Raw genomic sequence first — 118,075 nt, forward strand, 5'->3', positions numbered from 1 at the left:
ATACACTTCACCATTACTTTATGGCAATAATGAATTCAAGGTAGGTATACAACAAGAGCCCACTTGTGTTTGCCAAATTTAGGTATGATTTATAACCTTCAATATATACACTTTCTCATTCATTATTGTCTAACTGCATTAGATAATAAGAGCTGGATCAATCACGTCCATTGGCAAAATAGCTTGCATGGTGTTGCAGGAGGCTTTTATACTGAATTCCATTGTTTTATTTTATCACAATTTAATATCTCCCAATTGCTGCAAGGGAAAGGCAACTTAACTATCAAGCTGTCATTCCAGATAAAGAGAGACCAAATATTTACTGTGGAATGATGTACTGTACAATACATCACAAGATATTGTAAAATATTCCAGCCTGCAACAAGAACTCTTATCCATTTTTCTTCCATTTATAAGTTTCTCCTATGTACATCTTTTTGTCTCGTGTACCATCCCATAATAAATAGAATGGCATACAGCCTGGTCCCAGACCACTGTCAGCTGTGTAACTGAGAAATCTGCGAAAAGCAAACCAGAACCACTCTTTCTTCAATTATTCTCTCCCACCTCGTGAGAAATTGCCTCACCTCAGCATGTATTCATCTTTTAAATTTCCTAGCTAAGATCATGAATGCATTAAATGCAGATTTGCACAATAGACCTGTATCTTCCCACTCAATAATGTAGCGTGCTAGTCACACCAGTGTATTGGGTCACTGGGAAATGTCCTACTGATTTTGTCTCTTTCCTTCCCCCTGTGGGGGAGAGTTTGACACTCCACTCAGCACTTCCCTTAGACAGCTTGTCAATCCAGTACACCACAGTCTGCTGCTTACCCGTTATTCATTTTAGATTTTAAAACCGGTTAGTTCTAATGTAAAATAAAATAATTAATTCACAAATTCTTTCAATTTCCTCTCTCTCCTCCCTACGCACTCCTTCAATCCCAACGTGGCTTAGCAAGCTTATCTGCTGAGTAGCTGAGCATACCACCCGCCAACCCCCCCAACCCTCTCCCCAGACCAGGAAAGTCCCATGTTTGTTCCCAAGTCTGTGGTGATATCAACTGTCAGTCTGAGAGGTGACAGGGGTCACACAATTAGCTTCAACCTCCCTGTTTTAGTTAGAAGGAAATTCGACAGGGTTCCTTCTTCCGACTGCCTGACAACAACTAAACAACCCTTGTTGGACATGTATGTATGTTGGTTGATGAGACAGGTTAGATTGTGACGCTCTCTCAGCTGTTGAATAACATTCTGACACTCACTGCTAAGGCCCACACATGTATAATGGCCACTTGGGTACAGAGGATGAGCCATACCCATGCAACTATATCCCAGCAAGCCATCAATCCCTCCAGGAAAAGAGAGCAGGAAAGAAATTTGACAGGGAGGGTATAAAGAAAGAAATACTTCACATTATTTTGAACTGTTAGTTACCATGTGGTGGAGAAAACCATCCTGGAACATTGCATTTTTGAGGGTGCCATTGCTTCTCTTTGATGCAGTATATTCTGGAAATCATTAGATTATTTTAGCTGCACATAGTCTGTGACCACATTATGGAGAATCCTATTCCTCACACTTGGCTTCTTGGAACATTAATCTCACTGTGGTTGACATATACCATAGTTGTACTACATGATGTTACATCTTCATCATAACATTTTCCACATATCCTAAAGAGTGCAAGTTATCTGGAAATATTCTGTACCACAGTGACGGAATAGAAGCTGATTATAATGGTATTTTCCTTAACAGAATACATTGCAGAAAGCAAGTTACTTATTTTTATTGAGGCTCCCAGGTTAGAGAGAATTCAAAGTCAATGAAGAATTGATGCTTAGATGTGCAAAGAGTAATTGTAAGGATGATACAGAAGCTGTGGACAAGGAGAAAAAAGGATGAGTTAAAAACCTGATACAGCAAACACCTCATTACATTAGAATATCCATGTTAGGTTTAATAATATCTATGCCATTGATACTGCCCTGGAATGAGGAAGGCGATTAATTGCTCTGCTCACTACTTTTAGCAAAATTATGAACACATTCTGTTTGAACCAGAAGAAATCTCCATGGATACATTTACAATGATGTTTCATATAACAACCAGAGCCATCCTTCAAACAGATAATCAAAGATTTCTCACATATAATTATCATTAAGAAATGTGAGACGCTAATATAAGGTTTCTCTGCAACAGTGCAGTACATGGTCCAGTACATCAGCTGATGAATTTATTTGTGTGCAGACTAGTACAATTCTCATATTGATAAATTAGGATGCTCCTCCCTTAAGAGAACATTGATAATATGCTGGGGTGTTAGATTGGTTTGTCTTTGTTATTGGAACAGTGAGGACCATGAAAGTTCCTGTGATTGCTGATGTGACGTACTGGATTAAACATTTATTGTGGTAACAACCTTTTTCTCAGCAGTTTTCTTTGTAGTAGGTCAGCTATTCATTTTCTGCACGTATGTATCATTGACCTCTTCTTTTATAACCACCCATCTCCCATCCCTCTGAATTCTAGCTATGTGATTGGCTGGAACCAATCGGGATTAGAGAGCAGGGGTCTGCAGCATGTATAGGCGTGCTGTTCATTCCTGTTGAAAACTTGAATATGCTCAGAATGGATTGACATGAAAAGATTTTTTTTTTAAAAATGGCTGCTTATTTTTTATTTGTTCCTGGGATGCAGCCAGCAATTATTGCCCATCCCTCATTGCCCTTGTTCAAAGGACAGAGGGCATTTAAGAGTCAACCTTATTATTGTGCATCTGGAGTCACATGTAAGCCAGCAGATTTCCTTCCCTAAAAGACATTAGTGAACCAGATGGGTTCTTATAACAATAGCTTTATGGTAATCATTAGACTTTTAATTCCAGATTTTTGATTGAATTCAAATTCTACCTGCTGGTGTGGTGGGATTTGAACCCTGGCCCTAGAGAATTACCCTGGGTCTCTACATTGCTAGTCTAGCAACAATACCACTATGCCACTACCTCCCCTGAGTATTGTTCCAGTAGCTACAGGTTTTATTACCTATTTGCTTCTCTCCTGGACCTTCCTAACCAAAAGGTCTTGCACCTTGAAATACTACCATCAGCCTGGCTACTGAATCTTAATGCAGTGGGATAGATAAGTGGCCTTTTTTAAAACAAGAATTTGGTACTAAAGGTTCAGGAAAACCAACGAAACAATAACATATCACAGGCAGAATTTTTTGTCTGCGGGTTGGCACGCATCCAACCCGAAAAGGAGTAAAACATTGTGGGATGACATCGGGTGAGCACGCCAACGTCATCGCGCACCCACAATATTTCACTTGGAGGATGCACCCTGGGTGCCGGAGTGGCGCCTGCCAACGCATCAACCTGATATTGCAGTGTCTCCAGGAATGGTGCAGCTTCCCCTTCAAGGAGTGAAAGTGAAATAGAAAAGAAAATATAAATAATTAAGTGACCACGTGAGGCCCTTAACAGTCCAATTGAATGTGATTTTTCCTTGCCCGTGCAATTTTCTGCTTGTCGCTTGGGCAAAATGGGCAGGTGGCCAGCCGACATTTTCACAAATCTCTTCCAAGGACGGGATAAAAAGGGTCAGCAGCATTGCCAGTGTGTGTACTGAGGAATTTTGGAGATAGTTTGCAGCAGGTTGTTTATTGGCACTTGGCAGCTTCAACTCTGCTTGGGGCTTCATTATTAGCATTTCTAGGCTTCATTTCAGGACTCATTGCTGTCTGCCAAGCCCCCGGAGAATTCAGACAGTGTGGATCCTTCCTGGTATCAGGCAGCCTGGTAATGGGTTTTGCGGTGTCCACCTTAGGCACCTCCTCTGAGGAGGAAGAGAGGGGCAGAAGGGAGAGGAGGCCGCATGTCCCAATGCAGCTTCCGGTGGGGTTGGGGGAACCTGTGGGAGGAGAGGCGCAGGCACAAGGGCCGCAGGGCCAGCAGGTAGTCTAGCATGGAAGGGGCCACAGAAGATGCCTCTATCCTGCTGCCAGGGTTTACAAGCAGCAATGCAGTTACCTCAATATGCCCAAGGTGCAATGCCAAAGGAGGCTCCACCTCTTAAGGGAAACCGTGACCTCCATTTGCCAGATAATTGGGCTTGAGATCAGCTCCCGACTGTGTGGGTGGACACCCCATGTCAGTGGCTCTGAAGGTCACAGTGGCCCTCAACCTCTATGCCTCTGGCTTTTTCCAGGGCTCAGTGGGGGATCTGTGTGGAGTCTCCCAATTAGCTGGCCACAGTTGTGTCAAGTTGGTGACAGAAGCTCTGTTCAGGCGGGTACTGACCTTTATTCTTTACCGTACCGATGAGGCCAGCCAGGCTAAGCGAGCCAGAAGCTTTGAAGCGATTGCTGGGTTCCCCCGCATCCAGGGTGCCATTGACTGCACACATGTGGCCATCAAGGCCCCAGTGGGTCAGCCAGGTGCCTTTGTCAACAGGAAGCGATTCCATTCCATGAACCTGCAGATTGTGTGTAACCAAAGGATGCAGATTCTGTAAACCTGTGCAAGGTACCCTGGCAGCACCCATGACCCTTACATCCTGAGACACTCCCAGGTGCTGAGGCTCTCCAGTGCTCCAGCCCGACTGGATGGATGGCTGCTGGGTGATAGGGGCTATCCCTTGAAGAGGTGGCTCATGACGCCTCTCCGCCATCCAAGAACAGAGGCAGAGAAGTGTAACAATACGAATCATACCTCCACAAGGGCAGTGGTAGAGAGGACCATAGGTCTTCCCAAGATGCGCTTCTGATGCCTGGACCATTCAGGGGGAGCACTACAATACCCCCCAGAGCGGGTGTCTCTGATCGTGGTTGCATGCTGCGCTCTCCACAATCTGGCACTGGCAAGGAGGGACACAGTGGAGGAAGAGGATCTTGATGCAGCTCCACAGGCTACAGATGATGAGTCCAGTAGTGAGTCAGAAGAGGAGCGTGGTGAGGAGAACGCTGAGGGCATGAAGCCAGACCACGGTAACCTCCAGGGGGGCAGGGACACCAGGGATACCTTGATCCAACGCTCCTTCAGCTAGGTTACCAAAAGTCAGCTTCAAACACATGCCAGGGCTGCCGTCTCCATCCTGGAAGTCTGAAAGGATCCTTTCATTTGAACCCAAAGAACACTCAGTGCCTGTGCAATAAAGTTCAGAGCCACCGATGCCCAGGATTACACACTGGAATGCACCAATGAAATAAAAAGGTGGAGCATAAACAGGCCATGACAACAAAAACATAATTTATGTCATTCTAACAATTCAATAATCTTAACAAACGTTTCAACATCGGATCAGTATACATAAAGTTAACAAAAATGAACATAAAATCACTTGTGACCTGGCCCTCTTGTGCTCATGGTGCCTTTAACTTATGTTGCGAGCGCTACATCTAGGTGCTCCCCCCTCGCTGGCACTGGCATTGGAGACAGCACTTGCTGACTCTGCTGCCTTGTTGGCCTTGATGACCTTGGCGGTTGTCTTTTGGCCAGTGGAGCCTGTGCTGGCACCGCCTGGGAGGGAGTAGCCAGTGCCAGTCCCCAGTCACTGCAGCCTCATCAGATGCTACGGTCACTGGCGGAGGGGGGGAAGAGCTGTTGCTGTCATCCAGAGCGCCCTGAGAGGAGAGACGACAGGCAGCTCGTGCACCAACGTCAGGTTACTGTGGACCTCCCTGCACACCACTGATGGATGAGCACCTAGCTGGGATACTGGGTGCCTCATCCATCTCCCACACTAGCACTGACCACCTGAGGTCATTGCCTTTGTAAGGGCTTGCAGGACTGAGCGCAACCCCAGAAACCCCTGATTCCTTGGTGCTGCCTCTCCATGAGATTCGCTACTCTCTCAATGGAGGAGAGAGTGCGCTCGATCATGACGGTCAACGCAGTGCTCACGCTCCACACGGACACCTCCATCACGAAGACCATGACACGCAGACCCTCATGGATCTCCACCAGATCCTCCCGCACATCCCGCTGGACACCAGCATCTGCTTCCTAATGGACAACTCCAAAGGCTCATCATCAGCCTTCGACTGAGCATCATCCTGGTCTCCAGCAGTCCTCCAGCTGCCGGCGCCCTGGGCACTCTCTGCCTCTGCCTGCACCTCAAGCGATTGTGAAATGCCGTCACCAATGTGCACCAATATATTAGCCGTCGGTCTAATGCCCCCAGAGGTGCTGGTATCTGCGCTAGTACCTGCTTCAGAGAGCAGGTGTGACGCAGGCGCAAATGACGCGCAGTGGTCGTCCGATATCAGGGGTGGCCCTTCGGGGTCCAGCGATCGAATGCCTGCTGGTGAACCAAAAAGGGAGAAGAAGGACATGTCATTAGTTAAAGTTATCACACTGTCACTGTACATACCAGGCACCCTGGTGAAACAACAGAGATCTGCATCATGGTGCCATCACCTTCCACTGATCAGTGGGGGCTTCAAGTTTGAGGGTCACATCAATGACAAACCTACACTATATTGGTTGCACAAGCTGAAATTCTCACCTCTGTGCACAGAGGTGCACACCAACTCTGGCGTGATTGACAGTTGGCACTCAGACTCTAACACTCCTGAGGTCCACGGTGGGGAATGGCCAGACCTTAACATATCTGCACATTGACCCATGCTAACATGGTACTCACCCTTCTTGAGCGCAGCAGGTCAGTGAAGCGCATCTGGCACTGCACCCAGGAGCACCACACCACGTCATGGCTGCTGATCAATGTTGCCACCTCCTCCCATGCCCTCTCGGTGAAGTGTGGTGTCTCTCCTGGCAGCCACCTCCTCCAGGAGGATGGCAAGACACTCATCAGAGAAGTGGGGGGAGGGGGTGTTGAGCGCCCACCTGACCTGCCCTCCCACCTGCTGTGTCCAGCTGCACTCAGGTCGATCATGCCAGCTCAGGGGACGTCCTCCGTGGCAGTCTCCCAGGGGCTACCTGGTCCACTTTTAAACCGGCTGCCGGGTCACCATTGGACCCGGTGACAGACAGGTCCCTGCCCCTGCAAGGCCCTTCCCGGCCAGTGCAGAGCTGCGTTTCATGTTGGGCGGGCCCAATTGCGGGCGGTGGTCCATTTCACGGCCGCTCCCAGGCTCACTCGATGAAAGGAAAATCCTGCCCCATGAGTGAAGGGGCCTTAACAAGACAAAAGTTGAAATGATAGCTCTGGTCACATTATATACCGTAACAATTTAAGTATGATAATTAAGCTATATTGTGCTATATTTTTCTTTGTGTATGAAAAAAAGAAAATCTCTTCTGCAAAACCATCATTAGAAACCAATACAAAAACAGAATTACCTGGAAAAACTCAGCAGGTCTGGCAGCATCGGCGGAGAAGAAAAGAGTTGACGTTTCGATTTGAAACCAATGACTATTTGGAAAAATAGTTTTTTTTTATTCATTCATGGGGTGTAGGCATCACTGGCTAGGCCAGCATTTATTGCCTATCTCTAGTTGCCCTTGAGAAGGTGGAGGTGAGCTGCCTTCTTGAACCGCTGCAGTCCATGTGGTGTAGGTACACCCACAGTGCTGTTAGGAAGGGGCTTCCAGGATTTTGACCCAGTGACAGTGAAGGAACGGCGATATATTTCCAAGTGAGTGGCTTGAAGGGGAACTTCCAGGTGGTGGTGTTCCCATGTGTCTGCTGCCCTTGTCCTTCTGATGGTAGTGGTAGTGGGTTTGGAAGGTGCTGTCTAAGGAGGCTTGGTGACTTCCTGCAGTGCATCTTGTAGATTGTACATGCTGTTGCCACTGTGCATCGGTGGTGAGGGAGTGAATGTTTGTTTGGATGGGGTGCCAATCTAGCGGGCTGCTTTGTCCTGGATGGTGTCAAGCTTCTTAAGTGCTGTTGAAGCTGCACTCATCCTGGCAAAGGGAGAGTATTCCATCACACTCCTTACTTGTACCTTGTAGATGTTGTAGTCTTTGGGGAGTCAGGAAGTGAGTTACTCATCGCATAACTCCTAGCCTCTGGCCTGCTCTTGTAGCCACAGTATTTATATGGCTAGACCAGTTCAGTTTCTGGTCAATGGTAACCCCAAGGATGTTGATAGTGGGAATTCAGCGATGGTAATGCCATTGAATGTCGATAATAGTTAGATGGCTCAATGGTAATGGTTAGATTCTCTCTTGCTGGCGATGGTTATTTCCTGGAACTTGTGTGTTGCGAGTGTTACTTGCCACTTGTCAGCCTAAGCCTGAATATTGTCCTAGTTTGCTGCATTTGGACATGGACTCCTTCAGTATCTAAGGAGTCACAAATGGTTCTGAATATTGTGCAATAATCAGCAAATATCCCCACTTCTGACCTTATGATGGAAGCAAGGTAATTGATGAAGCAGCTGAAGATCGTTGGGTTGAGGACACTATGAGGAACTCCTGCAGTAATGTCATGGAACTGCAATGATTGACCTCCAACAGCCACAACCATCTTCCTTTGTACTAGGTATGATTCCAACCAGTGGAGAGTTTTCCCTCTAATTCCCATTGACCTCAGTTTTGCTAGGGCTCTTTGATGCCACACTCGGTCAAATGCTGCCTTGATGTCAAGGGCAGTCACTCTCCCCTCACCTCTGGAGTTCAGCTCTTCTATCCATGTTTGAACCAAGGCTGTAATGAAGTCAGGAGCTGAGTGACCCTGACGGAATCCAAACTGAGCATCAGTGAGCAGGTTATTGCTAAGTACATGCCTCTTGATAGCACTGTTGATGACCCCTTCCAACACTTTACTGATAAAAGAGAGTAGACTGATGGAGATGTAATTGGCCAGCTTGGAATTGTCCTGCTTTTTGTGTACAGGACATACCTGAGCAATTTTCCACATTGCCAGGTATATGTCAGTGTTGTAGCTGCACTGGAACAGCTTGGCTAGGGGCATGGCTAGCTCTGGAGCACACGTCTTCAGTACTATTGGCAAAATGTTTCAGAGCCCATTGCCTTTGCAGTATTTAATGCCTTCAGCTGTTTCGTGATATCATGTGGAGTAAATCAAATTGGCTGAAGACTGGCATCTGTGATGCTGGGGATTCATTATTGGGTCAATATGCAGTAACATCAAAGCAGGAGGCCAAGATGGATCATCCACTCGGCACTTTTGGCTGAAGATTGTTGAGCATGCTTCAGCCTGTAACTATATACACAAATGTAAATGACATTCCAATTACAAGTACAGTATTTGCTCCTCTGTGCATTTTCTCTTAAACAAACTCTTATAAAAAAAAGCCTCTGCACATTTAGCCTTTGCTTATGTATCAATGCTGGACTGCACCAGTTTTGTTATGTATTTTGGGGATACAGAGAAAACAATAAAAACTACCTAGGAAAGGTTGAATATTAGCTATTTCATTATAAAGCATTCACATTTCTCCTTGCTTGAGGGAAAATGTCACTGCTTGTGGTAATACTAGAATCAGGCTGTCTCTTGGGTTCCATTTAAGATGTTGCTGCATATTGACCCAATAATGAGTGATCCTTGCCAACTAAGAAACAACACAACAGCAAGTGCTTTTTAGTAATGTTGTAACAAGCTCCATTTTCTGAGGACAGTTTGTGCACTTGGGGATTCAAATCTTAATATGGTGAGGCTAAAGAGCAATGTCTAAAAGGATATTCAACCAGATGTCCAAATTTGATATTGAATATTGCTGAAAAGAGAGACATGTTGCCAGAGCTTTTTGTCTTGCACACATCAAGACAAACACAAAAATGGCACATTTCTAACAATCGCAACAATTTGTACTACAGGAGAAAAGGGTGCTGATTGGTTGGTAAGTCGGCTCTGATTGGCCAAGGTCTACCATGGAAAAAGCAACAGGGAACTATAGGCTCTCCAGGCTCCCAGGTAATTCAAAAAATGTGCAAGGCTTGAACATATTTCTTTTGTTTGTAGGTTACAGGTCTTACATACAAATGTATATCACTTCTAGCAAACATAAGTGAGCCTTGTTATGAGCTCAATTTATCTTAAATTGGTTGTTAGCACAATCAGAATTGTTCAGCAATGCTGCTCAATTGCGGAATCACATCTAACAGTAGATATTTTGATTAGGGTTTTGCAAGCGGGGCTGCTGAGTACGGTGTGTACTCTGCCCATTACGAACGACCAAAGGAACAGGTTAAAAGCAAAATACTGCGGATGCTGGAAATCTGAAATAAAAACAAAAAGTGCTGGAAAAACTCAGCAGGTCTAGCTCTGAAGATAAGTCATACGGACTCGAAGCGTCTGTTTTACTCTCCACAGATGTTGCCAGACCTGTTGAGTTTTTCCAGCATTTTTTGTTTTCATTTCAAAAGAACAGGTTGTTTGATTCGATCAGCCAATTGCTGGGATGTACAGCTCACTTACCCATTGAAATTCACACACAATGTTCCTCAATTGTGTGATAGGCAGAACATCTTTTTGGATTGATGGCAACATCCTGTTAGTGGAAATGCGATAATGGAAAACCAGTGTGGTTAATTGGCTCTTTTATTCAGCTGCACTCAAATAAGATATATTTTGCCCCTTCAAACAAAAATTGTTGCTTGAATAAACCAATTACATTCCAAATAAAATTAAATGACGTTTTTGGTGAAACCATGGCCAGGATTTTGTGGTAAAAAAGATGGAAAAACTGCCAACGTTTATTGTCCTTCCTCCTCTGACACAGGCAACAGCTATTGGAGTCTGTAATATCCAGTTAAACAAGTAAATCCAGAAGTTGCTGGTCAGTGATTCGATTTTGTCCATAGGCTGTGATATTGATGTCCCACAGACTGCACTCAAGTAGAAATCGCTAAACTAATGAGAACTTGCCCTTTTACATTATGGGCAGAATTTTTACTTCGTCAGGTGGGCACACGCCAGACTCGCTCGAGCATAAAATGATGGGCGTTGACGTCGGGCGAGCATCCCAACATCAACGTGCAGTCACACGATGGCTCGGTCAGTGGGCGCGCACAGGAATCGGCAGCACGCCTGCCAACAATTAGAAGCTTAAAAAGGCCATTAAGTTATCAATTAACTTCGGAAACCTCATCCATGGGCGGGGTGAGGTTTCCAACATCAAATAAAAATAAAATAAAGCTTTTAAAATTTGATTTATAACATGTCCCATGTTATTTTAGAGATCATTAGCTCTAATTTTGAAAACTCTTCATTTCCCTCAGGCAGCTCTGCACCTCAGGGAGATTTTCAAGTCCTCACTCGCGGCCATGCTCCAAGTTCCTTGCTCGCCCCGCTCACCCTCCTCTCCCCCCCTGCTCAGGCGGCGCTGCCACTCGCATTTCACGCTGGGTGGGCCTTAATTGGCCGAAATCGTGGTCTAGCCCCGATCGCGGGCAGCGGTTGGCTTCCCGACCACCCCCACTGACCCTGCCCAACAAGGGTAAAATTCGGTCCTATTTATCTTGCCATAAAAAATCCCTGAAAAAGCTTGTTGCATTAAGTGTAACTGGGCCGGATTTTCCTTTCTGGAGACTAAGTGTGTTGGCAGGCAGGAAAGTTGGTGTGATTCGGCTGGCGGCGGGCTGTGTGAACACGCCAATGTCTTCTGCTTTTCAGCTCATTAATTATGCATTTAAAGAGGAGCTCATCAAATTTTGTGGTGGGACGGGCAGGAGGTTGCCCGCCCTGCCATTACCTCATGGGGTTGAAAGTCCTGGCGCCATATTTAAATGGCACCCGGACAGACATTCACTCATTGCAGGCCGGGGGCTCCGCATTACTCCTCCAGAGTCCACAGCTCATACTGGAGAAGCTGGCAGATGTGAGCAAACATATCACAGGTCATACAAGGGTGCCTCCAGCATTTATTTTGGTTCATCTGTAGATAATAGCACCGCCGGTGATACACCCATGGTCGGGCCAATGCTTGCCTGTGCAGTGTTCGCCAACCTCTTGAACTTATACAGGCTCTGCTGCTTCTTGCTGCTTAGGCCCTTGCTCCTCATGGCTCCGTGCTAAACGGCGACGGGCCCTCCATCTCCTCATCTGGATGAGAGCCATTACCAAAGCTGGGTTGTCTGCAGCTTGCATCATAGACGCCTCGGTGGATGTGAGAATAAATTGAAGTGATAAATTATGTGAGCATGCCCCTTAAACGTTTCCCTTCATCTCAAAGCCAGCAGGCAAATGCTAAGTCCTTCACCTGGCCTCCACCTAGACATGGCATCCCCACCCCACCCCTTCCAGGTAAAGGACACCCTGGAGGATCAGAGATAGGTGTTCCTCCTGTTCATGCATGAATGCATATGGAGACATTGCTTTTTGACCAGGGTGATGAGAAACATGTGCAAGGGCTGTTTTGCGGACACTTTTCCGCTACCTCCACTACCCTCGAGACTATTGCAGCATAGAAAGATTAACTGCATGGTCCTCTGTCAGTCTTCACGCAGGAGGATGGATTTTTGTAGTCCTAAGCTGTCTGCGCTCCATCAGCTGTGACCCTTGGGGGCATTTCACCTCCCTCCCTTCATTCCTGCCTCTGGCTACAGGCGATGGCAAATAGCACAGAATGAACGGCAGCTCCACACCTTGCTGGGATCTTGATGTAATGAGATCCATGAGTCAGGAACAAACTTGCTGCAATGCGGGCTTCACCATAGAGAAGAGAACACAACTGAGCATCCTTGACATCCAGTTGCTTCATAATTATTAGGGTGTCCCTTTTGTCAGCCACTAGTGTTGATCTTGAGCTCTACCCACCCAAAAAGATCCTCCTCCCACTTCAAAAATTCACATGCACAGAGCAACTGTATTGTCAAATACAGCTTGAGAAAATGGTCTGCGTAACTTTTCAGGAACACACCACCATCTTCTACCCTCTCCCTGTCATTCACCACCTTCCCCACATCACCATGGACCCATCCAATATCACTATTCCTCTCTCTTCTGTCACCCTTGTTATGCTGGACCCTATAACAATCCACCTCCACATGCCTTTCCTCCCCTCAGACCCAACATCTGCTATCATATCCATGCCCACTTGACCCTGTTCCCTCCTGTTATCTGAGCTACCTGTCTTATCCTTCTCCTGACCCCCTCAATGAGACTTTCACCTAGCAGACTCTCACTCCGAACCTGTCACCCTGTCTCACCCTACTTCCCTATCTGACTGCGGCTGTTCCTTCCTATCTACCACCAGTACCCTGAGTTCTCCCTTTAGCAGGACTCCATGATCGACACCACCAACCCTCCCCTCTAACACACTTCCCCGCTTCCCCAGACACTCTCCCTACCCTTCCCCTGTAAGCCTGCCTCCCCTGTCCAGCCTTGGCACATCTTGTGATACAAGCACCCAAAATCTTGCAGTGACACTCTTAAACATATCCAAAAGCAATGTCTATGTGCATTGAAGTTATTGATGGAGTGAAGCTTGCCAGGTGCACCACACTTAGGTACAGTCGGGAATCAGACCATTCTAATAATCTGCCAGTGGGGCGGGGCACTTAGTTTGGAGGGGGAATATAATTCCGTCGAGTTGAACTTTTAATGAACATTTTGGAGATGCAAATGAATGCTAACGTGGTTCCTGACATAGAACAGTGGGAAAATCGACCCGTCTTTAACCCACTGTCAAAGCCGGGAGAACAAACTACTTTCTCGCCAAGGGGAAACTGACTTTTCCCATCATGCCAAATCTAGTGCCCCCGCCCACCATGGGCAGGAGTGGAAAATTCTGCCCTGAGTTTTTAAAAGTGCTCGAAGTTGATAATTACTGCTGATAAACTTCTCTGACCTTTGAAAACTAATTTTTACATTTCAAAATGTCAAATTACACAATTATAATTATAAAATTACATTTTTAAACCTTTTTTGAAAAGCCTGTTTATGTTATTTCAACTTCTACCTTAATTCCATGTGTATGTCCCAATCATTTATTTCATGCCCTGTAAAATTTAATAAAAATTGAAAGACAATCCGTGCATATTACTTCCTGGTTTGCTGTCTGTGAGAATACTTCAACACGATTGCCTGCTTACTCTGCTTAATGACATCACTGTTGTAGGACACCTTGACTTTGCAGCAGATTCAAACAGCCATCAGGAAAGGGGAAATCTACGCCACAGAGATCACTAAATGTTTGTGCCAACTTTGTTTGAGGTCAGTGGCGAACATCATCACTTCACTGCTGACCACGAAATCCAAGCCTAAATATACTGAAATAGGTATTCAAAATCAGGATGGGTTTTGATCGGGTAATTAAGGAGAAACTGTTATTATGATCTGTAATGCACTGCCTGAGAGAATGCTCAAAGCAGATTCAATAAAACTTTCAATAGGTAATTGGATTAATATTTGAAGGGGAGAAAATTGCAGGGCTATGTGGAGAAAGCAGGGGAATGGGACTAATTGGATAACTCTTTCAAAAAGCCAGCTCAGGTGTGGTGGGCCAAATGATCTCTTTCAATGCTGTAAGATTCTATGTTCTTATAAGTCAAGAGTGAAATCCTCTTGCACTTTGCTCACTATAATGGAACACTGCTTATAATGAATGTTATTATAATTATACCTCCAAATAAATGAGCTTGAGCATTGTAACATGTTGTAATTAAATGAATAACACTTCTCATTGAACAATAATGAAATTATTGATAGAGGGCAAACCCATACCAATAACCTTTAGATTGTTTGGCCCATAACTGTAGAATACATATGTCTGGAAATGTTTCCTATTTCTGCCTGTACATTGGTTTGAATATCATTTACTTGCATGTTATAAATGCATTAATTTCAGTTCAGCTCTTAGAACTGCTCTCAGGATCACAATTTATTTGTAAGCATTGTGTGCAAATGCAGTTTATGCTTTAGAATAAGAAACCTTTTATGCACTGGGTACATGCTATATCTGCATTTAGATTTTTGTTTTCGCTAATTAATCACATTTCCAAGGGGTAGTTTTTGTTTGCTACCATATGAATGTTGCATAATTAATTTACTTTAGTTTTCACATTTGTGCAAATTTATTGTGGGAGATGTGATTGGTCAAATTTCTGCATATATTCTTATTTTCATAAGAGTCATTGCTTTTTCACTTGAGTCAACCTCTGACAACTGGCAAATGCCTGACTTAATTCCAAAGGGAGTTTTCTTGAATCAAGCCAAACTTAAATGGCACCCAGTGCAACACAACACAGATAATTATCGTGACATGCTGTTGTGATAAAACTCCACTTACAATGAAAATGTTTACAATAAGACCATATTTTTTTAATAAAAATTCATTTCAAATGCAACCCTGTTACAATGAAACTATATTTATAATGAAATATTATAATGAAACTCCCTTTAAAATATCATATAATGAAAGACTCCTTTTACTGAAAACCATGTATAATAAAACATTGTTAAAATGGAATGATAGTTTAACAAAACTTGTTAAAATTGAACTATCCCTATAATAAAAAAATAAGATGAAACATTTATAATGAAACAATCTTGCCTCAAACACTATGAAGGTTATTACATTGCTTTGAATAGAGAAATCAAAATGGAAATGGACAACCTCAGACTATTTTTCTTGATGCATTTTTCTTTAGAAGTATCCTCAAAAACCATAACACAAAATGTAGTTACAAATATAAAATAACTTCAGTAAGTAAAGGCATTTTGGGACTGCATCAAACAAAGCAGAAACCTTTTTAGGGTTAATCTTTTCAAATTTAGTACAGTAAGTTGTATGCAATATGTTTCCCTTACAATATGTACAACCATTCCTGCATACTACATCATTCTTACTGTAAATCCTTGCTACAGTTCATTCAAATATTCAAATTATTAATCTTTTTATAATAAAAGTCCAGTAATTTATAAGATGAAGGACAGACATTACCTTAGACTAAAGACAAACATTTTACTCACTACGTGTACAGAATAGGTTTACTCTTGTGTTGTTCAAATGTGGTTTAATTAAGCGAAGAATCCCATCTACTCTCATTACTCCAAATATTGACATTTAGAAAAATAATGCTACTAAATAAGGGAACAACCTGGTTGATTTCTGAGTGGAAGTATTTCCAATAAAGTTTTTGTAGTATGAAGGGTTAATAGCTATTATCCTAATCGTGCATCATCAGTGATGTTAGATCACATGTAACTGGAACCTGAGGGAAGAAGATTCTAATGGAGTCCTGCCAAAGGCCGTCCCTATAAATATTGTAAATATAGTCGATAATAGTGACAGCAGTCTGAGAACCGTTTACTAAAGATCCCAGTTGATGCCAATAAAGCTTGTAGAAGGGCAGGCTGTTGGCCCAACAGAGCACACTCAAGAAATGCCCGCAGCAACAATCGAGCAACTAATTGCTACCGGAGTCCCACAACAGCTGACTACAAGTGCACGGAGCTATGGATAAAGTCTTACCTCTGCCCAAGCCCCTGGACCTCATGGAGGGCCTTGACCAAGCTGTGCACTGGAGAAACTGGTGTCGCTGATTCAGTTGACACAGTCTGCCTTCGGACTTGTTCAGAAATCAAACAAGGATCAGGTCATTGTTCTCCTTTATGCAATTGGCTGTGCTGACAATATTTTAAGGAAACAGGGGGTTGACAAAGAAACCTTAAAGAGGTCATTAAGGCCTTCAATTCCTACATTAACTGACTGGCAAAATTCAACAGGCGCAGCTAAGAACTTGTAGAGAATAATGATTTTTTTTTATATGAATGACCTGTACCTCTTAGCAGACAACTGTGAATATGGGACACTGAGAAAGGAGCTCTTCAGAGACCACATGGTGGTGGGGGTGATTGATGAAGCATTGTCAGACTTCTTGCAACCTAGAGAAGATCTCAGTGCGTCCAAAGCGGTACAGTTAGCCAGGCAGGCTGAACTTTGCAAGCAAAACAGGCTATTCATCCGGAGTGATAGGGATCCTTTCCAGAGGAAGACTACCGACTCAGTCTAATTCGTGAGATATAGGACTATCAGTGCGCCTGCCAGAAAACAGAGCCAGTTTGGAGAGGGCGTGGTCGGTGCCATTGTTCCATGTCCATGTTGTGGCAGGAAAAACCCTCATTGGCACAAACTCTGCCCAGCCATTAATGCCAAATGCCATTCCTGTCACAAGAGGGGGAATTTTAAAAGAGTATGCCACATCAGCACGAAGCTTCTGTCTTCAGATGAAAAACTTAAAGGCAGACCATTCTAATCTGCAATTATCCAAGAAATAGCTCATACTGAGGGACAGGATGTATTCTTCTTAGGTGAAGTGGCAGAGCCTCAAGAGTCTTTCTGGTATACAGATATCTTGGTCAATGGCTGGAAGCCAAATTTTAAACTGGACCCAGGAGTAGAACATCATAGCCGAAGCCTGAATGTCTCCAGCCATCTACAATTCAACTCAAGGGGTAGAACTCTCTATAAGTGAGACTAAGTGAGGTGCCGAGTAGTTTTGGCAGCGTCCACCCCTCTGACCAGAATGGCGGGATCTTGCGCCCAATTCTGCTCTTGGAGCCTTATTAATTACTCAAAGGCACGTATTGGTCTGAATCACCTGGCAGGCGTGGAGTTGATTCTTGCAGCTGCCGTCAGCTGGTGGGTTCACAGGTCCAGGCACCATTTTAAAAAGGCCAGCCCATCACACAGTCTCACTCTCTCTAGCCCACCAGAGATGCCTGGCAGCTAGAAGAGGAAGGCAGCCCCCACGCTTCACTCACAGGCCCTCCAGGCCATGAGCAAGGAGGGTGCAGGCGCACAGGCAAGTGCTCTATCCCAGGGATAGCTTCAGGAAGCACAGCAGCCTCCCCTCTCTGGCCTGGGAGGCTGTCGTGGAGAAGGTCAGCGTGGCTGGCACCCATGCCCAATGTGCCACCCAATGCAGGAAGGGGATGAATGATCTCATCTGCTCTGTCAGGGTAAGTCATCCTTTAACTCCCTCCAATATCGACCTCTCATCACGGCATCATGCACTCAAACAGCTATTCTCTTCAAGGGTCTCACACAGCCATAAGTGGGGTATACGTATTAACACTCGTTCGTTCACCAATACTTTCACATCACCACCATCCCATCTGTCATGTTGCTCACACTTCATTCTCTGGCACTTCTGGGGAAGGCTCACCACACACAGGGAACATGTATCTTAACCAATCTCTGCTCCGACCCTTCTCATCACATGTCTTTCTTTCTTCTTCATACAGTCCAAGCTGATGCACAACAGGTGTGAGAGAACACAGACCAGGGAAGGGACGGCTGACATCATAGCCCTCACTGAGTTCTGAGTAGCCCTTTAACAGTGCTAAAGAAGCTATTGGCTTTAATGGCTTTCATTGCAAGGAGGTCTTCCTCCTTTCTTTCCAGGCAGACTCCTGCTCACTCCTGCAGCAACAAGCAGTTAGAGGGCAACACCATAAAGGCTCCCATCGTGTTCACCCTTCCCCCTTACTGCCATTCCACCACTTTCCCTCTCCATTGTGGTTGTCAACCTGGCCCTCGCCTCACAGCCCACCCCCGGTTGAAATGCTATTCTCTGAAAGTGGAGGCCTGCATGAGTACCACAGCACAGTGGTGTTCATTGGGACAATGAAAGCAAAGAGGAGGAGCCATCCAACCCTACAGCTCCAACAGAGTGGCGTACATTGTAACAAGATTGGCGCAGTTCTATGGCAGACCTGTTCCACACACCTCGGAGTCACCAGTGAACTGAGATCTGACTTGTGCACGTCACCCTGTTTCAAATAGGTTTGAGACCGATGTGATTTCCCACTGGCATGATGGAAGATTGGCAGGTGCGACAAGTTTCTGGTGAGCAGCTGTTTTAATGAGCATTCATGACATGCTAATGAGTGCAAATGGTGTTCGCTCCACTAGTCAGCGGGATAACTGACCCGCCATGAACACACCATCGGGAGAATCACAATTTGTTTTTAGGATGGCGGGTTTGCAATTCTTTGCCTGCCGCTGAATTTTCCACACCTGCCTGCCATGAAACCTGTCGCAGGCAGGATTGGAGAATTCTGGCTAAGGTGTGAGGAGAGATGATTGCTATCTTTTCTAATAATGGTATAGAGCTCACTGATTACTCTATGTGCCATTACTAATCAACATTGTTCTTTGTTGAGCAGGGAAGAGTCATACAGACTCGAAACGTTAACTATATTTCTCTCCGCAGCTGCAGTCAAACCTGCTGAGTTTTTCCAGCTATTTTTATTTTTGTTTCAGACTTCCAGCATCCGCAGTATTTTTCTTTTATTTTGTATAGCCTTACATCTTCTTTATTCACCTGTTGCCGAAGAAACTCAAGGTGACTCAGCATGCTGCAAATCATTCTTCATAGATAAAACTCCATCCCTATGACCACAGGAGGACATCATAGCCCTTTTATTTCTGTTCAAGGAGAGTCTAGATAAAGCAGGAGACAGATGCAACAAGGATGAGGGTGATCAGCCAAAAGATAACATTTTAGACTTTAATTTGCTCTTTTGGGAAAGAGTGGAAGAGGTGATAACCAATATACCACTGATATCAATGATTTCTCACAGGAGGAGACCGTGAACCTTGCTTTACTTTTTGAGGACAGTGTAGATGTTGATGATAATAGCCCAGATACCTCTGCTGAGGGGGATCAGCATATTATTGGAGAAGGTGATAAAGATGCAAATCCGTCTGTTTATTCTGCTGAAGACACCAATGACATACTACAACAGCCTGATGTAGAATTGTTATGATTTTTCCAGACAGTTTTCTCATAAGAAACAGTGAACTTTACTTACAGGGCTTCAGCAGCAGTTACATGCTTCAATCAAGAACCGCAATGTTATGAAGGGGCAGATGACGTGTGCCAGGCAGATCAAGTCCATGGGGGAAACTTGGTCATGCCATTACAACGGTTTTGCAATTTGTATTTATTTTGAGGTGTGTTCCCTGAATTCAGAAGTAATGAGCCCACCAAGGCTTCAGAGATTTTTTTTTAGAAAATTAATTTAAACATTTATTAACAAAAGACAAGATTTCAAGCACATACATAGGTCTACAAATTAGTACTATAATAATTCCTAAAACCCCTAATTAATTTGGGTTCTTGTTACATCCTCCATTAAAACAATAGTAAAAAAAAAATAGATTTTAAATAGATCCAGGCAAGTCAACACAATACCTTGGACAGTAGAATTCAAAGTGGCTTTTCCCAGCTTTAGTTTCTGTGGACAGCAGGCTTACTGCACAAATACTGGAGTTTTCTCACACTTCTAGTAGATCTTACAATGCCTGTTCTGACAAATAGCCTCATTCTCCTTTATACATGTTTCTTCCTTTTAATGTAAATCCCATTGTTCCCATAAGTCTTTGGAACTTAACTTTTCTCATAATATAAATCTTTTCATGGTGCTAATATTGTCAGTAACATTTGGGAGAAATAAACACACTGCTTGGCCTAGCTTCTCTTTGAAATTCAAACTGCCCTGATTAATCTAAAAATGCCAATTTTCCTCACCTTACATTCTAAGGGTCTAGCCACGTTTATATATTTAGCGTTTCAAACCTAGCTTCTTTTGATGAGTCAAAGTCTCCAGACCAGCTGCCTCCAATTCAATTAAATCCCACACCCACACAGAGAAACTATCCAAACACCACTATTAACGTACTTTTACAATAAATCACAATAATATTATGAGAATTATTTCAGTTTCATGACATACAACTAGACACAAACTCCACCCTAAGGTTTCCCGTGCTTCGGGCTGATTCATTCACACTGTCATGTGATACTACACAGTACAATAAGTCTTAAAGCTACAGCCACTATATTCCTTAAAGCTACAGTTACTAAATTCCTCCCCCTTTAAATTTTTTCTTACCATTTGTATTTACAAGAACAACTACATTTATGACATTACAAATATATACATGGGTTATGAAATTATAAGTTCAGTCTCTCAGACGGTTTCCTGAATCTGGTGGAAATTTGTAGCTCCACAACTTTAGAATCTCTTACAGAATCTTCATTTTCTGGAACAGCAGCAACATCAGGTACCTCCTTAGGCACGATCAGCTCAGTGTTACCCACTCTGATGGACACATCTGGTATGTCTTTCCTTAGTGGACCAATCACAACAGGGACCGCAGGTTCTACAATGGTTACAGATGGAACATTGGTTTGTTGGGGTATCTCCCTTCTTCTCAAATGATCCACGTGTTTTCGGGTGATCCAGCCCTCCACTTCTATGCGGCACAACAACAGTCTGGTCACAGAAACTATTACACCAGGTAACCAACTCGATCCACCACTAAAGTTTCATATGTGTACTGTTTCACGAAAGTAAATTCTCACTCATGACTATGCAAATCATGAATCACTTTTTGATTCTGTTGACTGTTCTCTACCTTCTCTCCCAAATTGTGAAGTACCAGGCTTAATCTTGTACAAAAGCAGGCTTCATAAGTAATTCTAAAGGTGTTGAACCTGTATTAGTGTGGGGGGTCGTGCATTGTCTTTTCTGAATCATCTTCCACTTTGTTTTCTTCTACAGAATTTAGTCTCATCCTTCATCTTGACTTCACAGTTGGCCAGACTTCTCTCAGGCAAAATCTCAACTTGGTTCAGTTCAGGGTTTGAGCTACCCATGGCTTCATCACTCACTTATATTTTGGGAAGTTCCATGACATTTCCTCCTAATACCTCTTTTGTTTCACTCAGCTGATCCTTCAGCTCTCTGTCTCCTTCTTGTACCTTTTAGCTTCCTCCTGGAACCTTGAACATTGCTGCATTTTCTCAGCCAACCGGTTCTTCGGTTTGTTCAGAGTGACATTAATTCATTCTGCTTCTCTTTGTTGTTTTCCAGAGGTACAAACTTTGACCTGAGGGATCCTTGTAGTTTGTGAAGGTCTTTCAACAGGTTTTCTTTTTCTTTGTGAAGCTCACTCGCTTCATCTTGAATTCTATAATTCTGCAGAGTCTCCTTGAGTTTCTTCTGCTGTTCTTCCATGCCTCTGTTTAAGACAGTCTTCATTTCCTCAGGTTGCTGATAGGCTGCACACTCCTTTTGTATCCTGTTAAGGTCCTTTGATTCTCCAGGCTCATGCTGAAGTACCTTGCCTTGTTTCTTTTCCAACACAGGAACTCTTCCAATTTCCTTTTGAAATCTCACTGGTCAACCAAGGTTAATTTCCCTCATCCAATTATAACCTAGAAGGCTTGGTCCTTCACCTCCCACTACAATCACAGGGAGCTGTGCTTGTAGTAAACAGGTACAGTGGTAATACATTTCACATGTATGAATTCACCAGTATACGTTTTCAATTTGGCTTAAGTCTGGTCCATATTCAACTGTTGAGTACCCTTGTTGGTGCTCCCCCGCTACAGTCGTTGATGCACCAGTATCCACTTCCAAAATCAAAGGTTTTCCATTGACCTGCAGAGTAACAGCGATTGGCTCTGTTTTCCCTACTTTCACATTAAATAGAGAATAAACATCAGAATTAGTGATTTCTGGTTCTTCCACCTTATGTACTTTGATCAGTTTAGTTTGCTGCCTGGGAGTCTGTCTTAATCTTGCTTTACATTGCTTACATTTTTTATGATAATAATGGCACTCCACCTTTTTAAAACGGCAAGTTTCAGGGATATGGTTACTTCCGCATCGGTAACAATTCATTCTCAGATTTGTTGCTGAGCTGTCTCCAGTAAATTTTTTTAATTCTTGGATAGCAGGGACTGTCTCCCACTTCACAGCTGACTCCCTGGTTTTTGCACCACACCCAGCGGTCTGTTCCCAATTGGAAATTGGCGCCATTTTGTAAGGCCTGGGAAACCCACTCGGTGTTTTCTGTCACAAGCATTACTTCCAATGCTCTTTTTAAAGCAATATTTACCTCAGCTAATAACTGTCGTTGAATGGCTTCACTGTGCACACCACAGACCAAACAATCCCTTAGCATATCACTTATGGGCTCCCCAAAGTCACAATGTTCAGTTAGCTGTTTCAGCTTTGCTATATATGTTGCTATGGTCCCCCCTGGGGCTCTTACTCTCAAATTACATTTGAACCTCTGCATGATTACGGAGGGCTAGGGTTAAAAATGACCCTTTGCTAGGTCTACCAGTTCACTAAAGGTCTTCGAATCAGGAGTGTTCAGGCTGTCAAACTGTGCATTAAATTAAGTTTTACTCCCACAGATGCTTAGGAGAATTGCTTTCCTTTTTTCCTCCACCATTATTTCGTTTGCTTGGAAAAAGAAACTGTGGAATTCTACATATTGATTCTAATCCTCCAAGGATGAATCGAAGGGGTCGATCCTGCCAAAAACTGGTGTAACTGGTGAGAATATTTTCCCTTTCTTCTGTTTAAAATGAGATAGTCACATTCATTGGGCGAGGGACAGCACCAGAACCAATCCCATCCTCATCGCCAGTTGTTAAGGATTTAATTTTCCAAGCAGACATATAAGAAACAGTGAACTTTATTTACAGGGCTTCAGCAGCAGTTACATGCTTCCATCAAGAACCACTACTAGACACAACACAAACTCCACCCCTAATGTTCCCCGTGCTTCAGGCTGATTCATACACATTATCACGTGATACTACACAGTACAATAAGTCTTAAAGCTACAGTGACTACATTCCTTAAAGCTACAGTTACTACAAGAATCTAACCATCACCCCTTGACACTTACTGGTATTACTATCGCTGGATCCCCCACTATCAACATCCTGGCCAGAAACTGAATTGGACTAACCATATAAAAACTGTGGCTACAAGAGCAGGGTCAGAGGCTCGGAATCCTGCGGTGAGTAACTCACCTCCTGACCCCCCAAAGCCTGTCCACCATCTATAAAGCACAAATCAGGAGTGTGATGGAATACTCCCCACTTGCCTGGATGTGTGCAGCTCCAACAACACTCAAGAAGCTTGACATCATTCAGGCAAAGCAGCCCTGCTTGATTGGCACCCCATCCACAAACATTGACTCCCTCCGCCACCAACACACAAGGTGCACTTCAGAAACTCACCAAGGCTCTTTAAACAGCACCTTCCAAACCCATGACCACTGCCATCAAAAAGGACAAGGGCAGCAGATGCATGGGAACACCATCACCTGGAAGTCCCCCTCCAAGCCACTCACCATCCTGACTTGGAAATATATCACCCTTCCTTCTCTGTCACTGGGTCAAAATCCTGGACTCCATCTCTAACAGCACTGTGGATAATTTCTCTGCCTCTGCATGTTTCTTTCACTGCTGGTGCTGGTCACAGCCTAAGTTCTGATGAAGTTCCAGAGACATTCAGGTGCACTGCGGAGAAAACTCATATCGAAAAGAGTGTGCAAGTTAAACCACTACCTACAGAAAACAAAATTCCTACACCATTAGCAAGACAATCATCATCTTTTATTCAGAATATTCTTCATCCGTCTGATTTGTTCATGGATGAGGCATTACATCATACTTTGTTCACTGCAGCAGTAGACTTTTGTAGCCCCTCTATAGCTATATAAATCTGCACAGGAACTGAATGAGCTTCAGCCTTTCAAGCAAGAGCAGTCAGCAGTCCAACCTTTCCCCAGAGTACTAAGGAGAAAGGAAAGTAAAAGGAGAAGAAAATGAAAATCTCTGCTCATGTCTTTACACTGCAGACCAGAAGCAGAAATCTCTGTCTGCAGAGGTCGGTGCCTTCCAAGGATAAGAAAGGAGCCAAGAACACAGTCAGAGATTGATCCATCAGGATCAAGAGACTGTGAAGGGGCAAGTTTGGGGGGAGGGGGTGCGGTGCTGGTGGTTTGGGGGTGGGGATTGGTGTAGGTGAGTGGTGGCAGTAGGATACGTAAATAATGAATGTTATTGAGTAGAATAAAAGATTTGGGGGGAGGTGTAGTATGATGGGTTAGTAGCTATTATGCTAATAGCTATAGTGCATCATCAGTGGTGTCAGATCATATGTAACTGGAACCTGAGGGCAGAAGGTTCTAATAGAGACCTGCTAAAGTACCTCACTGTAAATAATTTAAATAGTCATTAAATGTGCACTAGTTTGCAACAGCATGGTTTCCAGCTCTCTTCTACTGAAGGAACCCAAAGCCTGGCAGTGATAATAATAGTTTTCACCACTACAACAACTTATATTTATATCATGCCTTTTATGAATGAAACATCCCAAGGCTCTTCACAGGAACATTATAGAGCAAAATTTGACACTGAGCCACATAAGGTGATATTAGGACAGTTGACCAAAAGATTGGTTAAAGAGTTTTAAGTTTTAAGAAGCGTCTTGAAGAAAGAAAAAGAGGTAGAGAGGTGGAGAGATTTAGGGAGGGAATTCCAAATCTTAGGACCATGGTAGTTGAAGGCATGGACACCAATGATGGAGCGATTAAGATCGGGGATGCTCAAGATGCCAGAAATAAATGAGCATAGGTATTTCAAAGAGTCTACAGAGGGATATAGACAGGTTAAATGAATGGGCCAAAATGTGGCAGATGGAATACATTGTGGGAAACTGTGAGGTTATGCACTTTGGCAGGAAGAATAGAGGAGCTGAATATTATTTAAATGGAGAAAGACTGAAGAAAGCTGCAGCACAGAGGGATTTGGGGGTCCTGGTGCATGAATCCCAAAAAGCTAGCATACAAGTTCAGCAGGTAATAGGTAAGGCAAATCGAATGTTGGTCTTTATTTCAAAGGGAATGGAGTATAAAAATAGGGAAGTCTTGCTGAAACTATACAAGGCACTAGTTAGACCACACCTAGAATACTGTGAACAGTTTTGGTTATCTTTTCCTTATGTAAGGAAAGATATACTGGCATTGGAGGTAGATAGGAACCTAGAGAAGGTTCACTAGGTTGATCCCGGGGATGGAAGGATTTTCTTATGAGCAGAGGTTGAGTCGTTTGGGCCTGTACTCATTGGAGTTTAGAAGAATAAAGAGGCGATCTTATTGAAACATATAAGATTCTTAGGGGGCTTGACAGAGTAGATACTAAGAGGTTGTTTCCCCTTGTGGGAGAGTCCAGGACCAGAGGGAATAATCTCAGAATAATGGGGTGCCCATTTAAAACAGAGGTGAGGAGGAATTTCTTCTCTCAGAGGGTAGTCAATCTGTGGAATTCTTTACTGCAGAGGGCTGTGAAGGCTGATTCATTGAGTATGTTCAAGGCTGAGATAGACAGATTTTTAGTCAGTAAAGGAGTCAAGGGTTATGGGGAAAAGGCAGGAAAATGGAGTCAAGGATTATCAGATCAGCCATGATCTCATTGAATTGCGGAGCAGACTCGATGGGCCAAATGGCTTACTTCTGCTCCTATGTCTTATGGTCTTATGATCTGAGGCAGGGGTGGAGTTGGGCAATGCTTTAGAGATGGAGATAGGCAGTCTTAGTGATGTGTTTGGAAACTCATCTCAGGGTCAGTCAAGGTTGCAAACCATCTGGTTGAGTAACAGACTGTTGCCCTAGGGAGAGGGTTGGAGTCAGCAGTTAGGGACCAGGGTATGGATTGGGTCTGGAGACAATTGCTTCAGTCTTCCCAATATTTAGTTGGAGAAAATTCCCGCTTATCGAGTACTGGATGTCAGACATGTAGTTTGATAATTAAGCAACACTGGAGGAGTTGAGAAAGGCAGCAATAAGTTAAAACTGGGTGTCGTCAGTGTACCTCTGAAAACTAATGTTGTGCTTCAGATGATGTTGCCAAGAATGTAGGTAAGAAGTAGGAGGGGACAAAGGATAGATCCTTGGGGGACAGAGAGGTAATGGTGTGAGAGTGGGAATGGAAAGCATTCCAAGTGATCTCTGGTTATGATTAGACAGATAAGAATGGAACCAGGCGAACGCAATTCCACATAGCTAGATGACCGTGGAGGGGCACTGGAGGAGGATAGCATAGTTAGCCATGTCAAAGGCTGAACATAGGTCATGGAGAATGAGGAGGGATAGTTTGCCTTTGTCACAGTCAAATTGGGTGTCATTTGTGAACTTCATCATAAAGGTTTCACTACAGTGGCAGCAGCCACAGGACTGATTTACACATGGAGTTCCGGGAAAGATTTGTGAGACAACAACATATCAAGGATTGTGGAGAGGAAAGGGAGATTGGAGATCAATTGGTAGTTTGCAGGACAGGGGGTGAAGTGTTGACTTTTGAGCAGAAGAGTGATGATGGCAGGTTTAAAGGAGAGGGACAACACCTGAATGAAGAGAATTGTTAACAATATAATTTCACATGGAGGCCAAGAAGCTGGTTGATCAGCAGTTTACTGGTTATGGGGTCAAGTGAACAGGAGGTGGGTCTCATGGACAAAATTAGCTCAGAGAGGGCATGAGGGGAGATAGGATAGAAAGAGAAAGATACAAGCTCAGGTTTAGGGGAGGGGAGGGTCTTGCAGGAAGTTTGGCCCAGTGGGCTAGTGAAAAGGAGGGAAGCAGCAGAGACAGTTGATCGGATAGCTTAGTGACAAAGACGTTCATCAGCACCTCACACTTATTGTTGGAGGGGAGGGTGGGGAGAGGTTTAGGAAGATAGTATGCAGTAGAGAAAAGAAGCCAGGGGTTATCTTCTCATCCTAGGATGATCCTGAAATAGCAAGAAGTTTTAGCAGATGAGAGGTGCACTCAATAGTGTTTCATGTGGTACAGCCAGATCTGACAGTGAATGGTTAAACCAGTTATCAAATAGATCCTTTCAAGGCTGTGTGCCTTGGAATCAAGGGAACAGAGATGAGGGCTGCACCAGGATCTGCCAGGGTGAGAGAGTGTAGTGGTGTTACTGGGGATTATGGTATCAAAGGCACTGGAATGCCCTGCGTGGGTGTGTAGTGTAGGAAGATTCAGTCGAGGCCTTCAAAAGAGAATTAGATAATTGTCTGAGGAGAAATAATCTCCATGGCAACAGGGAAATGGAACCAGGTAAGTTGCTCTCGCTGAGAGCCGGCACAAACACAATGGGCTGAGTGACCTCCTTCTGTAATTATTCTCTGATTCTATGGCCAGAATTTTACAGTCCAACCCCCACCCCAGCGGGTTTCCAAATAGGGGGGGGGGGGGGGTGCGGAGTGTGAAATTACAGGGACGGAGTTCCCTTCAGGTTCCCACCAATTAATGGCCACTTAAGGGCCGTTTCCCGCCCAGCCTCAATTTTTAGGCTGGTGGGCAGATTGAAGCTCCGTGAGGGGAACCCAAAAATAAAGTAGGTTAGATTTTGGGCGGATAGGGGTAAGTGGGGGACCTCCATCAACAACCCTCTTCTGACTGAGAAGCCCTCCCCTTAAGGCCCAGTGACCTCCGAACCTCCCACCTTACCCCCGACCTATCCCTTCAGACCCCGATCTCACTCCCCCGCCCCATGGTGACGCCCCTCCCCAAGGTCTTCCCCACCCCTCCCCACTCTGGGATCCCTGACACTTACCTGGGTCTCCAGTTCCCAGGGCTTAGTCTCAGGCAACTCCGTGCAGTTCCTCTTCCATCAACTGCAACACAGTTGCTGCAGGGTCTGGAGAGCTGCTGGCCAATCAAGTTGACTGGCAACTCTCCAAGGCGGGACTTCCTCCTGAGTGGGGGGCGGAAGTTCGCCTACTAACATCAATGCTCATTTGAGCATAAAATAGCTGCAGGGCAGCTGGAGTCGGTGGGGGATATGTAGCTGAGCTCCCACTATCCTAAAAATTCAGGCCTATGATTCTAAGGCAGAGATGAGGGTGCAATTGAACAAATCAATGGAAATGTAGTGAATAGACAGCCAAAGGCTAGATTGTTGGCATTTTGTTCATGTGTTAAGAGCATTTTAAACTGATATGTTTTTGTGACTCGAGATGGACAACTAGGGTCATTTTGAAGATATGGAGGGCTAGGTCTACCTTAGAGGCATTGAAAGGGTAAGTTGATGGATATGACCAGGGCGCGTAGTATCTCAGAGAACTAGAACAGGCATTACCAACACATGAAATTGAATGTGCGAGGAAGGTTCTCAGAGATACAGGAAACGCAACTCAGGAGGAACATCTTACAGGCATGAAGCAGATGGGATGGTATATTAAAGGGAATTGGATTGGAAGGCTGGTTAAGGGGAAAATTCCTGCTGAGTCCAAATCAGTTTTAAAATTGTGAAAAATTATAGACTACTCCGAAGTGCCAGCTTATGCTGAGAAAAGTAAAAAACGAGACACAAAAAATGTGTTTGTGAAACAAAGAGAAAGAGATTGAGAGAGTTCAGCAAAAGAAGACAGGCAAAGTAAAGATGTGGAGGAATATGAAGCTGTCTGGACCAATTAATGTCAACTGCTTTATTCTAGTTCTACATGTAAATGATCATAAGTTTATGATTATCCTATTGCCTTCTAACCACTCCTAGATATCTATTAGCCATACTGAATATGAAGTGAGCTTATAAAAACACTTCTATTCATCATTTTCATTACATATTTATGTACTTCAAAGTGTTCCAATAATATCCCCACTGGATTTTCAGACATCAGAAGTGAATGGTGCTGGAAAATTCAATCTTTCTGCTAGGGGGAAGTTATTTTCTGATTTGGATCAGTCAAAAGACAAAGGAGGGGGGGTTTTCCTGCGATATCAACATATTTAAATAGCTCTCCCCATTTTGGATACAGCCCCATTGCTTCCTCTTTTTCCTTGCCTTTCCTGATACTTCATGGCTTGCTGCTGCTCCCTCCCACCCTCTTTATTCCCTCTTTTCCTGTGGTGGATTGATTTTTTTAAGATTACCATTTTTAGCTGTGAAATTTAAAATTTATGAAAGTTACCAAGCAAAATATTAGTTTAATTGAATCAATTTGTCCCTATTTACTGAATGTCCAATAACTTTAGAAGAACTTTGCCAACGTTGGTTGGAGGAGATGAACTGTGATATAAAGATATGACAAATTTGAATCTTATTTTTGAGAAATACACACAGCTGTTAAATTTATGTTGTTGTTCTGCTCCCACTCCACCCTGTGCTGCCTAGCACACACACCATAAAGTTTGGTTCCTCGCAATACGCAATTTCTGATTAAAAGTGTGTGCGGGCTAGTAATGTATGTGATGATAGCTAGTGGGTGACCTCTTTGCTGGTTTGCAATCAATTCCTGTGCAAATCCTTTAATCACCACTTGGGGCCTCCCCTGTCTATACCTGGTCTTGAATGGCACAACACCAGTCATTAGTAGTAATAATAAAAAGGGAGCGTGTTGGTGCTTCAACACAGCAGAATGGGGAGTTCCGGGAATAAGAACATAAAATGCTGAAAATACTCAGCAGATCAGGCAGCATCTGTAGGGAGTGAAACAGAGTTAATAGCTGGAATTTTCCATGGACCTTGTTGATGGGCTGGGAGGTGGGAGGGTTGGCAAAACGCCAGGGGAAGGCAGCAAGAACGCTTGTGAATCAACCAGTTGCTGGGTAGCCAATTGAGCAAGCCCCGGTTGTTTCTGCACAACGAAAGACTAAGAATGTCTACAGACACTCTTGCAAGCCTCCTAGAGGCAGATAATGGGGCTAACCAGGGGAGGCAGTGGCCTACTGGTATTGTCACTGGACTGGTATTCCAGAGACCCAGGGTAATACTCTGGGTAAGTGAGTTTGAATCCCACCATGGCTGATAGTGAAATTTGAATTTTAAAAAAATCTGGAATTAAAATTCTGATGATGACCATGAAACCATTGATGATTGTTGTAAAAACTCAGCTGGTTCAATAACGCCCTTTAGGGAAGGAAATCTGCTGGCCTACATGTGACTCCAGACCCACAGCAATTTGGTTGACTCTTAAATGCCTGAATGAGGGCAATTAGGGATGGACAATAAATGCTGGCCTATGATGCCCACTTCCCATGGACAAATTAAAAAAAACTCTCAACTGGGGGCTGATGTAAAATGTGGAGTCATTTCAGTGAGAAAATACTGCTTGTGGTGTTGTTTGAAAGGAGTGTACACCTGGACATCCAAAACACTCAAGCGGTAGCCCCGTTTCACTATTTTATTCTGGAAATAGTTGGAGCAGTTGCCCTGCATTTTCACAGGCCATAAAGCGGAAGAGGCTCATCCAAGGTAGGGTGAAATTATTTTTGTGGAGCCTAGAGGAACAGAAGTGCTTCTCTGGGCTCCACACAATAGTCAGACTACATCACCAGAGTCACAACCCACTGCCTGTACGGTGCTCGATGTCAGCCAGAGCACCCTGATATTGGCCAATGAGCCACACTAGGTTGCAACATAAGCATCATAAGTTGCATTGGCTGTCCATAAGTATAAAGTGACCCCCAGCCAAATGACATTGCTGGGATCTGGTATGGATGGAGAATGGTACAGAGGCCGGGATTTTCCGTGCCCGCTGGCGTCGAGCATGTTTGGTGGCGTGAGCGGACTATATGGCAAGAAGGCCAAATATCGGTTTCACGATGATATGAAACTAGTTTGCCACATTTCCTGCCATCGGACATCAGGAACCTCGTTCTAATACATCTTTATATCGTGCCAGAATCCATACCCCCCACCCCCACCCCGGCCGCTGCATCATCCGCCCACACCGGTGTGATTGCAAACATGTTTCACAACAGCATGTAAAAGACATGCATTTGGCAGACTTCATCTTGAGGGGAACTCGGAGGTGAGCACACAGTAACGTTGTGGAGTACTTGCCTTGAGGGACATTTGGCGGGGGGAGGTGCGCAAGGGCTGCCCTGGGGTTGAAGGTAGCACACAAGCTTGTGCGGGGTGTGGGTGGAGGCAGTAGTGGGTGAGGGAAATAGCCACGCATTAGGGAAACCTTGTATAAAGTGACCATTCCTCTGCAGCTGAGACAGGTCAGGCACAGCCACATTGATATGATTGGAGCCAGGCTTCTAGCTTCTCTGCCTACTCAAGCAATGCAGAGGCATCAAAGTGCCACCAAGTGCTCCAGAGCTTTTCACCCCTCGGGCACTGACTGCAAAGTAATGAGCGTTTTAGTGGACTGCAGAACAGTTGGACGATTTGGCACATTGTACAACGTCCTTACTAAAACTGGCTGTGGAGCATTCACTGGTGGAGGCACTCACAGCTCCTTGCAATGTCAACATCCTGGTTTGGACCAGTCCTCCCCATGGCTCAAGCTAGCAGTTCAGCCTTGCAGTGTGGGTTAGGAGAATGCCTGTGCCTGAACTGAGAGCACAGCATGCAGTCCAATGGGCAAAGCTGCCGCCAATTGGTTGGGCGGTTGGGCCCATGTGGGTGGGGTTTGGACAGCCACGCAGCGCACTAATTTCTGGCCATCCAAGTGGTGGCCAGCACTCTCCAGGAAACATTAAGGGGCCTTCAGACTTAACTAAGACAGGTTCTTAGTACACTCATGCTAACCCACGTGTCTCTCTCTTTCATCCTGCAGAAGGAGTACATCAGGATCATGGAGCCTGGTGACCTAGCTGTATGCCTCATGGCTTAAAGAGAGCAAAGATGACAGAGAACAGAGCAACTAAGCTGCCTGGCTGCGCAGAGGGAGGAGCAGCACCCTCAGGAAGAAGGGGTGGCTGGGGTTCCATACACGCTGTCAAAGAGCCACAGTGAACCATCGCTGGTTGGCGCCTAGCTAGACTCAGGATCTATAGATGCTGCCTTTCATTCCTGAAGATGACTGAGAACCAGTGTTGCCAAAGACTGCACATGTCTAGGGAACTACTGCAGGATTTGGTGACATGGAGGGCATCCATTGCCAGTGACTGCGAAAGTGACAGTGAAGCTCAATTGCTCCGCCAGTGGCTCCTTTCAGGGCTCCACAGGTGACCCCTGTGGGATAACACAAGCGTCCACCCACAAATGCATCCATGAGATCATGGATGCCACCTTCACGAACGCACACAACTTTGTGCATTTCGTCTGGTACCAGCTAGGATGCAACAGCGATTAGATTTGCCCAGATCTTGGGATTCCTAGAGGTGCAGGCTACACTCACATGGCAATCCGATCTCCATTGCAACACTCAGTGAACTACATCAACTGCAAGGGGTCCCACTTGATGAATGTGTCGCTAGTGTACAACCAACTCAAGTGCATCCTGCAGGTCTGCGCATGGTTAGCAGGGAGTGTGTACAATTTGTGCAATTTTAGTTGGTCACAGATCCCAGAAGTCTTCCAGGGTCCACAGAAGCTGCAGGGATGGCTTCTCAAGGACAAGAGCTACCCACAGAGGACATGGCTGATGACATCCGGCCTCAGACTGCAGCAGAGTGACGGTATAATGAGGCTTATGCTGCAACTTGCAACTTGGTGGAGCCAACCATCGGGATGCTGAAAATTAGGTTCAGGTACCTGCACCGATCTGGTGGAGCCCTGCAATACAGTCCACAGAGGATGTCACGCATCGTTGTCGTCTGCTGCACCCTTTACAACCTCGCGCTGCAATGAGGGGAGGAGCTGGCTAAGGAGGTGATGGAGGAGCTGGACATCATCGCCGATGAGGAGGACACTGACACAGATGAGGGTGAGGAGATCCTTGAAGGCGACGATGATGGGGATGAGGCCCTCGCACTGGCCAGATGAGGCAGGCATGTTTGCAAGGCCCTCATACCTGCTAGATTTGTGGAGGATGATGATGACATACAGTGAAAAGACACCACAGATACTCACATTGCATCTGTGAACATTTGACTCCGGTCTGGCTTATGGCAGCGCACATTCCCTCTGTGATAATGCTGCTGTTACTGAGATGCCGTGGAGGCCCTAATAGTTGTTCAATTGCAGGAGGATGATGACATGCAGTGAGGACACTCTATAGATCTTCACATAGCCTCTGAGAATGTCTGACTCCTGTCTGGCTGAGGGCTGTGCACTTGCGCTCTGTGATCAGGATCACCTCATGGAGATGCAGCCATGAAACTTTTAAAGCATCTGTTCCTTTGTCCACCTTCAGCACCTGAGCCCTTCAGGGGCACAGCATCACTGGTCACAGATGCTGGTGTGATGGGGACGAGCCCCACCTTAAAGGTGCTGAGAGCACACAGAATGATGGAATTCTGTGATGCCTGCCCACGATACTCTGGCAGCAATGACAAGCACCAGTGAGGTGCAAGCATCAGTAACGTGTCCAGGGAGTGTGAGGCCGGACAATCACTTTGGTCTGAAGGCTGCACAAAGCACAGGGAAGAGGCCCTGGAATGAGACACCTGCCTTTATCTTGTGCAGAAAGGTTTCATATCTGGGTGACAAGAACACTGCTCATCAGAACAAGGCAGGGAAATATTCTTGGGAGTTTATTGACAATAGGGAACAGTATGTACAAGTGATTAACACCCGTGCTCAGGCTGTGCAACTAGTTCTTCTTAACATTCCGAACCCTGCCGCTACGTCTTGGTGCTCCCTGGACGTCCACAGTGGAGACGGAGTCAGCCTGCTGACTGCTACCCACTGTAAGTGATTACCCCAATTCGTGTCGTCTGGAGGGCCAGGACCTAAATGCCCCTGGCCTGCTTTCAGGGTCCTGCTGTGTGGCAGTGGCACTCTCCTCGGCCTGTTGAGTTGGAGCTTCTGAGGTCACAGGAAGAGGGAATTTTGATGTGCCAGACAATCCCGGAGTCACTTGGATGGATGGCCCTTATGGGTACACCTGCTGATCCTCCTCTCTATGGGTGCCCAAGTGTATCTGGCTGGCTCCTTGAAGAGAAATGGTAGCTGCAGAGATCGCACTGACCCATGTCCTTCTTGCATTCACATTGTTGGAGGCCAACTATGGCATCAGCAATGGAGTTGAGACCATACAGCAGTATAGGAGTAAAAACCTGGACCAAGATCTCCATAATGGCTGCCATCCTACCAGTGTTGTTCTCAATGCATTGGCACGCCGGCACTATTACCTCAGCCTGAAGGCGGACAGACTCCTCCATTTATTTTAAAGGATGTGATAAATGGATAATTATGATCTGACTGGGCATAGACAGCATGGATTTGCAAATGGGAAATCATGTTTGATGAACTTGTTGAAGTTTTTTGAGGCTGTTACTAACAAAGTTGATAAAGGAGAGTCGATGGATGTAGAATACTTGGATTTTCAGATAAAGCCCCCCCACAGGGGGTTGGTTAGCAAAATAGAAGCACATGGGATAGGAGGCAATATACTGGCAGTGATTAAGGACTGGCTAACAAGCAGAAAACAGAGAGTAGGAATAAACGGGTCATTCTCATATTGGCAGGCTGTGACTAGTGGGGCACCACAAGGATCAGTACCTGGGCTCCGGCTGTTCACAATATGTATCAATGATTTGGATGTAGGGACCAAATGTAGTATTTCCAAGTTTGTGAGTGATACAAAGCTAGGCGAGAATGTGTGTTGTGAGGAAGATGTAAAGTGACTACAGGAGGATTTGGACAGACTTAGTGAGAGGGCAAAAACATGGTAGGTGGAATATAATGTGGAAAATTGTGAAGGTATCCACTTTGATAGAAGGAACAATGTGCAGATTATTTCCTAAATGGTAAGAGATTAGAAAGTGTAGGAGTCCAAAGGGACTTGGGTGTTTTTGTCCATAAGTCACTGAAGGCTAACGTGCAGGTGCAGCAGGCAATTAGGAAGGCTAATGGATGTTAGCCTTTATCGCAAGAGGATTTGAGCACAAGAGTAGTGAAGTCCTGCTTCAATTGTATAGAAGCTTGCTTAGACCACACCTGGAGTCCTGTGTGCAGTTTTGGTCCCCTTACCTCAGAAAGGATATTATTGCTACAGAGGGAGTGCAACGAGGGTTCACCAGACTTATTCTGGGGATGATGGGACTGTTATGAAGAGAGGTTGAGGAAACTGGGCCTGAGTTCTCTAGAGTTTCGAAGATTTAAAGGTGATCTCATTGAAACCTATAAAATACTTAAAGGAATAGACAGAGTAGATGCAGGTAAGATATTTCCCCTTGTTGGGGAGTCTAGAACCAGGACACATAATTTCAAAATAAAGGGGAAGCCACTTAGGACCAAGATGAGGAGAAATTTCTTTACTCAGAGGGTTGTGAATCTTTGGAATTCTCTACCCCAGAGGGCCATGGAAGCTCAGTCATTGAGTATGTTTAAGATAAGATTGATAAATTTCTAATTAACAATAACATAAAGGGTTATGGGGACAGTGTGGGTAAAAAGCATTGAAGTGTTCGATCAGCCAGAATCATATTGAATGGCGGAGCAGGTTCGACAGGCTGAATGGCCTTCTCCTATTCTTATGTTTCCATGTGCCTTGCAATCTGAGGAGTGCAGCGGAAATCCCTTCCTGATGTTCCCGAGCTTACCTTTGCAGCTCCTGCAACTGTGGCTTGACCGAGTCCTGAGGCTCGTCATATGACTCGCACTGAGCAAATTTCTGGCCTCCAGCAGTTTACCAAGTGCAGGGCACCTGGGAAGTCCCTGCTGCCATCTGCTGTGGATCAGACAGTGCAATGTGCTCACTAGGTTGTGATCCCGAGGCTACTGTAAAGCTAGGTCCCACCGAGGCATGAGTCTCCGTGCTGGTGGAGAGTGTGGAGGAGCGCTGTGATGGGTCTTCAAGGAGGGTGCCTCCAGATTCATCTTCAGAGGTTTCTTCGGGACTTGATTGGAGGCCCTGGGTCATGGACTCCATTGACTGTTTGGCAGATTTGCCTGCAGAAGCAAGGGGAGATAATGAGTGCATGGCAATGACCTGAGAACCAGGACACATCATTCACAGCATGATTGCCTGATGGATGTTGCACTGCTGGATCCTCACTTGGTAGACCACCGCTGACCTCACCATCAGCAATGGAATGGTCCAGATGTCGCCGGCCAGCTGGATGGCTCTATTTTCAAAGTCCATGAAGACCTTGATTTCAGACAATCCTCCACAGGTCTGCGACCTCTCCCTCTTGTTGTGTGCCAGCTTGTCCTGCATGAATAGAGATGGAGAGAGTGCAAGCAGGTTGCCTGCCAGGCCAGGTGATAAGTATGCCTGGTTTGTGTGGGTGGTGAGTGGTCCCATGGACGGGATGAGGACAATGAAGGTATGTGAAAGTGAATGGTGATGTCCCTTGAGTTGGCAGTGAGTGAGGGCCCTGTGGATGTATGATAGGTTGGTGAGTGTGTGAGTTGAGAGTGATGAGAAGAGTGACTTATCCTGAGAGAATGGAGGGGATCATTCATCCTCTTGCAGCATTGGGTGGTTGTCCTCCTTTGAAGGGTGTTGGCACTGACCACTGCTGCTACTGTCTCCCAAGCCAGATTAGCGAGGTTGCTGCCCATCCTGCTGTCGGAGCAGGGGTAGAGGACGTCATGATGAGCTTCCACTGCATCCAAAAGGCACCCGAAAGACACGCCATTGAACCTGGGGGCTGCAGTCTTTTTGCCTTTCAGGGCCATGTCTTCTTTGCAGCGGTTGTGGGCTGGAAGCACTGAGAGGTGTGCATGTGGCTGGACTGTGCTGAAGCAGTGAGGTGGCGGGCGAATGAGAGCCCACCCACCATGGAAGCAGCGTGTTTCCCGGGAATGCATAATTAATGTGGCGGGTTTGGGACGATACAGCATGAAAAGCCGCCATTGCGGCCGGCAGGTAAAACATCAATTTTACCCACCTGTTACCACCCTTAGTGCAAAGGTGGGACGGTTTTGCCCTGAGAGTGTGCCTATAATTTCCCCATACACTTAGTTCATGAAAGGCTCTATATAAATATAAGTTCTTTCTTTTCTGTATCCTAAAGTGGCGCCAAACAAAGGGAAAGATGATAAGAGTCTCAGTACACTGTCCTAGCACAGCTTCTGGCAGCTGGTTAAAGTGCACCTTGAAAAGGAGCCTGGGAACAAATCACTTACCTGCCCTCTTGAGTAGCCAATAAAGCACAATGCAAAAGGTCAGTTCGAAAATAAATGTATAATGGGGTGAAAAGTCCGTGAGCATGATATCACAGTACAGAAAATTGGTTTATTAATGTAAGAAAGACCATGGGCTGACTAAAAACTGGTTTGTGCCCTCAATTACACATGAGGGGAAGGGGGAATTTCTCTGTATGCTACGGGCAACAATATGTAATCCATTCAAAAAGGAGTTTACAATTTTATGACACAGAAGAAATCTCCCCAGAGAGACCTCCTGATCTCTGTGGAGCAGTCTGCCACTGGGAAACAAGAAACAGGAAACAAATAAGCCAGAAATGGAGCTCAGATGTTTCACTCCTTGCATAACACATTCCGTAAGATATCTTCCTAACATTTGGCTTATTAGATGTTGTTGATAATCACTAGGGATTTTCCACACCAAGGCAGGAAACAGAAGTTGGGACTGTTTCCAGATCCCGAATCTGCTCCCCAGCACCGCACCCACCCCCCCACCCCCCCCACCCCACCCCCAGTAAATATTCACCCATTGGGATTTTGACAGAACCACCCCCTTAATTAGCATGGAGACCGGTTTCCCTCCAATTAAGGGCAGCGGGAGGGATTGGTCTTGAAGCTGGAAGGCCAGTCAGAGGCCATTCACCTGGCAGGAGCAGCAGGCTATGATACAAGTAAGTACCAGAGAGGGTGCTTCAACTTGGAAGTGCCCTCTCACCTATCCTTTTATAACTTTAATTAAATAATGCTTATAGCTACTGGGTCACCATTGTTTTGGGATAGGGGGTGGTGTGGAGGAGAGGGAGAGGGAGGGGGAGGGAAACCCTTCCACAGGACAGCATGTGAATACTCTCGCACTCAAGCAGGCAGTGAGGGCCTCCAGACACACCTGGAGCACTGGACCCCAGCCTGCCATCAGGTGCCCACCCCCAGGCACCCGAGCTGGCCCCCACAGTTGTTGGAAACTGGAGGCTGACTGGAAAATTCCAGCCAGCCTCCTTTAGTTGCACCTCACAAGGATTTTAACAAGCCTAATTGGCCATCCATGCGTGGGAACAGGTTACCATTCCACTCCCAATCACACTCCATTAAATGGCCGGCACTAGTATTTTCAGATCTCATTCACCTCTGTTCCACCACCCCCCCCCCCAAATCCCACAATGCCGCCCCTCCCCCTCCAGCAGGGCCCAAAAGGCAATGCCCGTGTTACTGAAAAACAGCAACACATTCTTGGATTTCAATTTTTGCTGCATGAAATTTATGATTTTGCAGTGTTTTGTGTTATAGTTATTCAATGGCTGACTCCATGATGAACGATTGGAGCTAGAACAAAGACTTGCTAATTGCCACAGTTTTGGGAAACCTTGATTTGAACTAGTTATGAGTTTATCAATGTCTGACTGCACTGCCTCTTTAAATAAAGAGACCTCTCCCTTAGATCCAGCATAGTAAGAGTTAATCTTCAGCTCCTTTTATTATCCGTGCCAGTTTCAATCATGGCAGCTGCCTTCACCGTATCTGTAATTTCCACCCTACCCTCCCATCTCCACACTCCACCCCCCCAACACCTACCCCCTCCCCCACCCCCTCCCCTCCCTGGCAGATGGTAAGGACCAACCCTAGCTGGGAAATAGCAGAATGATTCAGTGATTAAATAGGAAATGTGCCAGTAAAAGAATTACAATCAGTGTTATTGTCACCATTAGCAGAATACACAGAAGCCACCTCCCACCGACAAGCTAAGGAGCAGTCTGCTTTCTCAACTCCTATGATGCTGTTTATTTAAAAACGGGGGAAATACATTAACACAACAAGAACATTGAAAAGAAAGCTGGGGGTGCTTGTTTTTTTTTAAAATAAAAGAAATAGAGATAGGCAACAAAAATGAAAGGACAATAAAGATAAGAATGGGAAATAGAAGAAAGGAGACAATGACAGACAAAAGAGGAAGAGAAAAGCTAACAGATGACAAGATGAGGTTGGAATTCTTTCTGAATCATTCAAAATAAAATGTTTGATATTCGTGCTGATTCTTTTGATAAAGTCTAATTAATATGCAAAATTTTTAATCTCTACACTTTCTAGATTCCTTAAAATAAGCTCCTCCACTCCCTCTGTCTATATCTCTGCTCTGATACCACAGCATTTAACGCAACATAAATTAAAGACTTTAAAACAGAAAATGCTAGAGATCAGGCAGCACCTGTGGAGAGTTAAAGGGCTGGGTTTTCACCGAGTCTGGATGACACAAAATGGCACATGGGACCCGATTCTGGGATCCCCAACCCTATTTCCGGGGTTTCTGAACTTCAGGAGTGACTTTTAAGGGAGCAGGCTGGTTCGGTTCAAAAGCTTTCACCTGCACTCCCGACCTGGCTGGCTCCATTACGGGGATAAGCATGTCCTGGTTCTCTGCAATTTTTATGGCATCATGGTTCATGGCACCTCAGTGGTGTTGTGCACCATAGTCTGCATGAGGGAAACTTTTAAAAGGCAAGTTCAAAAGGTCCTCCTCGCGCTAAGGTATGCCCCCAAAGAATCCCTACAGTCCCTCTTGCCACCCATACCAACTATGCCCCTCCACCCACCCTCAAACCCCATGCCCAGACATGCCCTTCCATCCACCCTCTATGGCCTATGCCAAGCTGTGACACTTCCATGCCCATTGACTCACTATTTACTGTAATATGGCTTTCTCATCTCCACTGTCAATTGCACAATGTTTATTTACATTAGGGTAAAAGCTTTCAAATTCTTGCAGCTTCAGTTATTGAAACTTTTAAGGGTCTGCATGATTGACACTTTTAATACCCTGTAGTTAAATGACTTTTTTAATATTGTGGAAAGTTATGAATGAATGACTTTTTAAAAGTTTTTTTTAAACACATACATTGTTACTGTAGGGTTCTATGCAGTGTATAGTGGGCCACTGGACATGAAGTGCTAGAGCTTGGCATCGACAGCATGAGGGGCCGGGGGGGTGGGTGGAGGGGCATAGCTTGACATAGAGGGATGAGGGGCCACAGATATTGTTTGGGCAGGTTTGGCATATCTTGGCATTGGGACTGGGAATTTTCCCAACTCCCGCTACCCATCTTGAGGATGAAATCCAGACCAACGTTTCAGATCGATGACCTTTTCAAAGGGAAGATAAATCAGTAGCATGGATATTACATTCTGATCATAAATGAACATTCTTATGGATTTGATACAAAGGCAAAATTATTTTGTTAAAGAAAAATTCTAAAAATGTGAATAAAATAGAAAACGCTTGAAAAAGTATAGGAGGTCAGTCAGCATCTGAAAGAGAAAGCTAGGCAACATGTTTGGGTGTATAAATCTTTCATCAGAACCCAGTATTTTCCCTAATTTAGAAATGCGATTTGAATGGATGAATAAGTTTCATAAAAACAAAAACAGCATACAAAGTGCATGAGCAGAGAATAGGGATTGGACATTGTTTCTGGAATTTCTAATTTAGGAGATACAAGGAAGTTAAGTCTGAAATTGGTCTTAGATAAAAGCAACTCAGCAGTTGTGTTACACTACGCCCAATTCTGTGCCCAATTCTCTTTCATTGAAGCCAAGGTAACAAAATATAAATACACGTTGTTCTTCCTTACACCTTCAGGCCCTGGCAAGAGCACTATTGGACAGAACAAGAATTGCAATTTGAAGTAAGTGTTTATTTATTCAAAGTGCTACTTATTATTACATGCACACACACATATGTACTATCATATAGTATATACAAGATGTGATATAGGAGAGCAAGTTATATAAACAATGGAGTGATCTATAAAACAATAAGTAGATGCAGGATTCTAAAGACACAATGATTAATGGAAACGTAACAAATATTTGATCATTTGACATACGAGCTCTATGTAATTTCAATTTGCCAGAGGGAAGAAACACAATGCCGCAGTGTACAGCAGCTTCCACAACCTACGCAATGCAGTGCCATGATATGGGCTTAAGCCCACAATTCTGTATATGGTGTGTTTCCAGTCTTGAGTAAAAGCTCCCAGGAGTCAATGAGCAGCTCCCTTTTTTAAAAAAAATTAGAGACTGGGGTTCAGGCCCCAACTTCCATGCAGAAGTTAAGGATTCAATCCTGCGTCCTTGTTAAATGTTGATCAAATGTCCTTGTTTACTGTCACAAAGTATTTTAGGAATAATTTAGTGAATAATTAATGTCCAACAGCAGAAAAAGGGAAATGTGTATTTATAGCATTGTTTTGTTAATAAGCCTTGCTGAGTATACTGAAAGGCTTCACACATTTTATTGGCCTTGTTGGGGGCAGGGGAACCTCATTGAGAAGGCCAACTGGCAGCTAACTCTGGTTAACCAGTGACCACCCAACCACAGAATTTTTAGAAAAATAACAGTTACTTATAGTCCTCATTGTGTAGATTTCTACAATAATTTTTCAAGATTCCAGGTTTAAGAGACCCAGCTTTTTCAAAGCTTCTTTATGATCCTTTTCTCTTGGCGATTGTGGAGACTGGAGAACTGTTGAGTTCCCTCTGTTTCAAGGGGTTGAGAGGAGGAGGAGTTGTTGCTGTTAGATAAACCCCCAGTAAATTTCAACAGTCCTAGTCTTTGAAGGGCATCTTGCCTTGCTGCTTTCTGCTCAGGCCTTCCAAGCAATCGGAGTGAGTTGGATTGGGCAGCCAAACCCTCCACTTGACTGCTGGGCTTCTTCTGGCCAGACCCACTAAGGCGGGCTAGAACCTGGGCTCGGAGCTCCTGCACACTGACCCCTGACCTCAAGATGGTGTCAAACTTTTTAGCATGAGCAGGAAGCAAAGTAAGTGTTCTGGGTGAACTTTGTTCATCAGGTGCAGTTTCTCTGGATTGGTTTGAGACATTGGATCCTAATGCTATCATAGTTTCAGATCCTTGATGTTTCATGGACTCCTTCTCCTTCTTGCCCTCTTCGAATGTGGCTGTTTGGTTGGGTGTTGTATCAACCACAGGAACTGATTCCATACTTCTGTTATTGATCCTTTGAGCAGATGGATGACTGGTAATTGCTTCCACATTTCCAATAACCCCAACATTGTCACAGACACCTGCATCATCTAAAAATATTGAAAATACAAACATCAACACTAGCTTCAATATACATAAGTGAACATAAGCAAAGTGACCCTAGTTGTTTCCAGCATGCAAAATATTGCCCCATATTTGGTCAACAAAAAGGACATTTTTCTTGAGATTATGATACCACAGGTTGTGAATGTACAGAATTATTTCCAAGATTTAGAGCTAAATATCTGACCACATCATCTTCTCCTACTTAATGGTTAATTTTCATCAAACTAATTTACTGGAACTTGGCTTGTCTCTAATAAAGTTTAATTTTCCTCATTCGTACATATGCCAAGGAAAGGCCTGTTCCTGTGCATTGGAAGAAAATAAAATTGGAAGGTATTGGCTTAAGTGCATTTTTTTCAGGCTTTTTTTCTGGTAGAATATGGCACAGATTTCTGCTTGCAATGGCAGGGAAAAGCAAGATACCTTCATATTGATGGAGGGGTGCAGAATGTAAAATTTAAAAGAAGCCTAGCAACTACTAGTGACAAGTTATAGACCAACACTGGTAGAAACCTGCAAGCAGGCTAAATGCCTTTTCTTAAAGGGAATGTTCTTTAATATGCCAAATCCTGGGTAAGGGGCAATCAGAACAAATTCATCAATCATTAATCCTTATGGAATTAGCTCAGGATTTATATATCAGCTCAATTCTCAGTGGTGGCATTGACAATCTTTTTCAGCAGACAGGTACATTAATTATTTCTCTTCTACTTAAACTCTCACTTTTTAAAATTCTTTTAAAATTTCTCACAGTTTTCCTTGGTTGAGATGAAAGGACGGAATGCTCAAAATCCTTGACTACATTTCTCTTCAATTCATGAATACTGGTGTTTACAAGTGGCCTATGCTAACTTGTTCTTCACTCAGAGGCCAAGATTGCAATGTGTTCTGGATATCCATGTGTAAGATATATAAACACAAATATACCTTTGCTAAATTTCTAGCAACAAAATTCAAACTTCTCAAATTCATGGCCAACATTTTATTGGGAACTATTCTTGTTTACAAAAGGAGCCCTAATTACAAATGCCGTCTTTTCATTTTTTGGTTGGTCAGTCATTTTTAAATTTAATTGTTTCTAGTATTAAATTTAAACCGGCATGCAAAGTCTCTTGGAATATTTGGCCTAGTTTTTGACTGGTTTTCTAAGTGATGTGCAGTCTCAAAGTCGCCATGTACTTACTTTCAGTGCAGTGAGTTCATGTTTTCTTGGAGTCTCTTCAAGGAGTTCCTGTGGACTCCCAAGCATGCTCGACAATTTACCTGTATTGGGCCACATGCTGTTCAATTCTACCTCCACGGATGTCCCACTCTGCAACCAGCCTCTCAAGACATTCATTGACACCCATTTCCACATAAGATATTTCTAGCTAGGAAACATCACCTGTACTCAGCCTGAGAAGAGCTCTCTTTACATAATTCTAGTGGCTTTTACCAAGATAAAAAATGATGTGCCTAATAGAATTAAGAAATCTGGCTATACAGTACATGGTGAGGGAGGACATAAATGAGCCTAAAAGAATTACTAAAGGTGAGAGACAAATAGCCATTAAACATCAACTCCAAGTCTGTGTGAATGTCAATTTCATTTAACTTGCAGCAGATAGAGATTCAATTTATAGGAACATAGGATTTACGAGCAGGAGTAGGCCATTCAGCCCTTCAAGTATGCTCCACAATTTCTGTTGCTATACAAACTTTTGCCCATACTTTCCTTGGATGGCAGGGAGATATGGGTTTGTCGCCAGTTTTCAGCTAAATAGAACAGATGGTTCCCAAAAAATGTAGACTAGGCAGTGTGAATCTTGTATTTTGTGTACACATTGGTTATGTATGGTCAGTATGGTAATGCTGCAGCGGCTGTCCTATCTGCCAGCCTGCATTCAATGCAGGAGCATTGGGAGGCATGTGACAGCAACAATGAGAGGGGTGCAGTAAAATGGAGGTGTATTAGCAACTGCTTGAGGCGCCTCTTTCGGAAAGACTGCTGATTTCTAGCACGCACGTACTGTAACACTCACAGTACATGTCCCAATTTCCTGTGTGAAGGTAGTGCCTGTGCCTGACAGAGGTCAGTCCACAACAATTACTTATAAGATGTAAATGTTCCACTGCCACAATCAATTTCTTTAATGCCTTCTAACTGGCAACATTCTTTTATGGGAACATTGTCCACGTATCAATCTGAAATCACTGATCAAATTTGGCTTAATGAGGCAACTACAAAGTTAGATGTTTTTATTTGCAGCTGAAAAGATAAATATTTTAAACCTTTCCCTTCCCCAAACTGCACACCTTGTCAGGTTTTGCACTTGACAAAATGTTCACTCTAATCATGAGACTTCCTTTTTAAAGTCAATCTGGGAACAAGATTCTTCTGTTAAGAGGATTTCTCTTTAGAAGAAATCCAGATGAATAGATTTGTTACTTCACAACAGGCATTGGGAGAAAGATGATACCACAAGAGCTGCAGATTTTACAGGCACCTTTTCTTGGAACAAGCTGAGCATTTTAACCAAAACATTATTATAATCACATTGATAGCTGTGAGTCACTGTGCAATGAGAACTCACCTGGGCCTGCTGTATCTTCTGTTTGTCGAGTGCCGCATACCATTCCTAGAAACTCATAAAAGCCATCACTAATGGTGCTATCTCCCTTCATCACCCCCTCTTCATCATCTTCCTCCAATTCTACCTCTAATGAGTCAATGGTTTCAATCAAAAAACTCAGGCACTCTTTCTCCTCTTGAGACAAATGGCGTAAGAACTCATCTTCCTGCAAGTGAAGCAGAAACAGTTGCACAATCCTGTCAGCTTTTAATCTATTGAAAAACAAAACAGAAGTGACCTCTTCCATTGGCCAAAGGCTAGATGCATATACTAGGATTAATGGACAGAGGACTTGGACCTATTTATTTGGGCAGCATTACTGCCCTTCCTTATATGCCCTGAGAAGGTGGTAGTTGGTCTTCTTCAACCACTGCAGTAAGTGAAGCGAAGGTTCCACCCCAATAATGTTAGGTGGAGAATTTCAGAATTTTGACCTTGTCATGATGAAGGAACAGTGATATATTTCCAAGTCAGTGTATGCATGTGACTTGGAGGGAATCTCAGAAGGTGGTAGTGTTCCTATGCACCAGCTGCCCTTGATCTTCTAGGTGGTTGTAGTGTATTGCAAGATGTACGCATTTTGTTACATTGCCCTCTCTGTTGGGGAGGTGTAAATCAAGTTAGTTTAATAACAGCTGCTGGCTGTGAATCCACATGGTGACTATTTGTCAATGCAATACACAATAATGATGGAGGACCTAAGTTTGGATGGTGTTTTGGCAGAAGCTTCAATGAGTTGCTGCAGTGCAAGTTTTAAATAGTGCACACAGCCATGGTGTTGGTGGTGGTGGGGGCAGATTTCAGAGGCTATATTTATAAAATAGCTTGCATTATCTAATATGGTTATGCCTCCTAAATCAATATATATATCAAAGTCCTGCATATAACATACATTCCTTGTTACAACACTTACTTCCTGTTGTGATACTTGCTTTCTGTATTTCAATTTTGGTCACACATATCTCACACTTTCTTACGCTTTTGTAAGACCTGCTTTTATATTACCTATACATAACATTATGCTTACCTTCCAGTCTTCCCAACGTTTGGTGGTGCTTCTATGTTCCATTTAACAACATAAAGACATAAGAAATAGGTGTAGGTATAGACCCCATGGCTCCTCAAACATGCTCTGCCATTCAATATGATGATAGCTGATCTTCTACATCAACTCAACTTTCCTGTCCATTCCTCATACCCCTTGATTTGCTGAGAGATCAAAAATCTATCAATTTCAGTCTTGAATATACTCAATGATGGAGCATCCACAACCCTCTGGTCGAACAATTCCAAAGATTTACAACCCTCAGTGAAGAAATTTCTCCTCATCGCAGTCCAAAATGATCAACCCCTTATCCTGAGGTTCGATATTGCCCAGCCAGCAGAAACAGCCTCTCAGTGTCTACCCTGTCAAGCCCCTTCAGAATCTTGTACATTTCAATGAGAACACATCTCATTCTTCTAAACTCCAGAGAGTATAGGCCCAACTTAATCAGCCTTTCATCATTGGATAACACCCTCATTCAAGGAATGAGCCCAATGAAACTTTGCTGCACTGAATCCGGGGCAAGTATATCCTTCCTTAGATGAAGATCAAAATTGTGCACAGTATTCCAGGTGTCGTCTCACCAAAGCCCACCACACTGTAGCACGATTTCTTTGTTATTGCACTCCAATTGCCTTGCAATAAAGGCCAGTGGGGAGGCGGTGGCATAGTGGTATTGTCACTGGACGAGTAATCCAGAGGCCCAGGGTAATGCCTGGGTTCAAATCCCACCACAGCAGCTGGTAGAATTTGAATTCAATAAAAACATCTGGAATTAAAAATCTAATGATGATCATGCAAACATGGTCAATTGTTGTAAAGACCCATCTGGTTCACTCATGCCCTTTAAGGAAGGAAATCTGCCTTTCTCACTTGGTTTGGCCCACGTGTAACTAACATGGTTGATTTTTAAATGCCCTCTGAAATGGCCTAGTAAATTGAATCAAACCTCTAAAAAGCCAATTAAAAGGAATGAAACCAGATGGACTACCAGCATCGAACGAGGCACCGGAAACGACAACAGCAAATTCAACCCTATCGGCTCTGCAAAGTCCGCCTTACTAACATCTGGGGGCTTGTGCTGAAATTGAGAGCTGTCTCACGAACTAGTCAAGCTTGATATAATCATGCTCATGGAATCAAACCTGACACATAATGACCCAGACACCACCATCACCACCCCTGGGAATGTCCTGTCCCACTGGCAGGACAGACCCAGCAGAGGTGGAAGCACAATGGTATACAGGCAGGAAGGAGTTGCCCTGGGAGTCCTCAAGATTGACTCTGGACTCCATGAAGTCTCATGGCATCAGGCCAAACATGGACAAGGAAACATCCTGCTGATTACCACATACCACCACCCCCCCGCCAACCACCCCCCACCCCCCCACCACCACACCGCCCCCCCCCCAACACCACACAGGACTATTTGCGTGCCAAACAGCATAAGCAGCAGGTGATAGACAGAGCTAAGCGATTCCACAACCAACAGATCAGGTCTAAGCTCTGCAGTCCTGCCACATACAGTCGTAAATGGTGGCTGACAATTAAACAATTCACTAGAGGAGGAGGCTCCACAAATATCCCCATCCTCAATGCTGGAGGACCCCAGCACATCAGTGCAAAAGTCAAGGCTGAAATATTCGCAACAAACTTCAGCCAAAAATGCTGAGTGGATGATCCACCTGTGGGAGAATCTAGAACAAGGGGTCACTGTTTAAAAATAAGGGGTTGTTCCTTTAAGACATAGGTGAGGAGAAAGTTTTTTCCCTCAGAGGGTTAAGAGTCTTTGAAACTCTCTTCCTCAAAAAGCGGTGGAAGCAGAGGGCAGAATTTTCAGGTCGTTGGGCAGGCGTGATCGGTGGGCAAAGGATCGACTGGGAAACGAGCCGCCGCCCGTGATTGGTCCACAACCATGATTTCATGCTGGCCAATGATCGGGAAGGGCCAGGTGCAGGCAGGGGTGTGTTATGCACCAGGTCCAATGGCGACCTGGCAGCAAGTTTAAAAACGGCACCGGCAACCCCTAGAAAGCTGCCGGTGAAGCAGCATATCAGTCTGTGTTGCGGAGACGGTACTTATGGCCTCGGCAGTGAGTGGAGACGACATGCAGGAGGGCAGTTTGGATGTGCACTCGGCCCCCTGCTTTTTGGATGAGTGCCTCACCGTGCTCCTGGAGGAGGTGGCTGCCAGGAGGGTCACCCTTGTACGAAGGGACGGAAGGAGGAGGCCACCACACCTGACGACGAAAGCCTGGGAGGAGGTGGCAGCGCTGGTGAGCAGCTATGACGTGGTGCAGGGCACATGGGTACAGTGCCGCAAGAGGTTCAAAATGACCCACTGCGCTCTGGAAGGGGAATGTTGGCATGGATCAGTGTGCAGAAGTGTTAAGGGCTGGCTGTCCCCTGCGGAGCTCAGGGGTGTCTGAGTCTGAGTGCCAACTGTCAATGATGCCGGAGCTGGCCAAGGGGGTGAGCCCTGGCTGCTTGGGCTGAGTGTCTTGTGGCTCGAGGGCCACAATTCTGATGTGCCCTGTGAGGTGTTCCTCAGGCGGGGTTGGCCAGGCTGCAATGGCGCTACAGGTAGAGACTGCACTAATCAATGCCCCTCTGTCCTTTCAGGAGAAAACAAGCCATAACTATTGGAGAGGTTACGTACAGGTGGAGATCCACCCAACCTGCTGCTGCTGACCAGGTTCGAGCAGGACGCCCTTGAGCTGGAGAGCCTGCACGCTCCCTGCGCAACCGGTCTTGGAGAGGCTGGGGTGCCAGACAAAGGTAAGAGTGCAGTGCACAGAGGTGAGAGTTTTGGATTGTTCTAGTGCAGTCTCTTCATTAATGAGAGCTTCAAACCTGGAGTCCCCATTGATCATTGAAAGACAGCAGCACCGTGATTCAGGTCTCCATTGTTTCACCAGGGTGCCTGGCATGCACAATGACAGAGTGATGACTTAAACTAATGACATGTCCTTGTTCTCCCTTAGATTCTCTGGCATGCACTCAATCGCAGGACCCCAAAGGGCCACCCCTGACGCCAGAGGGCTGCTGGGCTTCATTTGCACCTGTGTCACAATCATACTTTGAACCAGGCACCAGCGCAAATACCAGCACCTCAGTGGGCATTAGATTGTCGGTGCACATTGGTTAGGACACTTCATGTTGCTTGAGATGCAGACGGAGGCAGAGAGTGTCCAGGATGCCGGCAGTTGGAGGACTGCTGGAGACCAGGACGATGCTGGGTCGAAGGCAGATGATGAGCCTCTGGAGTCATCCATTAGGCGGCTGATGCTGGTCTGGATGAGCTGGATGCTGGGATGTGCAGGAAGATCTGGCAGAGATCCATGAAGGTATGCATGCCGTGGTCTCTGTTGTGGAGGAGTCCATCTGCAGCATGAGCACTGCATTGACCCTCATGGCTGAGTGCACTGACTCCTCCATTGAGAGAGTGGCAACTCTCATGGAGAAGCAGCTCCAGGGACAAAATCAAGGGTTCCTGGGGTTGCGCTTGGACCTGCAAGTCCACACACATGCACTGAGCTCAGGTGGTCAGTGTCAGTGTGGGAGATGGATGAGGCACCCAGTATCCCAGCTAGGTGTCCATCCATCAATGACGAGCTGGGAGGTCCAGAGTGACTTCACGTTGGTGCACGACCTGCTTGTCGTCTCTGTGGACTCCTCTGAGGACGCTCCGGATGAGGGCAGCAGCTCCTCTGCCTCTCTGCCAGTGACCGTCGTATCTAACGAGGCTGCGATGACTGGGGAGATTCCAGCCAGGGCACTGGCTGCTCCCTTCTAGACGGGGCCAACACAGGCTCCACTGCCCAGAGGACGACCTCCAAGGTCATCAAGACCAACAAGACAGCAGAGCCAGCAGGCTGTCTCCAATGCCGCTGCCAGCGAATATGGGGGCACCAAGACACAGCACTCGCAAAAGTAAGTTTAAAGCACCATGAACACAAGAACTGTTCTTGGGTGATCATCTGTTCAGTTATGTTTGGTTCATATGTCTACTGGTGTGGACATCAACATCAGGAATGACCATGTCAATATGATTTCAATGTGACAATAACATTAAATTTGCTTTTGTTGTGATAGGCCGGAATATGCTTCACATTTTATTTTTGGTGCAGGGTACACCAGTATGTAATGCTGGACATGAGTGGCTCTAAACTTTATTGCACACACATTGAGTGGACTTTGGGTTCACAAGACAAGGGCATTTTGGACATCCTGGCTTGAGGTGGGATTTGTTCTATGGCAGCCTAGCTGAAGTAGCATTAGATCAAGGCATCCTTGCCTCTCTGAAGGTTACAGACGTCTACCTCTACGCCCTCAGCAATCTCCTCACTGTGCTCCTCTTCTGACTCACTACTGGATTCATCTTCTATGACCTGTGGAGCTGCCTCAAGATCCCCTTCCTCCAGTGAGTCCCCCCTTGCCAGAGCCAGATTGTGGAGAGCGCAGCATGCAACAATGATCAGTGACACCCGCTCTGGGGGGTATTGTAGTGCATCCCCTGAACGGTCCAGGCATTGGAAGCACATCTTCAGAAGACCTTGTGGAGACATGACTCCTATTATAACGCTGACCTGCCTCTGTTCTTGGATGGCAGAGAGGCATCATAAGCCACCTTTTCAATGGATAGACCTTGTCACCCAGCAGCCATCCATCCAGTCAGGCTGGAGCATTGTAGAGCTTGGGCACCTGGGAGTTTATCAGGATATAAGCGTCAAGGGAGCTGCCAAGGGTACCTTGCACAGACTTGCACATTATGCATCCTGTGGTCACACACAATCCGTACATTCATGGAGTGGAATCCCTTCCTGTTGACAAAGGCACCCGGCTGACCTGCTGGCGTCTTCATGGCTACATGTATGCAGTTGTTGGCACCTTAGATGAGGGGGAACCCAGCAATTGCTGCTAAGCCTCTGGCTCGCTCAGCCTGGCTCGCCTCATTCCTATGGAAACGAATAAATGTCATTACCCGCCTGAACAGGGCGAGAGTGGACAGCTGATTGGGAGACTCCACAAAGATCCCCCACTGACCGCTGGAAAAAGTCAGAGGCATAGATGTTGAGGGCCACTGTGACCTACAGAGCCACTGGCATGGGATGTCCACCTACACAGTCGGAGGTGATCTCAGGCCCAATCACCTGGCAAATGGAGGTCACAGCCTCTTTGGAGAGGCGGAGCCTCCTTGGCATTCCACCTTGGACATATTGAGGTAGCTGCATCACGGCCTGTAAACCCTGGCAGCATGACAGTGGCGTGTTCTGCGGCCTCTCATGCCTTGGACTACCTGCTGGCCCTGTGCGCCTTGTGCCTACGTCTCTCCTCCCATAGGTCACTTCCATGGAAGCTGTATAGGGCATCTGGCCTTCTCTCCCTTCTGCCCATCTCTACATATCAGAGGAGGTACCTCCAGTGGAGACCACAATCCCCATTACCAGGGTAAGAGAAGGCTGCCTGATATCTGGATGGGTCCACACAGTCTGAATCCTCGGGGAGCCTGGCAGATAGCAATGACTCCTGAAATGAGGCCAGGAAATGCTAACAATGAAGCCCCAAACAGAGATGAAGCTGCAATAAGCAGCCAGCAGCGAAGTATCTCCAAAACTCCTCACTATTCACACTGGTAACGCTGCTGAACATTTTAATCCCACCTTTGGATGAGGTTTTGCTAAATGTCAGCAGCCTGCCTGCCCGTTTCGCCCGTGTGACGTGCATGAAATTACATGACAACTTGAAATCTTGGTCAATTGTCTTTTTAATGGCCCGAACTGGCCTGTTAGTTGATGGCGGGTGCAGCTCTAACACTGTGTGCGCCCGCCAGCTGAAATAACGCGTGAGCATGTGATGACATCGGGACGCTCACTGAAGGTCATCTCGTGCGATTTCACATCTGAGCGGGTCAGGTGCACACCCACCCGATCAGCGTAAAATTCTGCCCAGAGTCTCTGAATATTTTTAAGGCAGAACTAGATAGATTCTTGATTAACAAAGGAGGCTGGGAATCCTGTGGTGAGTAACTCATCTCCTGACTCCCCACAACCTAACCACCATCTACAAGGCACCAGTCAGGAGTGTGATGGAATAATCTCCACTTGCCTGGATGAGTGCAGCTTCAACAAAACTCAGGAAGCTTGACACCATCCAGGACAAAGCAGCCCGTTTGGTTGGCACCCGATCCACAAACATTCACTCCCTCCACCACCGACGAAGAGTGGCAGCAGTGTGTACCATCTACAAGATGCACTGCAAAAACTCACCAAGGCTCCTTTGCAGCATCTTCCAAACCCATGACTGCTACCATCTAGAAGGCCAAGGGCAGCAGATGCATGGGAACACCACCTGTAAGTTCCCTTCCTATCCACTCACCATCCTGATTTGGAAACATATCGCCATTGCTTCACTGTTGCTGGGTCAAAATCCTGGAACTTCCTTCCGAACAGCACTGTGGGTATACCTACACCACATGGACTGCAGCAGTTCAAGAAGGCAGCTCAACACCACCTTCTCAGAGGCAACTACTGATGGGCAATAAACGCTGGCTGAGCCAGTGACGCCACATTCTGTAAATGAATAAATAGCAAACATGCCATTTGCCTTGATTGCTGTTTCTGCATGCTCACTTTGTGTTCCATGTGAGTACACCCAAATCTCTCAATATCACTATTTACAAGTTTCACATTTTTATAAAATTATTGCTCTTCTATTATTCAGAAAAAACTCATGCTCTCTTACAAATTCAAAATCTTCATTCCCCCTTGTACCAGTCCAACTTAAAATCATTTGTTTTTTTTTTACCTACCACCCTCACAGAATTTCCTTTGTATTTTTAAAGTGCCTAAAGAGACGCACATCTTTCTCTTTGTATTACTCTCTGATCATCAATTCCCATAACATTTCAAATGCATACTACTTATTACATCAGTCAGTGAAGTAAACTGCTGGCAGCAGAATGACCGCAGTGGAAAACATCTAAATTGTATTAAATTTGCTGTCCCCAAAGACTCTATTCATTTCCCCCTTTGACGGCTGTGTAAGCAAGCCCAAAATGAAAGTTTAAAAAAAAACTGCCATCTTCTGGCATCAGGGGTAATATCCTTTCTAAATTGTTTTTCATTGTGCACGGCCTACACATTAAACACACTATACCAGTAAGCGGCCTGTGTGGTGCCTTGTGGTCCCAGCATGGCCACGTGCACACAGCCTAGAGGGAACCCCCTTACATTGCAACGAGAGCTCATGGAAAGTTGGGACCATCTTGCAGAATGAGATGTTTTCCTTAACCTAGGTTTTCCACCCAGGGTGCTTGACAGGGCCCTCAACCGTGTCCGGCCCATCTCCCGCACATCCGCCCTCACACCTTCCTCTCCCTCCCAGAACTATGATAGGGTCCCCCTTGTCCTCACTTATCACCCCACCAGCCTCCGCATTCAAAGGATCATCCTCTGCCATTTCTGCCAACTTCAGCATGATGCCACCACCAAACACATTTTCCCTTCACCCTCCCTGGCGGCATTCCGCAGGGATCGTTCCCTCCGAGACACCCTGGTCCACTCCTCCATCACCCCCTACATCTCAACCCCCTCCCACGGCACCTTCCCATGCAACCGCAGAAGGTGCAACACCTGCCCCTTTACTTACCCTCTCCTCACTGTCCAAGGGCCCAAACACTTCTTTCAAATGAAGCAGCATTTCACTTGCACTTCCCTCAATTTAGTCTATTGCATTTGCTGCTCCCAATGCTATTTCCTCTACATTGGAGAGACCAAACACAGACTGGGTAACCGTTTTGCGGAACATCTTTGGTCTGTCCGCAAGCATGACCCAGACCTCCCTGTCCCTTGCCATATCAATGCACCACCCCGCTCTCATGCCCACATGCCTGTCCTTGGCCTGCTGCAATGTTCCAGTGAAGCTCAACGCAAACTGAAGGAACAGCACCTCATCTTCCGACTAGGCACTTTACAGCCTTCCGGACTGAATATTGAGTTCAACAATTTTAGATCATGAACTCTCTCCTCCATCTCCACCCCCTTTCCGATCCCCCCCCCTTTTTTTCCAATAACTTATATAGATTTTTCTTTTCCCACCTATTTCCATTATTTTTAAATGTATTTCCATCCATTGTTTTATCTCTCCCTTTTAGCCTATTTCGATCCCTTACCCCCACTCCACCCCCACTAGGGCTATCTGTAGCTTGCTCGTCCTGCTTTCTACCCTTAATGTCACCTATTATTACATTCCTTAGCTAATATCACCATCTTCAACACCTCTTTGTCCTTTTGTCTATGACATCTTTTGGTTATCTCCACCTACCACTGGCCCTCTATCCAGCTCTACCTGTCCCATCCCCCAGCCCCCCTTTAAACCAGCTTATATTTCACCTCTTTTCTATTTTTCCTTAGTTCTGTTGAAGAGTGATACGGACTCGAAATGTTGACTGTGTTCCTCTCCGCAGATGCTGTCAGACCTGCTGAATTTTTCCAGATATTTTTGTTTCTGTTTGAGATGTGATGTGCGATGTGTCCATAAGGGTGTCGGTAAGTGATGTGCCTTTCCACCGACCTGGCAAACTCTGGCAGTGGCAGCACAGGTGGGCATGATCCTGACGTAACTATCGGGACCGTGTTCTCGTACTTCTTGACGCTAGAATCCTGGTGTGGCTCAACATTAGCCTCCATTTACTAGAACAATAACGTGTAATGATTTGGTGCCTTCAGCATAAGAAATTACCCCAGGCAGTTTCACAGGAGCGTTATAAAGCAAAATTTGACACTGAGCCATATAACGAGATATCAGCCTGGATTCTGTTCATTTCAGGGAAGTCCCATCACTGGGGCCAAATGTGGAACACAAACCAACGTCAGCTGGCAGTGGGACCCAGAGTAGCATTTTGAAGGCAGCAGCCAATTGAAAGGCCACCACTGGCAGTATACTGCCATTCAATTAAAGATGGTGGCCCACCCCCAAGAGTTGCCAGCCTAATCAGAGTGTCAGCAGTGCCACCACTAACAGTGGCCACTGCTGAGTTTGCAGCGGCAGGGAGAAATTGCCTCAATGTCTCGGTCCCCTCAAAAACTGTTAAGTGGGATTGGGGTGCCAAGGCTAGACAGGGCAATCACAGGGTGGGGGTGGAGCACTGAGCGCTGATGGCACTGATGTTGTGAGGGCAGACATTGCTGCCATGCCCTCCATAGGCCATGAAGTAACTGTAAGGAGGGTCCTCTCCTTGAATCCTGCCAGGATGCCACCAGGTTTCATCTGGCAGCATTGCCATGTAGTGTCTCGTGGTGGTGACATGGACAAAATACCCACAGAGACAGGAAGTGGCTCTTAATTGCCCACTTAAGTGGAAAAATGGCATGGTGGCAGGATAACATTTGACACTACCTGCACAAACGTTCCAGCATTTCTGCCTCCCAGCCCATCACCAAATGGCCCAGAATATTCCAGCCCATTTGCTTGGGCAAAAGGTTTTAAGGAGCATCTTCAAGGAGAATAAAGACATAAATGGTCACCATCCTGACTTGGAAATGTATCACCGTTCCTTCACTGTCGCTGGGTCAAAATCCTGGAACTCCCTTCCTAACAGCACTGTGGGTGTACCTACACCACATGGATTGCAGCAGTTCAAGGAGGCAGCTCACCATCACTTTCTCAAGATCAACTAAGGATGGGCAATAAATGCTGTCCCAGCCAGAGAAGCCCACATCCTGTGAATGAATAAAAAAAAAGTGCAGTTTAGGTGGCTAAAGGCACTCCCAACAACTGTGGAGTGATTAAAACCAGGCATGCTCAAGAGGCCAGATGTCACGCAGTACTGATAACTGGAGTGTTGTGAGACTGGAGGGGTTATAGAGATAGGGAGGGGTGAGGTCACGGAGGAATTTGTAGACAAGGGTGTATATTTTAAAATTGTGACATTGCTTAACCAGTGAGCACAGGGGTGATGGGTGAACAGTACTTGGTGTGAATAGGGACACAGGCAGCAGAATTTTAGATGACCTTACGCTTACGGCTGGCAGAACATGTAAGGCCAGCCAGGAGTGCGTTGGAATAGTGAAGTCTAGAGGTAGCAGAGTCTTGGATGATATTTCAGTAGTAGATGAACTGAGAAAGGATTGGAGTCATGCGATATTACAGAGGTGGAAAAAGGTAGCCTTAGAGATCGTGAAGATATATGACAGTTTTAGATATTTTATCATTCTTGAAATCCAACAATTTTAATGAGGTTATACCCTTTTCATTTTTCTCTCTCTTCTGACATATTCTCTGAATATTTGTTTAAACATGAGTGGTTATAACGCGTTATTGGAAGAAATGATTGGGATGACTTACTGAGCTTGACGGTGTGAAAGACCCCTGTTGTGTTCAATTACACAGATGCACAGATATGCAGGGAGATGTAAGCAGTATTTTCTTGTGATCAGAAAAGTTGTTTAGATAGGCAGAGAACAAATGTCACAATGACTCACGACAACTTCCTTCTATGCGCTGTTAAAGGCTGCATCACATACTGTATGGTTTAAGTGTTGAAATATTATTCAATTCCCACAAAACATTCCTAAAGCCCAGCAATGTGCACATTAAAAACATTTCTAATATTCTTCCCCCAATTTCCATCAACTGTTGTTGTTTCCATCTTGGGTAATTTGTTGGGGAGGTGAATTTCCTGGAATAACTGGGGAAAATGAAATTTCTCTAAATTTGTGTTAGTCACTGGGGATATTCATGTTGCAGCAAACTATTGGGTCAGGGCAAGCATGTAAAGTTGGAGTTCCTCACATTCTGATGAGTACTATTATAACAACTTTATCAGTTGGTAAGATTGACCTCCCTCAAAATGGCCAATGACAACAGCCTTCACTTGTATATCACCTTTGATAGAAAAGTATTCCAAAATACTTCACAGTACTCAGGCTGAGTAAAAAAAATAGTGGGCATAGTCAGAGGCCTGGTCAAGGAGATGGATTTTAGGGAGGATCTTGAAGGAAGAGAGGTAGAGGATTTAAGGAAGAAACTCTAGAGCATGGGCACCAGGCAGCTGAAAGCATAGCTGCCAGTGGTGGGCCAAAGAATGGGGAAATATACAAGGACTTGTATTCCCAAGCTGTGGATGAACAATCCAATGCTTGGTGAATTCTGCTTCACAGTGACAGGAAGAACCAACATGAAAGGATCAAAGGACTATGTTGATCTTTTTGACTTTTTAAATTAGGCATTATCGAAAGCAAAACCAAAATAATAGATATCTTGAGACATGAAAGAACACAAATTCTTTCTATATCACTCAGTCCTTACAATTTAATCATCTATTAACTAGATATTTTCTACTATATTAACATAATTGTAGCTGCCGATGGCTCAGGTGTGATGAGGACACTACCACATATTAGGATCCTAGAGCCTTGGCAGACAGCTACTAAGTCACTTCAGCCATTTCCTAAACTTTAAGGATAGGTTTTATATATTAAGCCAGAAAGAAATAACAGAAAGAAATAATAGAAGCAGAGATGGATGAAGGCTAGTCGGGATTCAGACCAAAGAATGGAACTAGAGAAGATATCTATAATGTGAGAGAAGCGCTAAAACCTGTGTGTGTAGATGATGAGAAGGCATTTGATAAAGCATACCATCAGAAAATAATGGAGTGCTTAAACAAACTAGAAATTGACAGAAATGATAAAAGGATAATTCAGAATCTATATTGGAATCAATCAGCAGTGATAGTGGCTTGTCAGACAGCTTCACAATCAACACATCTCTGGTGCACTCCTGTTTTATGTCCCTAAAACTGTTCAACCTGTACACTGTGTTATGATCGGGATGGGAGGAGTGCACAGTTTATCTAGCCCTACCACTCCACCGGTCGTACCATTAGTGTAAATGCTTAATTCGCTTACCAAAACAGCCACTTATTTACTTTTCCTACTGTTAGGCCCAGAATAAGAGAGACTTTAAACAGGCTTCTTTCAATAAACTCAGAATGATTGATTTATAATAAAATAAAACGTAGTTTTTTAAAACTAGTAGTAAGAACTGGTTACCACGCAATTTGTAATCTGGAATTGCAACTATCTATCCGTTTTAAAATTCCCCACTGCATGCACACACACACTCACAAAGGACAAACAAATAGGGTCTCTGCAGAGATGAACGGCTAAAGAAAAAAACTATATAAAAAGGTTTAAGTTCACGGGTTTTGGTGCTGTTGATCTGTTCTCCCTCATGTGAGGTCGACTCGCTAATCCCAATAGCTGCCTGGAGGCTGTCACCAATGGAGCTTCAGCATGGAGAAAAATAGAACAAGATCAATCCTTCTCATCTCAGCCTCTTGGGTTTCCAAATACAGACAAGTTCCACTGAGTTAAGGATTCCTAGCTGGATACTGATAACCACACTGTATTTCACGCAAGGCAAGGAGAATGCGAGCTGGGCAGCTTTTCTCCTTCTCAGGTCAGTTCCCAAGTGCCCAAATAATGCCCTTCCAAACTTTAAAAGAAAATATAGTTCGTGTACATAATGGTTCTAACATGCCTTCACCCGTAAGAAATGAAGCACCATTTCCAAATATGTTTCATTATAAAGTGTACAGGGAAAACAAATACTATAAAACAAAATTCAAATGTACACTCACTCAGTCACTCAATCCTTATACAGAATCTGTACACTTTTCTTTGAATTTCTCGATTTCTAGATAATTCTACAAAAATTACATTCTTGATAATGCATCAACAATTATACTATCCTTCCCAGCAATATGAACAATCCTTAAGTTATAAGGCTGTCTTTGCAAGCTCCATCAGAACAGTCGAATTCTGAGTCTTAAATTTTCCACAGAAGCCAAGGGATTATGGTCAGTACATACTGGTGTTACAGCCATGACACATATATGCCTCAAAATGTTTAAGAACCAGTACCAATCTCAGAGTTTCCTTTTCTACCATAGAGTTTCTCTTCTGACGTTGATTTACATTTTTTTTTAAGAAAAGTACGCCAATGGCTTCGCTATGCCTGATTCATCCTCTTACAATAGCAGTGCTCTCACCCCCAAGTCGCTAGCATCGATTGGCATCTTGAAGGGTTTCGTAAAGTTAGGGGCGGCTAACACCAGTTCATTCATTGGGATTGCCTTCAGCTTCCCAAAAGCTGTCTAGCACTCCCTTGACCATACCACCTTTGCCTTCTTTTGCAATAAATCCTTTACTGGAGCAGCTATCGTGCTGAAGTTTGGCACAAACTTATTGTAGAAGCTACACATCCCTAAAAATCTCATGATATCCCATTTAGTTTTAGGGACTGAGAATTCTATCAAAGCCTGTACTTTTGCTGTTCTTGGCAACACTTGTCCTTGTATTATGATATGTCTCGATAAGTTACTCGCATTTTCCCGAACTCACTCTTGGCAAGGTTCATTACAAGATCTGCCAACTGTAATTGCTTAAATAGGGCTTCCAATTGTCTTAAATGATCTTTCAAAGTGTTGCTGTAAATCAATACATCATCCAAGTAAAATACATAATAGGAACACTAGATACCATTTGATTCATTGGTCTTTGGAAAGTGGCTGGAGCATTTTTTTTAGCCCGAATGGCATTACTCAGAATTGGTACAGCCCATTCAGGGTGATGAAAACCGATATCTCCTTAGCTCACAATGTTAAAGGTACCTGCCAGTATCCTTTCAATAAATCTATCTTAGTAAGGAATGTGACACTGCCAACCCTGTCAATACAATTTTTTAAACAAAGGACTGGGTAGGAATCATTTTTGTTACTGCATTAACCTTTCGATAATCTATGCAGAATCTGGCTGATCCATCAAGTTTAGGCATTAACACTACTTGAGAACTCCAACTGCTTTGACTAGGTTCAGTTAGGTGATTTTTCTAACATATATTGAATTCCTGCCTTCACTTGAACTAGTTTCTCTGGACTTAACAGTCAAGGACGTTGTTTTATAGAAGAACATCCCCCAACATCCACATCATGAATGGTTAAAATAGTACAACCTGGTTCAATCCATATAGATTCCATTAAATTCCATAAGTAACCTCACTAGATCTTCTCATTACCCTGCCTCTAAGTGTGAAAATATGATGTCCAATAATCCTAATATTCTAGTGTTAGTGTTAGCTAACCAGATAGTAGGAGGTTCAATTTGTAATCTGTCTTCCTTCTGCCTCTCTCTGTCTCTTCCGTCCTCCATTGTGCTTACAACTTGACATACCTGCTCCTTCTTATCCTTTTCTCTACAATGATATTGTTTTAACATGTTGATAGGACACAGACAATTCTTTTCGCTGTGAATCTGTCAAATAATTTACTTTATCGATCCTCTTAACTACCTTGTATGGACCACTGAAGCGTGCTTTCAGAGGTTCCTCCTGTAAAGGCAATAACACTAACACTTCATCCCCAGGTTACAATGTTTGGGTCGCAGCTTGCTTACCTGGCCATTCCTTTAACTTTGTTTGCGGAACTTTAAGATGTTCTTGAGCCACTTTCCAAGCTCCTGTGAACCATTCCTGGAACTTGCACACATAATCTAACAGAGGATTTGATCCTCTGTCCTCAAAACTTTTCTTTGACAGCTTCAGAGGACCTTTTATCTCAGGTCCATAAATTAATTCCTCTCCGGTCTGAGGAGGAACTCCCGAGGTGTTCCAAACAGTCCCATCCCTTCCCTGGCTACTTGCCTCCCTTTCATGTTCTTACCTTCTATCCTTCTCGGGTTTGTGAGGGTGACGGAAAAAGGGTTTGAATTTATGGACCAGCTCAATCCTCAGGCGTCTCCACTGCCTGTTTTTCTGTTGCAACCCCTCGGTCTTCAGTGTGGGCTCTAACTACTGGAGGAAGTGAATTTTTTAAATTCTTCCTGGAGAATTATTTCGCTAAGAGCTTCATATGTGGCATCTACCTTTAATGCCCATATCCAACACTCAAATTCACTTTGCTTTACCTGCTCAAATTCAACATAGGACCAGCTGTTTCCTTATGTTGCAAAATTTCTGCCTATACACCTCAGGAACTAACTCATATGCATTAAGAATAGCCTTTACTACTGCATCATAATCCACAGAAACCTCTTCTGAAAGTGATGCATAAACTACATGAACTCTACCCTCCAACCTACTCTGTAAGAGCAATGGCCAGTTTTCTTTTGGCCATTTCATTTGCTTAGTCACCCTCTCGAGCAAAATAAAGAAGGCCTCAATATCCTGTTCTCAAACTTTGGAACGGTCTGTGCAAATTTAAACATCTTCCAAACGGGCTCTGGGCTGGGGGTTGTTTTCTCGTCATCAGACCGGTATCCGAAGGCTCTTTTTTTAAAAGAAATTTCAGCCCTTTAAGGTGGTGTCCCTTTCTTGTTCCTTGTCTCTTTCCTCCCTTGCTAACTTTGCTCTCTGGGGATCAAGTTTTCGCATTTCCATTTCTCTTCCTTTTTCCTCTAATTCAAGTTTTTTCAATTCCTTTAACAAGTTTACGTTTTTCCATTTATTTTTTGTGTTAAAACTGTTTAATTTGCAACTGAATCCTAGCTAACTTAACTGACTCATAACCCCCCCACCCCCCCACAAGAGAACATGGCCTCTCTTGTATCCCTTCCAATTTCAAATGCCGTGCAATTATCTCAACTATGTCTGCTTTCCTTGCCCTTATGGTTAGTTCTAACTTCAACTTCTCTGCCAATCCCATTAGCTTAGTTTTGGTTACATTTTGTAAACCAGTCAGGGTTACATCTTTCATCTCCAGAAAAGTCTTAGCAACTTCTAACGTCATTTTGGTTTACTCATGTAAAGAAACCTGGTATGTGTCCTTTGGTCCTTTACCAATTATTATTAATCCGCATCCAGTCACCCGTTGTCTGCATTTTGAAATCCCACAAGAGCCCCCAATCTATGTTACAACCAGGATGTGAGGAGTGCACAGTTTATCTAGCCCGGCTACTCTACAGATCATACCATTAGTGTAAACGTTTAATTTACTTACCAAAATGGCCAATTATTTACCTTCACTATTGTTCGACCCAGAATAAGAGAGACTTTAACCAGGCTGCTTTCAATCAACTCAATGATTGATTTATAATAAAAGAAAACGTTTTTAAAAACAAGTTGCAAAAGCTGGTTAACACACAATTTGTAACTATCTATCCATTTTAAAATTCCCCAGTGTGCGCACTTGCACACACACAAACAAAGGACATCCAAATAGGGTCTCTGCAGAGATGGGTAGTTGAAAAAAAAAACCTTATAAAAAGGATAAAGTTCGCAGGGTTTTGATGCTGTTTATCTGGTGCTCTCTCCTGAGAGGACAGGTTGCTGGTCTCAGTAGATGCCTGGACTTTGTCACCAACAAAGCTTCAGTGTGGGGGAAAATACAGTCAGATCAATCCTCCTTGTCTCAGTGTCCCGGGTTTCCAAATACAGACAACTTCCAGTGATTGAGGATTCCTAGCTGGATACTGATAACCATACCATATTTCAAGCAAGGCAAGGAGAGCACAAGCTGTGCACCTTTTCCCCTGCTCAGTTCATTCCCAACTAAGTTCAAAACAACAAGTTCTATCAGGTGATTTCCAGTAAATCACTAGGGTTTTGCCCTTATAACAGTTTTTTCCATCAATTAAAGTGACTGCAGTTAAATAAACAAATAGCTCTCCTCCGCAATTGCCATGCTAGTCATTTAGCTGACATCATGTGATTTCTTAGAAAAGACATGCTTGCTCTAGTCCATGACGAACTTATGACCTCTTAAAAAAAAAATCCAGGTCAGTTCCCAAGTGTCCAAATAACGCAATGTTCTTCTAAACTTTAAAAGAAAATATAGTTCTTGTAGATATGGTTCTAACAACTGAAGCTGCCTTCAAAGATGTAGAAGGTCAGCCAGATTGGTGGGTTGAACGTCAACAACTTGAGATACATAGGTGACACTGTACTGATTGCAGAGTCAGAAGAGGCACTACAGGAAATTGTAAATAAAGTGAAAGCAAGGTAGGTGGCACATGGATTAAGTATGAATGTAATGAAGTCCAAGACAATGGTGATAACCCTGGAAATTAAAATTGAATAAATGGCCAAATCCTAGAACATTTGAAACAAGGACATACCTTGGGCAGTTTAAAACAGACGATGGGAGGTGTGATTGTGAGATCCAAAGGGGAATTGTGACAGCCAAGACCAGTTTTTTTCAGAATGAAGGATGTGTTAACATCAAAGAAACTGAACCTGAATCTTAGGAACAGATTACTGAAGGGTTACAACTTGTCATCTACGTTATATGCCTCGGAGACATGGAAAACAAAGAGACTATTGACATGTGGAATGTATTCACAAGAACAAAGTGTTAGCAGCAGGAGTAGGCCATGGATAGATTCTTAATAAGCAAGAGGGTGAATGATAGGAAGAAATGTGGAATCGAGGTTAAAATCAGATCAGCCATGATCGTATTGAATGACAGAGCAGGCTAGTGGGACCCAGTGACCTATTCCTGCTCCTAGTTAATAGGTTTGTATGCTTGTAGGCCATTCAGCCCCTCAAGCCTGCTTTGCCATTCGATAAGATCATGGTTGATCTGATTGTGACCTCAACTCCACTTTCCTACGTGTCCTCCATGACCCTTGAGATATGGATGTATAGAAGGATGTTCTACATATTGTACACAGACAGAGAGTAATGAGGAAGTGCTGGAAATAGCTGTTAAAAAAAAGAAATTAGGGCATAACATCAAAGCGAGAAAGATCAATATTTTGGTCACATCATTAGAACAGATGGTAGACAGTGACAATTATTGGAAGGAATGAATACAGTGGACTGGATGCAGTTGACTTATGTGGAATGTAGAAGAGCAGCACTGTACAGATAGAGGTGGAGATCCATGGCAGTCAACCTTATGGGAGGAAGATGACATGAACAAAAGAATTAGACCAGAAAGTTTTACCCCAGATACAGAGTGACATTACTGGTACAAACAGCTGAGAGCAGGATTATTTATTGGTTGAACTGAAAGCCTGAATGAAACGTATGTGGGGTCAGTTTGTAGCTGATCTGCATCCCTAGCTGTGGAAAATGAGATACTTTTAGTGTAACAGTAGCACAAGGTATACAGCAGACAGGTGTGCAATCTGAACCATCACGATGGTAAAGCCAATACTTTAAAATAATAATCTTGTCTTAAAATAATTTTATATGTACACCTCTGTTATCCGGGATAATTAGAAAAGAAAAAATTTCCACATCTCACAGGGGGTTACTCCACAAGATTAATGGAAAGCTGCCACAGTGGGTTAAGAATTGGCTGCATGCCCATAAACAGAAAGTTGTTATCAATAGTTGTGGATCTGCTTGGAGCCCGATTCTCTGCGGTGTCCTGCAGGGATCGAAGTTTGGGCCATTGCCCTATGTTATCTGTCTTAATGATCCAGATGAAGATGTCAGGGGACCACTCCACCAGTTTACAAATGATATGAAGATTTGTACAATAGGACTGTGGAAGACACTAAAACAACTCCAAGCAGATCTTGAATGTACTGAGAGAATGGGTGCCCTTTGGCAAATGGTATCTGACTTATAGAAGCTCAGTTTTATGCATGTGGACAGGAACAATGCTAAGCACACTAACACCTTAGAAGGAACAGAAGTAGTTATTGTGGTATCATAGTTCACAACTCTCTAAATATTTGCAACCAATACAGAGATGCCATAACTAAAGCATTCACAGAATATCCATTCCAAAAATGAAACATGCTATTTTGTCCTTGCACAAGACCTTTGCTACATCTCATTTAGAATATTCAATCATAATTTCGCCATGGAGGTGGGAAGCTTGAGTTGGGAAATCTCCTGACTCAGCAGAGCCGCCTCTAAACCCCACGTGCACAATTTTCGCTTGGTGGGAGGGGTAGGGACATGATCGAGTCAGGCCTGCCACCTCCGAATGCAGTTCAGAGGCAGCCATGGTGGCAGGCAAGATGCAGGGGCAGGCTGGTTAGAAGACCCACCTCATTTCTGAGATTTCTGTCCAGTTTTATACGAAGCTAATAGAACCTCTAGCCCTCAATCCTCACCCCCATGCCCCCTCATATGCTATGCCATCTCATACCCCTCCACGATGTCCATTGCCATCACCCAGTGGGAAAAAATTAACTTTTCACAACGTAAGAGAGCTTTCACTCACACACACACACTTAATAGAGAATAAAAACATCTCATTCATGAAACCCATTCAACAATCTTAAATCCCTTCAAGTGGTCAATCTGTTATAAAAACAAACAAACTTTTATTCAGTAACCACAAAGACAGCTAATCCTTTAATATTCTCTTAAAACTGTTGATAAAAATGTGAACTCACCCCCTCCTGCTGAAATAAATGATTTTGGAGATTTTGAAACTCAGACAGGCATTCATAATGGGCTCAGCTATAACAACAGCCCTTGGAAAATGTCAACAATGAAGCCTACTGAAACTGCAGAAACAGAGAGCAGTGTTTTTTCTAAAGTGACCTGTCACTCCAACTGTTTTTTTTACTCTAACCGACAGCTGCAGCTTGACTTTTTTTAATATTTAAAAGGTTGGGATTTAAATAACTTCAGATTATGAGACTTAACAGAGCTTATCTGCCCTTCAAGAGCATTTACTCCGACATCAATTCATGACTCTCACATTGCATGTTAAGGCTCTTGGAATGGCCAAAACTCTTTGAACTCAGCACAAACTTCAAATAGCCTTGCTGAGTTTAGCTTTCTCGCCTGTGAGATTCACACCCCGCTCCCTGCCCCTTGCCAGCAGAAAATGGGATCTGCTGGAAATTGGTATCGGGACTTCTACATCCAGGCCCCACTCACCATTTTTGGCCTAATTCCTCAAAGGTGCAGGCCATTGTGTCCCATTCTGGTCCCCTCACATGATGAGCAACTTTCTTAGAGGTCAGTTGTGAGTACAGTCACCTCACTGTTGACCACAAAATCCAGGCGGTCCAGGCCACTGTTTTAACTTGATCGGTTGTTGAGTACCTGGGGTCTTGCATTTAAGTTACACAAGAAAAAAAGCAGGCTTGATGTTAGCCAGTTCTTCTTTTCCCGGTGAATAACAGACCCTTGGAATGGACTTGTGCAGTGAGTGCTGTTTCACTGTGTCTCGTCAAGGTAGCTCAATCATGCTCTTGGCTGAGGCAGAGATTGCATCATATAAAATGTACTGAAAGGTATTAATTAATATAAGGCATGGTCATTTCAGTCTCCTAGGCTAGTTTTGGTTACTTAGAGGATCAGAAGAAAATCTTTCAGATTTTTCCCCCAAATCTGGTTTCTCTTTGATTCAAGGAGACCACATGGCATGAAGGGGGTAGAGAGTCTCTTGACACAACACATTAAACATAGAAACAAAACACGTCTGGGACAGATTTGGTGGATCAGCTGGTTTTCCCCTGTTTGGGGATTTGTTTTATGTTTGTATGTTCACATTGTATTTGTTTAAATGACACCACTTTCTTAACTGTATGCAGCGGGGTTATTAATTGACGATTCTATTTTTATTTCACTCTTGATTTTAGCTCTCTGTCTTCCTTTGCTTTTAACTCCACCACAATCCATTCCCCAACCAAGTCTTTGGGGAGATAGCCTATTTACAAAGAATGCATGGTCCTTTACTAGAAATGACTATTAACTACACGTTAAGACTGTGTTGTCTGCACATTCATCATTAATGTTTCTCCATTAATGTCACCATTACAGAAATGGAATGTGGTTAATCACAGTGTATGTTAAATATTCCAGCCGGGACCAAAATGGGAAAAGCATATGGTTGCATGCATCCACTGCTCCCCGATTGCCTAATGATTAAGTGCAGAATGCTGTGATGTAAATTCCTTGGTCTGTGTTATATTATCTAATCTTGATCAGATCTACCATTTGGACATCACATTCCTTGGTGTCCCATGCTAGGAATGTTGGGGGGGTGGGGCTGAGGGCGGGAAATCCAGTGACTCTTGTTGGAAAATGTATTAATTTATCTCAATATGCATACATCTCTCAAAGCAGTGGATGACAAAGGCAATACGAAAGTTTAAATAAAATTAAGGCAGCAAAAGGAAACTATAAAATTAAATTATCAGGGAATATAAAAAGAAATGGTGGAGTATTCTACAGACCCATAAATAATAACAATCAGGGTACAGATAGGGCCACTAAGGGATACAAACAATAAATTCACAAGTAATGATAGCAAAGTGTCAGTAATATTAAATAATTACTTTGCCTCAGTATTTACCAGGTAAAGTAACAGGATGGACAATATATTAGGAGAAGAGATCAAAAAAGGATAGAACATTATTTCGGATAGAAAGAGGGTAGAAAATTGAAAAACTAATCAAATTTAGATAGAAAAAAAACCCTCTGGTCTGGAGGGGTTACATTTGTGTGTATTAAGAGTTGGGGAAGAGATAGCAAAGGCGCATATAAAAAACACATTAGAAAAGGGAATACTACAAGAGGATTGGGGGACAGCTAATGTGATTCCTATAAATAAAAAAGGAGATCGAACAAGGGAACTATAGTTGGTGGTAGGAAAGATATTGGAATCCTTATTCAAAAACATAACAGAAAAGCACCTAGAAACTGAAATTATAATAAATAGTCAGCACAGATGACAAAAGGAAAGGCCACGCCTGACCAATCTTATTGAATTCTTTGAAGAAGTGACAAAAAGGAAGATAAGGGTAATGTAGTAGACATAATATAATTGATTTCCAAAAAGCCTTTGATAAGGTACTGCATAGTAGACTTAGTAAGGTCAGAAAATGTAGAGTCAGAAGACAAGTAGCAGAAAACAGAGATTAGAGGTAATAAATAAGATTAGCAAATGATGGGAAATAGGGTTCCACAAGGAGTGGTGCAGGAACCACTGTATTTCACAACATAAATGACTGGACTCCGGAATATGGAATTGGCAGTACATTGCAAATTTTGCAGATTATACCAAATTGGGAGGTGCAGTTCATACAGAGTTGGACTATGACAAAACACAAAACGACATTAGTAAACTTGTAAAATGGATAAAATTAGCAAATGAACTGCATATAGGTAAGTGTGAGTAAAAGCAAAATACTGCGGATGCTGGAAATCTAGAACAAAAACAAAATTACCTGGAAAAACTCAGCAGGTCTGACAGCATCTGCAGAGAGGGATACAGTTAACATTTCGAGTCTGAATGACTCTTCATCAGAACTGAGGAAAAATAGAAAAGAGATGAAATATAGGCTGGTTTAAGGGAGGGCGGGTAGGCACCCCTCCCCACTCCCCCAGCCCCCCACCCCCCTACCCCACACGCCTCCCAGCCCCCCACCCCCCCCCATCCCCCGACACCCCACCCCCATCCCCCCCCACCACCACCCCCCCCCCACCCGCCTTAAACCAGCTTATATTTCACCTCTTTTCTATTTTTCCTTAGCTCTGATGAAGTATCATTCAGACTTGAAACGTTAACTGTATCCCTCTCTACAGATGCTCTCAGACCTGCTGAGTTTTTCCAGGTATTTTTGTTTTTGTTCTAGGTAAGTGTGGGGTCGTTTTTTAAAAAAAATCATTCATGGGATGTGGGCCAGCATTTATTGTCCATCCTTAACTGGCCTTGTTCAGAGGGCGTTCAAGTGTCAACCACATTGCTGTGGGTCTGGAGTTACATGTAAGCCACACCAGGTAAGGACAGCAGATTTCCAGATGGGTTTTTACAACAATGGTTTTGTGGTCATCATTAGTCTTTCCGGATTTTTATTGAATTGAGATTTCAACATTTGCCGTGGTGAGATTCAAACTCATGTCCCCAGAGCATTACCCTGGGTCTCTGGATTACTAGTCCAGTGACAATACCACTACGCCATCGTAAGAATAAGGAGGCCACATGCTCCATAGAAAATAAGTGTTTCAGTGGGGTAGAAGAACACAGAAATCTGGGGTAGAGATACACAGATCACAAAATAATGTCACAGTTTAATCATGTTGTAAAAAAGCAAACAAATCACTGGGCCCATTTTTGAAGAGATAGAATTGTTTAGACCAGGCTTGGAGTACTGTGAATAGCTTTGACCTGTGCATGATTATATGAATATAAAGGCACTGAAGAATGTGGAAAAATAGAATTAATAGAATGATACCAGAACTGAAAAGATATACTTATCAGGAAAGATTGAATGAGGTGAAGCTCTTTTCTCTAGAAAAGAGAAGACTGAGGCAAATAGCACAGATGCATTCAAGGGGAATCGAAATAAACACACGAGGGAAAAAGGAATAGAAGGATATGTTGATGAGGTTAGATGAAGAGGGATAGGATGAGGTTCAAAAATAAAAATTGCTAGAAAAACTCAGCAAGTCTGACAGCATCTGTGGAGAGAAAGACAGAGTTAACATTTCGAGTCCATATGACTTGTCTTCAGAACTGAAGAGAAGTAGAAATGTGGTGAAATATATACTGTTTAAGTGGGGTGGGACAGGTGAAGCTGGATAGAAGGCCAGCCATAGGTGAAGGCAAAGGAGAGATTGCAAAAGATGTCATAAACAAAAGGTTGAAGGATTGTTGATGGTGGTGATACTGGCTAAAGGAGGTGCTAATAATGACATTAAGAGTGGAAAGCAGGATGAGCAAGTGACAGATGGCCCTAGTGGGGGTGGGGTGGGGGGAGGGGACAGTGTAGGAAAAAAGATCGAAATAGGATGAGGTTCATATGCAGCGTAAACATGAGCAAGGGCCTACAAAGGGCTGATCCTATGCTGTAAATACTTCATAGTATTTTGTAATTTGGAACTTGAAAGCAGGAAATGGACAAGATACAGCAGGAGCTAGTGATGTGATAGAGAAGTTTCCAAAAGCATTTCTGGCCCGGCCCACTCCAGGTCAGAAGAAAACTTAGCAATTACATCCTTTGTAGCTGGGGCCATAGGATTTTTTTTTTTAAAAACTGCTAAAAATGTTACATAGGGACATAGTGGCCAATCCCAAAGTACTAGCTTGTACATTGAGAAATTCATCAAAAACAAGCCAAGTCTAAAGCTTATACAGCGCATTCGATTTCGTGAAATATATATTAGATTTATTTGAAGATTCATGTATGCGCAGATATAATTTGACTTTTCTTCCAAAGTGACAAAATACTTTTTGCTATTTTAACATCGAGTTTTTCTTAAAGAAAAGTCTTGCATCCAGCTCAGTTTGCGTTTGATTGTGCAGAGTTTGTTCAAATGTAACCAAGTAAAGATGGGCTTAATCTTCCCAAATAATAGATGATTTGATTTACCTTACTCAAAGTAGCTGCCTCTCCTTCAGTGCTAAGTCTTCCACTTTCCTGAGCACAGTTAACTTGTGGGTCCATGGATCTATCCTTATTTGATAAGCGCTGGCTTATTCTGTAAATGCCAATTCCATTGGACGCTTTTCAAAAGATTTTTTTCTTCCAAACCTTAGAGCAAAAATCACACAAGTTCAAAATCCATGGTTTTTGGTTCTCAATAAAATATATTCCCACTTTTAGGATCCAGGCTCCACATCAAGCAATTCCAATAAGATACTACATGCACCAGATCCAAGATAAGGCTCCCTCTATTTAGCCTTTGTTAACTTAATTTCAATTTTAGAAGATTACCCCTACTACACAGAATCAGAGGTTTGCATTCAAGTCAAGACTATTCCAACGACTGCACTAGTACCAGCTCTTTACCAGATCAAAAACTAAAACACACCATTGTATTGTCCATAGTTCTGATTTTTTTTTTTCAAATATTTAGCCAATTTTTCCCTCAATAACAACACTTGCATTTATATAGTGCCTTTAATGTAGTAAAGCATCTCAAGGCACTTCACAGAAGTGTTATCAAAGTTTCACACTGAGTCACACAAGGAGATATTAGGACAGATGATCAAATGCTTGGTCAAAGATGTAGGTTTTAAGATTTGTCTTAAAGGGATAGAGAGAGAGAGATAGATATATGGAGAGGTTTGTGCCTATGCTGCTGAAGGCATAGCTACCCATTAAAAACCAGTTAATATTGTGGATACGCTAGAGGCCAAAATTGAAGGAATGCAGCAGAGATCTCAGAAGCTTGTTTGTAGGGCTGGAGGACATTGCAGTTGCAATGGCCTCAGCATCAACCATGTGGCAAAGCTTTAACAAATCTCTCTGGAAAGAAATTTCGCCGGATCCCCCTCCTCACTCCCTATTTACACAGCCATAGTGTTGGACAGCTACTAGTTTAAAGAATAGGCTACTACCTAGGACTGTGAATTTGATGCAGCTGACATAATTTATAATGGAAATTTGATTCATCATTCAACAGGGAATGAAGTCATACAGTGTCAAAGCAGGAGAGTATTAGAATAGCTCAGTAGGAACCCAGCCTACAGACCTAAATGACAATTCAAGCTGGATGGGATGAATATACTACTTTCAGTCTACCTTCTTGTAGAAAAGGGAAGATTTTGAGAATCTGGAGTGCAATCCACTCCAGTCTCTCCCTATCAAGACACCTGAACCATTAAAATTCACATGCTGCCAAACTGTACTCAATGGTTGTTAATAGGCTTTCCAACTGCTGATGGGATGTACCAAATAAGGGATAATACTTAAATTATTTTGAGATGAGTTATAAAGAGCAAACTTGGTGGTGGGGTTGGCATACTCATTTTTGCTGGAAAGATTGTTATATTTCTGCAAAATTTCATTATGGAACTCTAAAAATGAAGAAATTAGAAATTGTTCTCATCACCTCTTCATACGCCAAGCTATTAAATATGTTGTTTTAGTTAAATCATTTGAAAGAAAATTGACCACATTCTTTAAACGGGATATAAAAGGGATATAAACCTCAGGAGGAGGAAAGATGAAAAGTTATAATATTAAGCCTGAGCTGTTAACCCAAATGATGTGTCAAACTGCATGATTTAAATAATGTTTCCTCAATCTTATGTTCTTACAATGTGTCAACTCACCTGGAATAATGCAGGTTGTTGTGTGGGCCCAACAGTGTAAGAGAACTTAATCAGTAGACACAGTAGATCTGGATATTGTCCTTACAAAAAATCCCACCCAGTTTTAGGTGGGCCTCAATCATGGCACATGTATATTTTTGTTCGGATGACCTGCACTACCAGCTGCACAAAACCCTCCCTTTTGCATATAAATGCAGGTGTGAATGGCTACTATCATCTACCTGTAACGTTAGTGCCAACAGTAACCATGCCAATGTATAAGGGACAGCATTAAGAGAGCATATCCCACAGCAGATACTGCACAGTGGAGGCTACATTTTTGTGATTTATTTTCTGAGCTTCCTCTGATTTCATCAGGATAATATTCTTTGAATGCAACATAACCAAGAAGTTTTGCTTTTGAAGTAAGTGGGTGTCTGAAGATTTGAAAATTTTGAGTGAAAGAGCTAGATTTCCAAATGGGAATGCTCCTTTATCTGCATTATGAAAAGGAAGATGACGAGGATATAACAGAGACTAGACTGGAGGAAAGAAGAATGAAGCAACACCAAATATGATCGCAACGACCCACTGATACTCTGCAGGATTTAATCGACCTTGCAACCGTACTTAAGTTTCCTGGGTTTTACAAATTCAATTTCTTGCCTAATGTCTGCAACCTTAATTTTTCTTCATCTATTGACATCTTTCCATCATTATCCTCTCAGATCTCAAATGCAAGTCCCACACCTATCACCCAGAAGTTAGGTTTCCTATTCTCTGAACTTTCCAGTCTTGTTCCTCCCAATGTCCACGGCACTACTACACGATCTTCCTACTCCCCATACCCTTATTGTCGAAATCAGAATATATCGTCAGGATCCCCGGAGTCACCAAGATCTCAAAGCTATTCAACTTTATCTCCTTCGGTCAATTCTTCCCCCAACGGTCTTTAAACCTAAGCTTATCAGTTTTCAGTACTTAAGGGACGTTCATCCTCTCTCCTATTCCTTTGAATTTTGGTCGTGTCCGTTCCTTTCCCCCCGCATTTCTCGTTGTAAGTGCAGATCTCATAACAAAACAGCTTTCGTTGAATACAACACACAAACAAGAACAAATAAAATAAATGGCGAACAGGGAGATGCAGAATGTACCTCATGGCCACTGATGATTGTTGTTTATAGATTGACTTTTCCCTACTTTTGGAATGACCCACCGCGTAACAACTGTACACTGGCCAATATTTCCAACGGCTGCTCGAATTCCCCCTTAAGACAGCCGTTCTTTATAGAAGGAAGTGGAAAGCATTGTCTAACACCCTCCTGAACGAGCCCCATACCTGTTTGCTCGGTACAGTACTGTATTTGGGTCGCTCTGCAATCCAATCCTCAGAAGAAATGTTGTTTTGCCATTACTGCGCGATCCCTAAACTCGGGAGTTACTAGTACAAACAACGGAAAACAGAGAGGAGACACTTTTGAAAAACAAGCCCCTTCCACACACAATCCAAGTTGAACCGTCTTTGGGAATTGCGCATTTGCAGTCTCTTGGGGTATACCACACACACACACACACACACACACCAGGTTTAGTTTATGCAAATCAGCATTCGCCATTTAATTTCTGAACTCCGCTCCCGTGATAGGTCAAATGATTTAAAAAAGACTCATCCTCTAAGCAAATATATTCAAAATGGACAATAAACAGGTTTCCGAATGGCAAACGATACGCAAATGTGATCTGGCTTAGCGCCGAGTACAGAAATGTTTCAGTCACAGCATTTCAGTGTGAAAATGTTTCGTGCTCGGTCACTTAAACCCTGTAATCCGGACAAAATGAAAGAAAATTGAACCGCTCTGGCGCATTGTCGATTCGACACTCGGCCCGAGACCATCGGGAAAGTCCCGGCCCCAGAAACAAAAAATGCTGGGGAAAACTCAGCAGGTCTGACAACATCTGTGGAGAGTAAGACAAGAGTTAACCTTTCGAGTCCCCACAACTCTTCCTCAGAGCTAAAGGGAAGTTGAAATATGGTGAAATATACACGGTTTAAGGTTGGGGGTGGGGTGGGGTGGGGGTGTGGAACAGGTGAAGCTGGATAGAAGGCCAGCCATAGGTGGAGGCAAAGGAGAGATTGTGAAAGATGCCCCAAAAAGGTCAAAGGGGCGTTAACAGTGCTGGTACAGGCTGAAGGAGGTGCTAATGGTGATATTATTAAGAGTAGAAAGCAGAATGTAATAATAGCCAAACCAGGGTAAAGCGCTCTGGAAAGGACAACATGAACAAGTGACAGATGCCCCTGGTGGAGGTGGGGGAGGAATATCCAAAATAGGCTAAAAGCTGGGGATACAACAATGAATAAAAAAAATGGAAATAAATTTTAAAAAATAATAAAAGCAAATGGAAAAAATAAAATAAAACTTTTAAAATACAAATGAATATTCAAAAAAGGGGATCAAAAAGGGGTGAGGATGGAGGAGAGAGTTCATGGTCTGAAGTTGTTGAACTCAATGTTAAGTCCGGAAGGCTGTAAAGTGTGTAATTGGAAGATGAGGTGCTGTTCCTCCAGTTTGCATTGAGCTTCACTGGAACATTGCAGCAGGCCAAGGATGGGCATGACAGCAGGGTGGAGTGTTGAAGTGGCAAGCGACAGGAAGATCTGGGTCATACTTGCGGACAGACCGAAGGTGTTCCGCAAAGCGGTCACCCAATCTGCGTTTGGTCTCTCCAGTATAGAGGAAACCGTATTGGGAGCAGCGAATGCTGTAGACCAAATTGAGGGAAGTGCAAGTGAAGCGCTGCTTCACTTGAAAGGAGAGTTTGAGCCATTGGACGTTGAGGAAGGGGGAAGTAAAAGGGCAGGTGTTGCACCTTCTGCAATTTCATGGGAAGGTGCCGTGGGAAGGTGGTTGAGGTGTAGGGGGTGATGGAGGAGTGGACCAGTGTGTCCTGGAAGGAACAGTCCTTACAGAATGCCGACGGGGGTGGGGGGGGGGGGGGGTGAAGGGAAGATGTGTTTGGTGGTGGCAACATGCTGGAGTTGGCAGAAATGGTGGAGAATGAGCCTTTGAATGCAAGGGCTGGTGGGGCAAAAAGTGAGGACAATGGGGGACACTATCATGGTTCTGGGAGGGAGAGGAAGGTGTGAAGGCAGAGGTGCAGTAGATGGGGCGGCCATAGTTGAGGGCCCTGTCAACCACCGTTGGTGGAAAACCTCAGTTAAGAAAGAAGGAAGACATGTCAGAAGCACTGTTTTGAAAAGTGGCATCATCAGAACACATGTGACAGAGGCAAGGGAACTGAGAGAATGGGATGGAGTCCTTACAGGAAGCAGGGTGTGAGGAGCTGTAGTCAAGGTAGCTAGAGTTGGTGGTCTTGTAATGAATATTGGTGGACAGTCTATCACCTGAAAATGAGACAGAAGAGGTCAAGGAAGGGAAGGGAAGTGCCGGAGATGGAGCATGTGAAAATGATGGAGGGGTGGAAATTGGAAGCAAATTTGATAAATTTTTCCAGGTCCAGGTGAGAGCATGAAGCGGCACCAAAACAGTCATTGATGTACTGAAAAAAGAGTTGTGGGAGGGAGCCTGAATAGGACTGGAACAAGGAATGTTCCTCAAACCCCAAAAAGAGACAGGGATAACTGGGGTGCATGCGGGTATCCAAAGCTACACCTTTTATTTGGAGGAAGTGAGACAAGTTTAAGGAGGAATTGTTCAGTGAGAGTACAAGTTCAGCCAGACGGAGGAGAGTGGTGGTGGATGGGGATTGTTCAGGCCTCTGTTCAAGGAAGATGTGGAGAGCCCTTAGACCATCCTGGTAGGGGATGGAGGTGTAAAGAGATTGGACGTCCATGGCGAACAGGAGACAATTAGGGCCAGGCAACTGGAAATTGTTGATACGATGTAGGGCATCAGAGGGATCGCAGATGTAGGTGGGAAGGGACTGGAAAAGGGGAGAGAGAATGGAGTCAAGATAGGAAGAAATGAGGTCCATCACCCCAACACCTCAACTCCCTCCCACTGCACCTTCCCATGAAATCGCAGAACACCTGCCCCTTTACTTCCCCCCTTCTCACCGTCCAAGGGCCCAAACACTTCTTTCAAGTGAAGCAGACTGGGTGACCGCTTTGCGGAACACCTTCGGTCTGTCCGCAAGCATGACCAAGATCTTCCTGTTGCTTGCCATTTCAACACACCATCCTGCTCTCATACCCACGTGTCCGTCTTTGGCCTGTTCCAATGTTGGCCTGTTCCAGTGAAGCTCAATGCAAACTGGAGGAACAGCACCTCATCTTCCGATTGGGCACTTTACAGCCTTCCGGACTTAATATTGAGTTCAACAAATTCAGACCATGACCTCTCTCCTCCATCATCACCCTTTTTTGATCCCCTTTTTAAAATATTAATTTTTATTTTAATATTTTAATTTTTATTTATTTTTTCCACTTTTTAAATTTATCTTCATTTTTATTTTTTTTATTCATTGTTTTATCCCCAGCTTTTAGCCTATTTTTGATTTTTTCCCCCCACTACCATCCGTTCCCCCTACTTCACCCCCACTAGGGCTATCTATCAGTTCATTGCAGAGCGCTTACTCTGTCCGGCCATTATCACATTCTGCTTTCTACTCTTAATGTCACCATTAGCATCTCCTTTAGCCAGTATCACCACCATTAACATCCCTTTGACTTTTTGTTTATGACATCTTTGGCAATCTCTCCTTTGCCTCCACCTATCACTGGCCTTCTATCCAGCTTCACCCATCCCAACCCCCTTAAACAGTATATATCTCACCACATTTCAACTTCCTTTAGCTCTGAAAAAGAGTCATACAGACTCAAAACGTTAACTCTGTCTTTCTCTCCACGGATGCTGTCAGGCCTGCTAAGCTTTGCCAGCATTTTTTGTGTTTGTTTCAGACTTCCAGCATCCACAGCATTTTGCCTTTATATTAAATGGGAAAGTCCAGGTTGGCTGACATTGACCAGGACGGTTGCATTAATGTAGACTTTCAACTATTGGACATGAGGAAAAATCTACCATGGTTCCCATTGGATTTTGTGTGAATGCGTGCATATGGGCAGGGGAGGATGGAGAGATGAAAGGAAAAGAGAGAATGAAAAGGGCGCTGCTGATGAAAACAAAATCATGGTCAGGCTGTGATGACTTTTGTAGTCAAATAGCCTACCAATATTCACTGTCTTAAATTCCCTCATGCAGCATGGCCACGGAAAGTCAAGGAACCAGAAGCCCGTCGATGCAAAGAAATTACTGGATAAATAATAACTTTTATATGGTCAGTTTTGGGCCACAGGGATGTCAGCCAGCCAGGATAGTGGCAGCAGCAGTAGATGGGTCTTTGGGATGGGGTGGGTGGTGCATGGCTGAGGGGGGAGGGTGCATGCCTGGGTTGTCAATGACTGGTACTATTTTTCTGTAACATGGAAGAGTAAGAGAGATACATGTGTTGAATGTGTGGCCACTGCCCGAGTGGTCAGCGCCTGTACGGACTCAATGTAGGTCAGATCCTTTCAAAATACAAGTTGCCAGAGTAGCAGCATTGATGGACTGTCCCATTTTGATGCCTTTTCCCCCCAACCCTGTTAATGCCAATTTTGGCATATTAAAGTCAGCCTCTATGGGTCAGGATGAGTGAGTGTCTTTAGCAGACAAGAGGTGAAAGCAGAGGAAGGCAAGAATGATCATTATTAGGATTTGAAAAGATAAGGGCAACACAGAGATGGCGCCCTTTGCCCTGAAATTCTATGTTATTCTCCTAGTTTCTGGGACTAAATTGTGGACACTTTTTTTCTAGTGGCCTAGAAAGTGGGGATGGAAACCATTTTTGATTGTCTTCTGCTGTAAGTTCATAAGACCATAAGACGTAGGAGCAGAAGTAGGCCATTCAGCTCATCGAGTCTGCTCTGCCATTCAATGAGATCATAGCTGACCTGATAATCCTTAACTCTACTTTCCTGCCTTTTCCCCATAACCCTTCACTCCCTTACTGATTAAAAATCTGTCTATCTCAGCCTTGAATATACTTAATGACCCAGCCTCTACGGTAAAGAATTCCACAGATTCACTATCCTCTGAGATAAGAAACTCCTCCTCTTCTCGGTCTTAAATTACCTATTACCTGCTGAACTTGTATGCTACTTTTTTGTGATTCATGCACGAGGACCCCCAAATCCCTCTGTGCTGCAACTTTCTGCAGTCTTACTCCATTTAAATAATATTCTGGTCCTAGACTCTCCCACAAGGGGAAACAACCTCTCAGCATCTACCCTGTCAAGCTCCCTAAGAATCTTAAATGTTTCAATAAGGTCACCTCTCATTCTTCTAAACTCCAATGAGTACAGGTCCAACCTACTCAACCTCTCCTCGTAAGAAAATACCAGGATCAACCTAATGAACCTTCTCTGGACTGCCTCCAATGCCAGTATATTTTTCCTTAGATACGGGGACCAAAACTGTTGTCAGTATTCTAGGTGTGATCTAACTAGTGCTCTGTATAATTTTAGCAAGACTTCCCAATTTTTATACTCCATTCCTTTTGAAATACTGGCCAACATTCCATTTGCCTTCCCTATTACCTGCTGAACTTGTATGCTAGTTTTTTGTGATTCATGCACGAGGACCACCAAATCCCTCTGTGCTGCAACTTTCTGCAGTCTTACTCCATTTAAATAATATTCTGGTCCTAGACTCTCCCACAAGGGGAAACAACCTCTCAGCATCTACCCTGTCAAGCTCCCTAAGAATCTTAAATGTTTCAATAAGGTCACCTCTCATTCTTCTAAACTCCAATGAGTACAGGTCCAACCTACTCAACCTCTCCTCGTAAGAAAATACCAGGATCAACCTAATGAACCTTCTCTGGACTGCCTCCAATGCCAGTATATTTTTCCTTAGATACGGGGACCAAAACTGTTGTCAGTATTCTAGGTGTGATCTAACTAGTGCTCTGTATAATTTTAGCAAGACTTCCCAATTTTTATACTCCATTCCTTTTGAAATACTGGCCAACATTCCATTTGCCTTCCCTATTACCTGCTGAACTTGTATGCTAGTTTTTTGTGATTCATGCACGAGGACCACCAAATCCCTCTGTGCTGCAACTTTCTGCAGTCTTACTCCATTTAAATAATATTCAGCTCCTCTATTCTTCCTGCCAAAATGCATAACGTCATATTTTCCCACATTATATTCCATCTGCCAACTCGCTTAACCTGTCTAAATCCCTCTATAGACTCTTTGTGTGATCCTCATCGCTTGCCTTCCCACCTATTTTTGTGTAATCTGCAAACTTGGTGATAGTACATTCACTTCCCTCATCCAAGTCATTAATATATATTATAAATAATTGTGACCCCAGCACTGATCCCTGTGGCACTCCACTAGTTACAAGTTGCCATCCTGAAAGTTCCCCCTTATGCTGCCTTTTATTAGTTAGCCAATCCTCTATCCATGCTAATAGGCTACCCCCAAAATCATGGGCTCTTATCTTATTAAGTAGCCTTATGTACGGTACCTTATCTAACAACTTTTGGAAATCCAAATATATCACATCTACTAGTTCCCCTTTATCTATCCTGCTTGTTAGCTCCTCAAAGAATTCTAATAAATTTGTTAGGCATGATTTCCCCTTCATGAAGCCAAGCTGACTCTGTTTGATTACATTATCCATTTCTAAATGCTTTGCTATTATACCCTTTATAATAGACTCCAACATTTTCGCAATGACGGATGTTAAGCTAACTAGGCTATAGTTACCTGTTTATTGTCTCCCTCCCTTTTTGAATAAGGGTGTTACATTTTGAACAAGGTTGTAAGGTTCTGTAAGATCCCATTAGCCTGGCACCAGTGCTGTGTCAGCAGCCTTGCCACCTCTCGTGGTTAGAGCGGAGTTGTCGTCTCAGCAACTTCATGACCTGCTCCTCACAGAAGGTAAGGCCTTGAATCTCAGGGCTTTCCCTTGTACAAAATAAATTCTCTTCTGCAACAAGATTAAATGAAGTTGTTGAAGTTTAGCAATTAAGAAATATCTCACAAGTGGCACAGACAGCTGACACAAGTGATCTGCTGGTTTCACCCTATTAAAGTAAAGAAAGGGGGTTCAAAGTTCTGAGTGTAAATAATCATACTTAGCAGAGAAAGCAACACATTCTGTAAGATCCCGTTAGTGCTGTCCTACAATGTGAAAAGTTACTTGTAGAGCCACTCATTTTAAAGGATGAAGGGTGTGTTGGTATCCAAGAGGAAAGGGAGATTGGCCACTGTGTTACCTTGACTGCTTTTGTTAGGTTATTGAACCACTCACAGCACTGTTCTGCAGTTGCAGCATCACACCCTCTTTGTACAATACACTAAACATACTTTTTTGAAGTTTCTCTGGAATGGAGAGCTAGCAGACTCTCTTTTCTTTGCCCATTCTCATCTAGGAGGGATTAGAAGCCATTCCCATTGAAATGATTTGTTCCAACTCCAAGCATCCCCAGAACAGTGTTTGTATTTTACACAAGACCTATTCTTGAGACCAATGTAATTGAAATTCTGGTGGGATCAGTATTGCAGAGAATTGTCAGGGCAGTCCCACTTAAGGAGCACAAAACCAATGTAATTGGTCTTGTGGAATTCCAGGACCCTCAATATCCAAGGTTTATTTTCATATTTTTGTATTATACAGATTGCTGAGTACTGGCACATTAATATGCCAACACAGCAATATTTTCATCTAAAATATACCAGTTACTCAGTTCAAAAGAAGGCTTCAAATTTATCAGTAAAAAGCTAGTCACAGTAATGGTGACCATGAATATACCAGGTTGTCACAAATCCCATCTGGTTCACTAATGTTCTTCAGGGAAGGAAATCAACCATCCTTATCCAGTTTGGCCTACATGTGACTCCAGATCCACAGGAATGTGGTCAACTTTTAACCACCTGCTGAAGTGGCCTATCAAGCAACCCAGTTGTATAAAAGTGTTACAGAAATGTTGAAGAATGATAAAACTGGCAGATCATCTGGTATCAACCTAGGTACTAGAAATAGCAAAGGCACTGCCAACCCTGCAATGTCCTCCTCTCTAACAGCTGGAGACTGGTGCAAAATTTGGGAGAGTTGTCCTACAGACTGGTCAAGCAACAGCTTGACATAGCCATAGTCACCAAGCCGAACCTTCCATGCAATGTCCCAGACTCCTCCATCACCATCCTTGGATATGTCCTATCCCACCAGGAGGTGGTAGTACAGTGTTACAAAGTGAGTTGGGAACGGCTCTGGGAGCCCTCAAAATTGCCTCTGGGCCCCATGAAGTCTCATTTCATCAGGTTTTTTCCCCTTTATTCTTTCATGGGATCTGGGCCTCAATGGCAAATCCAGCATTTGATTCCCATCCCTAATTGCCTTTGAACTGAGCGGCTTGTGAGGCCATTTCAGAGAGCAGTTATGAGTTATCCACAGCGCTGTGGGCCTGGAGTCAAGTGTAGGCCAGACCAGGTAAGAATGGCAGATTTTCCTCCCGAAAGGACGTTAGTGAACCAGATGGGTTTTTACACCAAGCGATGATAGTTGTGGTCACCATTATTGAGACTAGCTTTATATTCGAGAATTGTTAATAGGATTTAAGTTCCACCGGCTGCCGTGATGGGGTTTGAACCCATGTCCTGAAGGCATTAGCCTGAGTCTCTGGATTACTAGTCCAGTGACATTACCACCTCATCCCCATTTTCTCATAGGGTCAGGTCAGGTGTCGGCAAGGAAAGCTCCTGCCCTAGCCCCTACTGCTGTCGGTCAGGTGATGAATTGGTGCTTTTCCATGCTGAACACAGAGTAGCAAGGGCACAGAATGTACTCTGGGTGGGGATTTAAATGACCATCACCAAGAATAGGTCAGTAGCACCTTTATTGACCGGTCTGGCCAATTTCTGGTAGACATATTTGCTAGACTGGTCCTGCGGGAGGTGGTGAAATGACCAAGGAGGAAAAACCTGCCTGACCTCGTCCTCCCCAATGTACCTGACACAGATGCATCTGTCCATGTCAGTATTGGCAGGAGTGACAACCGCACAGTCCTTGTGGAGACAGCCCCGACTCCACACTGAGGACGCACTGCATTGTGTTGTGTGACACCACCAACATGCTAAGTGGGATGGTTTCAGAATAGACTCAGCAGCTCAAAACTGGGCACCCATGAGGCGCTGTGAGCCATCAGCAACCTCATGACCTGGCATATCACTTACTCTACTGTTGCCATTAATCCAGAGGACCAATCCTAGTTATATGAGGACTGTAGGAAAATATGCTAGGAACAGCATCATGGATACCTAAAAATGAGCTGCCAACTTGGTGAAGCTACAACATGGGTCTAGATGTATGCATTTATCACTCTCTGCAAATTAAAAATATTTTCAATTCTAGTTGGACTGCTGTGGGTAAACAAGACATTTTTCATATATAACAACAAATGCCAAATCCTGGTCCAAAGCTACAGACAACTTGCATTGTGACAAAGTTTTCCGCAAAGTATCCAATTAAATTTTTAATGATTTTAAAAGTTAGCTCTAACAATGTTTTCCATATAGGTGATTACAGTGCATGCCTGTTATTCCTTCTGCACCAGTAGTCAACACCAATTATGGTTCCTCAGGCATCAGCGGCCTTCAATATTGCACACAGGTGGTTATTCTTCATGTGCAAGCCTAGGAGGAGAACTTGACACATGCAGGGATGGTTATCACAATCAAATTTAATTCCATCCTCACCCAATGTCATATATATATACTTCAAGTAGGTCACTGAAGAGAAATCAACACAAACCATTTATCAGTCCTGGGACCTTTCTAGTCTGTATGTTTTAGTACCACACCATTTCCTGCAATTACAACTGGATCATCCCTGTTTACTCATTCTTTTTTATTTACCTATTTGTTACATGTAAATCACTTACTCGGCTCCTTGGATGTGTTGAATTCCAACTCAGCTGCAAACTTCTGTTCCAATGAAAATTTTTTTGTCCCTGGTCCTTGTTCAGTGGTTAGTGCCCAATACTTTTCACTTTCCTCTGTCTCACTTTTACATTCAGCCTTTGTCTCTTTGAACTAATACCTCTCCCTCTCCTTTCTCACTTCAATCTTTAGGCGTACACGTATCCCTCTTACACTCTCCAACTATTTCTAACCCTGGGTTGCCATGGGTCTTTCTTCTTGATTTCCTATCTGTTTACTCACCCATGTGTATCTCTCTTTCCTTGTCTCTATCTTGTTCTAGCTATTTTGCTTCATTTACCTTTTGTGCTTTTCTCCTTCTTGCTTGCCCCCTCATTCCTTTCTCTCTTGCTATCTCCTTCTTCTCATCTCATTTTGTGTGTGTGTGTGCATGTGTGTGTGTGTGTGTGTGTTTTTGTCTGTGTCTGCCTTTCTTGTGTGGTTTTGCAACATGTATATGCGTGTTTGTGTCTCTCTGTCTCTCAGTATCGCTTCCTGTTCTTGTCTTTACATACCTCTCTCTTTAGTTGCCTTGCTGTTTTACTATGCTAGATTGGAATAGCAGTTCTTCTCGTCATTGGTATAATTCCTTTCTTTCCAGGTGTAAATGTAATCCTCTGTTAACAGCATCATTGCAAAACCTGATTTTCCTGAGAAAGAGAGCCTGTTCAAACATATTAATGACTGGCTGGTGCAACAAGCTCTACCAGTCCACAACCTTTCAGAAACAAGTGGATTCAATTTAAACTCACAGCAGCCATAAAGAAACTCAATTATTTACACAAAGGCAAGGACTGATCAGCAAATGGTTGTGTGCAATGTAGAATAGAAAGGATCTGCTTGTATTTTTGTTTGTGTTCAACTGGGGAGTAAAGAATGAAAGGGAATTCAAAGAGACACACATACACATATAGAGATGATAAGTGATAAAAGCAGAAAGAGAGAGAACTAGAGAATTACTTCAAAGCCAAGGGAGAAAAGGGACATAGACAAAAATGAGGCACACACGAAGAAGTGGATGAAAAGGAGATGGTGAGAAAAAAAAGACAGGGAGTGAAAGACTGAAAGGAGAATTCTCAAAAACAGCCAGCATCGATATTAGGGCGCTAGGAACTAAAGGCTGCTCCAATATGTCCAGTGTAAACCACCCTTGAAACTGAACAGAAAAAGGAGCAAAGACCAAATAAAAGGGTTTTAAACACTTTGATGTTTCTTGCTGTTTAGCCCTTTAAGATGGCCACTGCATATCATTGACAAGGTGGCTGATAATCTTTTGAGTAAACCTGTTTCCATCTGTTTCAGATGAAGTTACATTGTTTCATAGTTTGCCATTGTGAGATTTGAACTCTTGATCTTGGGGTTACAAACCCAGTACCATAACCACTTGGCTATTCAGGCCAAGCTCATAAAGGGTTATGGTGTGAAAACAGTGACAGCTTCGTCCCTGGGTGGTCTCAAACCACCAACCTTCCAGTTAACAGCCGAACGTGCTAACCGATTGCGCCACAGAGACCAGCACAATATTATTGTTATTTATTGTACTCTTTCAAGTACAAACACATTTCCATCTGTTTCTATTCAGATGAAATTACATTGTTTCATAATTTGCCATGGTGAGATTTGAACTCTTGATCTTAGGGTTACAAGCCCAGTACCATAACCACTTGGCTATTTAGGCCAAGCTGACAAGGTGGCTGATGATCTGTCTGGTCTGATCCAATGTCAACGAGCCAATGAAGTAAGTAGATAGTGCACAGGCTTTGGAGAGTCAGGAGGTGAGTTACTCTCTGTAGGATTCCTAGCCTCTGACCTGCTCTTGTAGCCACAGTATTTATATGGCTAGTCCAGCTCAGTTTCTGGTCAATGGTAACCCCCAAGATGTTGATAGTGGGGGATTCAGTGATGGTAATGGCATTGAACATCAAGGGATAATTGTTGGATTCTCTCTTGTTGGAGATGGTAATTGCCTGGCACTTGTGTGGCACAAATGTTACTTGCCACTTGTCAGCCCAAGCCTGGATATTATCCTGTCTTGCTGCTTTTGGACATGGACTGCATCAGTATCTGAGGAGTTGCAAATGTTGGAACATTGTGCAATCATCCATGAACATCCTCACTTCTGACCTTATGATGGAGGGAAGGTCATCGATGAAGCAGCTGAAGATGCTTGGGCCGAGGATGCTACCCTGAGGAACTCCTGCAGTGTTGTCTTGGAGCTGAGATGACTGGCCTCCAACAACCATAACCATCTTCCTTTGTGCTAGGCATGACTCCAACCAGTGGAGAGTTTTCCCCCTGATTTCCATTGACTCCAGTTTTGCTAGGGCTCCTTGATGCCACACTTGGTCAAACGCAGCCTTGATGTCGAGAGCAGTCACTCTCACCTCACCTCGGGAGTTCAGCTATTTTGTCCATGTTTGAACCAAGGCTGTATTGAGGTCAGCAGCTGACCCGCCCTGGCAGAAGCCAAACCGGCGTCAGTGAGCAGGTTATTGCTAAGCAAGTGCCGCTTGATAGCACTGTTGTTGACCCCTTCCATTACTTTACTGATGATGGTGAGTAGACTGATGGGGCAATAATTGGGCGGGTTGGATTTGTCCTATTTTTTGTGTACAGAACATTCGTGGGCAATTTTCCACATAGCCGGTTAGATGCCAGTGTTGTAACTGTACAGGAACAACTTGGCTAGAGGCTTGGCTAGTTTTGGAGCACAAGTCTTCAGCTCTATTGCCGGACTATTGTCAGGGCCCATAGCCTTTGCAGTATCCAGTGCCTTCAGCCATTTCTTGATATCACGTGGAGTGGATTGAAGTGGCTGAAGAGCATCTGTGATGCTGGGGACCTCCAGAGGAGGCCAAGGTGGATCATCCACTCGGTCCTTCTGGCTGAAGATTGTAGCAAATGCTTCAGCCTTATCTTTTGCACTGATGTGCTGGCTTCTCCATCATTGAGGATGGGGATATTTGTGGAGCCTCTTCCTCCAGTGAGCTGTTTAATTGTCCACCATCATTCACGACCGGATGTGGCAGGACTGCAGAACTTAGATCTGATCCATTGGTTGTGGGATTGCTTAGCTCTGTCTATCACTTGCTGCTTATGCTGTTTGGCACGCAAGTAGTCCTATAATGGTAGAGTAGGGAATATGCCGGGCCATGAGACTACAGTTTGTGTTCAAGTACAGTGCTGCTGTTGATGGCCCACAATGCCTCATGGATGCCCATTCTTGAGTTGCTAGATCTGCTCGAAATGTATCCCATTTAGCACGGCGGGGGTGCCACACAACATGATGGAGGGCATCCTCAATGTGGAGGCGAGACTTCACCTCCACAACGACTGTGTGGTGGTCACTCCTACCAATACTGTCATGGACAGATGCACCTGCGGCAGGCAGGTTGGTGAGGATGAGGTCAAGTATGTTTTTCCCTTTTTTTGGCTCCCTCACCACCTGCCACAGACCCTGTCTAGCGGCTATGTCCTTTAGGACTCAGCCAGCTCGGTCAGTAGTGGTGCTACCAAGCCACTCTTGATGAGGGATATTGATATAGAGTACATTCTATGCCCTTGCCACCCTCAGTGCTTCCTACAAGTGGTGTTCAATATGGAGGAGCACTGATTCATCAGCTGACAGAAGGTAGTATATGGTAATCAGTAGGAGGTTTCCTTTGCCATGTTTGACCTGGTGCCTTGAGACTTCATAGGGTCCAGAGTCAATTTGAGGACTCCCAGGGCAACTCCCTCTTGCTGTATATCACATGCCGCCACTTCTGCTGGATCTGTCCTGCTGGTAGGAACAGGACATACCCAGGAATGGTGATGGAGGTTTCTGGGACATCTGTGAGATATGATTGAGTGAGGATGACTATATCAGCCTGTTGCTTGACTAGTCCATGAGATAGCTTTCCCAATTTTGGCACTAGCCCCCAAATGTTAGTAAGGAGGAGTTTGCAGGGCTGACAGGACTGAGATTGCCGTTGTCGTTTCCGGTGCCTCAGCCGATGCCGGGTGGTCTGTCCGGCTTCATTCCTTTTTTATGGCTTTGTAGTGGTTTGATACAACTGAGTGGCTTGCTAGGCCATTTCAGAGGGCATTTAAGAGTCAACCACATTGCTGTGAGTCTGGAGTCACATATAGGTCAGGCCAGACAGCAGATTTCCTTCATTAGTCAACCAGATGGGTTTTTTCCACAATCGACAATGGTTTTGTATTCATTATTAACCTTTTAATTCCAGATTTTTATTGAATTCAAATTCCACCATCTGCTGTGGCAGGATTCAAGGTCTCTAGATTACTAGTCCAGTGACAATACACTATGCCATCACCTCCCCTCCCCTCCCCTCATCTGCCTAGATCCTAAATTCTAGAAGCCCCTCCCTAATCCTTTCCACCTCTCTGCTAGCTTAGACATTCTCTAAAACCTACCTCTGAGCAAGTTTTTGGTCATCTGCTCTTATCTGGCACGCTTTCAAACTTTGTTTTATAATATCTCTGTGAAAAGCCTTGGTGTCTTTTTATTATGCTAAAGGTGCTATATAAATACAAGTTGTTATTGTTGATGGAGGAAGAAAGAGACCCAGTAAAACAAAGAAAGTGTAAAGGAAGGTGAAAAATACAGACAAATTGCAGAAGAAGAAAGAATGTGGGAAAAAAAGCTAAGAGACAATAAAAGAGAGCAAGGAGAGACCCAACAACAACCTGCACTTATGTAGTGACATTAGCAGGAGCTTTATCAAACAAAATTTGACATTGAGCTACATAAGGCAATATTAGGAAAGGTAACCAAAAAGTTTATTCAAAGAGGTGTATTTTAAGGATGTCTTAATGGAGGGGAGAGAAGTGTAAATGTGAAGGGATTTAAAGATGGAATTCTCGAGCTTAGGGCCTAGACAGCTGAAGGCCTCCAATGGTGGAGTGACTAAAATTAGGAATGCTTAAGAGCCCAGAACTGGAATAGCACAGAGAACTTGTAGGACTGTAGGAGGTTACAGAGGTATGGAAGGGCAAGGCCATGGATGGATTTAAAAGGGTGAGATTTTAAAATCAAGGCATTTCTGGACCGGGAGCCATTGTAAGTCAGTCGAGGATGATGATTGAATGGAACTTATTGTGAGTTAGGTTAGGCAGCAGATTCTTGTATGAGCTAGTTTTATAGAGAGTGCAAGATGGGAGACCAGCTCGTAGAGCAGTGGGATAGTCAAGTCTAGAGGTAGCAAAGACATGGATGAGGGCTTCAGCAGCAGATGAGCTGAGGCAGAGGAAGAAATGGGTGGTGTTATAGAGGTAGAAGTTGGCAGTTTTAGTGAGGGAAAGTTTTAGTCAGGTCAGAAGCTCATCTCAGAGTCAAATAGGACAACAAAGTTGCAAATGGTTTTGTTCAACTTCAGTTAGTAGTCAGGGACAGGGATGGAGTTGGTAGTTAGTGAGTAGAGTTTGTGATATGGATTGAAGACAATGATCTTCCCAATTTCTAGTCAGATGGAATTTCTGCTCAATTTAGGATGGCAGACAAGCAGCCCGATAAATCAGAGACAGTAGTGGGTTGAGAGAGGTGGTGATGAGGTAGAGCTGGGTGCCATCAGTGATCATGTGGAACGTAAAGTGTTTTTGAATGATGTGGTTGACAGGAAGTATATCGATGAGAAACAGGAGGCTGGGGTAGAAGAGAAGCCGTTGTAGGTGATTCCCTGTCTGCAACTGGATAGGAATGGAACCAAGTGAGTGCAATCCCACCCAGCTGGTTGGCTTTGGAGTAAGTTGGTGTGGTCAACCTTGTCATAAGCTGCAGGCAGTTTGAGATGAATGAGGGAAGATCAAAGTCATTGTCTTCAATCCATATCACAAACTCTACTCACTAACTACCAACTCCATCCCTGTCCCTGACTACTAACTGAAGTTGAACAAAACCATTTGCAACTTTGTTGTCCTATTTGACTCTGAGATGATCTTCTGACCTGACTAAACTTTCCCTCACTAAAACTGCCAACTTCTACCTCTATAACATCACCCATTTCTTCCTCTGCTATCACAGTCACATAGGATATCATTTGTGACTCTGATAAGGGCTGTTTGAGTGCTGTGGCAGGGGAAGAAACATAATTGAAAGGGCTAATACATGAGTTGTGGGAAAAGTCAGCACCGATTTGGGAGGTAACCTCAAGGTCAAGGACTTGAGATGAAAGGGCTGCTTGAGATGGGGCAGTAGTTTGCAAGGACAGAGGGGTCAAGGGTGTGTTTTTTCTGAAGACGGGGTAACAACAGCTTATTTAAAGGGAGGTGGGATAGTGTGATAGATGCTGATGAGAGGGAACAGTGAACAATATCAGCTAAGGTGAGGGCCAGGAAGGGAAGTTGAGTAGTGAGGAGTTTGGTAGGAATAAGTTTAAGGGAACAAGGGGTGCATCTAATGGACAAGCTAAGCTGAGAGAGAGCATAAAAGGAGTTAAAGAGAGAAACTAGAGAAAGGTGTGAGTTCAGGGCCAGGACAGGGAGGAACTTTAGGGAAAGTACAGCTGGACAGAGAAAAGAGCAATGAAATAGTAACAGTGAAAAGAGACTGCCAGCTCCACAGCAAAGAGAATAATATGTGCATATCACCTGCTTCCTGCAGCAATGTGAAAAATTCATTCAAAAGGTGCTATGTATTTCTTTTTACAATCTTAACTTGCATAGAAACTGTAATGGATATGCATAGCTCACTTATTACCTGCCAATCCTTTTGAATGATTGCCCCACGTTAAATTCTACAGTGAGTCAATCACAAATATGCTGAAAATATATAAATTATTCTAATAAACTGCATAAGAAATTCCACATGGAAAACAATGAGTCACACATTATACAAAGCACAAGATGGAAGAAGCCAAGGATGACATCACTGGTATCAAATGGCCAAAATGGGAAAACTAATAACTGAGGAGAAGGGGTATAAATCCAATTGGAGGCCACAGTGCCAGTTCATAAAAGGATGAGGACATCCTTCAGTTCAGGCAGAAAATCAGAAAAGGTTAACCTGAAGATATTGTGTACAATGTCATATAGCATGGAGGAGTCCAGCTCTGATTGTGTCAAGGCTTCAGACTAAGCATGGAGATCATTCCATCCCAACGGTGATCAGCTCCATCAACATGACAGTGGTGCCCACCATGATGGAGCTTTGGGCAGGTTTGACAGCTCACAGCTCCGTCACCTTGGCTCTGGGGCCAATGTTACAAGGGGCCTCCAAAAAGTATCACAGGGCTCCTGCACTCTGTGCTTGCAGACTTGTAAGGGTGCTGAGACACAGTGCCAGGAGAGTACACAATGCCTTGGCTCCAAGGGAGAGGCACCTGCTATCTTCTCTTAGAATGACAGTATGCCTGCTCCTCTGCCAATATACTTACCAATGCCCTTGTCAGTGTCACATGGCCAGCTAAATGACCTGCCTCACTCCAAACTATTGCAGTTTACGGTCCAAGCCTCTAGGCCGACATCTACTCAATGTCACACTGAAGTAATTATAGCTTTAAGGAATGTAGTGACTATAGGTTTAACGCTTATTGTATTTAGTATCACATGACAGTGTGAACGAATCAGCTCTAAGCATGGAGAAACTTAGAGTGGGAGTTCTTCTAGTTGTGGAGCTTGATGGAAGCATGTAACTGCTGATGCAGCTTGTAAATAAAGTTTGATGTTTCTAATGGGAAACCTGTCTGGAAAATCAAGTCCATAGCACAAACCCATCTCCCACCAGCGGGCATCTGAAGCATCCTCAATAGAAAGTCAACAATCTTCCCCTGTAGCTACTGGGGAAGAACTTTTTAGAAACACTAGAATAGGGAAAGGAACTGAAAGGCACACACAAAGGGCTAGCACAAGGGTGATTCATAATTATTTCTGATGTTAGTTATTGATAGAATTAAGTTGTTTGATAAATAGGCCTGTTCTGGATTTGTTGTTGGCATTAATCTCTGTGGTGAAGTGGGGCCAAGACCCATAAGGCTAAGCTGAAGGGAAGCAATCGGATGGTGGAAGTTAAGAGCATTGTTATGGATTGTGAAATGGCAGGGATTATTTAGTGAAGGCCTTTTTGATGAGCTGAATGGAGTTCTGCCAGCCAGGGGTGAATGCGTACCCTCTTCCTCTCCTTACTGCCGGGTGGTGAAGAGGGCTGATCCCACATGATGACAAGTTATGTGCAGCATGCAGTTGATGACCAGAAACTTGGATACTCCCCACTCAAGGTTGTGCTGCAGAGCTCATCCGAAATGGGTCCTGGTGATGGAAGTATTGCTTGAACATGATGATTGTTTGCTTGTGGTGGCATCTTCTATTTGTAGACCCAGGTCCTGACAGGAGTTATATGCCATGCATGGAGGGGATAATCCTTGTCACCAAGTAGCCAGCCTGCAACTTCACAGCCTGGCTGAAATGAAAGCGGCACTGAGGACTATTGCACAGTGAAAAAGTCATGGTTACTACAAGATACTGGGTACAGACCCTCATGACGTGCTGCCTTTGATCAAAACAGGGTGGACTTTGAGGGACAGGAATCTCTTAAGATCATTAAATATTCCGGGCTTTTGGTAGAGAGCATGCAAGGCAATTTGGGTGCAACCTAATGCATAGTAGACACCCTGGGAAGTCTACTATGAGAGTACAGTTTAGTACTGTCTGGATCATATGAGTGCAGCTTGGTGCCCTCCGGAGAATGAGAGTGTAGTTTAGTACTCTCTAGACCATGAGATTGTGGTTTAGTATTCTCTGGACGATGAGAGTGTGGTTTAATGCTCACTGGACCACAAGAGTGCGGTTTAGTGCTTTCTGGACCATGAGAGTATGGTTTAGTGCTCTCTGGACCATGAGAGTGTGGTTTAATGCTCACTGGACCACAAGAGTGTGGTTTAGTGCTCTCTGGACCATGAGAGTGTGGTTTAATGCTCTCTGGGCCATGAGAGTGCAGTTTAATGCTCACTGGACCACGAGAGTGCGGTTTAGTGCTTTCTGGACCATGAGAGTATGGTTTAGTGCTCTCTGCACCATTAGAGAGCAGTTTAGTGTTCTCCGGACCTTTTTGATATCTGTAGGGAAGGGGATGTAGAAATGTCTCCTGAAGTAAAGACCTTTGGTTACCTTCCAAATACAACAATGGATTGCGTACTGGGACAACTGATGTCACTTGTTGCAATCAGACAGGAACTTGTGCCATAAAAAGTAACGGCCAGAAAGAGCTCAACAATAACAGGCAGTGCTGTTCATGACATAGCATGAGGCTCAAGTTATGGCTGCAGCAAGTGACATAGTTTGAGAGTAGCCTCCTTTGTGAAATGAAGGCTCCTCAGGTATGGTGGCAGCAGGAAGTGCTACTTGCACAATTCTCTTTGGATATGACCTCCTGAGCAGTTCCCTGCTGCTCTCTTCCTCTAGCAAGTTCTGCAAGAAACTTTCAAATAGGCACTGGTCAGGGGTACTTCCTGCCAATTAGCCTGATGTGTTGCTAGTTGAATGCAGCCAGTGGATAGCCAGATGCTGGGTCATACAAAACTGGAATGAGACATTAAACATCTTCACTCTTAAATTCTTCTGGCATTGCTCCAGGTACTACAAGCGGAGCCTAATCCAAGAGGGCGGGTTGTACACTTCTAACTGAAAAGTACACTTTGTGCCCAACATATCATTAGGAGGTAATTTAATTTAATGCTGTTGTTGCTTCATTTAATGTCCATAAATGTTCAATTAAGTTTCTAGGTCATAATGTTTGTATTTTCCTCCAACTCTCCCTTTGCCTTTCCTGGTGCTGTCCATGCACTGCTCTATCCCCAACACAGGATATTCTTCCTCCTCATTCCCAACTTCCTGAATTGCAGCATCCATAATCACCTCTGCCTTCCCCTGTCTTTTCTCTCAAAACCAGGATCCTCTCTTTGTGCCAGTTAATGATTTTCTGAGTGTTCCCAGCTCCTGAACTAGGACCAAATGCACTTTCTAGTGGAGAACAGAATTTGATTTGAAATATAGTTTATCCTGTATTATTCCACATTTATTGCTCTAAATTGGGAAAGATTTATTCTACACTTGTTGTCCAGAATGCTAACTTTGCATTCTTGATTTTTTTAAGAGAGACGTAAATAAGTAAAAGGTCAGTTGGTAGTTGGAACACAAATTTAATAGTCTTAAAACACACGCACAAAGAACAAGCATCTATTAAAAATGAGAACAGATGTGAATTGTATCTGCCTGTGGTTCATTTAATCACACTAAATCCAAGCAATGACTTAATATATTGCTACAAACTTACTTCAGATATACAATAATTAAATTTTTAGTAAGAGATCATCCATAATGCTCAATTTTTAAAACTGCGGACTAATTTGGTGTGAAAGGCTTAACATTTTTCTGTGCTTTTCTTTAACAGAGAGAACAACTACCACATCTGATTATTTGCTGCAAAACCTCCCGGGGAGGAAGGAAGCAGAAGGAACATTTGTGGTCTTGTTACTAAAAGGATGAAAATTATTGATGGCACCTAAAATCCTGTACTGTTCATGTGCCACACCAGCCTAGCCTCAGGCTGCCGGGGTTGCCTGGAGATTAAAGCCTCCCACTTCTGCAGGATGGTTTCTCCCTCAGCAATGCTGCTGTGGTGTCTCGGTCTGAACAAATTATTTCCCTTTCTCTAGGGAAAAAATTATACAAACAATCACCACAGGCTTGTGCCCAGGAGCATCAGCATCAAACTCGAACAATGACCAAATTAATTACTCTGGGGGCGTGAGAGAACAATATTAGATGTCAGTGTTGCTCTGATTACAATGAAGGGTGTTCTAGGAGGCGGCTAGAAGATGAAGTGGAGTTTTACCCCTTAGTTGCTGGGGAAGCTGACTGGGTGAATGACATCAAATTGAAACTGTTTAACCTAAAAGCACATAACAAAAATGCTGAATGTGGCAGTCTGCTGCTCAGAACTCATTGCATTACTAATCATAATTGTGCGTTTACAAGAAGTGCCTTCCTACAGTAATAGAGGGAAAGGGTTGTTTGCCTCTGCTTGACTCAAGACAGACTCCAAGGATGTGGGCTTCTTCTGGATATTTGACCTCATCCTTTCAGAATTATCATCTATCTTCCCATTACAGATTCAGCTGGTTCCTAATAAATGAAGTGCCTAGCTTCAAGAAAATGACAAATTAGTTCTAGATGAGATATCTCTCTAGACAATACATGCAAGTTTGGGAATTCAACATATTGAAATTGTGATGGGAGGAATGGGCTGATAATTGTTGCACAGCTCTGACAGGTGAATATTTACTGATGCTAACGAGCCATCACAAAATGGAATCCCTTCCAATAACTTGGATACTGGGGTAATTTCTCGGAGCTATTTTGTTGTCAGAGCTCCAGGAACAACACAAATCTCTTCCTATTGAGAATACATTTTTTTAATTCATTCATGGGATGTGGATCTCGCTGACTAGGTCAGCATTTATTGCCCACCCCTAATTTCCCTTGAGAATATTGTATGGCAAAATGGGATAATTCCACAATCCCTTGATCCCAGTGGAGAGCACACACACAGGGAGCACCAGTCAGAGAATTGGAGGCTACAATATTGTAGCCATCTCTTTTCCTCCTAATTCCTGTTGGTTTATTTCCCATTTAGGATTGAGTGTACAGCACTATTGGGAGTTTTTGAATTATGCTTAGTTTTAAGGGAAGCAGTTAATTTTTCATGTAAATATTCTGATGATGTAATTCCACAAGGTTTTCGTTACAAAATTTGGTAAAATCTAGGCATGAAATGTGAAGAGAAGAGTAGGAGGAGAGATAAGAGAAATTGTCTTTGACATCAAGAAGCATTCCCAACTGTGGCAAGTTGGTCAACAGGAAAATCCTTTAGTAGCTGATGGGCACAGGATGTAGTCATAGTTGTTAAAGGTTAATCATCTCAGCCCCAAGCCATTGATGCAGGAGTTCATCAATGACCTTCCCTCTTTCATAAGGTCAGGAATTGAGGCTGTTTGCTGACAAAGATAATATTCAACACAATTCACTGCTTTATTCTTGTGGAAGTGATCTGTACTAACCGCAGCAGGACCTGTACAACATGGGTGACAAATAGCATGTAACATCTGTGCCACCTATGTGCCATCTGGAAGTCAGATGATGGAGAGGCATTGAGGAATCAGGATGTGAGCCACTCATCATAAGGTAATCAGCGGCTGCCTTGCTCTTATTAGCAATGATGTTGATATGGCTGATGCAGTTCAGCTTCCAGTCAGGATGTTGATAATGGGGAATTTGGCAATAGTGGAGCCATTGAAGTTCAGAAGAAGTAATTGGGCCTTTTTTTTGTGCCAGACAATGACTATTTGCAGAATGTGACACAGATGTTTACCTGCTAGTGATCGCCCAAATTGTCCAGGTCCTACTGTTGCTTAAAGCTTCTTTATAAAATTTGAATGCACAAAGGCCCTTTTTGACTCCATTTCTCTGTTCTCACTTTGTGCCTGTAAATCATATCAGTCATGTACCATTCAACACAAGCATTCAAAAGAATAAAAACAGTTACAACATATACATTCAGTGCTCTGAGAAACTCGTCAAGTGAGACAACAAAAGGCATTCATTGAACCCCTGATTAATGTACATTACAGCTAGGATTATAATAGTAATCATCATTGTGACTAGCAGGTGTATACAGTTGAAATGATTTATATCAGGTAATAACAAGCTTTATGTTATTTATGCATGACTTCATCACTACAATAGTGAAGAATCACATGACTGCTAGTCTTGGCTCAATGATAGCACTCTTACTTCTGACCCAGAAAGTTGTGGGTTCAAGTCCTGTTGCAGAGACTAACACAAAAATCAAGGCATGCTCCACTACAGTACTGAAAGAGTGCTATAGGAGTGTACTGTTAGAGGTGCCATATTTCATTTGGTGTTAAGCTGAGGCTCCATTTGCCCTTGGAGGTAGATATAAAAGATCCTTTCGTATTATTCCTCCCTGGTGTTTTGGACAATATTTATCCTCAATCAACATCACAAAACAGGATATCTGGTTTGTTGTTTGTGGGAAATTGCTGTGCATAAATTGGTTGCCACGCTTCTTAGATTGTAACATTTTAAGATCATGTCATTGGCTGTAAGACTTCTTGGAACATCCTGAGATTGTGAAAGGTGAAAGCTGTTTTCAAACTCAACCTCCTTAAAATGTAATGGTTTTATACACAGGTGCTGAATGAGATTCCCCTCCTTTTGAAGCGAGTTTCCAAAGAGAAACTCAAATGTATTCACAAAACAAACAAATACATTGCAGAATTCATTACTTTCTCATAAAATAAAAAAATATTATATTGCTTCAATTTCTGTCATGTGGTATACATAATTTTTTTGATAAAGTATGAATTGAAAAAAAGTAATTAGATTAAATTAGTAAGTATATTTAAATGACTTTGTGATGTGTGTTGATCTTCCTGCTCATAACACTCAGGCCTATTTCCCCAATAGTCTCAGCACTATGAAAATTACATTAAAAACACACAAAATTTTTCAACCTCCGCTTATTCTATGTTGTGCTTTACTCGTTGTACAGTGTTGCTGTTTACGCAGTATAGTTTCTCTCAATGCTGTGTTTTATAGCATGTAAGATCTCATTATATTTTGCTACACTGTCTGGATTGTGTTTTTCCAGGCATGCAGTGCCTCCCTGTGTTGTATTTTATTCAGTGTACAATGTCCTTTTATATTGTGCATTACACAGTAGTGCCTTATATTGTTTACATAAGAAGATAAGAAATAGGAGCAGGAGTAAACCACATGGCCCATCAAACCTGCTCCATCATTCAACACGATCACGGCTGATCTTGGGCTTCAACTCAATTTTCCCACCTGCTCCCCAAATCCCCTAGTTCCCTGAGAGACCAAAAATCTGTCTATTCCAGCCTTAAATGTATTCCACGATGTTACATCCACAACCTTCCGCGATAGAGAATTTCAAGGACTCACAACCCTTTGAGTGAAGTCATTTCTCCACATCTCAGTCCTAAATGATTGGCCCCTTATCCTGAGACTATGCCCCCGTGTTTTAGATTTCCTGACCAATGGAAACAACCTCTCAGCATTCACCCTATCAAGCCCCTTCATATTTCTGATTGTAACACACCTTCATGAAGTAATAGTTTGACAAGTGTACACAAATCCATAACACCCATTTCAGCAGTTCCTTTTCTCCCATTTTTCCCCTTTAAATTTGTCCATCTCCTATGGAAGCCTCATTAGCATATGAAAGCTCATTAGCAAATGCAACTAACACAGGGGAGCTGTTATGATGACTTCTGCACCTTTTACACTGGAAACTACATTACTTCAACAGGCACTAGGTTGGTAAGCAGACAGCTCTATCCAGAAGTGAATTTAAAGCTGCAGGGAAAAAATATATATTCAGCAATTTTGAAGCTAGTTTTCCCTATTTTGGCTTTAATTCACAGTCAAAACTTTGTACCAATGTTTCTTTTTACAAAAATTGGCCAAAGCATCATTATTGGTATAATGAGTTCCCCAGCATGAGTTCCCTTACCTGAGAGGTGGGAAGAAGAAATACACCACAAAAGGATACTGGGAAGATCAGGCTGAGGGATGCTCCATGCCCATCTGCACACCAACCCTCTGCAGAGGTGACCAGGCCTCACTTTGCCAAATTGCTGCATGCAGAGAGCAACGTTAAACATAGGTTGTATTAGCCCATCCAACAGCATAAATGCATTATGCTAGATAGTCCTTCAGTGGTAATGACATGCTTTCAGTGGCACTGTTTGGAAGAGGGCAACTCAGGGTGACCATCAGCCAGCAGAACTTAATTGGCCACAGTTGCCAAGATGCAACCAATTTTACTTGCAAACATCAATTTTTAAAATTCATTCACAGGATGTGGGCTTTACTGGCTAGGCCAGCATTTATTGCCCATCGCCTAGTTGCCCTTGAGAAGGTGGTGGTGAGCTGCCTTCTTGAACCGCTGCAGTCCATGTGGTGTAGGTTCACCCACAGTGCTGTTAGGGAGCGAGTTCCAGGATTTTGACCCAGCGACAGTGAAGGAACGGCCGATATATTTCCAAGTCAGGATGGTGAATTACTTGGAGGGGAAGTTGCAGGTGGTGGTGTTCCCATGTACCTACTGCCCTTGTCCTTCTAGGTGGTAGTGGTCATGGGTTTGGAAGGTGCTGTCAAAGGAGCCTTGGTGAATTCCTGCAATGTATCTTGTAGAGGTAGTACACACTGTTGCTACTCTGCATCGGTGGTGGAGGGAGTGAATGTTTGTGGATGTGGTGCCAATCAAACAGACTGCTTTGTTCTGGACAATGTCCAGCTTCTTGAGTGTTGTGGAAGCTGCACTCATCCAGGCAAGTGGAGAGTATCACACTCCTGACTTGTGCCTTGTAGATGGTGGACAGGTTTTGGGGAATCAGGAGGTGAGTTACTCGTCGCACGATTCCTAGCCTCTGGCCTGCTTTTGTAGCCACAGTGTTTAAATGGATAGTCCAGCTCAGTTTCTGGCCAATGGTAACCCCCAGGATGTTGATAGTGGGGGATTCAGTGATGGTAATGCCATTGAACATCTTGTTGGAGATGGTCATTGTCTGACACTTGTATGGTGCAAATGTTACTTGCCACTTGTCAGCCCAAGCCTGGATATTGTCCAGGTCTTGCTGCATTTGGACATGGATTGCTTCAGTATCTGACGAGTCACTAATGTGCTGATCATTATGCAATCATTAGCAAACATCCCCACTTCTGACCTTATGATGGAAGGACGGTCATTGTTGAAGCAACTGAAGATAGTTGGGCCGAGGACACTACCCTGAGGCATTCCTGCTTAACATGCTTACTGAGGCAAACTGTCCTTACAGGACCATTGTCTTAAAAGCAGGAGACACTGGATTGCTTAAAGGCATCTTCTGCAAACAGAGCCCTGACAGATCTAGTGACAGCACTGGCTAACTGTAATGTCAAGCTGCCTCTATTCCTTTCAGACATGCTTCAATGCACACTAATGGTGATGATGCTGTGTTGTGGCACAAGAGGGCGGCTCTCTTTACCACCTCATGGAGCTCATCAGTCACTGTCAAGGAGGCATTGGTAATGGGCTGTTCTGCCACTTGCCTCCAGACCTCATTTTTGCCTGTGACTTCTTAGTTTCCTGCTTTGTTAGCCCTGTTGGAAGCTACTAATTAATTGATGTGCCTTTTGAGCCTTTCTGAAGGGTTTCAGAAAAATGATGACATACCCTTTTAATCGTCCCCTGTTCTTTAAATTTCACTTTCTGACACTTTTCTACTCCCACCTTTAGTGTGTTCTAATTATCCATGGCCACACCTGTATTTGTGAATAATTATGCAAGTTAAAAAGACTTGCATTTACATAGTAATTTTCATGATCTCAGGATATCCCAAAGAAATTTAGAACCAATAAAATAGTTTTGAAGTGTAGTCACTGTTGGTAATGTAGGAAAGCAGCAGTCAATTAAGTGCACAGCAAGCTCCCACAAACAACAATGTCATAGGGGACAATTTTCTCCCCGTTGGGTGGGCTGGTCGGGACAGGGAGCCAATTAAGGCCGGCCCAGCGTGACCCGTGCTCAGAAGTGCTCAGCGCAGGTCTGTGCCTCAGGGAGATTAATTTCATAATATGAACTTTAAATAAAGAACCTAAAAAATCATTTACACATTTCCCCTCACATGAGCTGGGACACTTTTTTGAAATGTTCCAGGAATATTCATTAATGTTATAAACCCTTCATGAAACCTCATCCCGCCCATGGATGAGGTTTCATGAAAAATGCGAAGGCCGCTTGGGCTCTTCACCTGCCCACCAGCCTTAAGGTTGGACGGGTAGCTTTCTCAATTGTCTTCATTGTTTGATTAATGGCTTTAACAGGCCTTTAACAATTCGGCGGGTGCGCAGCCAACTCCAGTGCACTTCTGCTGAACAGAAGATCGGATTGACGCGAAGTCATGTCGGGACACATGCTCAATGTCACCGCGTGCCATATTATGCGTTGGCATGTGGTGCCCAACCCCGTGCTCCGAATAGAAGATTCTGCCCATAATGGCCAGATAAATCTGTTTTTAGTGATGTTAATTGAGAATAACTATTGGCCAGAACACCAAGGATAACTCCCCTCCTTTTCTTCAACATAGTACCAGGGCATTTCTTATGCCCACTTGAAGTTTAATGTCTCATCCAAAGGATGGCATCTCTGACAGTGCAGCACTCACCCAAGTACTGCAATGGAGTGTCAGTCTTGATTTTTATGCTGAGGCCTGGGAGTGGGACTTGAACATACAACTTTCTGACTCGGAGGCAAGTGTCACCACCTGAGCCACAGCTGACACTGAAATAGCAATGACTCAGAAAACCTGATTATCCTTCGATCTGCTTATAGCAATGGACAAAAAGTCAAGCCAGTATCTCATGGATACTTACAGCACGGAAGGAGGCCATTCAGCCCATCGTGTCCACACTGGTCAACAAAGAACTAACTATACTAATCTCATTTTCCAGCACTTGGCCCCATAGCCCTGGAGGCTATGACAACACATCTCCTTTGTCTTGCACTCAGTATTGCCTTCATTCTGTTGATTTTTTAAAGCCATTTATATGCTATTTTACATTCGTTATTTCAACTTTATCTGACTTCTCTACTGAACTATAAATGTTCAAAGGAAACTGACATTTCCCTTCTACTGATGAACAACACTTCACCTCCACATGGCTGCCTATGCCTACTCCTTCATTACTCTGTCATTCAGATGAACAAGCTCATCGCCATTTTCTGGCAGCGTTAAAGGCACAAAACACACTTGGAACCCAGCATTTATTTTCTCATTATTGATCAACCCATTTTCCACAGGGTGATGTTCTATCAGATCTCTCATTCAGCACAATAAATACAAGAAACTTCACTGAGTAGAATTATTCAGTCCATTGCCAAGTGCTTTGCACACCTCCTGTCAGCCCACCTTTCTCTGGCAACACAGGAGTAATTCAAGTCCATTCATGTACTAAACAGTCCATTACAAACTGTCATAGTAGCAGACAAATTAAACTGTGCCAATATACAAAGGCAACACAGTACTGTAAGTGAGAACTAGTGTTTGCTTTCTGCATTCATTTATAATTCATTTTGCAGCTAATCCAGGAAATTCTGGCAACATTTACTAATTTAATTGAAAGGAGAACATTCTAAGAGATAGCAAGAAGCAACAGATAACAAATGGTGGTTTGGTCTGTGTGACATTCTCAAGACCATCGGTGTTGCAGATGATCCTGGCCATGTACATGCACAGCCTGAAAATTAATTTGTGTGATATACTCAAGTAATCTTAATGATATTCTAACACTCTATCACCCTATTTAATGGCTTATGAAGACACACTCAGTGCTGAGGCCTCAATTATTTATGACCTATATTAATGACTTGGTTGAAGGGACCAAGTCCATTGTAGCCAAATTTGCTGCTGATGCGAAGATAGGTAGGAAACCAAGTTGTGAGGAGGATACAAAGATCCTGCAAAGGGATACAGATAGGTTAAGTGAGTGGGCAACAATTTGAAGGTGGATTAAAATGTGGGAAAATGTGAGGTTGTCCACTTTGGAAGGAAGAATAGAAAAGCAGCATATTATTCAAATGGAGAGATATTACAGAACTCTGAGGCACAGAAGAATCTGGATGTCCTGGTACATGAATTGCAAAGGATTGGATTTTCGCTAAGTTGGGATGACTCAGGAGCCCTATAAAGATGATGGGCATGTGCCGATTCAGGGATTCCTGACCCCATTCCCGGGCCTTCTGATTTTCGGCCTTTTAAGGGTGCAGGCTGGTTCAGGTTGTGAGCCCACACCCTGCACTCCTGACCTGCCCGGCTCCATTGTGAGGATAGGCATGTCCTAGTCCTCCATAATTTTCAGAGTTGGGTCAGCTTTTCAAAGAATCGTGGTTCATGGCACCTCAGCGGTATGTTCAAAAGCCCCTCCTCTTGCCCTCCATGCCAAAGTATGGCCCCCACCCACCCCCAATGGCTGTTTATGCCCAAAATGCCAATGTATGCCCCTAAACAAGCCCTTGGGCCCTAATGCCCCCATGCCGAGTTATATCCTCACTCACCCCTCATGGCTCATCATGCCACCCCCCCCAATGCCAAGCTATGGCACCTCCATGCCCATTCACCAAATATAGACTGTACAGAAGCAATGAACCCTTTAGTGGCAATGGTGTGTGTAAGATAAGCTTTAAAAAAGTCATTGATAACTTTCCACTTTGTTTAAAAAAATCCATTTTATTACAGCCCAATAAAGGTGTCAATCATCCAGACCCTTTAAAGTATCAATAGCTGAAATTACAAGCATTTGAAACCTCTTTATCTTGTGTAAATAATCAGAGATCCAGAACTGTCAATCAAACTATGTTTTCCCTGGGGCTCAGGTGTTTCAACAGGCTAATAGATTTCTGGTCTTTCAGCCAAGTCTCATTATATATTCTTAGCTGAGAGCCCAGATATGGATGAGAAATGGGTAGTGTGTGGAAGCTGAGCTAGTGTGAGGGATGAGGGCTGGAGGGCGATTCTGTTTTTATTTTAACTGGGTTAACATCCCACAACACTGAGGTGGGCCTTTTACACAGCCCGCCTGGGCACCTAGCAGCCTCTGTGGGTGCCTCCGAAATTTTTCCCAGCTCGGCTGGCCTGAATGCAGCCTTCACCTATCCCCTCACACTGAATATCCCATCCTTGCAGGAACTTTCTTGCAAAGCAGATGGCCGAGCCAGAAATTTTCCAGATTTAAAAAAAATTCTATCACAGGATGTGGGCATCTCAAGGGCATTTCTATTGCCTGCCCTAATTGCCCTTGAGAAGGTCATGGTGAGCTGCCTTCTTGAACTGCTCCAGTTCATATGGTGTAGGTACATCCACAGCGCTGATAGGCAGAGAGTTCCAGGATTTTGACCCAGTGACAGTGAAGGAACAGCGATATAATTCCAGGTCAGGATGGTTAGTGACTTGGAGCTGGTGGTATACCCATGCACCTGCTGCCTCGTCCTTCTAAATGGTACAGGTCATGGGTTTGCAAGGTGCTGTTGAAGCAGCCTTGGGAGTTGCTGCAGTGCATCCTGTAGATGGTACACCCTGCTGCTACTGTGCGTCGGTGGTGGAGGGAGTTAATGTTGAAAGTGGTGGATAGGGTGCCAATCAAGCGGGCTGTTTTGTTCTGGATGCTATTGAGCTTCTTGAGCGTTGTTGAAGCTGCACTCATCCAGCAAGTGGCATCACACTCCTGACTTATGCCTTGTAGATGGTGGACAGGCTTTGGGGAGTCAGGAGGTGAATTACTCTCTGCAGAATTCCCAGCCTCTAATCTCTTGTAGCCACAGTATTTATGTGACTGGTCCAGTTCAGTTTCTGGTTAATAGTAAGCCAGAGGATGTTGATAGTGGGGGATTCAGTGATGGTAGTGCCATTGAACATGAAGGGGAAGTGATTAGATTCTCTTTTGTTGGAAATGGTCATCACCAGGCACTTGGCCTTGATGTCAAGGGCAGTCACTCTTACCTCACTTCTGGAGTTCAGCTGTTTTGTCCATGTTTGGGCTAAGGCTGATTATGTGCCAATTGATGGCACTGTTGATGACCCCTTCCATCGCTTTAATGAAGATCGAGAGTAGGCTGATGATATGGTAATTGGCCAGGTTGGATTGTCCTGCTTTTTGTGGACAGGACATACCAGGGCAGTTTTCCACATAGCCGGGTAGATGCCAGTGTTGTAGCTGTACTGGAACAGCTTGGCTGAGGGCACAACTAGTTCTTGAGCACATGTCTTCAGTACTATTGCTGAAATGTTGTCAGGGCCCATAGCCTTTGCAGTATCCAGTGCCTCCAGCCATTTCTTGATATCACGCAGAGTGAATTGAATTGGCTGAAGACTGGCATCTGTGATGCTGGGTACCTCTGGAGGAGGCCAAGATGGATCATCCACTAAGCACTTCTGGTTGAAGATTGTTGCAAATGCTTCAGTGTTGTCCTTTGCACTGATGTGCTGGGCTCCCATCACTGAGGATGGGGATATTTGTGGAGCTTCCTCCTCCAGGGTGTACCATCTACAGGATGCACTGCAGCAACTCCCAAGGCTGCTTCAACAGCACCTTGCAAACCCATGACCTGTACCATTTAGAAGGACGAGGCAGCAGGTGCATGGGTATACCACCAGCTCCAAGTCACTAACCATCCTGACCTGGAATTATATCGCTGTTCCTTCACTGTCACTGGGTCAAAATCCTGGAACTCTCTGCCTATCAGCGCTGTGGATGTACCTACACCATATGAACTGGAGCAGTTCAAGAAGGCAGCTCACCATGACCTTCTCAAGGGCAATTAGGGCAGGCATTAGAAATGCCCTTGAGATGCCCACATCCCGTGATAGTATTTAATTGTCCACCATCATTTACGACTGGATATTGCAGGAATGCAGAGCTTAGATCTGATCCATTTGTTGTGAGTTTCCTTGCAGTGTATCACATGCTGCTTATGCTGTTTGGCACACAAGTAGTCCTGTGTTGAAGATTCACCAGGTTAACATCTCATTTTTAGGTATGCCTGATGCTGCTCCTGGCATGACCTCCTGCATTCTCCATAGAACCAAGGTTGATCCACTGGCTTGGCGTTAATGGTGGAGTGTTGTTGCTGTATATAATTCTGCTGCTGCTGATGGCCTACAGCACTTCACGGATGCCCAGTTTTGAGTTGTTAGATTTGTTCAAAGTCTATCCCATTTAGCACGGCGGTAGTGCCACACAACACGATGGAGGAAATCTTCAATGTGAAGTTGGGACTTCATCTCCACAAGGACTGTATGGTGGTCACCCCTACCAGTCACATGGGAACACCACCACCTGGAAATTCCCCTCCAAGCTACTCACCATCCTGACTTGGAAATATATCGCTGTTCCTTCACTGTAGCTGTGTCAAAATCCTGGAGCTCCCTCCCTAACAGCACTGTGGATGTACCTACACCACATGGACTGCAGCAGTTCAAGGCAGCAGCTCACCACCACTTCCTCAAGGGGAATTAGGGATGGGCAGTAAATGCTGCTTAGGCAGTGAAGCCCACATCCCTTGAATGAATATAAAAGTAATACTGTCATTGAGAGATGCATCTGTGAGTGGTAGAATTGGGAGGATGAGATCCTCATACTCCCCTCTCGCGGGTAGACATCCAGGCCATTAACCTGTCTTTTCAGACAGATGTCCACAGACATCTGTCCACAGATGTCCACAGACCTAAGTGCTTCGATTTACAGCAATTGATTTTTTTTTTCCTTTCCAAATCTCTTTTTAAACTCAAAGGCTGTTTCTGAACAAGTTAAATCAGACGCACAAATAATTATGTACCTTTTTCAAACCAGACTTGGTAATAGCAGCTTTCATTATCTGGGAAAAGAAAAGTCAATAGTCAGTTGCGGATTCAATCTCAGAACTCCAACTCTAAGCGAAGGGCCAAAAGACAAAATATTGACTCATATTTTTTCCTGTTAATGTTTATGGACTTGCTGTGCATTTCCAGCATTTGCAGCTACTTTTTAATCTCAAGATTTGTTGCCTGTTTAATCATCTATATTCTTACTGCTGCTTGTAGCTACTCCTACCGGGAGATCTGCTGTCATGTTATGTCACGCTCATCTGTCTTGCACCATCCGCACACATCCACCGCAGCTCCTCTGCAACCGATCTGTGATGTCCGTCATCCAACTACATATAGGTCAACCCCTCTTTAAATAATGGGTCGCTCATTTAAGACAGAGATGAGGAGAAACTTTTTCTCTCAGAGCGCAGCGAGTCTTTGGAACTCCCTTCCTCAAAAGGCGACAAAAGTAGTCTTTGAATATTTTTAAGGCAGAGCTAGATAGATTCCTAATTAACAAGGGGATGAAAGATTATCGAGGGTAGGCAGGGATGTGGGGTTGAGGTTACAATCAGATCAGCCATGATCTTATTGAATGGCACAGCAGGCTCGAGGGGCCAAATGGCCTGGTCCTGTTCCTAATTCATATATTCATATGTACATAGGTTTGTATGTCCTTTCTGCTGCCCTCAACTTTGCCCTCTAGAGGAGATCGCTATAGGTTTTCAGCTCTGACCAAATGGCTGAAATACTGACAGTTTCTTTTCTGGATGTCCCTTTTTAAGAGTTCTTTTCGCACCTGCTATATCAAGCATCTCTGCATTTGTCTTATGGTCTGTATATGGAATTTTTAGCATATTTCTTAGCATCTCCATTTCAAAAGCCTCTATTTCCTTCCACAGATCTTTATTTTTTGTCCAGGTTTCTGACGCATACAGGAAAGTGGATAGAATGTCGCTTGTGAGTTTTTTCCATTGTTACAAACTTGAGTTTTCTTGTTAACATGTCCTTCATCTTCCCAAATAGTAAATAAATAATCTTAATAAAGATAGTGAAATATGGTTGCAAAATCTAACCATCATTTTAACAGAACATGAGATACTATAATGCCCACCCAAAAAAAGATATCGATATTCAGTAAAAGAATAGCTTGATAGACATAAAATCAGTGCGAGAAAAGATAATGATGCTCCCAAACTTTGCAAGAAATATTAAGAACTGCTCTATTAAAAATGAGAAAGCAGCTGTGTGAACAAGTGATGGAACCACAGAATCATCAGAAGCAGGAGCCTTGTGTCAGACCAGGCTACCGGAAGGTACTGAGAGGCTATGTGGCATGAACTTACTCAGGGGCAGAGCTGCAGGAGTGTGCTGAAGAACTAGGCCGCACAAGTGTACCAAGGAGCTAAGTTGCATGAACATATTCAGGGGCAGATCTGCAGGGACTCAGCAAGCAGTTGAGCTGCACCATTCCAATCGGTAGGCAAGCGACACAAAACTGCGGAGTCTGGCATGAGAGTAGAAGTAGCACCTGGTATGGAATTTTTAAACAACCTAGGATTGAGATCCAGTGGTCGGAAACAGATCATTACTTAAATAATAAAAAATAACAAAAATCCTTTCTCCTCATATGCAGTTTCAAGTTTAAGTCTCTCTTTAGAATAAGGTGACCCTATGAAGGTTAGTCTCAGCCTCAAAGTCTATTTTCCAGGCAAATGACACAAAGTAACATAGTGCGGAATCATCCCAGATTTATAGTAAGTGCGGTAGCAGGTGTGAAGAAAGTCATTTTATCCACTGGCCGCAATGGTGGGTTTTCGGGTGTATTGTCCCATTTCCGGCACGTGCTGCCTCATTCATAATGCATGCACGGGAAACACTCAGGATTGCTGGCGGGGCGGCCTCTGATTCGCCTGCCCTGTCATCACCGCCGTCACTTCAGGCCTTCAATAATCCAGGCACCGTATTTAAAGGCTGCCCATGCACAGAGCTAGAACTCACAAAGGGATTGAAAGCTGCTGCAAAGATATGGCTGCCAAAGGGAGGAAACATGCTGACCCCAAATTTAACGACGCCTCCCGCGGGTGCTCACTGGGCGCAGTGGAGGCACACCGTGAAGTCCTCTACCCCCACTCTGGGCGAAGACCAGCAAGCAAGGTCACGAATCCAGCATGGGAGATGGTGGCAGAGGTGGTGAGCATCAGTGCCCTGCAAAAAAGGACAGCCACCCAGTGACAAAAGAGGATGAATGATCTCCTCCGTTCCACCGGGGTAAGTCACTCTTCTTATCACTCTCAACTCACACAGTCACAAGCCCATCACATATCCAGAGGGCCCTTGCTCACTGCCAGTTCAAGGGACATCACCATTCAGTCTCTCACACTCACCTTTATCTGCCCTGCGGATCGTGTCCTCATCTCATCCATGGCACTATTCACCACCCACACATGCCAGGCATCCTTCTTATCTGGCCTGGCAGGGTCCTGCTTACACTCTCCCCATTGTCTTCATGCAGGACAAGCTGGAACACAACAAAAGGGAGAGGTCGCAGACTGGTGGAGGAATTCTCGACATCAGGGTCCTCATAGTCTTTGAAAATAGAGTCATCCAGCTGGCCAGCAACAGTCTGAACCATTCCTGTGCTGACAGTGAAGTTGGTGGTGCTCAACCAACTGAGGATCCAGCAGTGCAACATCCATCAGACAACCATGCTGTGATTGAGTTCCCTGTTCCGCAGTCCCCTGCCATACACTAATTATCTCTCCATGCTTTTGCAGGCACATGTGGGAAGCAGCTAAGGGGGTCTAGGAGCCAGGCACTTTCATGCTTTTGCATTGCTTGAGTGGGAAGAATAGCTTCAGAGGCCAGACTCTGAGCATGTCAATGGAGCTGCAGGTCTTAGCTGCAGAAGAATGCTCACTTTTGACAAGCTTTTCCAAGTGCGTGGCTGCTTCGCTCACCTCCATCCCTCCCCACCCCAGGCATGTGCTCAAGTATTTCCTTGCACATGACCTCCCCCCCAACCCCCACCCCCCCCTCCCCACCCCCACACCCTCACCCAGCCTGACCCCCGCAACAGCCTTTGCCCCGGCACCGAACTGAAAGCCAACCAGGAAAAAGCAACTTGTCTGTGGCCTCCATGAGTGTGTGACACCCCCTCCTTGGTGTCCTATGGGTGAAGTTCACAAATGCTGTGCAAGATTGTGCGCACTCGCCTCCAAGTTCCACTCTAAGTTCAGGCCGCCAGGTGCACGCCTTTTAAAGGCAGTCATGAAGCGCGCTGTCCTGGAGTCACACTGTAAATTTGACATAGACGGGTGATTCCGGCAAGCAGCACTTATAATGAGATTCCAAAGTATTGAAATTAGTTCCCCGATATGCAGCGGTGGGAAACACGGCCCTCCATTGATGGATGGAGCAGACGATTGCCAATTGGTTTCACGATGGTGTGAAATTGTCCAAACGGGCAAGTGCAGATGAGGTAGAAGTTAAGCCATGTTCTCATTGAATGACAAAGCAAGTTCAAAGGGCTGTATGGCCTACTCTTGTTTTATGTTATTATAAGTCTTGAGAACAGAGTATAAAAATGGAGGCACACTAGTGGGATATATGTTGTTTATTTATTGGCACGTAGAACCTTGTGAGACAGCTCATTGCATAAATGCAGAGCTACAAAAGACAATACGATGATTTTATTCTCAAAATACATGAGGGTGCCCCATCATATTTGTTTGATGTTACGTATTCTGCAACCTCTTAATAGTACAAAGTTCTGAGCAGAGCGCTTTCTGCGTTACAATGATAAGATGTGTGCTCTAGCTGCAACATTCAGGAGACAAGGCCCAAATATGTCACGTACATGAGTGAAAATGCATAGCAAGACAATTTTAATTGAAAGGAAATAGATAACTAAGAACAGGGAAAATACAAAAGTGAAAGCAAACTAATTGGTTTTGCCACCATCCAGTTGTGATTGACAGTCTCAATGATTCAGGGCAGAAATGAGCATGGAGAAATAGCAAAGATAAATAAGCACATGGAATAAAAAGAGACTGGAGGAGTAGAAAGAGGGCATGGCCAGGTTTTTAAAGAAAAACAAGATATTCAATGGGACTAAGGAGGGATGAGTGGTGTTGAGCTCTGAGACAGAGGTTAAAAGAGAGGAGGTAAAACAATTAGATAGGGGACAGAGAATTGTAGTGATCATACATAAACGGAATGCAGCAGCTGAGAGAATAGAGAGAAAGGTGGATGGAGAGAATGTTCATAACCAATTCATAATTATGCTACATGAAGCAGAAAGTTATTTGTTGATCAATTTTAAAGAAGCACTTAAAGGAAGTAATTTATTACACAGACAGGTTACATATCAGGCAGAACGCATTCACTCATTAGGGAATAAATTCATGACTCAGAATTTTTTTAACTGAGTGGTCTTTGAAGATGCAATTACAATACAAGATTCGTTTATTGGATAAATGGAAAGTAGATTTATTAGAAAGCAGCAAACCTTTGAAAAGGACTGGAAAGAGGCAATCACAGGTAGGTTGGATTAAAGGGAAACCGCTGGATGGATCAAGCCCTGGAGAGATTGGGGACATGTGAAGAAAGAACTTGTATTTATATAGCACCTTTCACATTGAAAAGACCTCATAGACAATAAAGTACTTTTCGAAGTGTCGTTAATGCTTTGAACACATCAACAAATTTTGCAGAAAATAAGTTCCTACGAACATCAATTGGGCAGAATTTACTGTGTCAGGGTATCTAATGTCATTACCCAGATCAATGAGACTGCCATTACTTGGTTTCACACTTACCTTTCAAATCATAGTCAGAATACAAAACAGGTTGATATGCTCATTCTCTCAGCTGAACCAATATTAGCTAAGCTCCTTTAACTTAACAAATGAACAATTGTTTTCTTTCCCCACACTTTCTTGATTATTTCTACAACTTTTGGCACACAGCAATGACTTGTATCTTAAGAAACTGTATTGCTTTATGGACCTCATTAAAGAAAATGGAGTGCTCAATGTTCACAGCTTGTAACTCATTCCCACACATTTTATCAAAAAGTTGTCAAATGATTGGCTATAATTTGTTAGACTTTTTCCTGGATCCTTCAGCCCAAACCCTGTAAGTTTTTGGAAGTGTGAGCAGAATATGGTGCAGCGAGGTAACAGGGCATTTGAGACCTGGCAGTACAAAAGTGTATCTCTCCTTAGTTATTGACTTATTGAGATTTAAGGATTAACAATGGACTGAGCAGGAAGTTGAATTAGAGCAGCTAAGTCAATGTCAAATTAGGTATAGAAAGAGAAATGGAACAAAGAATACATGAAATAAATAAAGAACTGGAATGATTAAATTGAGAGAGAAAGAAAGGCAAGAAAGGAAAAACAAGAAAAAAATGTAAAATTTAAAATCTGATATTTTCAAGATCTCCAACAATTAATTTTCTGAGAGAATGAGACTCCAAAGTTTAAGTTGTACACTTTCTGGGCCAGAGAGGTTGATTGATATTCATTAACATTTATTACATCATTAATAGGGTACTTATATTATTAATTACCAGGTTGAGTTGACTGAGGTAACTAGGCAATTAATGTGCAAATACAGCTACTTCTTAAAACTGAGGGGGAAATTGGGGGAAAGCTGCCATTCTCATGAGACTAACCATGTGAAAGTCATCCAGCAATTTTTGCAATTCAGGAAGCATCTCTTCCTCACTACAAATTCCTGGTCAATTTACACATTAATAACACTGCATGTTGTTCACACTTCGAGGCAGTATTTTTTTCAGCTAATTCTGGCCAGATAAGTGTTGAAAGACAACTATTTCTCTGACTACATTTCACGATCACTGTGAGACAAGGCACCATTACAAGTGTCCAAAGTCAATTGTGTGGCCTGCCATTCCCATGTTCTTTTTGTGATCTTTATAATCAGTATCTGGTACACCTGCATGCATGTTGTACTGCTTTTCCCACTCTGGTTGTATCTCCTTTCCCAATCCAACTAGATATTGTGAATTTTTCTGCTTCAGCATTTAAGTGCAAGAGCCAGTTGAGCAGAAGCCCATATCACAAAACCTCATCGTGGTTTTTACTTCAATACATGGAAGGTGATGAGAATTTTAGAATAAGGACTTGATCCATGGAGCGGAAGAAAATCTACTCCAGTAATTATTTTGACTGTATTTCATAATTTTTTTGCGGCTGTACATCTTGACTTTAGAACGTAGGCCCTGCAATTCCTGCCTCCCACCTCAGGTTCTTTGCTTACGTTTTGTGCTCTTGGGTTTTGCTGTTCTGGGTGGAATTTAATGAGTGCGATCGGGGTCTCACCCATCGAAAACCGATGGGAAACCCTGTGTTGCTTCTCTGCAGGATACCTGACACAACTGCCAGGCAATCAGGCACTTACCACTTCACGCCTCCATCAGGGGCAGATCACCAGGGTTAGAGGGCAGTGCTGTGCCCCCCCGCCAATGCTGAGCTCCTGTGAATGAGGGACCCTCCCATTAGGCTGCTGGCAAACCCAACAGGATTTTCTAAGCAGCCTCCCAGGATGGTGAATCCCTTGCCCAGCCTTAAATGGCTACTTAAGGGCCTCAAGTGGCCTCTGGGTGAGAAGGCCGTCCTCCACCCTTCCTGCTCGAAGCTTGACCAGTACGAGTTGAGAAGATAGCAGGGTCCCTATCTCTACCTTGTCTCAGAGGGGAGGGCATTAAATTACACCCTCTATTTCAGAAACATAGGGTGGCATTTTCCCAGATTTGCACAAAGTGCGGTAGTGGCTGCGATGGCAGGTTTCCATGCTGTATCGTCCCAAAGCCACCTCTTTATTTGTGTACTCCCAGGAAACATGCCATTTCCATGGCAGGCGGGCTCTCATTTGCCCGCCACCATCACCTCGCCACTGCATCGTGCCGGCTGCCATATTTTAAGTCCAGCCGCAAGCACACATCTCAGTGCTTCCAGCCCACCACTGCTGCACAGAAGACATGGCCCTGAAACTGTAGGAGAATGCAGTCCCCAGGTTCAGCGACGCTTCCCTCGAATGCCTTTTGGATGCTGTGGAGGCTGCCAAGATGTCCTCTATCCCCACTCTGGCCATAGGATGGGCTGCAAAAGTGAGGAGGTGGTGGTGTAGTGGTATTGTCACTGGACTGGTAATCTAGAGACCCAGGGTCATGTTGTGGGGACCCAGGTTCAAATCCGACCACAGGATTTGAATTCAATAAAAATCTGGAATTAAAAGTCTAAAGATAACCATGAAACCATTGACATAAAAACCCATCTGGTTCACTAATGCCCTTTAGGAAAGAAAATCTAACATCCCTACATGTGACTCCAGACCCACAAGCAACATTGTTGACTTTTAAATGGCCTAGCAAGCCACTCAGTTCTCAAGGGCAATAAATGCTGGCTCAGCCAGTGATGCCCACATCCCATGAATGAATAAAAAAAAACTAACCCAGCTTGGGAGGCAGTGGCAGCAGTGGTCAGTGCCAACGCCCTTCAAAAGAGGACAGCCACCCAGTGCCGCAAGAGGATGAATGATCTCTTCCATTCTGCCAGGGTAAGTCTCTTTTCTCATCACTCGTGACTCACAAATGCATCAGACATCCACATGATCTCATTCGCTGCCAGTTCAAGGGATGTCACCACTCACACTCTCACACTCATTGTCATTGTCCTTATCCCATCCATGGGACCACTCACTCAGATTAATCATCTGGCCTGGCAGGTGATGTAATGACAATGAAGTTCCTGATGGTGGGAAATGCGGACTGCCATTGGAGGGGCTGAGCGGACAATGGCGAACTGGTTTCCTGCCATTGTAAAACCTATCACACCATTGTATCCGCTCACTCCACCGATCATGCCCGTGCTGGTGGGCATGGAAATTTCTACCCATAATCCCAAATCAGTCAATGGTCTCAATATTAAACCTTCCCTCCAGTCTCTATGAAGACAGTGTCCTTGATACCAGCACCTTAAGGACAACATAGGAGAGTGAAGAAGTTGAATCCAAAACTAGGGTCCTGAATCTAAGTGGCAACTGGTGGAATTTAAATTCAGTTAATTAATAAACTTGGAAATTAAAAGTAGTCTCAATAATGGTGACAATGAAATGGCCTTTAAGGAAGGAAATCTTCCATCCTTAAAGGTGACTTCAGATCCACAACAATGTGGTTGACTCTCAACAGCCCTCTGAACTGGCCTAGCAAACCACCCAGTTCAAGGGCAATTAGAGTGGGCAACAAATGCTGGCCTTGCCAGTGATGCGTGCATCCCACGAAAGAACAGAACAAACAAATAGGATCATGACAACAAAGGGTGTTAAAAATAAATGCCGAGGAGGATTAAGGCAAGGAATTTCAATTCACTGAAGGGTGTGGTAGGAAATGTGAGTTTGGAAGCAGTTTGACAGAGGGATCTGCAGTAAAGGGATCATGGACCAAGCCAAGATAGACCAAAGGGCAAGGGTAACAAGGGAGTAAAGGGAAATGACAGCACTCCACTCATTTTTGAGAGATGAAGAAACAGACCAAGATCAAAAGAAATGTTAAACTGAGAAAAAAGCCCTTAGGCTCTCAAAGCACAAGGAAATGGGAGATGGCAGTCAGGGTCCTAGAGTTGGGCCTGAGGCAATTTCAATCATGGCTTTCAAAAAGGAATTGGATCGACACCTGAAGAGACTAATCTTGCAGTACTACATGCAAAGGGCAAGGGAGTGGGACTAGCTGAGCCCCTCTGGCAGAGCCAGCATGGACACGATGGACCAAATGGCATCCTTCTGTTCTTTAACCATTCTATGATTCTATGGCCATGAAGACCTGGCGGCAGTGCCACAAGAAGGTCAATGACCTCATATGTGTGGCCAAGGTCAATAATAAATGACATCTCCTGCCAATGCATCACCATCATCTCATACTGTTCAATACGCCACAACCACATTACTCAACCATCAGCAATCAGGATTCATGCTGAACATTCAGATGCGCTACCACACCCTCACCTATTTACCAATACTGCCAGGCTCACAAACAACTCTTATGGTTTCCATGCTCTTCCAGTTATTCAGCTAAGATGATCAATTTACCCAAACTCATGTTAATACACTCACTGATATCTTTTCTTTCCCTCGCCAGACAAGGTTGCCCACAACTGCAGGGCGCAACAGAAAATCGGTGGCAGACAGTCACACCTGCATCTCCAGCGGAGACGGCACATTATGGGCTGCTGTGACCGAGTCCATTGCATCCTGGTGTCACTGAGAACATTGTCCATGATGCAGATTTTCCACTTTGATGACCGCTGCACCCTCAGTGTGAAGGGAGAGAGCCACACCAGACCTTTGATGAATCAGTACTGTCACCTGTCAGCTGTGGCTCAGTTGGTAGCAGTCTCACTTGAGTCAGGAGGTTGTGGGTTGACCCTCACCCCAGAGACTTAAGCATTACAGTCAAGGTTGACACTCCAGTGAACTACTGAGGGAGTGATGCACTGTCAGAGGCCTCAGCTTCCTTTGGAGTATAGGCGGCAGCCACCCAATACCTGACCCTGCAGTGGAAGCTCAGACTGAGGCTCTGAGATCCATTATTTGTTGCCATGCAAGCCCAGCTCAGTGCTATGCGGGTTGAGATTGCTGCCATCAAGTGGCAGGTATCACTGCTGAAAGGAAGATGGAACCTCTCACAGAATTCCAGCAATTTGCTCTGGTACACTACTAGGATTGCTGAGGCACCGACCAGTGGAAGCGGCTACATGGAGCATGAGCCCACTGTCCTCTCTCAGGATGACAGCATTATCCTGTTCTCATCATTGCCATTCTGCTAGTGCCTTTGCTGTTGCCTCTCAGCCAGCTCGCCAAGATTGCAAATGCCTATGATGGGATGATACAGTCTGAAGCTGGGCCCACAAGACTCAGTTGCTGCTCAAAGTTGACCCGCAAGGCCACCTGCTGTCTCCCCCCAGTGAAAGAAAACAGCCTTCCACCACTGGGGTAAAATTACCAGTAGGAGAGGCATTAAGAGAATGCACAGGGTTGTGTATGCACTATTCAAAGTGTTGTTTGATAAGGTTGTTCTGCTCTGAATTTCTGAGCCCATTAAGGGGGGCTGCACAGTCCAAAGTAGCAAGTCATGCTCCATTGAACATTATAGGCTGTTTGATGTCACAATGTATCCACTTTGAACGTTTATGGCACACACAACATGCCAGCAGGTTCTCTGTGCCAGAGTAGCCAGAAGCTTTCCGGCCAACATTCTTAGAGTACAAGCCTTCCATGGCATTGGCACCAGTGATAGTGCAGACCCGAATTATGTAGCCTGTCTGTTTAATCTACATGCAATGGGTCTACACTACCCGCACAACAACTCAAGCCAAGCAAAGGCTCAGCCCTTTTTGTTGAGAAGTTCAAATGGTGCGCTAGACATAACTGAATACAAATAGATAAAAGCAAAATGCTACGGATGCTGGAAATCTGAAACAAAAACAGAAAATGCTGGAAAAACACAGCAGGTCTGGCAGCATCTGTGAATAGAGAAATAGAGTTAACGTTTCGAGTCCGTATGACCCTTCTTCAAAGCTCTTGAAGAAGGATCACCCAGATTCGAAACGTTAACTCTGTTTCTCTGAATACAAATAGAATCATAAAGGCATCAAGAAAAATATATAGGTTATGTAGTATGGGACACTAGTCATAATTATGATGCCATAATCATGTGGTGCATATCACCTCATGAATACTCTTTAAAGTTTGACTGCATTTTAGTGAATGTGCTTTAACAATTAAACTACGGATAAACCCAGATTGAGAATTCACCTACTATATCTTCATCATAAGCTGCCTGTGCACCATCTTAGGTGCACACATGATCCAAATTTATATTTATTTATACTCTTCTATCTTGGCTCAAGATAGAAGGAAATGACCCCTTGTTTTAGCATGCAAAGCTGGAGACATCATAATAGCAACAGCCTTACCAAACTAGATGTAGAACCTAAAACTCTCCTTCTACATTGTTATACACAGCTACACTTTCTGCAATATTGACTCCCATATAATAAGCACAAAGCAAAGTCCATTGCTATCATATTGTGATCTATACAGGTCACACAAAGCCTAGAATTATAGTCATCTATTTTCTTAATTAGAGCAATTCAGATCCAACAACCCCAGCCTCAGCTTTGTGGGCCACTGAAATTGTACCCTCAGTTTTTCTCAATGATATGGGGTGGTTATATAGTTGTGTCTCCCGGTTGGTCTCCAGCTTATGCTCAGTTAGCCAGCACAGTAATGGAAACACTGTAACTCTCAACATTTGGTTGGGTCAGAAAGCAGAAAGATTGGTCAGAGTCCTCTCTCCTAGTTGCTAGCCAACAGCCCTTTGATGGAAGTGTGCATTCATGGATGGTCATTATATTGCCTTCTTTGATTAACTCATTGTTCAGCAACGTAAATGAAGAATAGCTACTTTGATGAGGTACTAGTTGTCTACCTCCATTCATACCCTAGCTTGAATGTCCATGTTCAGGAGATTTAGGAGGAGAAAGTAAGAGGGAAATTTTAACTTCAGCAACACTTGGGTTTCTGGAAACAGAGGGGTTCTTACTTTTCAGAGGACACTTCTAATGAATCCCAATACTGAATCTGATGATAAGTCCTTAGTCTAATGTCTAATATGTCCAAATTTCTAGCTTGAAAAATATTCTGGGACATTTCTATTCTATCTAGCCCTTGATTTAATTGAAGCCCTCCTACTCTCTCTGCTGGATATAAAAGGTCCCATGGTATTATTCAAAGAAGAGCAGTGGAATTATCCCAACTATCCTGGCCAACATTTATCCTTCAAATCAACACCACTAAAACATACCATGAGGTCATTATCACTTTGCTGTTAGTGGGAGCTTGCTGTGTGCAAATTGGCTGCCTTGTTTCCTACTTTACAATGCTTCAATTGCACTTCAAAGCAAAAGAGCTTTGGGAGGTCCTGTGGTTGAGACAGTTGCTATATAAATGCAAGTCTTTCAAGAAAAAATAATCTACACGCTTGGCTTAAGTACACAACCAGACAGGACAAGGAAAAGCTGCTACGAAGTATACAGTAAAAGTCACAATATCCACATCTCATGTTCTCGTAGTCTTCTTTATTAATATGCCTATATTAATGATGCATCAGTGTTAAGAACAACAAGCAGCAAGCCCAGAGCTATGAACAAGAGAAC

At 43.8% G+C, this 118,075-nt stretch overlaps 1 protein-coding gene and 1 non-coding gene across 7 annotated transcripts; both read right to left on the reverse strand.

Moving 5' to 3' along the window:
• Window positions 1–41,363: 41,363 nt before the first annotated feature.
• On the reverse strand, window positions 41,364–83,631 carry LOC121280298. Of its 6 annotated transcripts, XM_041192147.1 has the most exons (5): window positions 74,401–74,417; window positions 73,758–73,859; window positions 70,752–70,913; window positions 45,376–45,580; window positions 41,364–42,786 (listed from the first exon to the last, which is right to left on the reverse strand). In XM_041192147.1, exons 3-5 carry the CDS (start codon window positions 70,824–70,826, stop codon window positions 42,164–42,166), a joined length of 903 nt encoding a protein of 300 aa, XP_041048081.1. In that variant the 5' UTR covers window positions 70,827–70,913; window positions 73,758–73,859; window positions 74,401–74,417; the 3' UTR covers window positions 41,364–42,163. The 6 variants fall into 6 exon arrangements, with proteins under 6 accessions (XP_041048081.1, XP_041048084.1, XP_041048083.1 ...); XM_041192150.1 differs by lacking the exons at window positions 73,758–73,859; window positions 74,401–74,417 and adding an exon at window positions 83,373–83,631; XM_041192149.1 differs by lacking the exon at window positions 73,758–73,859 and having other exon boundaries at window positions 74,401–74,436.
• Window positions 83,632–84,848: 1,217 nt separating this feature from the next.
• trnan-guu lies at window positions 84,849–84,922 on the reverse strand. The gene has a single exon. It is a non-coding gene; the product is annotated as a tRNA-Asn (tRNA).
• Window positions 84,923–118,075: the final 33,153 nt, after the last annotated feature.

The sequence above is a fragment of the Carcharodon carcharias genome, chromosome 7, assembly GCF_017639515.1.
Source record: "Carcharodon carcharias isolate sCarCar2 chromosome 7, sCarCar2.pri, whole genome shotgun sequence".
NCBI lineage: Eukaryota > Metazoa > Chordata > Chondrichthyes > Lamniformes > Lamnidae > Carcharodon > Carcharodon carcharias.

Bases quoted from the DNA above. Each gene is read 5' to 3' on its own strand.
- LOC121280298 (XM_041192150.1), bottom strand. From the start codon at position 70,826: ATGGACCCACAAGTTAACTGTGCTCAGGAAAGTGGAAGACTTAGCACT. The intron at 45,581-70,751 runs GTAAATCAAATC...CTTCACTTGCAG, and splicing joins AGGCAGCTACTTTGAGTAAG to GAAGATGAGTTCTTACGCCA. The intron at 42,787-45,375 runs GTGAGTTCTCAT...CAATATTTTTAG, and splicing joins AGAAGATACAGCAGGCCCAG to ATGATGCAGGTGTCTGTGAC.